General features: G+C 37.4%; 2 protein-coding genes and 1 pseudogene across 2 annotated transcripts; all 3 read right to left on the reverse strand.

The window, feature by feature from the left end:
• Positions 1–17,686: 17,686 nt before the first annotated feature.
• Positions 17,687–18,251, reverse strand: LOC141640967 (uncharacterized). The gene is made up of 2 exons (XM_074449646.1): positions 18,186–18,251; positions 17,687–18,127 (listed from the first exon to the last, which is right to left on the reverse strand). The coding sequence occupies exons 1-2, from the start codon at positions 18,249–18,251 to the stop codon at positions 17,687–17,689; spliced, it is 507 nt and encodes a 168-aa protein (XP_074305747.1).
• Positions 18,252–37,247: 18,996 nt separating this feature from the next.
• On the reverse strand, positions 37,248–44,952 carry LOC141640968 (protein neprosin-like; annotated as a pseudogene).
• A 7,896-nt stretch (positions 44,953–52,848) lies between these two features.
• Positions 52,849–94,604, reverse strand: LOC141642806 (protein ILITYHIA). Its single transcript, XM_074451748.1, has 60 exons — positions 94,295–94,604; positions 90,049–90,425; positions 89,816–89,944; positions 89,324–89,705; positions 89,055–89,201; positions 88,771–88,955; positions 88,554–88,680; positions 88,362–88,435; positions 87,066–87,142; positions 86,913–86,949; positions 86,668–86,831; positions 85,277–85,460; positions 84,047–84,124; positions 83,314–83,433; positions 83,154–83,213; positions 81,877–81,960; positions 81,696–81,798; positions 81,430–81,599; positions 80,090–80,392; positions 79,886–80,002; positions 79,611–79,712; positions 79,374–79,523; positions 78,559–78,723; positions 78,111–78,284; positions 77,589–77,711; positions 77,412–77,492; positions 77,209–77,325; positions 76,398–76,570; positions 68,666–68,743; positions 68,407–68,554; positions 67,868–67,990; positions 67,524–67,580; positions 67,342–67,452; positions 67,071–67,262; positions 66,754–66,927; positions 64,474–64,584; positions 64,328–64,397; positions 64,134–64,212; positions 63,724–63,826; positions 63,418–63,588; positions 63,180–63,302; positions 62,968–63,081; positions 61,521–61,627; positions 61,313–61,364; positions 61,111–61,217; positions 60,960–61,019; positions 60,760–60,874; positions 59,462–59,572; positions 59,244–59,381; positions 59,046–59,168; positions 58,868–58,939; positions 58,203–58,315; positions 57,622–57,780; positions 57,434–57,530; positions 55,164–55,346; positions 54,887–55,081; positions 54,374–54,553; positions 53,904–54,036; positions 53,738–53,816; positions 52,849–53,292 (listed from the first exon to the last, which is right to left on the reverse strand). The coding sequence occupies exons 1-60, from the start codon at positions 94,410–94,412 to the stop codon at positions 53,250–53,252; spliced, it is 7,842 nt and encodes a 2,613-aa protein (XP_074307849.1). The 5' UTR covers positions 94,413–94,604; the 3' UTR covers positions 52,849–53,249.
• Between the last annotated feature and the right edge of the window lie 49,575 nt (positions 94,605–144,179).

Here is a 144,179-nt window from a genome sequence, read left to right on the forward strand (position 1 = left end):
CACATGTTTAAATCTCATTTTAAGAATACAATTGGGAAGTATTTTTACTGTCAACTGGTCCACACATATCGGTAATGATTGGCTGACTAGAGTTTGACATTACTGTCGTGCGACGGTGGTGATCAGTTGATCCCCTTAGGTCATACCTAAAGGGTAACACTCTTAATTGATTATTTAATTGATCGTATGACGATACGGGTTAATTAAATTATTTAAAATTGACGGACGATTTTGGAAGTAATTTTTACGTATCTCATTATAATTTGATTAAATAAGATACGGTCTAAGTGATCGAATTGTTTTATTACTTAGATAAAATTATTGTTTACGGAAACAATTGAACTAAATGAATAATTTATCATAAATACAAGATGTTGTAATTTATAATTGGTAAAGTGTTTTGGTACAAGTAATTGTGAATTACTAAGTCAATCTTGTACATGACGTATTTCATTAATACGTTAATTTTTAATATGTTAAAAATACATGACAATTTTACATGTCTTATAACATGTGACAAATTGACAAATTGACAAAGATAAAATGGAATCCATTTTATCCCATTTGGACCGAAATTAGGAGGGTGTATGGTGTTTAAATTGTGTTAAATATTTTAGTGGAAAACACAATTATAACCTAGTCTCTTAGCCATGCAAGCCTAGTCTTTTCTTGGGAAGAATAGAGGCTCATGCATTGGCCTTTTTCTCCGTCCCATACCCGGTTTTTCCAACCTACACAAGCAAAGGGTTTTGTCTAATTTTTTGGTACATAGACTACTCTTGAGATAAGATTATTCATTCATTCTACATCATCTAAAACAAAAGTATTTTAGAGAGATAAAAATTACTCCATTATTCTCTCCTCTTGACCGAAATTCCAAGAGGACAAAAATAGTTTTGGGTCATTTTATTTAGATTAATATTGTTCTAGTATTAATAATATTAATCTTATTAAGGGGTTACTTTGGGTATTATTCCTTGGGAGGGATTCTATACTTGAATCCTTTGTTCATCCAATATTTGGAGAGCTCAAGAACAAGTGAGTAGGAGAACTCACTTGTGCCCAATAATCCGAAATTTCCAATGTAAGAATGATGATTTCTTCTCTATATTTAGTTATGTTTGCATGCATAAGATCTAATTAATTTTATGACTAAATTAAATTTGAAACATATATGAATATGTTGAGTATAATGAGATATAGATTTCTAACAAGCGGTATCAAGAGCCTTAGGTTGTTTGCATGCAAATCGGTTATAGTTTTTCCGAGTTATACGATTAACATATAAAACTTATAATTTTGTGTTTATTATGATATATCACGAAATCAATTATGCATGTTAAAGTTTATGATCCTAAAATGTATTTAGGATATTTTGTTGATTTATGGATTTTTATTGTTCATTTTATATAATAATGGCATTAAAAATGTGATTTTATGATAAAAATGTCATTTTCGGACTAAAATTAGCTAAACTTCTATTTTTCCAGTGGTTTTTGGATATGTTTTCACATATATTATATTAAGATGACCTGTAAATTTTCATAATTGTATGAGTTGTTATGCTCGAAATATGGATTTTTCATGATAAAATCGAATTTAAATGTTATAATAGGTTATTATGAGAAATATTCCGAATCTGGTCATTGAAATTTAGTACATTGTCACATACAATTTTACAAGATGTGTGTAAAATAATAGGCTATAATGAAGTCTTTATGCATGATTTATGAATTTTTGATGAAAAATAGCATAAATAGTGACTTTAATTAGTGAATAATTGCTAAAACATACTTCATGACTAAGGAAAAACTTCACATGTTTCATTTTATTACCTATTTCAGATCTAAAATTGAAAAGTTGATAAATATATTTTTTCTCATGTTTATATGTTTATAATTGATAAATCCGATAAACCGCAACATTGTTTTTCCCGATAATTTTCGAAAATTTTAACCTAAGATTTTTTGAACATTATGAGTTTCATGGTATTTTTCCAGAATGTTCATGAATTTAAAATTTTGAATTTTGAATTTATTTGAATTTTTTATGATTTATTTAAAGTTTATGGCTTTATTTTGTAATTTTGAGTCCATTAATGAACAATTTTAAGAAATATAAGTTAATTATTGTCAATATATTAGTGGAGACTAATTTTGAGTCCTAAGTTGGTTAGGGTAATTAACTTGTGCATAAATATGATTTTATGTAATTTATTGTGATTTTAAAAGGATGAATCACGCAAATCCGTAAAAACCGTTTAATATACGATATTGGCTCCTTAAAGGCGATTTAGCATAAATTGGGCATGTTCATACATATTATAATGCTGCATTTTATTTATGATTGTCATAATTTTATTTTATGTAATTTTTGAATTATGTAATTTTACTTAGTATGGCCTTAGTTTTTAATTGGTATTACTCGAAATGTATGGGAATATCGATTCGGTTGTAATTTATTGTGATCTCGTATCACCGTTTTGTAATGTAATAGATTTATTTTATTTTAATTACAAATGTATAATTGGAAATTATGTAACTTGTTATGTAATTTATTTATTCCGGAGATTCTTGAAGACGGTGTCACTCGAGAAGGCGATCCATTAAAGACGGTGTTACCTCGAGATGCGTGCCAAAACCGAAGTTCAAGGGACCAATGGAGTTGGTTTCCGAATATGTAATAGTTAATTAGATTTTCTATTTTAGGAAGGCCATACTAGGATTTAATTTTTGCTTAGCATTTTATTTATATGTCGCATGCATCGCTAAATCGCCATAACTAAAACATGCATTATCATTAAATCGAGTTTATCAACCGTGTCAATTACAATTATCGTAGTTCACCGCTTTAGTTCACTTAAAACGTGATAGATAATAAATTGACATGACCTCTCACTAAAATAAACAATTGAGACTTAGCCTTACCAAAGAGTAGAAACCATGAAAACCTATTTCGTGAGGGAGTGCACTCGGCCACACCGGGGTATAAACCTTGTTACGTAAGGGAAGTGGGTGATAAATGTCTATCCACCGAATTCATGTTGATGAGGGTTTTATCGGCCACACCGTGCCCAAGTTAATGTGGGTTTGGATCATGGACACATTTATTCGAAATCTGGATTGAGCTCAACGGAAGTATTCGTGACCGTAGTCGCATGTGTTCCGGGCTATAGATAATTATTAGAGTAATTTTATTGACCAAGAGTTCTAAAAGTAGAATCGATTAAAGTGTTAATCCACCAAGTTATATTGATAAGGGTTTCATCGGCCACACCGTGCCCGAGTTAATATGAATTTGGGTTTTGGAATCATTTATAATAGTTGGGTAGAGGTCACTATATAAATGCTCATATCTTGTTAATTTATTTACAAGTATGATATTAAAAAGACAAATGTTAATATTTCCTTTTCCTCCATACTTGTAGTTCATTACAATGAATACATCAAACGCTACCGCACCGATAACTATTGAGTCTTGCCACAATGTTTTTGACGACGTTTGCTTCAACAATGATTTCGACACTACTAGAGAACTTCATTTTGGGATTGGTTCGGATGGAAACCTAAACTTCATCACTTCTTCTAAACCTCCTACAAGATCTCTTGTGAGCCGGTCTCAGGAAGACCGCCTCATAAAATCTATAGGATCTTTGTCTTTGGAAGATAAAGATGCCAAAACTAGTGGGAGCTTAAGCAATCAAGTTCTTGCTTCAAAGGGCAAAAAGTTCAAGAAGAAGGGAAAGAAAGGGAAAAACTTCAAGCAAGTTGAAGATGAGTGCCATTATTGCTATGGCATGGGACATTGGCTTAGGAATTGTCCCGTATATTTGCGAAATATAAGGGAAGGAATCATCGTTCCAAAAGATAAAATTCCTAAGGAAATTTATGTTATTGATATAAATTATACTTCCACTACGACATGGGTACTGGATACCGGTTGTGGTTCTCACCTTTGTAATCATTTACAGGGTTTAAGAGACGTGAAGAGGCTTAGCAAAGGAGATGTGGATCTACACCTTGGAAATGGAGCTCGAGTAGCGGTCTAATCCAAAGGAACTTATATATTAGTTTTGCCTAATGGATTTGAGTTGTATTTACATAATTGTTTTTATGTGCCTACACTCTCTAAAAACATTATTTCTATCGCTATGTTAGACATGGACGGATTTTGTTTTGTCATTAAGAACAATCATTGTACTATTTCAAGGAACGACTTGGTTATAGGCCAAGCTTCTTCCATTAATGGCATTTACATTTCAGAAACCTCAAATCCGACTAATGATTTCTATAACATTCAATCAAAGAAACTCAAATCAAGTGACCCAAATGAATCGTTCATTTGGCATTGTCGATTAGGTCACATAAACGAGAAACGCATCAAAAGGTTAATTTCAAGTAATGTGATTACACCATTTGATTATCAATCATATGGAACATGCGAATATTGCCTTCTTGGCAAAATGACTCGTAATCCTTTTAGCGGTAAAGGAACTAGAGCAAGTGAACTATTAGGACTCATACATACCGATGTATGTGGACCAATGAGTATCACCGCTCGAGGAAATTATGACTACTTCATAACCTTCACCGATGACTTGAGTAGATATGGGTATATCTATTTAATGAAACATAAAAGTGAAGCTTTTAAGAAATTCAAGGAGTTTCAAAACGAAGTAGAGAACCAATTGAACAAAAGAATTAAGGCACTACGATCCGATCGTGGTGGAGAATATCTTAGCCTTGAATTCGATTCACACTTGAAAGGTTGTGGTATTATATCACAACTTACTCCACCCGGAACACCACAACTTAATGGTGTTGCCGAAAGGAGAAATTGAACCCTACTTGATATGGTTCGATCAATGATCAGTCAAACCGAGCTACCAAACTCGTTTTGGGGATTTGCGATTCAAACCGCAATTAGATCTTTGAATAATAGTCCTATAAAGACAACCGAAAAGACTCCATATGAGATGTGGAAGGGAAGAGTTCCTAATATATCCTACATGAAAATTTGGGGATGTGACGCTTACGTCAAGGCAAAAACTGACAACAAGCTTGCCCCAAAATCCGAAAAATGCATCGTTGTAGGTTACCCCTTGACCTCTCGAGGATACTACTTCTACAAACCTCAAGAGAACAAAGTGTTTGTGTCTTGCGAGGCTGTCTTCTTAGAAAGTCAATTTATTTCTAAGAGACAGAGTGGGAGAAATTTTGAACTTGATGAAGTTCAAGAGCCACAAACCGAGATAGAGACGCAAGAAGATGTTCCTTCGTCATCTAATACGGTTGTCTCTCCACCACTTAGAAGAACGGGCCATATTATTCGTCATCCCGATCGATATGTGGGACTTATCAAAGAAGATGGTACACTCGATGTGTTGCTTTTAGAAAGTGACGAGCCCGCCACCTACAAGGCCGCAATCTCTAGTCCAAATTCCTCCTTATGGCTGGAAGCCATGAAGTCCGAAATGGATTCTATGCATGAAAACCAAGTTTGGAACTTGGTAGATTTGCCTAAAGGGGCAAGACCTCTTCAATGCAAATGGATTTTTAAAGTCAAGAATGGCATAGAAGGACATGATAATGTCTACAAAGCTAGGCTAGTGGCAAAAGGATTTACCCAAGTCCAAGGTCTCCATTATGATGAGACCTTCGCCCCCGTAGCCATGCTAAGATCCATACGGATTTTGTTAGCGATTGCCGCATTTCATGATTATAAAATATGGCAAATGGATGTCAAAACCGCTTTTCTAAATGGGCATTTAGAAGAGGAGGTGTACATGATACAACTCGAAGGTTTTGTTGATTCTAAGAATCCTAACAAAGTGTGCAAGCTTAAGAGATCCATTTATGGTCTTAAGCAAGCATCTAGAAGTTGGAATCATCGATTCGATCATGTTATAAAAGAGAATGGTTTCACTCGAAGTGTTGAAGAACCATGTTTATACATGAAATTTAGTGGGAGCAATGTTGTGTTCCTAATCTTGTATGTCGATGACATACTACTCATTGGAAATAATATTCCGATGTTGTCTTCTGTTAAGAAATGGTTAGGTAACCACTTCTAAATGAAGGATTTAGGAGAAGCACAACGCATATTAGGTATCCGGATCCATAGAGATAGATCCAAGAGGATATTGGCACTAAGTCAAGAGTCTTATATTGATAAGATTCTTCGACGGTTCAGCATGTACAAATCAAAAAGGGGATTGGTACCTATGGTAACTGGGACCATATTGAGCAAGTCTCAATCTCCCTCCGAACCCCATGATGTTGAACGCATGAAGATGATCCCTTATGCTTCTGTTGTTGGATCAATCATGTACGCCATGATATGCACACGTCTTGATGTCTCGTATGCCTTGAGCATGACGAGTAGTTATCAAGGAAATCCAGGTGAGAGTCACTGGATAGCCGTCAAGAACATCCTTAAGTACTTGAGAAGGACTAAGGATTCTATCTTAGTGTTTGGAGGAGACACCGAGCTCCGTGTTAATGGTTACACGGACTCAAGTTTCCAAACGGATAGAGATGACATGAAATCAGAATCTGGTTTCGTTTTCATGCTCAATGGTGGTGCCGTTAGCTGGAGAAGCTTCAAGGAAGCTGTGACTGCGGATTCAACAACGGAGGCTGAGTACATTGCAGCATCAGAAGCTGCCAAGGAAGCTATGTGGATCAGGCAATTCACGGAAGGTCTAAGAGTAGTACCTACCGCCAATGATCCCATCACTCTCTATTGTGATAATAGTGGGACAATCTTCCAAGCTAAAGAGCCAAAGTCTAGTAATAGATCTAGACAAGTACTTAGAAAATGTCATGTAATTAGAGATTTCATTGATAGAAAGGAAATTGCGATATGTAAGGATGGGACGGATGATAACATAGCTGATCCGCTCACCAAGCCTTTATCGCAGGCTAAGCATGATGGACATGTTGCGTCCATAGGACTTAAACGTGTACCAAGTTTATGTTAGATTTTGAAATGAAATAAAAGTGTTGTTTTTGTTCATGTTCATAATCACATTTGTCTTTTATCTTTTCTTATACATTGTTATATCCAAACGGGTTGTAGTGACAAATTGAACCCCGTTAAAGTGAACATGGATCAACATAGTATTCGCCCATAGTCACTTGTATGAGGTGACGTCTTGAAGTGACTAGAGTGTGATGCGATTGATGGCAAGTTCAAGTGCCATGGAGTCATATGAGAATGACTAGTCGATCACATAGGCAGACTGTTATGAACATCTGGTCGGGCCTTATGACCGCTTATAGAGTTCTGGCAAATTTATATAGCCTGGTCGTGGCGAGAGCTACTATAGTATTCTAATGATTCGATTCTTTTGACTAAAGACTGTTCGCCTAAGATGGCACGATTTGATTAACTTTGATTTGTGTTACTACGACCTTCGTAAATGGGGTCAAATGGGCATATTTTGGGTTATGATGGTTGTGGCTAGTCGAAGGGAATAAGTGCGATAGGAATTGTCCACCCCTTGTCAGGGTTATAAAAATATCTTAGGGCCACTCGAGGAGTAATGAACTGGAAATGCGTGGCCACGCTCGGAAGGTATCCATAGTGGATGAATCCGGTCAATCAGTTATTCTCCAGATCGAGGAAACCACTCTCGATATGATCACTTGCAAGTACGACCTGAAAGACACCTTGCATTGAGTGGGAGATAGTAATAGGACAAGAGAATTGGTGACGCACACTTGTCGAGGACAAATGGGAGATTGTTGGAATATGTGTCCTCCGACAATAATGCGATCACAACTGTCGATCATGATGATCACATGTTTAAGTCTCATTTTAAGAATACAATTGGGAAGTATTTTTACTGTCAACTGGTCCACACATATTGGTAATGATTGGCTGACTAGAGTTTGACATTACTGTCGTGCGACGGTGGTGATCAGTTGATCCCCTTAGGTCATACCTAAAGGGTAACACTCTTAATTGATTATTTAATTGATCATATGACGATACGGGTTAATTAAATTACTTAAAATTGACGGACGATTTTGGAAGTAATTTTTACGTATCTCATTATAATTTGATTAAATAAGATACGGTCTAAGTGATCGAATTGTTTTATTACTTAGATAAAATTATTGTTTACGGAAACAATTGAACTAAATGAATAATTTATCATAAATACAAGATGTTGGAATTTATAATTGGTAAAGTGTTTTGGTACAAGTAATTGTGAATTACTAAGTCGATTTTGTACATGACGTATTTTATTAATACGTTGATTTTTAATATGTTAAAAATACATGACAATTTTACATGTCTTATAACATGTGACAAACATTTGGACCGAAATTAGGAGGGAGTATGGTGTTTAAATTGTGTTAAATATTTTAGTGGAAAACACAATTATAACCTAGTCTCTTAGCCATGCAAGCCTAGTCTTTTCTTGGGAAGAATAGAGGCTCATGCATTGGCTTTTTTCTCCCTCCCATACCCGGTTTTTCCAACCTACACAAGCAAAGGGTTTTGTCTAATTTTTTGGTACATAGACTACTCTTGAGATAAGATTATTCATTCATTCTACATCATCTAAAACAAAAGTATTTTAGAGAGATAAAAATTACTCCATTATTCTCTCATCTTGACCGAAATTCCAAGAGGACAAAAATAGTTTTGGGTTATTTTATTTAGATTAATATTGTTCTAATATTAATAATATTAATCTTATTAAGGGGTTACATTGGGTATTATTCCTTGGGAGGGATTATATACTTGAATCCTTTGTTCATCCAATATTTGGAGAGCTCAAGAACAAGTGAGTAGGAGAACTCACTTGTGCCCAATAATTCGAAATTTCCAATGTAAGAATGATGATTTCTTCTCTATATTTAGTTATGTTTGCATGCATAAGATCTAATTAATTTTATGACTAAATTAAATTTGAAACATATATGAATATGTTGAGTATAATGAGATATAGATTTCTAACACAATTTACCCGAATACTGGATTTGTAATTACTATGGTCATACGGGACATATTCAAGATAAGTGTGTCAAACTTATGCAAGATTTTAACGAAGGTATAAAATTTGTTAGAGCATCCAACACAGTAATAAAAGAAAATAATGTTCCTACGGTTAAACCAAATTTGAATGAAGAGAGAAATAACAACTTTCGTTGGTACTATGATATTGGATTTGATTACAAGAAAAAGGCTAATGAGTCTAATAAGGATCAATATCGATCCTAAACAACCACAAAAGCTTAAAGAGTCTTATGAGACAGAGTGCATTCTAGAATACCTCTTAGACAACATTTTCCTTCTATCAAATGGAAAATTATTAGACAGGTATGGGTTAGGAAAGATCTAGTTTTTAGAGTGACTAACGTCAAAGGACCCAACTTAGCTTGGGTACCTAAAAACAACATCTAATCACTTTGAAGGTTGTGGTGAAAGAAAACAATCAATGGTTTCTTGACAATGGATGCTCTAGGCACATGACCGGAAATAAGAATTTGTTTCTCTCACTTGAGCCCTTTAATGTACAATAAAAAGGGTAAGGTTATTGGCATAAGAAAAATTGGTATTTCTTCCTCTCATGCTATCAGTGATGTTTATTTGGTAAGTGGTCTTAAGCATAACTTACTTAGTATATCTCAATTATGTGACAAAGGAAACAAAGTCGTTTTTCATTCTGATATTTGTCGTATCATAATCAAGGGAACAAGTAATGTTATTCTTGAAGGGCAGCGAAAGAGAAATGTGTATATGATTGATTTAAATGCTATTCCTACTAACTCTTTCACTTGTATGAAATCCACCATAGACGGTCCATGTCTATGGCATAAAAGGTTTTCTCACATTAGCTCCTCCATTTTGAATAAACTCAAGAGATGGAATCTAGTTGAAGGATTGCCCTCAATCAAATTCGATCAAGAAAAGCTATGTGACCCGTGTGCATGTTGCAAACATGTGAGATCGTCATTTAAACCTAAGAGAGTGGTAAGTACCAAAGAACCACTGGAACTCTTACATATGGATCAATGTGGCCCAATGAAGGTAAGAAGTAGAGGTGGATCCAGGTACGTTTTTGTTGTAGTTGATGACTACTCCAGGTATGTTTGGCCTATCTTTTTAAATTCAAAAGATGAAACTTTCGATGAATTTGAAGTTCTAATGAAGCTTGCCCAAAACAAATATAAGTTTAGGCTAGGTTCTATACGTGCTGATCATGGCACCGAATTTGATAATCAAGCTTTTATAGAATTTATTAGGGCAAATGGTGTTGAGCATAACTTCTCTACACCATGAACCCCACAATAAAACGGTGTCGTTGAACGTATGAATAGAACACTAGAGGATATGGCATGCACTATGCCTTTGTGCAGTGGTCTACCTCGTAATTTTTGGGCTGAACCTATTAGTACTGCATGTTATGTTCATAATCGTGCTTTGATTAGACTCATTCTTAAAAAGACCCCCTTAGATGCTTCTTAGAAGACGAAAACCTAACATATCTCATCTACGTTGCTTCGGGAGTAAATGTTTTGTCCATAACAATGGCAAAAATAGATTAAGCAAATTCGATCCCAGAAGTGACGAAGCTGTTTTTGGTTGATATTCTAATCATAGTAAGGCATATAAAGTTTTTAATAAGAGAAATTTATGCATAGAGGAAAGTGTTCATGTTATTTTTTTATGAGAATAATATGTTTGATAAGACTAAATAGGATGAGGAAGAAGATATGAATGAACCAGATTTCCGCTTGTCTAGAGGTGACCCTCATGAGTTAGATGAGGAAGATAAAAAAATTAAAGGTACTAATGATGAATCTGGTGATCCTTCAAATAAAAAGGGAAAGAGAACTGAGATTGTAGTGGATGATACTACAACCCTTCTCAAAACAAGAATTTGGAACTAAATTTATAGCTGATGATGCTATAACTTCAAATCCAAACCAAAGCACAGAATCTAGATTTATACCTTATTCTGTTATAACCCCAAAATTAAATTCAGGGGGGACAATTCTTGAATCCCAATCATCTAAAGAAGATGAACCAAGTTCACATAACGATGATGTGCCTCCAGCTTCTAATAAATGGAGATATAAGGATTCACATCCTATGGAGAGTATCCTTGGAAGTTTGAAGAAGGGTGTTCAAACTCGAAGAACGTTGAACAACTTCTGTTCTTTTTATTCCTTCCTCTCTACCATTGAACCAACCAATATTAAAGAAATTCTTGCAGAACCAGATTGGATCATTGCCATGCAAGAAGAGCTCGAACAGTTTAAAAGGAACAAAGTTTGGCACTTAGTTACAAGACCAAGGGAACGATCTGTTATTGGTACAAGATGGGTGTTTAGAAACAAGTTGGATGACACGGGAGTTATTGTGCGAAACCAAGCAAGATTGGTTGTTCATGGATAAAATCAACAAGAAGGAATTGACTATGATGAGACCTTCACTCCCATAGCTAGACTTGAAGCTTTTAGATTATTAATAGCATTTGTAGCTTACAAAGGAATTAAATTATTCCAAATGGACCTTAAGACTGCATTTCTTAACGGTTATATGGAAGAAGAAGTCTTCGTATAGCAACCTCCTGGATTTCTAGATAGCAAGTTTCAGAACCATGTTTTCAAATTATACAAAGCATTATATAGTTTGAAACAAGCTTCTAGGGATTGGTACGACAGATTATCCAAATTTCTTCTTCGAAGGGGGTTTAAAAGAGGATCTGTCGACAAAACCTTGTTCTTAAAATCCGAGAGTTCTAATTTATTAGTTGTTCAAATATACGTTGATGATATCATTTTTGGTTCAACTAATAATAAATTGTGTAAGTATTTTTCAGATTTGATGACCTCAAAATTTGAAATGAGCATGATGGGAGAACTAAAGTTCTTCCTAGGACTTCAAATCCAACAGACTAGTGAAGGGATTATGATTCACAAGAAAAAGTACATCAAAGAACTAATCAGAAAATTTGGAATGTAAAATTCTCATTCTATGTCCACTCCTATGGTCACAGATAAGAAGTTGACTTTAGATGAAGATGGTAAGTCTGTCGACGAGACAACTTACCGAGGTATGATTGTTTCACTTCTGTATTTAACTACAAGTCGTCCAGATATTATGTTTAGTGTATGTATTTGTACTCGATTTCAACCGTGCCCTAAATAATCACATATGATTGCAATAAAGAGGATTTTGAGGTACTTGATTGGAACGTCAAAATTATACCTATGGTATCCCCTTGGTTATAATTTTGATATCATAGGTATTCAGATGCAGATTATGCAGATTATTCACTTGATAGAAAAAGTACTTCAGGCTTTGCTACATTTGTTGGACCATGCATAATAACATGGGGGTCAAAGAAGCAAGATTCAGTTGCCTTATCTACTGCTGAAGCTGAGTATATTGCTGTTGCATTGGTATGTTCACAATTGCTATGGCTTAAACAACAATTATCTGACTATGGTATTAATGTTGGGTGTATTCCTATTATGTGTGATAATACGAGTGCTATAATTATATCTAAAAACCCTGCACAGCACTCGCGTACAAAGCATATAGATATTAGACACCATTTCTTACGTGACCATGTGGATAAGGGCAACATAAGACTTGAATTTTGTAGTGCGGAAAAACAATGGGCAGATATTTTGAAAAAAGCGTTGGCTAGAGAACGTTTTGAGATTTTACGGTTCGAAATTGGTTTAATTGGTGGCAACTAAACTTGTCACAAATATTTTCCGATCTTTATGACTGGCTAGAAATAGACGAGATTGTATGACTGTGTCCGTATTTTCCGCTGCGAGCATATATATGTTAAATACTGTATTATATTACGAGAATATTACGTCTCCTAGTCATATATACTTTGTGTTTATTTTACGAACCAATATTCCATCACAATATTATCTTTATTCTCCTTTTGGCCGAAATTTTACCATATATCTCTACATTATTTTGTTACCTAATTCTATCATGTGATTTACCTAAATTCTATCCTATATTTATCCTAGATTTTCTACAAAAAAAAAATCTAACCCTATCTTAACCCCACGCCGCCTAATCCTCTCTCTTATTTCCAATCCAAGTCATATTCATAAATACCTCATGTCCCTCACGTCATAATCATCATCATAACCCTCACAACTTTTTATCCCTCAAAACTCAAAAACACTCAACCCTCACATATCATCACAACATCATCACCATGTCACCAAAACCTTCAACTCAGTCATCTACTAAGACCGGGTTTTCAAAACCAACATGCAACAAACCCGAATCAACCAAAAACCAATCCTCGCCATCACCAAACCCAAAACCCACCAATCCCGATCATAATCGGGGTGAAGCTGGTGTAGATGGGAAGAGACGAAAGCTTAACAAGGAGAAGAATAAGGTTGTTGTTGAGGAGGATACGGTTGAGGAGGTGCAAGAGGTAGTTGTCCGTGACTGTGTTAAGAGAACTCTGTTTCGGGAATATATGGCGAATGCAACCGCCGTAGGCCTTGATAAGGTCTTTTTCACTAAAGAAGAAAGGACTCTTGTTAATCGTGTACTTCAGTATGGAATTCATGGTGGACGGTCTTATTGTGACACCCCGCGATAATGCGGAAAATATATCTAATAAATTTAACCGTAAATTATGAAAATTTTAAAACTTTTGTTTATTAGATAAGGCTTAACATGCGGGAGTCACTAATAAAATGAAACAAGTGCAACGATAAGCAAACTTAGGTTATTACAAACCAAGTCTAGCAAAATAGGGGGAAAAGATATCCCACGAATAACAAGTCTAAAAGGTGAGTCTAAGCATAACGACAGACAAAAATCCAATGGCCATGGTACTCGCTAGCTCACACATGTCTTCACCCCAAAAATGCACCAACTAATACCTGTCATTCTTGTAAACATAAATGCCACAGTCAGTGGGGAGAAACTCAAGGTTCTCCCAGCCACATTATATCAAAATGAACATAACAAAGAACTCAGTTAATCAAGCATTTAAAGCAAGATGTAAATAACTTGAATCATAATAGACATGGGATCAATCGTGTTAACATAATAAAAGGAGAAACACGATAGAATAATAAATGAGCAAGTCATAGGCATATTCAAATAAGAAAAGAAAGGGAATAAAGAACATACACGGTTACTTAATCACGAGCACGAACTCCAATGAAATATGACAAATGCAACCATCAAAACAATATGAGATAGATAAGATAGAGGTCAATCAACACCATACACATGAATGGAAACCATAGCCATTTATTTGAAAACCTTTTAACAAACATTGCAAGGGACGTGGCTACTAATGTCACATTCATACTTATGGCTTGCATCTCACCATAAGAACGGATGGGAGAATCAATCTCGTTGATCATATCGCAACTAGAAGACTTGTATCTCACCTCTAGTATCCGATAGGACCAAGACTCTTACATCAAATCAATATAAGACGTAATTCTTGCCTTGAATGACATATGCCAATAACTATAACCAAGCATGACCTTTACTACTCATAAGATATAATTCCCTTGGTAGGACGACAATAATGATCATAATAACTCAGTCCTAGTCTAAATATGTCCAGACTCTCGGGACAGAACGGTTCCCGATTCGACATGCGGCAGAACAGTCCGTAACCAAGACTCGATTGACAGAACGGAAGTCGAGTACCCGCATTCAGCAGAACGGCACGAAAGAGGTGGAATGAGCATAAATTAACCAACTCCCGGCAGAACGGCACGAGAGCGGCGTAAACCAATACTTGGCAGAACGACACAAGTAAGGCGTAAAGATAAGTCAAACAAGAAGGCATATCATTATGGCATTTTCACAAGATAACGACTCATTACAAGTAGATGTTCAAGATAAGCATTCCATACCTGAAACTCGATAACGATTCGACCATGAATGAGTAAGAACTCATATGTGGCGTATATAATACCATTTCAATCTTATATAACTTGAATAACCTTTTATTTCATATTTATATGTCACTTGAGCTTAAAATGGAACAAGTGATAACAAATGACTTAAGTGATACGAAACATATGTCAAAATGTAAACAAATGAATACAAACTCAAATATGAAGTATATAGCATCATTTCATACTTTTCTAACATGAATAAACATTATACTTCATATTTACATGTTAATTAAACATAGTATAAACAAACAAAAACAAATGAATTAAGTAATGCGAAACACTAAGCAAAAGGTAAACAAACCCAAACCAAACCGCATTTAAGCTTTACAACCAAAACCGATGTTTAACATGTGAATGAGACGTAAGCAAGGGGATCCAATGATAAAAAAGTGTCAAAAAACCATACACAAGTATTAGAACCAAGGTTAAGATGCATACCCAACCAGAAACATAAAACCCAATTTATAACAACAAGTTTAGTACTCGACTACAACAAGGGTCAACTTCAAACGGTCATAACTTGAGTTCTAGACATGATAATGAGCTGAAACTAATTGGAGGTGATAGCTTATCCTACGGTTCTAAGGGTAGTTCATAAGCCTAAAATGATCATTAAACGAGGAAGTTGTGGCCATTTTACGAAAACTGGTCAGGCTGAAATCGTGGCAGCGGTAACTTCCCACGACACATACAAACCACATCTTTATCCCCAAATCAATCTTATCTTATGATTACAATCCAATTGAATAAGAACATATAACTAACAAGGAATTTCATATGTATACTTGAAACGGAAATCAATAGTTTATATATCCAAGCAACCAACTTTACCCAATTGTTCTCAACTCAAAGTTTACAAACCAACAATTTCATGTCCTAATTAAACACAAATATTAGCATGAATAAGATGGTTTACTCATTAATCCATCCATGTAACTAACCCAATTCATCCATGTAAACACTCATGTAACCAAAAGACTAGAAATTTCTCAAACAACCATTAGATGGTTTCACATACAAACTTATTCAACAATAAACATGTAAAACATGTAAAGCTTCAAACTTTAACACACATATGAGTATACTACAACATATAAACACACAAAATTGACATAATGTCGAGTAACCTATCACCGTTACCTTTTAGCACTTCAAATAACACGATTCTGACTCAATACTACTCCGGAATACTAAAGCTTTCACCTACAAACAAGTTTAAGACAAAAGGGGTTAGAAAACTCATTTTACAAAAAGGTGGATTTTCTAAAAGGTTCAAAAGGTGAGATTTTTCTTACATAGAAAGAAGTAGGAGAAGGGGGGGGGGGAGAAGATTGGTACAAAAATCATAGGATTTCGTTGAGAAACGAAGAAATGGCATCCGTCTTAAGCTTTGAGTTTTTGAGGTTTAATGGTGGAAATCTCATTTTTCCTAGTTGTTGAAAAATTAGAAGGGAAATCCTAAAACAAGGAGTTTTTGTTGTTTTAAAGATGGTCCATAGCTTTGTTTTGGCCCAATAACAAACGCACTTGGTTTGTGACTCGGTTTTGCACTAAAAAGACTCACACTACGACTTTTAAGGCATTCTGGGTCCAAATAAAACTAAATTAATTTTTATAAAACGAAAACATGATTTTGAAATTATAAAACTAAATAAATAATATACCAATTAAAATAGAGTATTATTAAATTAGCGATTTTATCCATTAAGTTAAATTCGCGGGTGTTACAATCATCCAACCTTTTAAAAACTTTCGTCCTCGAAACTTGATAGTAGAAAATGAAAAATTGTAAAGATCAAGTCGGATTTTCGAAGTCGACAACCAAAATATTACAAGGTGTGATATCATAAAATTTAGAATTATTTCAAAAAAAATAAAAAAATTTAAGAAAGAATTTTCCAAAAGCACAAGTTTCTCATCAAAGGAACGAAAGAGTTCTCGTTGCGCATTCAAGAACACCAACATTCCAAATCCAAGGTCAAAGACAAAATCATGCGCCGACAAGCGTAGAACTAGTTATTAGACGTCTCCAATAACGAGTCCTAACATCCCATCAACGTCAAAAACAAATGAAAATGATAATCCTGTTAAATTTTGTTTTGAGAAAGCCAAATTGAAAGTAAAAGATCCATTTTCAAACTAAAAAAAAAAAAAAAAAAGTCAAGTTTTTGAAAATGTAACATTAAACTTCGACAAGGAATAAAAGATGAACCAAAACTAGTTAGAAATCAAGCAAAATTAAAAGTAACCCGGGTATAACAATCACAAATCACGATAAAGAAGTCTATGCACAACAAACAAAAAGGAACTAAACCGAACTTTTAAGAGTAGAGAGCCATGATAAGGTTAACAAGAAGGTTAAAGAACATAAAGTTTTATAGGCCACTAGCATCAATCTCAAAGGAGGAGCACAACGAAACGAGTAAGAGGGGTAGGAACGGTAAGGCTTATGGTCAAAGAGGAGAGGAAACTAGGCACATGGGAACACCACAGACTCCAATAACAAACAACAACTTCATCCTAAACAGTTCCTCAAACATACCTAGAAAACCAATCTCATAACCACATTACTCCCAAGGGTTTACTCAATCCAACTTACGTCACTTTATTTTTTTTTGGTAAAAAGTAAAAAATATATTGATGCTCAAAAAACCATGTACAGAATAAATTGTTCACAACCATGTTCCTATCACAAACTCATCTATATCACTTATCATACTACAAAAACTAGAAGATCATACTAGCTAGTGCAGTAATTTCTCAATCCAATGCTTATCTTTTCTTGACACTGTACCCTGCAACTGTTGCTGAATCCTGTTCCTGATGTCAGCTTGTATCATCACCACACACCTGCCTGGACTGATTAGAACACTCTCATGCCTGCTTGCATTCCTCTGGTTCCAGATATAGTACATAGTAGCATTGAGAATACTATTCAGTACCCCAATCTTCAGCCTCGTGAACCTCCTGTGCTGCCACCAACTCTGTGTATTGGCAACTGACATAACCACTCCTGTCCATTCCTGAACTCTCTGAATAATTCTCCTGCTGTATTGGCACTGAAAGAAGAGGTGAGATGGTGATTCTTCCTCTTGAGCACAAATACAGCAGTTGCTATCAGGGACAATACCAAGCCTGTATAACTTGTCTTTGGTATTAAACCCTTGCTTTGTAATGCGACCAGGCTATAAAGCTATGTTTGGGAATGGACCATTTAGTCCAAACAATATGAGACCAACTTACAGCCTGAGTGGGTGGCCTTAACCAGCTATACCCCTTCTTGATAGTGTACTCCTTACCTGGTACCATAGTCCATTCATTCTGGTGGTATCTTTGGCAAAAACTCCCGCTTCAATTCTGACGACTTTCTTCCACGTCCAACGGCATCCCGAGGTGGGTTATAATCCTCCCATTCTTGTCCCTTAAGATAGACAAAGATGTACCCATTGCACCCACAGTTTGGAGGGGTGAGCCTGAATCCACCAGACCAGTTTCCCAACTGCTGCTTTGTTCCAACTGTACTCATCTCTCAGGCCAAGTCCTCCCTCCTTCTGATTAGTGCAAAGCTTTGACCAGGCAACAGTAGGAGTCCTAGCATATTCAGTCCCTCCATGCCACAAGAAATTCCTGCATATTGCTTCAATTTTAAGGAGCACCGCCTTGGGAATGATGAAAATAGATGCCCGAAAAGAGTGAAGAGTTCTATATCTTTGCTTTTATCAACACCAGTCTCCCAGCATACGATAGTTTTTTGGTTCCCAGCTGCCTTATCCTCTCAAAAACTTTATCAAGCAAAGGTTGGCAGTCCTTGATTGATAACTTAGCAGGTTTAATTGGCACTCCAAGGTATTTGAAAGGTAGTTTGCCTTCAATGCAGCCTGAAACCTGAACTATTTCCCTTCTGATTTCACTAGCTACTCCATTAAAATACACATTTGACTTTCCCCTACTCATCTGAAGTCCTGATGCTTGAGAAAAGGTTGAAAAAGTGCGTAGCAAGATCATAATGGAACCCACATCCCCTTTAGAGAAGAGCAACAAATCGTCTGCAAACATTAAGCTACTCAAATTCAATGATTTGCAAAGAGGATGGAATCTGAACTTCATTGTAGAGGTAGTATAGGATAGCAATCTGGTTAAGTATTCCATGCAAATTGTAAAGAGCAAAGGGGACAAAGGATCTCCTTGTCTTAATCCTCTTTGTCCCTTAAACCAGCCAAAGCTATCCCCATTCAAATTCAATGTATAAGTGGCAGTGGTGACACATTCTGTAATGAGATTAATAAAGCTAGTTGGGAAATTTAACTCATGAAGCATCTGAAAAAGGAAACTCCACTCCACTGAATCATAAGCCTTCTGCAGGTCTATTTTGAATAGACATCTAGGGGAGACACTCTTCCTTCCATAAAGCTTAACAAGGTCTTGGCATATTAGTATGTTCTCCATAATGCTTCTTCCTTGGATAAAACCTCCTTGAGTGACAGAAATTATATGAGGGAGTACCAAAGCAAGTCTTGCACAAAGAAGTTTTGAAATGCATTTGTAAACCACATTACAACATGCAATGGGCCTGAATTGCATTACGATCGGAGGATTTGGCACCTTAGGGATTAAAGTAACATTAGTAGCATTCAACTGCTTGAGCATTTTGCCATTCCTAAAAATTCATGGATGCAAAGACATACATCCCCTCCAACCGTATCCCAACAAGTTTTAAAGAATTGGCTAGAGTAGCCATCTGGTCCTGGAGCTTTGTCATCTGGTATACTGAAGATAGTGCCTTTGATTTCTGCATCAGTAACTGGCATTAGTAGCATCTGATGATGTGACTCATCACATTTATTACCTTGTTGCACTACTCTTGGACTGACAGGAGTTGTGGGGTGAGACTGGCCTAATAACTGGGTATAAAATCTTAGAAAGCTCTCCTGAACCCCTTCCTTATCAGTGTGATGGCTTCCCTGTTGGTCAGTTATTTGCACTGTTTGATTTTGTCTCCTCCTAGTCTTCAAGATGCCATGGAAGAAAGAAGTATTTGCATCCCCATCTACACTCCATTTCATCTTTGCCTTTTGTTGCAGGAACTGGGTCTGAGCCTCTGCCAGCTGTTGATAACTTTCTCTAGCTTCACATTCTTGTTGAATAAGGCTCAGGTCCTGAGGATTCCCTCCCAAGCTTTGCTGTATTTGATGTAACTTAGTGAGAGCCACCTCAGCACTATTCTCAATATCTGCAAACCTGGACCTGTTCAGCTGTTTGAGTCCCTGCTTCAGGTTCTTCAATTTCTTAGCTAATTCATACAACTTAGTTCCAGTGTGCTCACACTTCCAACCAGCTTGAACAGTCTCATTAAAATTTGGAGCCAGGCTCCACATATTGAAATATTTAAATGGTCTGGCTTTCTTTTCATCAGTTACATTAGCTTGTACCACACAGGGGGTGTGGTCAAAGATCCCCTCAGGCAAGAAATGTGCATAAAGAAGAGGGTAATCATTGAGCCATTCCTGGTTCACTAGGAAACGATCCAGTCTGCTATACACTCTGTCAGCTGGGCACTGTTTGTTATTCCATGTGTACAGAGCTCCCATAGCAGGACTATCTATCACTTCACATTGATGCAAGCATTGCCTGAAATCTTCTGCATCCTGCCGAGAAAAAGATCCCCCCACTCTCTCATCCTCAGTCAACACACAGTTGAAGTCTCCTCCAATGGCCCATGGTCCAGATATGGTATTTGCTAGCCTGCTTAAGTTTGCCCAAAGGGACTGTCTCTCACTGCTTCCATTGAAAGCATAGACCATGGTGACATGAAAACTTGCATTAGTGTTCTTATGATGTACAGTCATATGGATATACTGGGCATCATACTCTAGAAAGTCAATATCCCATTCGTGCACCCGCCACAAAGATCCGATTCTACCTCCTTGATGGTATGCTGAGTTTGTGGAAATACTCCAATTACTAAAGGAATTCATGGTTGTGTGCAATTTATTTGGTTTAATTTTAGTCTCTAATAAAGCAAAGAAATTAACATTGTTGTTTATTAAAAATCTATGTATAACCTGTTGCTTACTCCTCCTATTCATCCCCCGCACATTCCAAAATCCTAGCTTAATCATTGATCAGGAATAGTGGTGGGGTGTCCCTCTGAACTATTAATCTTCTCTGCTGAATCAGCAAGAAGCATTACAGTCGTCCCTCCTTCCTTTACTGGTGTACGCATTGGTAATGGGGGGAATTCTTTAATTTGAACCAGCACAGGCTCTTCTTCCACCCTAGGTGCATGAACCCTAGGTGTAACTAATATGTCAGTATTCTCCTGCTCTGGTGCTTTTGGCTTCTCCACTTTTCTCCAAACCTGTTTAACAGGTTTAGTTGGTTGGACTTTATTAGTGTTTGGAGTTCTCCCTCTTCTGCAAGTACTTTGATCATGTCCCAGTGTCTTGCATTGAGTACAGAGCACTGGTTTCCATTCATATTCAAGTTTAATCTCCACCTGTTGCTTCTTTTCATCTTGAAATTTCACTGTTTCAGGAAACTTTTGATCAATTTGTACCTCCACCAACACTCTGGCATATGCTAGCCTTGTTTTCATTTCAAAGCATTGTCTTTTTGGATGTATTTGCCTACTAACCCTGCTATTTTTGGTAGACTTTGCCCCCAGAATTTCAGTGGTAACTGATGTAGCCTTAGCCATATGGGGACATTCTTAACATGCTCCTTCTCCAGGGCCACGTTCTCCTGCCATGGCTTAATGATGACAGGTTTACTATCAAATAAATAGTGACCTGCATTTAACACCTGGTCCTGCATGTCTTTCGTGTGGAACCTGACAATAAATATCCCATTTGGCATGAAAGAGATCTTGTCTATGGTATGCTTGTGCCAAATTCTCCTCAGATATCCTTCCAGCACCGCCATGGGTGGGTTGGCTCCCAATACATAACCATAAACAGCCTGCTTCCAATATTCAAGTTCATCATGCACGTCCTCTTCAGATAATTGCAGTAATGGTTCTGCCTCCTCTACCGCCTTAGGACTCTTACTCTTGGAGACGTGTACCCAGTCTCCTTGCTCTGCAACTGCCTCTCCCTGTGATGGTTTGTCATTATCTTTCATTGGTTCTGCATCCTCAAGAGAAAAAGCAGGGATACCTACAATACTCTGCATGCTCCCATGTTTCACAGCATCCTCCTCATTTGGTATAGGGTTCGATGGTTTTGCAATTTTGGTAACCTTAGACTTCTCTTTAGATGTTACCCCTCTTCTCCTCGTGATGTTGCGTAGTTTTGCAGACTTTGAAGCTGAATTCCTCGCCATTATTGCAAGAGATTCACCCTACGTGGTCGGCAAAAATCGCCTTCTCAGAGGAGCATTAGGGTTTTTTTTTTTTTATTTCAATATGTTTAGTACTACGTCACTTTACTCCTAAGCTATTCCACGAAACAAAATACTTAACCACTATTGGGACTCAACAACTCCCAAAAATAAAGCATCTACAAACGACTTCCGCAAAAAAAAAAAAAAAAAAAAAAAAAAAAAAAAAAAAAAAGATCAAAACTACTAACAAAGCTATATTCATATCCAACTAGCGTCAAATCACATCATTGTAAAATCCTCAATTATTGATCTCAATTCAAAGTCCTAAATTCCCGGAATAAGTTCCTCATTTTCCATAAGGTTCTCATTTCGAATAAACTAGTAACAAGCCAACCTAAAACTCCTTTCATGGAAGTCCACTCCACTACACACTCTTTAGAGTAAGATACATAATCACCCAAGTTGTCAAATCAATAAAATATCGAGTCCCTCTATCCTTTCACCCATTACAGATTCTCAAAAGTGGAACTACACTTAACTGTAAAAATATCCCAATTATCTCAAGTACTCAACACAACCTCAAAGTTTAGAAAACCATTGGGTTAACAAAGACTTCTCAATACTAAGTCTCTCTCAACTCAAAAATTCTTAAGAGCCAACTAATATCAAATCACATCACCAATGTATACATGGTCATTAACATCCAAAAAGGGATTTTCTTCCAAGCTCATATCATGACTTCACCCCATGTTTAAACCTAACGTAGCAATGCTCACCCTACCAACCTTTCAAATCCCAAATACGATTAACAAAGTCAACTCTCATAACCTTAGTAACATATACAACTTATACCTTACACAAAGAATTACACCAATCAGTCCCACCCACTTTATGTCAAGAAACTAGGCATAAAATCACCAAGGTATGTCTTACCACACAAGCAAAGCTTTCCCAACAACACAACCTCTCAAAGCAAGGGTTAGGGTTCAACTACACAAGATCTCCTAAAAAGCCAAAATTATCCAACCAAGGTTAACATATCCTAAAACAAAAATGAAGGTGCACATGAGAGGTCTTATAAGAAGGAAAATTACAAAAGTAGCTTCCAAGGTATAAGAGGAGAGTTTCAAACAGTAAAGAAACACAAGGATAAAAGGATAAGAAAAGGTACTCCAAGGGAGGAAGGATCTTCGGGAAGGGTGGCAACATTCTTCAAGAGAGAGATCTATATACAAGGTATTATGGAAGGATAGGCAAAAAAACGAAGGTTAGGTTGGGTGGGTACCAAACTAGTTTCAAAAGTAAAACAAGAGAGAGAGTTTAGAAGAGAAATAGCATTAAAAGGTAAACAATGAGGCAAGGTACACTAAGAATGAGGAATATCTTCGAGAAAGTAGAAGCATTCTTCAAAAGGTTGAATAAATCTTCAATTTCAGGCAATAGGCACCAAATCTTGATCGCCACATTGGTAAGCTCACGATCATAGATCCAAAGGCAAAAAAATCATTAATTGACAATCAACAAACATTTTATAATCTACCACAAGGCATACACAAAGAGACTACCAACTTAGGTCCTTATTTCTACCCATCTCTCGTTTATTATTTAAGGTCAAGTTCAAATTTAAATTCAGGGTACACGTGTGTGTGTCGGGAGCAACATAGGCTCTGAAACCAACAGTGACACTCCGCGATAACGCGGAAAATATATATAATAAATTTAAGCGGAAATTACGAAATTTTTAAAACTTTTGTTTATTAGATAAGGCTTAACATGCGGGAATCACTAATAAAATGAAACAAGTGAAACAATAAGAAAACTTTGGTTATTACAAACCAAGTCTAGCAAAATAGGGGGAAAAGATATCCCATGAATAACAAGTCTAAAAGGTGAGTCTAAGCATAACGACAGACAAAACTCCAATGGTCATGGTACTCGCTAGCTCACATATGTATTCACCCCATAAATGCACCAACTAATACCTGACATTCATGTAAACATGAACGCCACAGTCAGTGGGGGAATAACTCAAGGTTATCCCAGCCACATTATATCAAAATGAACATAACAAAGAACTCAATTAATCAAGCATTTAAAAGAAGATGTAAATAACTTGAATCATAATAGACATGAGATCAATCATGTCAACATAATAAAAGGGGAAACGCGATAGAATGATAAATGAGCAAGTCATAGGCATATTCAAATAAGAAAAGTAAGGAAATAAAGAACATAGACACGGTTACTTAATCGTGAGCACGAACTCCAATGAAATATGACAAATGCAACCATCCAAACAATATGAGATAGATAATCAAGAGGTCAATCAACACCATACACATGAATGGAAAACATAGCCATTTCTTTGAAAACCTTTTAACAAACATTGCACGGGACGTGGCTACTAATGTCACATTCATACTTATGGCTTGCATCTCACCATAAGAACGGATGGGAGCATCAATCCCGGCGATCATATCGTAACTAGAAGGCTTGCATCTCACCTCTAGTATCCAATAGGACCAAGATTCTTACATCCAAACAATATAAGACGTAACTCTTGCCTTGAATGACATACGCCACTAACTATAACCAAGCAAGACCTTTACTACTCATTGGTTATAATTCCCTTGGTAGGACGACAATAATGATCATAATAACTCAGTCCTAGTCTAAATCTAGCCAGACTCTCGGGACAGAACGGTTCCCGATCGACATGCGGCAGAACAGTCCGCAACCAAGACTCGATCGACAGAACGGAAGTCGAGCACCCACATTCGGCAGAACGGCATGAAAGAGGAGGAATGAGCATAAATTAACCAATTCCCGGCAGAACGGCACGAAAGCGGCGTAAACCAATACTTGGCAAAATGCCACAAGTAAGGCGTAAAGATAAGTCAAGCAAGAAGGCATAGCATTATGGCATTTTCATAAGATAACGACTCATTACAAGTAGATGTTCAAAATAAGCATTCCATACCTGAAACTTGATAAAGATTCGACCATGAATGAGTAAGAACTCATATGTGGCGTATATAATACCATTTAAATCTTATATAACTTGAATAACCTTTTATTTCATATTTATATGTCAGTTGAGCTTAAAATGAAATAAGTGATAACAAATGACTTAAGTGATACGAAACATATGTCAAAATGTAAACAAATGAATACGAACTCAAATATGAAGTATATAGCATCATTTCATACTTTTCTAACATGAATAAACATTATACTTCATATTTACATGTTAATTAAACATAGTATAAACAAACGATAACAAATGGATTAAGTAATGCGAAGCACTAGGTAAAATGTAAACAAACCCAAACCGAACCGCATTTAAGCTTAACAACCAAAACCGATGTTTAACATGTGAATGAGACATAAACAAGGGGCTCCAATGATAAAAAGTGTCAACTTCAAACGGTCATAACTTGAGTTCTAGACATGATAATGAGCTGAAACCAATTGGATGTGATAGCTTATCTTCTTACGGTTCAAACGGTAGGTCATAAGCCCTATGATCAAGAACCGAGGAAGTTATGGCCAATTTACGAAAACTGGTCAGGCTGAAATCGTGGATGCGGTAACTTCCCACGACACATACAAACCACATCTTTATCCCCAAATCAATATTATCTTATGATTACAATCCAATTAAATAAGAACATATAATTAATAAGGAATTTAATATGTATACTTGAGACGGAAATCAATAGTTTACATATCCAAGCAACCAACTTTACCCAATTGTTCTCAACTCAAAGTTTAGAAACTAACAATTTCATGTCCTAATTAAACACAAATATTAAGCATGAATAAGATGGTTTACTCATTAATCCATCCATGTAACAAACCCAATTCATCCATGTAAACACTCATGTAACCAAAAGACCAGAAATTTCTCAAACAATCATAAGATGGTTTCACATACAAACTTATTCAACAATAAACATGTAAAACATGTAAAGTTTCAAACTTTAACACACATATGAGTATACTACAACATATAAACACAGAAAATTGACATAATGTCGAGTAACCTATCACCGTTACATTTTAGCACTTCAAATAACACGGTTCCGACTCAATAATACTCCGGAATACTAAAGCTTTCACCTAGAAACAAGTTTAAGACAAAAGGGGTTAGAAACTCATTTTACAAAAAGATGGATTTTCTAAAAGGATCAAAAGGTAAGATTTTTATTACATAGAAAGAAGGAGGAGAAGGAGAGGAGAAGATTGGTACAAAAATCATAGGATTTCGTTGAGAAACGAAGAAATGCCATTCGTCTTAAGCTTTGAGTTTTTGAAGGTTTAATGGTGGAAATCTCATGTTTTCGAAGGAAGAAGATGAAGAAAATTTGCTGAAAAATTAGAAGGAAAACCCTAGAATAAGGAGTTTTTGTTGTTTTAAAGATGGTCCATAGGTTTGTTTTGGCCCAATAACAAAGGCACTTGGTTTGTGACTCGGTTTTGCACTAAAAAGACTCACACTACGACTTTTAAGGCATTCCGGGTCGAAATAAAACTAAATTAATTTTTATGAAACGAAAACACGATTTTGAAATTATAAAACCAAATAAATAATATACCAATTAAAATCGAGTATTATTAAATTAACGATTTTAATAAATTATCCGTTAAGTTAAATTCGCGGGTGTTACACTCATCCCAAGGCTTGGTATGGCAAGATTGAAGCTTTGAGGTTCTTCTCGGATTTCTTGAAGTTTCAAGAATGGGAAAAAGTATGCCATTTTTCGGGACCGGTGTATCCTATTGAGGTAATTCAGTTTAATTCCTCTGTTTCGATCAAGGACGGTGTATTGCATGCGGTGGTGAATGGGTCCGAAGTCACTGTCTCCATTGATGACTTTTGCACTCTGTTTTCCGTCCTTGATAATGGGATGAAAATCATCCCGAGTGCGGAGTGGGAGATGTGACCGAGGAGGAGAAGCTTGTGATTAAGCGGTATTTTGATGATGGTGCTACGGGTAATAGCAGTTTGTTGGCGGGTCCTCTTTTGCCAAAGTTGAAGTTTTTCTTCAATTTTTTATGGAATACGATTGTTCCAAGGCGAGGAGGACGAGATAAAATCTCGAGTTATGAGATGGTGTTGGTGTACAAATGGCTTGAAGGGCAAAAGGTTAATCTTCCATTTCTCATTTTTCATTGTATCATTCAAACTAGCATTTCCGTCACCGAAGAAAAATTTTATACTACTCTGGATTTGCCTTATGGGATGTGGATTTCTCGCTTGTTGGAGGAGAAGAAGGTGGTAAGTCCGAGTAGTTACGATGTGATGGTCAAAGACGAGATGTGTGATACCTATCTTAGGCTAATGAAAATTGTCGTTGTTGAGCCTGATTTTGTGTTTCAACCTAAGGGAAGTTCGGTTGTTGTGGAGACGTCGTCGGATGTGATGGTGGTTGTGGAAAAGAAATTGGACTCGTTTATGGGGAGTATTTCTAAAAAATTGGTTGCCCAGACCAAATTAATGGAGGAATTGGTCTCGGGTTGGCTAAGGAAAAGAAAGCGGTTTCGGTGTCTAGTGGGTTGAGTGATGAGGATGTCTTGGCTTATATGCGTGGGCTTGAGGGGCGTCTTAAGATGGTCGATAAGGCCATGGATAGAGCGGTGCATGAAATGATTCGTCAATCTCATTCCATGGCAAATTTGGTTAGTCAAGGTGGCGCTTTAATGAAAGATGAGAAGGCGATGCGTAAAGAGACGGGTCTTTTGTTTGAGGCGACGAAGGCTTTGTCGATGAAGGTTCTAAACTTTGATACATGCCTCACAGCTCAGGTGAATCATGTGCGGTCTTATTTTGATCGTGTTGAGACCCTTGAGTTTTGAATCCGTCCCGGTTATGTGAATCCTAATATGGTGAACCACAATATCCCTTGACCCCATCCTCGTCCTACCTCTTGTCCATTTTGCTCCTTTTGTTTAATGTTCATTTGGCCCATTTTGGCTTAAACACATTTTCGGTCCTTTGGCATTATTCTCTATTCGGCCCATAGGCTTAATTTTCTTGGTTTGTATTAGACATATTATATTTTGCGTGCTTATCGTAGAATTGTTTCTCGTTTTCTAATATGTGTTTCCATTCATATTTCTTTACTTAGTCTATATTATTCTAGTTGTTTTATGTTTGTTCTAGTCTTTTCGATGATGTTAAGAGGGGGAAGAAATGACATTGGCTTAAGTATTGCCTAAGCTTGCTCCTTGTCAAGACCTTTAATCTTTTAAGGTCCTTAGGTGCTATAACTTTGAATATAAGTATTTCGTTCTTGCGTTCAACTTGCTACAAATTGGATAATATTATGTTGAGGGGGGTACTTGGACTTAATCACAAATCATAGAGGCTTGTCATCATCAAAAAAGGGGAATTTGTTGGACCATATAGTTATATGTGATGTTTTGATAATGACAAGTATGTTTTGTAAATATGTATATCTCTGTTGCTCGTAACTGTTTATTTAGTCGTGGTTAGATTGAATATAGGTTACAATATAAGTAAGCAAAGTTATAGTAGCTATGTCTATAACTATGAAGATTTGTGAAGATCAGTTGAAGTAAAGTTATAGTTGCTTAAGCTATAACCTTGAAGGATTATAAAGCATTGTTGTGGCTGTTTCATCTACAACTTCGATAATCACTCAAGTAAAAACAAGATCAAGTCTTAAGATGCTCAAGATGAAGAGCTTGTGATAAAAAAAGTAGAGATGAACCATATACTGAAGATCTCCAGGAAGATTAGCTAGTATAGGTCATCATTTGGTAATGGTAGTTTTAGAAGTAATTTTGTAAAAGTAAAGTTATAGCTATTCCGCCTATAACTTTACTAACCAAGTCCAATGTTATATTCACTTGACCTATAACTTTGAAGTGCATATGAGAAACACAACTTTTGGCGTTAAAATTCTTTTTAAACGTTTTTAAAAGTAAAAGTATTTATAGTACATTTATCTTAACCGTGTTTTAGTTGAATAAAATTATAATTATCCTATTGATTAGTAAAACTACTTATGAGTTGTCATGCTATCGGGAATTTTCATGTTTATTCACTCCAAACCCTAATTTACTTCTTGACCTAATTGGTGCCTAGGGTTTCAAAGGAGGATTCGGTCCATGAGTCGTTTCCTATCCTAATCGTTACCTTCTGCACAAGCTAGGGTTTTAGGATATTTCTTATCTATAATATTTGACAAAGATTTTATATCTCCTTATATTTTTTATTAAAGTAAATATCTAATAGGAAAAATGAGTTACTTACAGAAGAATTAAAGTATTTTTCTAACCTAGTTCTTGCCTTACTTCACACGAAGCCTTGGACGACTTTAGGGTTTTATTTTAACTTAGATATTCTCTTCTATTATAAATATTGTATTCATTCCGCCATTTGAAGATAAAACTTTTCATGCAAAAAATACCTAGCAAAAAAATCGAGTAAAGAGCTTTAATATTTATCGAGTAAAAATATTTGTGTTGCATTTTGAAATATTTCGAAAAGATGTGTGTCTCATATCGAAGATTGTTTCTATTAAAATCATTTTGGATAATAGTGTTTAAAATATTTCTTATTTCGTTCAATTGTGTGCACACCAAAGAACAATCAACACTTTTTTATTAACGTAAGATAGTCGAGTATTTAACGATACTCAAATTATGTTACAACTAGAGTTAATTCTACAAGTGGGTTATAATTTTGTAATCCGTAGAAAGGTACTAAAATTATTAATCGAGAATAGTGGACATAGGTTTCGACTTGTGAAACTGAACCACTTCAAAATCCCTTGTGTCTCTTGCATTCTTTTCACTCATTCATTTCTTTACATTTTACATTGCTTAATTAATTAGGTAAAGTTTAATTGATAAACTTTAGATAATTAATTAATAATTCACGTCATATACGGAAAAACAAAAAGTGGGCTAAATTATTTATACTCAATTCAACCCCCACCCCCCCCCCCCCCCCCTCCTCCTCCTCCTAAGTATTTCGGATCGATAGACTCTTCAACGTTATTACGAGCTTACTTTAAGAACTCCACGGGCAAATGGATAATGACTGGTTGGACATCTACAATGTCCTCCACCCCGCCTATAAACTTTTAGCCGATCAAGGTCATGTAACTTCGGAGGGTGAACTCCCCTTATGGGCACAACTTGAACTATTATTCCCACACTACACCCAGGAAGTGGAGGTGGAGCTCATGGACATGGGGATGGAACTCCAAGCGAGGGAAGCAGCAACTCAAGGGGTGAGAAATAATATGGCGTAAGAAGAGGTGAATTGTGGTGACAACGTTTATGATGAAATTGATAGTGATGAGACGTGGTATGATTCGGAGACTTGAGTATCTAAGGGTTGATGAAGTTTTATAAAAGGGTAAGAGCATCCAATGGTGGAAGGTGGCTATCTAAGCATCCATACCTTAGAGCCGTTGTAAGCTTCCCCTTCGTCCTTTTCTCTCATGTTTTCTATGCTTTTATTAGTTTGCATTGTGTTTCACGGTAGTTTTAGAGTCAATTTTGAATCTTCTTGAGTTTTGAGCCTTAGTAAAATCAAAAGGCTCGCACCTTAGCAATATTAAGGTGTCTATCTTTTTGCTCCTAAGAAAAATCCAAATTGACTAAATTGCATCGCATGCACAACCTTGTGACCAAACTTCCTATTTTTGCACTAGAAGTAGTTTTTAGATCGGTTTGTGAAAGTTTGATTACAAGCAATTCGAGTCAATTCAAATTGGCTCTTTGAACAATCAAAAGCATGCATCATTTTAGCAAGCTTAGTTACATCATTTGTAATATATGTCATATTAGTTGCACTTTGCATTTCATGCATTGCATTTAGGCATAGTCATGCATTTATATCGTTATTTCAATTCAAATATCTAAAAAAACCAAAAACAACTTATTTCCTTCAAAATATTTCAAAAAGCCAAAAACGTGTTCTTTAATTTTTAGAAAACCTTTAAAAATTCAAAAACATGTTTTTGTTTTTCATTCTTTATCCCTATTTTGTATATTGAGGATAATGCCCATAATAAGTATGGGGACGGAAATCTACATTTTAAAACCCATAAAAATTTAAAAAAATTTGAAAATTCCAAAAACATGTTCTTTAATTCTTGCATTTATTTTCATAAAAATCGAAAAATCCTACAACTTTGAATATTTCAAAAGGCCAAAAACATGTTATTTACTTAAATAGTGTAGATTTGTATATACTTGTATATTTTATACTCTTCTCACATAGGTACCACACCTCATTTGAGACATTTATAAGGAAACATGAAGACGTCGCGGTATGATCGTTCTAATCTCTTTTCCCTTCCATTTCTTTTCATATGTCACATGAAGAGGATGGGCTTGTATGTTGAGGAAAATGTGGTGTATTTTTGAAGATATTGCGGCTTTATATCTATGTATTGTTAGGAGTTTGCATTAGTTTAAATGGCATATAGTTGGTAGTTGCATTTGTATTACACTATATATATGTAGGTTGCATCATGGCATGTAGTTTACATTTAGTTTAAAATCTTGGAAAATGCCTAATTGGGAGCCATGATAAGGGTAAATAGGTCATCATAGATACTTTTTTCTACTTAAGACTTTAGTTATTAGAGTAGTTTTGAAATACCCTAGATTGTGCCATACTAGTATATTTTGACTCATGAACTAAGGCCTAATCAAGAGTACTTTGTGATCATTTCTTGGCTACCGTTTATTCCAAGGTGACCTTTGAAGCCATGCAACCGTCCTACCAACTTCTACCATCAATATTATTTTACCAAAGAGAATGGGCAATACAAACGTAAAATTGAGTTCAAACGCCAAATGAAAGCCAAAAATTTTGCAATTTTGTAAATAGTCTTGGTCCTAGGCTTATGAGTGCAAATAGGACTTCTATACTCTTCTAGAGTGCCCTCATTACACATGGAGTCGCTCTCAATGTCACTTCGATGAGGATTTACATATTGTTGGTCACCGCCGCATTCCTTTCCCAACGATAAATTCCAAGGCCCAATCCAAATGTTATCAAAAATAGGCAAATAAATGTGCTAAATGTCAAATTTTACAAGAATGTGGGAAAAATAACCCAAGCAACCAAACTAAAAATGTGAAACTCAAACATCTTTCTTCCCTAATCTATTGATGGTCCCTATCCTTGTTGCATGGTTGAGAAGGGATGACCCTTCCACTTGTCTAGGCAAGAGGGGGAATTCCGCAATCCTCTAGTGTCTTCTAGAACCTTAAAGACCTCGATCTTGACGAAGCATTTAGTAATTGAGGACGAAAGTAACTAGTTTAACACCATTTGGAGGTAATTCACTTTTATCCTATTAAACTTAGTAGTTTGTAAAACTAGTGACTACAATGGAGTATATGCCCTTATTTTTGTTCCCTTTTAGTTTATTCCGCCATTTAGATGATGAGTGTGACTATTTTTTGTGGATGCATCTTATTACTTGTTTGTGTGCTTAATACTTGGATGTGTTGCCAATTTGGCAAGACCCCACTTGCCTTGAAAGAAGACATCGTACCTCATGGATGCCTTGTTGTGAGTCGAAGAGGCGGAGCGAGACCAACTAATTGTCTCGTGTCGGATATTCTATTGGGATTCCTACCTCATGGTCTGGCCCGACCGGTACGGTTTGGTCCGGTTCGGTTCACCGGGTCAAACCGATTTTGTGCAGCCCTAGTTCTAATGAGCAAGCATGAAGCGGAGACAAGACCAAGGACTTGTATACCAATAAAACAAGATTTTGGATGATTTGAGGCTAGCTCCCAAGACCCAAAGCTAGCTCCCACGAGTTTAGGGACAGCCAAGCAAATAGAGACATTGAGTAGGGAACTCGCCTGAGTTCAAGGAGAACTCGAGCGAGGCAAGAGCAGAACTCGTCCGAGCTCTAGGCCAAGATTTATTTTGCAACTCTGAACTCGCCCGAGTTCTCCATGTGCTCGAGCGAGGCGACGAGTCACCGCCTATACATCAATGCCATTAGTCTCTAGTCAAACCCTAATCTTGTATTAGTACAAATACCTCTCTTGTATCATTAAGAGAGAGAGCCCCAACTAGCAACCCTAATCATAGATCTAGTTTCCTAATTATCTTATTTAAACTTTCAAATATTGTAATCTTTCGAGAATTACTTCTTAATTCAATAGTTAATATTTATTTGTCTTAGAGTCTATTGAGTTTATTGAAGATTGGTGACAAAATCTTTATATATTCAAGGAATTCTCTTTTTTATTTGTTCATTTCTTGACTTGATATAATTTCTTAGTCCCTTCTTAGTCTTTCATTAATCCGTTGTTAATTACTTTGCTTAATCATCATATTTAGCTTAGTTGTTGTTATTAATAATGTCATTAGCATGTTGATAGTGATGGGTAGTGAGTAGTCTCTTAGATAGGATTAATGGGGGAGTAGGGAGATAATTAAAGGGTAGATCCATAATTGTTGAGTCTAAAAATTTGATTAAAGGATCTAGTTTCAACTTATTGTACATTACTTGTTTAATGACATGCTTGAGTGACAACTTGCATGATTCTCTACTTGTTTATACACTCCTATAAGATCGAGAGTCTTCGATTGCGTTAGAACTTACACTACGTTGGTGAATAGAACGGGTGTACGCCAAAAGCTAACCCGAATCGACCTAGGTAGGACAATTAGACCGAAACACTCGGCCATAGTGCGACTAGAACCTCAGTTCAATTTAGACGCATACTTATTGACTACTTAGTTTATCTTTCTCTACGAACCCGTAACACTTTGGTGCCTTTTATCCACTGTTTACACCTCGCATTTTAGCCTTTGCTTTCATTTCCGCATTTTTGCATTGTTAATAATTAGACCAAAACCCAAACCCAATTACTTGCGACATTAGAAACTACTTTAAGCAACGTATAAATTTTCTAAGTACCATCTGTCTTAGTGGATCAATCTCGACTTACTTGCTATACTAGTTAGTATTAGAGTTTATAAATATTTGTTTAATTGAGTGGACAACGACATGCTCATCAGAAGAAAGATTACAAATTGCTAAATGTAAAGATGAAAAAATGTTCAAACGTAATACTTATTTAGAATACAAAGATATATGGCCTAATTATTATTTTACAAAATCCTTAAATACTCCTTCCAAAAACTGAACTAACTAAGAATTTGTCCTTTATTTACAAATCAAATCCGGTCAAACGAATATGTCAGTTGATCGACAAAGGGGGGAACTCGATCGACTCATCAAACTTCCTCATTTCTTCATCTTTCTGTGGCGAGGACAAGTTGCTCGATCGACTTATGGGACTGTCAATCGACTACGAGGTCCAGTCGACCGACCACTTTGTTCCAATATCAACTCCTCCTCGGCTCTACTTCGACAAAGCTTCCAAAAAGAACAATTTCTGCATTCCTCTAGCAATTTACGATCAAGGACATAACTTCTATCACCTTTGTTGACGGGATTTGGCTTTGATATGCACATATGGGCTCATAACCTGCATAAGTCACTACATACACCCAAAGTACCAAATACGGGGAAGATAATAGCAAAATGATTATATAAATGCAAAAAAAATGCATGCTAAATAAGAGAATTAATGCATATATAAGGCACACATCAAACCTTCCGAAACAAAACCTTTGCTTGTCCCCAAGCAAGCAACATATCAAATACAAAGTAGGGGACATGTGGAGCGATATAGAACTCAGAGCTCTAGATATACCAATGACTCACCCAAAAAGCAAATATGCAAAAGTCAACACCAGCCAATGCCAAGCAAACAAATTCTAAAGCGGGAAAAGCACAAAATCAAATGCAAAACGAGTACATCCATGACAATGTTACTTAACCGATGACCTTGCAAGACTTATACATGTCAGTTAGACTCATTGCAGTTTCACTCCTCACTCATTATAAAATTAGGGTGAGTATAATGTAAGATAAAAGGAAATGAGCCACTTATTACCTAACTATGACTTATGAAAATAGGCCTGCAATCTAACAGGAAACGATATTTACCAACCGTACATCTGCTTTTTTTGTGTAACAAAATCTAGCTTCATGTTACTTTAAATTCTTATCTATTTATCTAAATAATACCTCTGTCTCTAGAAACTCTCTCCAAATCTCTCTCTAAAACAAATCCCCTTAAATTCTCTTTGTAACCTCCACCTTCCCCATTCACCCACCACCCCTTCTCTGCCTGCTCCGTCGCCGGAGTGGGGCCGCCCTTGGCCTATCTCCGGCGATGCTCCCTTTATCAATCATTATTTTTAATCTCTCATCCATTTTTTCACTTATCCAATTAGATTCGAATTTGTTCTTGGTTTTGTGTGTCAGTGTTGATGAGTATAGCTCATTCGGTTGCGTCATTGTTCTATGTGGTCATGTTTTAGGTCATATTTGGTGATCCCCCCATTCCCCCACCAATCGGTCCCATTTTATTTACCACTAGTATTTGTCAGTGTCATCCTTTAATTTGGTCTGGTTGCATGTATGGCGGTGGTCCTTGGAGGTGTCGTTTGAGGAAACGAGTGTCTTTTTATGGTCTTTGATCCGCCTAACGGATTTGTTGTTGGGTCATTCTTCTACTGTTTTTGTTGTATGCATGTGTCTTGGGTGTTTTTCAGTCGGTTCTTGGGAGATCTTTCGCTGACTTTTTGGTCATTGTTGGGTTCGTATCTATCATTGGATTGGTGGTGTTGGGTGGGGTGTGTTGATTTTATTTGGATTGTGGGGGTTTGAGTTAGCCTGAGTTGGGTCTTTGGTATGGTTGGCTAGTATGGAGGTGGTGGTTTAATTTTTATCGATGTCGTCACTAGTTAATTTTCTGTTTTGTTTTTATGTTATAATAATCTCCTTTAATTGGAGTCGTTCTTATAGTCTTGGGGCACTTTCGAGGTTATTGGCTAGGAGATTGGTTGGGGTGAGCTCTCTAGTCCTTCGTTTCAGTTTACTTGGTTCTTGGGGTTGTTGGTCTTTGGACTGTTGGGATCGATTACCACGGTGTAGGAGATTCTTCTCCGCTGAAGACAAGCTTGTTCGTCTCGTTCTTCCTCTTTTCTTTCTACGCTCGTATGGCGTAAGTGCACCTGGCCCGTCCCGTTGGCCTCAAGGAATTGTTAGTAATGCTGTTCACGTGGGCGACATTGCTCGTGTTCAACCTATTCTTCATCGTCCTGCCCTCGTTACTCCCGTTTGCTTTGTTTTATTCTTAATTTTAATAAATGTTTCTGTAATCTTTATGTTTGGCTTTGTTGCACTAGATTTGCTAGTCGGGCTTCTTGTGCAACTTAGTCGTTTAGATTGTTCTGTAACTTTTAGGGTATTATAATCACCCTTTTTCATTCTGACCAAAAAAAAATTAAAAAAAAATCTAGCTTCCTCAAAACTTTCATGGGGCTTGGTGTTATATAAGTTCTTTTTGCTACAGCAAAGGACAACGTGAGTCCGCCTCTGATTAAAAGGGTTATATAAGTCTCAAGTGTTAGTTATGCACCACATCAAAAATACGTTTAAAACTAGTGAGGCTTTTTTTTTACAATAAAACTAGTGAGTTTGTGCAAGAGAAACAAGTAATAGTAGTTCACAAATCGACCCCTTTACAAAATACTAGTATCACAAATCGACCCCATTACAAAATACTAGTATCTCGCAATCCATCCTTCACAAAACTTGAAGATATAATTGTATCATTTTGTTTTGTGTATTTCTAACTCCACAATTACGTTTCCTTGCGACCACATCATTAGATAGATCAAATGAAGAAAAAAAAATAGCACAAAACACTAAAGAAACATCACTATAAACTATACCTAGCCTTACCTTACATTAAACGAAATTAAGGAATCAACCTACAATAGATACTGCGCTATCGAAGAGTGTTGAATTTCATTACCACCCTCTAAAATGTATAATGAAAATGTTACACAATGGTGAGAGAATTTAGCTAGTGTTTTCGAAATAATCAAGGACACTTGGGCTTTCTCCCAGGGCCACCATAGAAGAAATGTTGGCCCCAATCAGTATCATAAGAACTCTTGATATCATAACAATTATTGTTCTCAGCAAGGGTTTGTATATCTTGGGCCGTGCTAAGGCTATTGTCGGAATCCACAATCTGAAGATTTCTGAAGTAACTGGCTTTGCCAAATCCATCTTCAGCAAACTGACCTGAACCCATTTGGGTTGATGTGTGAACCCCATTTGCTCGTGTGTTGACCACCTCACCTCCCCACTCCACCATGGTCGCGTGATCTGCAAGGTGAGTGAACAATTCTGCTGGCCAGTATCCTACTAGTGTCCCCTCTCCAAAGCTCATCCAACAATTCCCGAGTTTCGGATCCTGCCATTATTTCATAAAATATTGAAGTAGTAATTCATAAGAATTTTAAGAAAATTAATTAAAAGAAGAGGGTGATCAGACCTTCCAAATAAGGATGGAGATATCAAATTGGTTGTTAGAGGAAGAAGAAACAGGGGAAATTGCAGCTCCGATGGCAATTATGGTGTTCATTTGTATGAATCCGGCACATAAGAGATTGTAGCATCATGTTGCTTGGTATGAATCACTCTGCATGTAACATATATACAGTAAACATCTTTGATCACCAAATATGCATTAGTTAAAAAAGGAAACCACTTAGTAGTAAATAGATAACATGTGAATTTGAAAGATGAAAAACATGCTATTGATCTCACAATCAATATTGCAATAAATAAAAATAGTAAAGTAAAGGATGGTAGACGAATATCACATGGATGTATGATGCACATAATTACATTGGTTGAGTGCTAAAATAAATGCTTTTCTTCATTTCCTCTGATGGGTTGGGAATCATGAAATTATACTTTGCATTAACGGCTTTCATCATCTACTAACTATATTCAAGTATAATAATATCACAAATTCTCATTTGTAACGACGTTATTCGGTCACAAGTTAAGGAGCAAGTGGGAGGGGGGCTCTGAGAGGTCACAAGCAAGACGGTCTGTAATCATAGACATTACCTCTTATCATCGGCATTGTGGTACCACTTTAGATGCTAAACTTCTGAGTGATTTATCATATATCTCAAATTCTCAATAATGTTTCTCTCATATTTAACAAATATAGTTAAATGGGTACAACGGATATAAATTTGTAACTAAGATACTAAGCAAATTAATTAAATTGTAGACAGTAATGATTCGATTAGTTTGCATAGCGTCATAGTAATTATTGTCGTAAACCCTTTCCTTATTTTCGAGCAGCGGCTTCAACTGAATAAGTTTGACATTGTACTCTATATATTCATTTGGAAAGCAGGAAGGTTATTGCATTATGGATCTCATTAATTAGAATGGAAGTTGACTTTAAGGAAGTAGTAGTAGTAGTAGTACAACTTAAGTGAGGCATGTACTTTAGATTTAAGGTTGACATTGTAGAGAATATAAGGCAAATAAACCCTCCGTCCCGGTCATTTGTTGTCTTTTTCTATTTCGGGGTGTCTTAGTGAGTTGTTGTCCTTTCTATTTTAAGAATAAACTTGATGAACAATTTGATCATTTACACTCAATTTGTTCCACTTGTCATTTAGTAATTGGACGCATCCTCTTTCCTTGGTCTTTGTGCCAAAACCAAAGGACAACAATTAACCGGGACGGAGGGAGTAATATCTTAGCATAGAATATTTAGTCTATCTTTTAATTATAGAAATTATAGTATTGTAATTATCTCTTCCTTATTTACTTGCTTGTATTACGGCTAGATCATAACAATTAGGTTAGTTTAGCACTTGGTATATTAGTATATATATGTACAATTATCATTAATGTAAGGTATGCAATTCTATTCAATAATATTCAACCGTTCATAATTCTATCATGGTATCGAGCCTTTGATCCGACAAAACTTCTCAAAAAAAAATTTATTTTTCGTCCTTCACCATGGCCAATTCTGGTCTCTCCTTTGCCAATCCAAATGAACCCAATTCTCCCTGTATCCTAATCAACTTCAACAATTGCACAAAACTTACCCCAAAAACGTACCAAACCTGGAAGACACAAGTCGCTGATATCCTTTATGGTTTCGATCTCCTTAATTATGTCGATGGTACCTTTCCCAAACCCGACTCCACCCTCACTGTTGCGGACTCTAAGACGTCCCCCAACCCTGCCTATGCCACTTGGATGCGTCAAGATAGTCTTCTCAAAGGAGCTATCCTTGGCACCCTTGACCCAGCCGTCTCCCCCTCATTCTCAAGGCTACTACCTCCCACGAGGTGTGGTCTATCCTGTCCAAAACTTATGCTAACCCCTCTCGGGGTCATATTCTCCAAATCAAGAATCGTTTTGATAACCTCAGCAAAGGCGATCTCTCCGTCTCTGACTATATGCAAGCTGTCCACTCTTACACTATTGAACTTGCCCTTCTCGGTAAGATTATCGACAATGAAGATATTGTTGATCGTGTCCTCAAAGGACTCGATTCCAACACCTACAAACCTGTGATTGATATTGTCCGTGCTAGTGACAATCCCATCGGTTTTGAAGCTCACATGAGAAGCTTCTTATCCATGAGCTTCTCCTACAAACGTGACTATCATAATGTGGTTTTTCTCTCTCCTCCTGCTCCACGCACCACTTGTCCATCTACCTCTGTCGATCCCCAAACTGCAACTGCCCCTCCGCCTTTCCTCCAACTCGTCCTATCTCCTGAATAGTAGTGCCACGCATCATGTCACAAATGACGGTACTGATGAGCTTATAATTGGTGATGGCTCTAATCTCCCGATCTCTCATATAGGTTCTTTTTCTATTCCTATTAACTCTTCTTCTTCGCTAATCTTTAACAACGTTCTATATGTTCCTACTATTCTCACAAAATCTTAACTATTTCTCAACTTTGCACTGATAACAATGCCTTTGTGGAATTTTCATCAAATTCTTTTCTTATTAAGGTCAAAGCCACGAACAAGGTTCTTCTCCAAGGATCAATTAATCGTGGCATCTATGAATGGACTCTGAGCTCTCCAAGTGTTCACGTTGGTCTTGCCGCTCCCACACTAGCATGTCATCACCGTCTTGGACACCCATCTATCCCTATATTTAGTCGTCTATGTCGGCAGATTAATTTACGTATTAATTATCACATTAGTCATTGTAACTCTTGCGAGATAAATAAAAGTCATAAGCTCCCTTTTTCCGTTTCTACATTAATTACTCATGCTCCTCTTGGCCTTATTTTTTCGGGTGTTTGGACATCTCCGATTCATTCTATTGATAATTACAAATATTATGTTGTTTTCGTAGATTACTCCACCAAATATATATGGCTCTACCCACTTAAAAATAAGTCTGATACTGCACCAATCTTTCAACGTTTCCGCGCTCTTGTCAAAAAAAATTTTAATCGACCTATACTTCAATTCTACTCCGATAATGGTGGAGAATTCTTAAATTAACACCATCTATTACATCTAATTGTATTGCTCACTTAACCTCTCCTCCTCACACTCCCGAGCACAATGGCTTTGCGGAAAGGCGACACCGTCATATTGTTGAGACGGGCCTATCTCTCCTTTCTTACGCAAATCTCCCTCCCTCATTCTGGTCCTATGCATTTTCTACTGCTTCTTATTTGATAAATCGGTTACCTACACCTACACTACAATACTCCTCTCCCTTTAAAAACTGCTTGACCACCCCTTAAAAACTTTGTCGCCAATTTGGCCACCCCTTATAAATTTGGTCACTACTCACATAGCCGCCCTTTACAAAATTGGTCACTCATGACCACCCCTTACAAACTTGGTCATCCACGTGACCGCCCTTTCACAAACTTGGTCATTCACACAATTAACCTTTTTAACTTTATCGTTCTCCTAAAAACTCCTAAAAATTTTTGCCACAACTCGCTCGGTCAAACACACTCAAATCTCGTTATCTATTCTTCCCTTTTTTTTCTACAAAAAAAAAAAACAAAAAACAACAAATTCTCATCCCACACCCAAAAAAAACACAAAAATATTTAGTCTCTCTCTTTCAACCCATCTACACCTCCGGATCTCTTTCTCATATACACTTTCACTCTCTTGGTAACCCGGTTGACAATAGTTTCAAATCGCGCAAAACCCAATCTGCCAAATTTTTCCAACCAACCCTCTGTATCATATCCAAACTTTTCAATACTCTACTGATTCAATTACATATATACTTTATTCTACACACTACTTTTGATCCATTATCCTCATCATTATCAAACCCACAATAAACCCAATTCGAGCCACCATGACTCGGACCCAAGTAATCACCGCAACACCGCCTTTGCTCACTACTCTGCTCGCACGTTTTCCCCTGACGCTCTGACCAGAAACCATCCATCGTCGCAGCCATCTCCGGACTGCACCACCTCTGCCCCACTTCATTGGTCTCACTGTACTCGCCCTCGTCTTCTTATCTTACTTTCCGAGATCGTACTTTCCGTTCCGTCGTCCGTCTTGCGAGGGCATGTAGAGAATATAAGGCAAATAATATCTTAGCATAGAATATTTAGTTTATCTTTTAATTATTGAAATTATAGTATTGTAATTATCTCTTCCTTATTTACTTGCTTGTATTACGGCTAGATCATAACAATTAGGTTAGTTTAGCACTTGGTATATTAGTATATATATGTACAATTATTATTAATATAAGGTATGCAATTCTATTCAATAAAATTCAACTGTTCATAATTCTATCAGACACTATCACACTATAATGAAAACTTTCCCATGTGGTTATCCTCACAGAACTTCATTCTTCTAATCTTATAATGTTATTATTATTATTACTATATTATGCATCTTCTTTTAATTTAATATTACCAAGTATAATTCTACCCATTTATTAGTCAAAGAATTGATACTTGGTATATCATAATTTATTATTAGTAAGACGATATGTACTTATAATAATCAATATATACATATAAAGAAATGCAATAAAGGAAGAGATGTTACCGTCCAATAGGTGAATAATCTTGACCTGCTATCACCATAAAGCTCCGGACTGACCTGACTAATAGAATCATCAAAGCCTTAAGACTTGCAACTCCTTTTTAACAACCATTAATAATTGATTCCATACTTTGTAGAGTAGTTGGGAAATGTAGATAGTTGTCCATTTAAGGCTCTATTTAATAAAATTGCGATTATTAAGTAGGAAGTTGATGATCTAAGTTCAAGTAGTACCTGCCAACCAGCTTCGATGATGTTAAGATCCGAACCATCAAAGTTACCCGATAGTACCCAAATTTGAGACAAACTAAACTCGTTTATTTCTTCAATTGACGGATCCCATACGTTCATTGTTGCCCTTGCTCCGTATATTTCTTCTAATATCCCCGTGTATGCAATTGCATGCTATTTAACTACATTTGTACAACTATGCTAGTCAGTTACTACTAATTTTGATGAAAATTTATTAATGATGATCAAGACTGAATTAATTACCTCATGTCCATTGCCACTAACAACATCAGGAGCATCAATGCGGCGATCTAGGGGAAGTGATTGTGGTCGTTTCTTGCCAAAATGATACAAAGACTTGGCCCTCAACACATCATGCACCGTGCTACTTCGTATTGGAACCGTGTTTTTTGGACACCTTGTTCCATTGAGGTGCCACATTTGGAATTCTACCTCTTTTATCTTATCTTTCTTATTCTTCTACTGACTAGCTTCTTCTTCTTCTTCTTCTTCTTCTTCTTCTTCTTCTTCCATTTTCATTTTTGGCATTGTTGGTGCCACTTTCTGTCACATTATTATTATTATTATTATTATTATTATTATTATTATTATTATTATTATTCCAAGGAGCATGAATTGGAGTAATAAGTTTATGGTAAAAAGTTGATTGTAATTCAGTAGATTTTAGCTCAATCAAACCTGAATCTTGTGATTCTTCAAAAGGGGATGATCAAAAGCAGGCTGTTTTTTTATATGAACGCAATTTATAGTGTCTACATCAGGACTCTGATATTGGAATACAAGATTAATTAGTCGTTTCGAGAATTAACAATATGACAGTATGCATTAAAGAAGAGCAAAATGGTGCTGAAATACAACAAACAACCAAACAAACAAACAAACAAACCTGAATGCTTAACACAAGAAGCTTGTTAATCTCATCAATATGCTTCTCAATTCTTTCAAGTCTCAACTTACTAACTTTTCTATATTTTGTCAAGTTTAACCCAATAACAACTGTAAATCTTCCCAAAAATAAACCAAATAATAATAGTAGCACCATAAAAATAAAATTACAAGAATAATTCACAGTATTCTTCTTTCTGCAGATAAAAATACCCATTTCCTGGATTTTTATTTTATTTTTTATTTTGCTGGTCTATTTCACAATAATTATTAGTTCAATATAACTTGAAGAGGAACAAAAAAAAACAAGAAGAGCAAAATGGTGCTGAAATAAAAGCAGAGTAGCCTTGTTTTTTTTTTTGAACAAAAATAATAAAAGTAATGTTTTTGTGTATTAAATGTGAGAAAGAAAGGTGGGTGTGAACTTAATAAAAACTCTAAAATCAGTGGAGCAGAGAAATTTCAATGCTTTGAAGAAAAGAAGCAGGATCATCATTGCATTTGCATTAACCTCATAGTATTGCATTGGAGTCATATCATGCACTACTAAGAATTAAATTCTAACAGGCAAAAAAAAAATAGTTAATGCGTTATTTAATTTGTTTGGAAGGGTGGGGTTTGGATATGTACTAAAACGGTAAGTTTTGCTTAAGACGGACACTATCCATTATATAGAGAGAAAATGAAGGAAAAAATAGTGTGTTGAAACTTGAAAGGTATAATTGTTAGAACTTAGACCACCCCCAAGCGAGGTCACCAACCGGGTCGTGACCTTGTCGGGTCATGCTAATGACCCCTTAAACTAGGATTAAGAATGTAATTTGGGTGACCTTGAACAAGTGAGGGTCATTGGGTGACCTTGAGTTGAGAATGGTGACTTTGTTGGTGACCTTGTATGTGGCATCATTTGGTTGGTTGTTGGACAAAGATAAAAGAGAAAAAGGACTGAGTCCAAAGAAATGTGCCTGAGTCTTCTGCCATTTCTGCAAAAAATAGGAAGATTGAAATATTGATTAATATCTAAAATAATTGAAAATTATATACCAAAATAAAAATAAAAAATATATGAACATATCAAATACGGTTATATTTTTTAATTGCCAATAAAATAAAGTCAATTTTGACATATTTTAACCCACTCTAACTAAATCGGATTATACCTGGAAATATAGAGCTGATGGGCGATGGTGATGATGGTATTCGACGATGGTGATGCCCGATTGTGGATGATGATGATGGTGATGCGATAATGGTGATGACTGCCATGGAGCGATGGTTATTTATTGATTTATTTGCTTCGAGGAAGTAATAAATTAGAGAACGACCTTGATTTATTTGTTTATTTGGGATGGAGAATGAAGGAGATGATGAATTGATTTGGGATATAAAGTGAATTTGATGATATTTAATTGATTTAATTAAAGAGAAGATGATAATTGAGGTTAAGATCTCAGAGAATCAAACTACTAGTTTTGTTGGAGGTTTGCACTTGACTTCGAGTGAAAAGTCTAGAGAAGATGATAATTGATACGTTTTGGTGTGAGGATGTGGTTTAAAGACGTCCATATTTTGTCCCTTTTTTTTATTTTGATTTTTTCAATTTTTTTTTTCTTAATGCCCGGATAAAAATTAATACGGTATTTTTATATGTTGGATCACGTACGAAATAAAATTAAAATACTTATGAGATTAGAGTAGTTCTTAGTTTGTTGAGATATTTACAAAATTTCAAACATAAGTTATTTATAATTTGTGAATAAATATTAATTGAAAAAGTAAGAGAAGTTTTGGTGGGCATTGAATGTGTTAAATGATTGGAAATATTGAAAAGTAGAAAATGATGTGGTTGGTGACCTAGGTCGCGACCTTCTGCTTGGGAGAGTGAAAGTCGGTCAAGATTAATAAGGTGTGATTAAGAGGAAATTTTTTGGTGACCCGATTAGGTCGACCTTCTGCTTGGGATGGTCTTACAAGAAGAGGAAGAGAGGGACAAAGACTTATTCCAATGGTTGGAAAAACGGACTTGCTTGCCATTTTTAAAAATTGTAAGCTAGTAGCTCAACCATTAAAGTTGTACACATAGATTAGCTTTGCTCAAATAATTTCAAGCTAGTAGCTCCATGGAGCTACTTGCTTAAATGGACCCACAAGAAAAATATAACCAATAGAAAAAAGTTGTCTCATTTATAAAGTTTTTATTTTTTATTTAGAAATTAAGAATTAAATAAATAAATAGAAAAGTGTGTTAGTTAGGTCTCATCAAGCTAATACTAAATTGGCTTTACCATTGGAGTAACTTGTAGCTTGAAATTGTTGTTGCTCAAAAAAAAGATGTGGTAAAGGTAAGCTAATACCAACTAGCTTACCATTGTGAATGTTCTAACTATGCACCAGCTTAATTTAATTACACCTTCCCAACTTTAATTCCTACAATTTCTTTAATGACATTTTTTATCAGTTTTATCTGCCAACACACTGACTGACTTGAAGTAAGGGCATTAATTAATTTTGCTTCAAGCACCACCAATCTTTCTGGTTGTACAACTACTATTTTATTTTATTGAAATAATGCTACACTTTTTATTATTACTTCTACCAACATGATGAGAATAGATGATGAATATGTATGTATCTGCAATGCCCGTTTTTAGTTGCATCCACATTCCACAAGTTGTTCATGCATTGGAAAGTTCAAGAAATTGATGGCTCATTTAATTAAAAGTTGTGTATCCTCATGTTTGACTAATAACTTTGTAGTAGTTGGGGATAAATAAATTAGTGTATATCCTTTTATTAATTTATATAGAGACATCCAGATAGTTTAACTTGATAACGACCCGATTTCAAGCTTGGCTTTGCTCCGTTTTTTCTCATGAAACAAAGTTCGAGCTTAAGCCGATCTCGGGCTTACCCGAGCTTGAAAAAATTATGTTCATTACCATACTCGCGAGCTTTATCCCGAGCTCGGGCCAAGTTCGAGCTCAATTCGAGCTCATATATAATTGTTAAGTTATTGTTTTTTTTTCTTATCTTTCAATATTTTTAGAAACCTGATTCCGAGGTTATATTGGGTAAATCAATGAAAACATTTGATATTGTTATACAAAGTTTAAAGATATAATCATGATAAATCAATCAATATATATAACTAAAGAAGGCTTTTTTTTTTCTAATTATACTATTAGCATTAGAAGTAGGAGATAATTAATTATTTACAATTTTTCTATTATAATTAGGAATATAATTTTCCTATTAGAAATTAGAATTAATTAATTATTTTACAATTTTCCTATTAGAAATAGGAAATAAATTAACAATTTATTAAGGCTTTTTTTCCTAATTATACTATTAGAATTAGGAGATAATAATTATTTAAAATTTTTCTATTATAATTAGGAATATGATTTTCCTATTAGAAATCAGAATTAATTAGTTATTTTACCATTTTATTATTAGAAACACTAAATAAATTAATTATCTACAATTTATCAATATTAAAAAACTATTCATTAATATTTGTTCACTTTTTTATTAAATAAGAAGGAAACAAGCATTTGATATATTTATAATATCCAATTTTATAATCACTTTCGATTAAAAAAGAGGTATTATGAGGCTAAAAGGCCCTAGGCCGAACTAGGTTGTGACAAATGTGCATGCGTAATACGTACTACATGGAATTTACTCATTTAAAGAGTAAAATGACTGCTGAAATATGCCCTACGTCTTTTGTTATTGCTAATGTTATATTTAATTAAACATATTACGAAGTTTATTTTTCAAATGTCATATATATTTCTCCTACTAATTTTAAAGTTATTTCTCTCACAATACACTTCAACTTCTATTGATAATTTATTATATAATATTTACATTCATTTGTCATTATATAAAAGTATATTAATCAAAATTTAAATAAAATATTCACAAATTATTGATAAGTACAAAGGTTGACATCTATTTTTCAAGGAGTATTAAAAGATATAGAAAGTTGTTGCTAATTTGCGAATCGAAATATCATATTATGACAAATGAGTAATTGTTTTGAAAAACTTTATTGTGCGATTGTTTTACAATTTAAAGTAAAAATGATACCACGAGTAATAAAATAGATTTGAATGAGGCTTAAAGGTAAATTAGATACACTTATTATAGAAGTATAAGGTTAAGATTCAATTCAAGCAACGATCAACATTTAAAAAAAAAGTCATGGAAAACACATAAAAGGGTAAGAGTAGTCTTTCCGTAACATAGTGAAGATCGTCTCTCTCAAGCTTTTCTTCTGACAAATTTACATGCATAAAAAAACGGTACTATTCAATTATATATAGCAAACTAATTATTGTTGATGCTATATATTTTTATTTGTGTGTAAACTGAGCACATCATCACTATAATAGGGAGAGATACGAATTGGGGAAAGGTGAAACATATTCGTCATGCATAATACGATGCTTTAACCACATTCAGGCAAAAATATAAAAATAAATGAAAAATTTAAACCTAAAAGGGGGTCACGTACTTGTCAACTCTTCTTTAGTTCTCTACTGCATTAATATTCTCATGAAGTTTATGACATTTATTTCATATTAATAAAAAAAATGATTATACTGCTTCTTACAATTTGTGATTTATAACTTTTAGCTAACTTATTTGAACTTACTTAAATTTATATTTTTAAGTGAAGAATATTAATTATAAATATGATAAAGATAAAGTTTGATCTTTAATTTCCTCGGAGATAAAAAAAACTCATTTTTATTTTCTTAAAATATATTAATTAAAGGTCATAATGTAAAATAGAAAATTACACACAATCTAATATTTCAATATGTCGATGATCAACACTCAAAATAGCACATTTGTTATTTAAATAGTGTAAAAACTCTCAAAATGCTAAAAAAAAAATGCTCAATCTGCCGTTATCAAACAAAACCTAAGTTTCTGCAATTTTTTTGTCATGTTCAACTTAATCTTTACGGGATGTAAAAATGATGAAGTTCATAAAATAGCGGTTAGTTTTCTGTTAGTTAGATGGACTTTTTAAGAGAGAGATGAAAGCTTTGCATTTTAGACCGTTTTATGTGTGAACCGAAGGGATTAAGTAGTGGGCTAAAGGTTGTTTCGAGTGGGAGTGAGGTTGATTGCGACGAGTTGGTTGACTAAAGTTTTTCCTTACTAGATCTAGAAAGGGGATAATAATTGTGAGATAATAAAATTTGAAGAAAAAAGGACAATAAAAATGAGATGGAGGTAGTAAGATTTATTTATGCAGAATGAAATAAATAGCAAAGTTCGTGTATATATATAATATTCAAACTTATTCAGTTTACAAACATAGTACCCAAACACTTTGTTTTGAATATCTGGAATGAAGGTAGGGGAGGGGACGAGAAAAAGACTAGGAAGGGAAAGGGAGAGAGATAAGAGGGAAAACTCCTTCTTAAACTTTTCTTTGTTGAGGGAGAAATAAATTGTCTTCGATAAGGAGACGAGGATCCATATCATCTGGAGTAAAGATTGGTGTTTCATGGAGGTGAATGTGATTTATGACTTCTTAGATGTAAAACGTGGCGGAAAGGTAGTGATAGTGGTAGTGGATTGGAGGTTGTTTCAAGTAGTAAGAACTAATTACACTTTTGTGATGTTTTTTATTTTGCGGTTAAATTAGTGGGGTGGAGGGAGGGTGCATTTGTAGAGGGTGATGAGTTTAACGAGGATAGTGAAAATAAATAAGGTTATTTATCAGCAAAATATCGCCTGCGTTAAAACATATAGGTAACATGAATAATAACAAAAAACCTCAAATGATCATACTGATAAACTTAATCTTGACCCCATCAATCCAAATTAAAGTAAATCTTAATTCTAACAACATTGTCGAGAGTAAGGGTTAGTTTCCATTGGATTGTGGATTTTTCTAGAAGTGGGGGGTTTAGTTTTTCACTTGGTTGGATAATTTGAGAGAAGTTTCGAAGACAAGGATCGATCTTTCAAGGGATAAGATTGTTTTAGATCATGTGTTTGAATAGGGAAGAAAAATAGGGTTCTGCATGATAGATTTTGTTTCAAATGAGAAGATGAGGGTAAGACTATTGTTATAGGGGGTGTCATAAGCAGCCCCAGCCATGTAGTATTGCGTTGGAATTTGGTTCACATTCAAAGGTACGTCTATAGTTTGACCGGAAGATATAACATTTAACTACCTGTAAATGTTGTTGCATAACTACCATTTAACCCAACAATGATCAAATTATGGAGGAGATTTGTTGCATCATTGAGTTGATTATGCAAAGTAGATATTACTGTTTTCTTTGACCAATTGAAAAACAAACAGGTATTAATGAACAAAATCTAAAAACTCTCAGTCCCAAGTATCATATATATAAACTTCTTATTGGTTTTATTTTCCTAAAAAAATAACATTGTCGAGAGCAAGGGTCAGTTTTCATTGGATGGTGTATTTTTCTAGAAGTAGGGCTTTAGTTTTTCAATTGGTTGGATAAATTTGAGATAATTAAGTTTCGGAGATAAGAATCGATCTTTCAAGAGAGAGAGGGAGAGAGAGAGAGAGAGAGAGAGAGAGGGTGTCATAACCACCCTAGCCATGTATATAGTATTGTGTCGAATTTGGTTCACATTCAAACGTACTTCTATAGTTTGACCGGGAGATATAATATTCTAATTACCTCTAAATGTTTTTACATAATTACAATTTAATCCAGCAATGGATAATTATGGTTGTTATTCAAAAGACGGAGATTTTTTGCATCATTGAGTTGATTATGCAGAGTAGATATTATTGTTTTCCTTGACCAATTGAAAAACAAACAGGTATTAATGAACAAATTCTAAAAACTATCAGTTTAAGTATCATATATATAAACATCATATTGATTTTATTTTCCTAAAAAAAGTATTTTATTAATCAAACACTCTTTTATTCTTATGTCAATATTATGTTAACGGGAATTGTTTGTTGGTCATGCGGCATACATAAAATCTTAAACATGAACGATTTATTATATGTCTATATTCCATTTTATTATGAAATTTATCACACATTATTTTAATATCCGTGCAACGCACGGGCAAGAAAACTAGTATTTTATTAAAAAAAGGAGCATATTACACACATGTACAAACCGTTCGCACAAGCTGTTTCGTATCATTATCATTGTTCTATTGGCTTATATGTTTTCGTATCACTTCTCATGATGATTAACATATTATCTCACATGTTCATATTCTTCTGACAACCCCCAAGTAGGAGTATTAAAAGCTCAATTATAATGAAAACAAAACAATTATGACGACAGAAACATGATATTGCATAAATGTTTACATTAGGACCCTTTCAAAAGAAAACGGTATCAAAAGTACTAACAAATAAAATTCAAACCTCACACATTACCAAAGTTGTCACTCTCAAATCGATTGATAGAGCTTGGTTACGATGTTGCGACAGTGTTTGTTGAAGGGATATAATTTGCCCATGGTTTGTTATTCAGCATTGAGGAAGTCGCGCTATTAACTTACGAAGGTAGGGTGGATCAAATAATGATCGAGAAGGTGGAGATGATTTGGAACTCTAAAAGTAAGATTGATAGTTTTGTTGTCTATGTTTCCTTAGTTATTACTCCCTCCTAACTCTTATCCACTATTTTCTTCCCTATTTTCTTCAAAGATTATTCAGATTTTCTTCTTCTTTCTTATTTTAGAAATCTTTACTCTTATTTTATTCATTTCTTTTTCCTATCACCAAACCCTACTCGACTTTTTTACTCATATTTTATTATTTTCCTTAATATTTTGACCCCACAATTCTTTATTTAATTCCTAATTATTCATCTCTCTCCCCTATCACCAAACCCCACAACCGTTTTACTCCTATTTTATTCTTTTCTTTAATCATTGTGCCCTTAGCAAAAGGAAACAATATGGAGAATAGAAGGGAGTATTATGTAACAAAGAGAGGGTAAATATTACATTTAACCACTTGTACAATAATACAATGTTGAGTTTAACATATTGGTTCTTTTTTTTTTTTAACAGAATTTGCATACAAAATAACACAAAATATTGAAGGATAAGTGAATTGCACTTATTAAAATTGATGTGGCTCAATTGCACATACAAGCAAATCTTTGAGGGTGATTTGCAAACTTTTCCCGATTTTAAAGCGACATAAGAATGACAGATTTGTTGGACGAAGGTTTGCCTCTACCTTGCTAATTAGGCGAACAATTTATCAACAATGTATCATAAAACCAATAGGAGAAAAGCCCAAGCAAAAGCATTTAGATATTAAGTTTTTAATTTTATTTTGATAACTTTATACTTTATAATGAAAATTAACATATTTAAATATATAATACTCCCTCCTATTCTAAATAACTCTCTCTATTTCCTTTTTCGTCTATTCACAATACTCTCCATATTTCCTTATTTGGCAAACATTTATATTTATTTTAATCACCTCACCCCACAACAATACCCCACAATACTCATACTTTATTTTATTTTAATCACTTTACCCCACGATAATCCTTATTTTAATCATCTTACCCCCACAATAATACTTATTTTAATCACACAATACCTTTTCTCTCTCCAAGCTCCTACCCCACTCCAATACTTTATCATATAATACTCCCCTCCCTTAATTTCCGTGCCTCCATGAAAGGGGAGAATTATGTAGAATAGGAGGGAGTAATATCAGGCTATTAAAATAAAAGTATTATTTTATATTTTTTTTAAGTAATTTTGTTGGGCCTTTTGTTATTATGTTAGTCTTACCTAAATACAGGTCTTATAGAACAATTTGTGAATAGAAAAAGGGACGAGGGCTAGCTAACAATGACACCACACAAACCCAACATTAATTATGGGCTTGAATTGAGGCTTAATTGGGTTGGCATTTGATTAAGCTATCTAAAAATAAACCCGACACAAATGACCTGTTTACTAAATTAATTCTAAGAAGATGACACGAAATTAACGGGTTAGGGTTAGGCTTGATGACCCAAGTGGGTCGACATGAACACGCCACAAAATTTAATTGGGTCGGGTTTGGGTTGAAGGGTTTATGACACGTTTACATATGACACGAACACGAACCCAACACGACCCAATTTGTTTGTCAGATCTAGGGCTAATAATTAAAACCAACATTTTTCATACAAGTCATTCTTATATTTCAAGTAACATTAGTATTCATCAGAAATGAGCAAATGTTGTAAAATGTATCGTTCAAAAGGGGCTTTTCGAAATGAATTTTAGAGTAAAATTTATAAGTAGATGAAATCAACTACAATTTGGTCTCACAAGAAGATGAGTTCAAAAAATAAGGATGTGAGGCCATGTTATACAATCTCATACAACCACTATACCAGAGTACCAAATAAGAACATTATAGAAAACAAAAACCCAACACAGCACCGAAAACAGTTTCGAGAAAAACAATGGGGTTGATAAGCACCCTGCGTATTCCATTTAATGTCTGCGTTAAGGGTAAAACAATGTAATATTATATCATAATGCAAGGAGAATCGCTATCACACTGAGACATAATGGATGTTGCGGTTTTAGGGAGCTTCACACAGCCAAAAATTACTCTCGGGTAACCTATTTACAGTTACCGATTGAGGGCCAGCATTAGTGTATCCAAAAATAATGGATATGCTTGCCCAAATGTGTTTCATGTATAGTAACTCGTACGCATAACTATGCTAGGCAGAAGGCACCACGATTCACACGCCATGCAGTAACCATTTTAACTGCAACCCCATCCATTCTGCAGTAAAAACTAGAGCACCTGAGGAGAATGAGTGGACAAACTACTAAAATTCTCAGCTACTTGAATTGTCATCTTCACTGTCACCATCGCCATCACTGTGATCATCATAAAAATAAAAAAAAATAAAATTACAACAATATGAAATAGCACATTTCATCTGACCATCTTCGTGGTAAAGAACACATTAAAGAAACTAGCAGCGTTCTTGCAGAGAACAAAATCTAACACGTAAAAACATACACGGAGTATTTTTAATCTAGTAGTATTAATTTTATAATCCTATCTGCTTCATTAATCCAAAACCGGGTAAGAAAAGGTCTCGCTAGGTTCAACAATTAACCCTAACCCTAGATTTGCGGGATGTTTTGGGTTCGGTTCAGAGACTCAAAGGTTCAGAATTATGGGATCATGAATAGAAAAGCAGGTAGGCTTTACAGGTTGGGTAAACGAGAAGGATCAAGTCAAAACACCAGTAGACAGACAACTGACCCGACTTTGACCAGAAAACAAGTATTGTCATAGAATTTGGAGCAAATTTACCTGTCTTCTGGATATTTAGCTAGCCGTCTAGCATCCAAACCAGTAATATATTTTTGTGCGGCCTGAACATTTTCTGTTGCTGCACATATACGTAAATAAATCCAATGAAAAAGGTTTACAAAGCCAAAAAGGAGCAGCAGTAATCCTCTCTAGCAAATCATATTACCCTTGGCCAACTGGAAAGAATGCAAAGCACATCGTTCTGCAGCAAGTCTAACTGGTGTACTACTGTCCTTCAAACACTCTGCCAATGTCGGACCAAAAATTGAAGCGAGACCCATAATGGCCACAGGATTTTCCTGCATAATTATATAAATGTTCAGTGAGAATTGAGAAATAGCAAAGCAACATCAAGCCAATAAATTATTTTGACAAAACAATGTAATCGTACAATTTTCTGGTCACTCAAATCAGGTCATTATATGTTCAGATCATCATTTTGGGTGTGATGTTATCGGGTTGTTTTGATTTTCGGACAAGTAGTTAGGAGTCAGTTAATTGAGGCATTTTCTGGTCGGATTCGGCGTCATGGCTATTAAGGTTTTTCATCTTCCATTCATGTCAATATGAGTCTGGCCTACTTTGGATTGTTCTTTTCGATCAGGATCACGTCTAGGTAGGGGTAAGTTTGGGTACCTTAGCAGCAGCCTTGAGTGCAGATAATGCCCGTCGCCTAACTTCACTAGAATCGTCTCGTAACGCTGAAACTATGGAAGAAACAGTTTGTACAAGCAAAGCACTATTCAGAGGCTCGCTTTGAATTTGATAGAGGAGATATCTTCCAAGTGCTTTGGTTGAGCTCTCACGTACAGGGAACTGTATTTGAACGAATAAACAGGATAGAAGCAACAACATCAGAGCCTTAATCCCAAAATGATAGAAGAGCAAAATAAACAGGATAGAAGAGCAAAATCAAAAAAAGGAAAGCATTATGAGGCATTACATAACAGGAAAACCATAATGCAAAGGATCAACTGCATCCATCCAAGGGAATTAATGGTTTTATGACTTAAATACTACTGCATATTGAACCTATTTTGGTCATGCACTAATAAATCCCTTGGAAATTGGAATATATGAGCCTTGATAATATGGTTTTCATAAAAAATCGGATTACAAAGCACTGAGCAATTGTCGTCTATTTGGTACCTTATCATCCTTTAGCTTGTCTTTTAATAGAGAGATTAAAGTTGGCAAGTAAGATGATTCGCAAACTCTTGATGGGGAGTGCCTAAGCATGGATGATATAGTGAGTACTGAACCATGTCTCGCAGTCCAACTAGAGGACACTGCTAAATCTAATTGTTCCTCAAGTAGGATCTCCAGCTGACTTTCATCAATATACTGTAATCAAAGAAAGAAGATCAGAAGTTTGACATTACAAAATCTAAGGTATTGTACAAGGAGAGTTACAAGCATTGCAGACCTCAGATGTAATCCCCAATATGCTAGCAACAGAAGCACGAACTTGGTCATCTTCATGGTCAATCAAATTCTTTAGTACATCATAGACACGGGTTCTAACAGCCACGCTGACACTCTTTCCCGCATGCTTTACTACCCCTCTTAATGCAGTTAGAACTGCTTCTCTTACACCTCCGTCAGATGCCTGAAAAATTATTGTTATTCAACAATTAACAAAAAATGGCAATAATGTCAAAAATAAATGAAAAGCGCAAAATGTAAACACAGGTTGTTGCATAGGGTCGTGACGTCGTCTTATCATAACAGATCCACTAATAATCAGATCAATTAAAAAAGTCCATGAATATATATTAACATGATCTATATAATGACGATGATACGTATTCAAGTTAAGAAATTCTCAACATAAATATGACCGTCACCATTATAAAAATATTAGGTTGTCAATAAAAATACTTAAATATGATCTATATAATGACGATGATACGTATTCGTATTCTAAACTGAGTATAATCCCATTTGACGATTTGAGGCCAAAGTCCAAATAACCTATGTTACTCCGACACTTCACCTAACTGCCGTGTCGCGTGTCCGACACGTCCGACACGACACGACACTTCAATTTAGACCACAAAACAGGAAAATTCACCCAAAATAGCCGTGTCCGACACGCCGACACGTGTCGGCGTGTCTAAGTAACACAGCAAATAACATAATAAAACATTAACATATGCAATCAAAAATTCTTTTTAAAAATTATATATTCAGTTTTTCACTCCCTCCTTTTTCTGAAGATAGCCCCATAAGATTATGGCACCAATTTTAGGGAACTGAAAATTTTACCATTCAACCCTTGCTATACCTTTAAACCTCTCCTCCTATTTACTGTCAAACAATATACCCGCCACCACAAAATTCCTCATCTCCACCCATCTCTCTCTCTTCACCATCACCACCGCCATACCCTCTCCTTTACACCCCTAAACTCCACCCCACATCCCTTCCCCCCATCACCACCACCCCAAGTCCCCAATCGTGGCACCACCATCCTCGTCCGACTCTGTCCCTTCTCTCAATCTTCCTCTCCACAGTCACCGCTCTCATCCTTAGCCTGGTCCATCACAGCCACCATCCGCAAAAGCATCATGGAGATGTGAAGGTGCAGATGTATGGTGGTGCGTAGTGGTGGAGGTGGCGCACCAACCACCGGGTCCAACTAGATCTGGGATAGCAGCGGTGCGACTGGTGGTTGTTGGGAGTAGTCAGGCATTAGGGTGATCACTGGTAGTTATTAGGATGGGGCGGGGTCGGGTAACTAAGGGAGAGATTAGGAGTAATGAATTTAATGATCTTGATTCTGAATCCATTTTTGAAATAATGGTCAAAAATAAAATATTTGTCGTTTTGGGTCGGTTTTGAAAATATTTGTCAAAATGGTGTCCATGTAGGCTCGGGATTTCTGGACCTAAAACACGCCACTACCAATGGCGTGTTTATAATGAGTAGGGAAAGAAACTTCATTAAAAAATGGACTAAAACAAACACGCCATTGGGAATGGCGGGTTTCGGAGGGGAAACACGCCACCCCCTATGGCGTGTCTTATGTAAATTTAATTTTTTTTTTTTATTTTTTTTAAGTTCAGTCAGTTGAGGAAAAAAATGGTTGTAAAGACACGCCACTGCTAATGGCGTGTTTCCTTCACAAAACACGCCATTAGTAATGGCGTATTTCAGGTCTAGAAATCCCGAGCCTACGTGGACACCATTTTGACAAATATTTTCAAAACCGACCCAAAACGACAAATATTTTATTTTTGACCATTATTTCATAAATGGACTCCTTGATTCTTGAGTTTAATTATGTTCTTTTAAGTTGGGTAATGGGGAGAATTAGTGACTTTAATTGATCATATTAGGTGTAATTACGATTAACTATATCTCATAATGAGGGGCATTTTCTGTAATTAAAATCTTTTGAAAGGATAGAATGGTAATTTTTGACATGAAAAGTTGCTAAAAATGGAATGGGGCTAAATGAACAAAATTTCCAAGAAGGGAAAGTACAAGGAAAAGGAGGGAATGATATGAGGATCCTAAAAGTGTGTGTTAATCGGCTCGGAGGACGGAGACTAAGAAAAGTCAAATTGGAAGAATAATCCATTACCGAGCGAGTAAGATTTTTACTCATTTACACGTTGGACTATCATCATTTTGGGCTCCTCTTCCACACTATAAAACACTAGACACAACAGTTACTAAAACGAAAATTACCTGTAGGCTAGATAACAGATCACTAACTAATGGATCAACCCTGCTGCTAAGAGCACTGAGTTTCCCGAGCGCCAGTGCAGCACTTGAACGAACAGTCCTGGAGTAAACAGTTGAGATAAATGAACAAAAGACGTCCAGGGTCCAGCTTTATAAAGAAAATGCAAAATTGATTGCTATCAGAAACAAACCGTGTGTTATCTTGTAGACATTTGATGAAAGTTGTTTGTAGCTGTGGTAGAAAAGGTTTGAGGGCCATACCACCCTTCTTAATCATGATAGTCAATGTTGACAAAATGGCACTTTTCACCTGCCAAGGAAACCGATCACCTATGATTCGAATGAGAGGTCTGCAGTAACAAAATCAAATTCGTCACACAGCCTGGCATTTCTATCTCCAATGCATTGTCAGAAACATTATAAACCCTACATAATAAGACAAATGAAACAAGCAGACAAAGCACCACAGCAAAAATCACTATATTGTTGCTCCCTTCAAACAAATGATGGCCAATATTGATTTACTTCCAACTCTACAAGTTCCACAGTCAATTTGATAGCCCCAGATCTATTGCTCATGCAGAAAAGAAAATACTGCTTGACTCATCGCACAAACAGAGGTGACAAGTTTCCAGTGTAATATAGAAATAACATAAAACTGAAGACAAAACTGTTAAAGCAGATGCAAATTTTCAACCTATACCTCTCAAAATTTAGAATCAAAAGGTTCTCGATTGACTAAGATATGCAATTATGACAAAAAAAAAAATACCCGGTAATTGGAATAACAAACTCCTTAAGTGCTTGTTCACTGGTCACTTCAATCAATTCTCCAAGACCCAGGGCCGCTTGTTCCCTCAACTCAGCAGATCCGCTTATTAGACCCTGATAGTGCAACGGAAGCAAATTTTGATCAAATTGGAAATTGATCAAACATGTTCTCTAGGCTGCCGATAAGATATGCAAATAGCCATCAAGAAACTACTATTATGCTGCCATAATGACAACAAATGGCCCTACCACATAATGATTCTACACTATACTATTAACATATACATTTATTTAACACTACGCTACCCAGGCTATTTAGCTATTCACTATCAGTAACAATCTCGAGGATGTATTCTACCAAGTATTTCAAAATTCACTACATGTCTACATCAAACTTTATATATAAAATCATATCAAGCAAGTGAACAAGATAAAAGAGGTGTGCATAATTTTATAGTTCAAATTGTGACAGCTCATGCTACCATTGGCCACTTACATGTATACTCAGAAAAACAGGTAGACAGTTTTATGATACAAGGGGGGACAACATTTACAAAGGACATCTAATTTTGACAACTCACAAACAACCGGGAAGCTACAATACAAACGCTCGAAGATGTGCTAATGTAAAAAAACATATTAAAATAGCAAGAGACATCAGGATACCTGAAGAAAGATTGGAAGTACGGGCTGGAGAGCTTTCCGGAGACAGAAACCAGGCACCAGAACTGGTCCTCCCTGAACAATTAGATAAATCACCATATAACCAAAGTCAACCATCAATCGCTATCACAGTAAAATGTGGTGACATCATGCAAATGCAAGAACAGTGGAATCAACTCACCTTCTTCTTTCTGCGCTCCTTATCTCTAGCTGTAGACACAGCATCACGAACCAACTTTATGTAACTTGGAAGTACTTCCTTAGGAAGAGAGCTGACAACGCATGATAATGCTTCCCAGGCAGCCTGTATAATAAAAGATTTAGAAACAGTTTGGTATAAAGAAGTCAAACTGCAAAGAAGGTAAGGTGAAGATCCTACCAAAACAGTGTCAGGATCTGAATCACTAAGCAGCACCACCAAGGTCGATATCATATCGGGAGCTTCGTCATCCAAGTATAGCTTGCTGTTCTTAAATAGATAGCCAATAAGGTATGAAGAACTCTTCCTGATTGAAGACTGCAGGGAAGAGCATGAAGAATAAGAATGGAATCTTCGATTAATTTACTCTATACGAGTTCGGAAGTTGCAAGACATACTTTACTGTCACCAGAGCCTTTAACAAGTTCCGATATCAAAGATTCAATTCCTTCATCGTCAATGACCGATACAACAGTTTCTGCAGCCTTCTTTGATAAATCACGGACTTCCTATAACATTCAAGGACACAATAACAGTTAAACCTGTCAAACGGGTCGGGTGGGTCAGAATACGGATTTGGTCGAATATGGGTCAGGTCAAATACAGGTCAGGTTATACGGGTCGGGTTAGAGTCTTACGGGTCAAAAAAGTTTCCACCGCCTTTTTTTTAACCATTTTAAAAATTGAAAAAATACTTTTTTAAAAATTAAAGCATATTTAAAATTAACATTTAATTATATTAAATTAAATTAAATGGTTACATAAATTATATTGACACAATTATACAAATTAAGTTATTTTAATAATTATTTTATTATTCAAGGTTAACAACAACAACAACAACAATTATATTGACACAGTTATACAAATTAAGTTATTTTAATAATTATTTTATTATTCAACAACAACAACAACAATCGGCTGACATGAATCATCCTTTAGAACCGTCCATGGGTGCACGCACACCTCAAAATGCGAAAAAATTGAAAAGAAAAATTGAAAAGCAAAAGGGGAGTGAAACATAAAACAAAAGCCAGGTAAACTTATAGGTTTTAAAATCGAAGTCCGGATTCTTTTATAAAAACTTAGAATTTAAATCGAGAATAAAGATTAAAACGATTTTGAATAACGAAGTAAGACTTGAGGGTCTGGAATACCTTAAAAGTGAACCAAGTATTAATATATAAGAAAATTGTTGGTAAAAAGGTGTACTAAATCCGAAAAGAAAAAAGAAAATTTTAAAAATTAAATAAAAACATTAAATATTTCATATAACGTCAAATACTAAAAATCCACATGTATCATTGCTCTCTGTTTGCCCTCTCCGTAAATTAAAGTACTAAAACTAACAGGTCATTTATAATATATAAATGTTACTCCATAATATTTTAATAAAATTCTTCATTTATCTTTGACCAAAGTCCTAACGTGTTGGCCTGTTCGGGTCGGGTTTCGACCCTAAATTAACAGGTCATTTAGGGTTCGGGTCGAGCAGGCTGCGGGTCGAGATTTTTGGGTTGACCCTGGAAAAAAACGGGTCAGTTCAAAATTTGACAGGTATAATAACAGTTCATCAAATACGGAACGGCTTATAAACACTATTCAACTATGGAGTATATCACAGGTTATCAATTGTTAAGATTCCCTCCCTCTAGTTTCTCCAAAGTAAGGGAATGTACAAAAGAATCAAGCATACCACATTGCTATCACCCATTGCTGAAAGCAAGGCAGGAAGAACGGTAGAAAGGTGGGAATTAAGACCGGCACCAGCAACATCCGCCAAAGCTCCAAGAGCATGTGCATTGAATTCACTGAAACATCGAAGAGTAAAACAAACAAGTCAAACACATAACCTTGGAAATAAACATGGAAGACACATAAATAAGCTACACATACCTAAGAGGAAGCTGAACTAGCTTGGGTAAGATGTGAGGTAAGACTGCTGTAGTTCTCACACTGCATCAACCGAAATGAGGGGAAAGAATCAAGTACAGCTGAAGGTATGATAACATAATTTGCAATGTAACATGAAGAGCAAAAAAAAGACCTCAAAATTTGTTTGAGACCATCTAGTGCAGTATCAGAAGTCTCATCATCTTCCAAGGCATGCAAAAGGGTGGGAACAATTTCATCAATGGCTTGAAGTCCAGCACTCTGAGAAGTATAGTAAAGTGTTAGAAACTTCCAACTTTTTTAAAGTAGATATGACTCCGAAGTAAAGAAAGATAGGATAAAGAATCAAAATAAACCTTATACAGCGTGCTAAATGCCAAGCCTGCTGATTCACGGACCTCAGGCATACTGTTACAAAAGACAGCTGGTCAACATTATAAAATACCGAGGAAAAAAGATAAGAAGTAACATCTCTATCAGAAAAGGTAAATCAATCACTTTAAAGCGATACAGACTACCCAAAATTCAATTTGAACTTCGACGAATAGATATAAATTTAGAAACCTATCACAAAGCGCATCTCGAATTGTAGGTATAAGCTCATTCATGAAACTCAATAACTGACTCCTTCCAGCACATGCCATCACCTCGCTAAGACCAATGCATACACCCTGTACAAGATATAAGCACAAAGTAAGATTCAACAGGTTTGTTCATCGATGAAAATATAATGGGGTAGTCAAAGTCATCAACGAAAACTCAGCCCAGATATAGCATTTAAAATAAAACACAAGATGAGTTGAAGCAGTTTCATTCAGAAGTATGAGTACTTTCCACTTTTCCAGTAAATATAATATGCGAAGAAAGACTAATCTAGCGACTTCCGTGAAACAATTGTACATCAGCTTTGTTAGATACAAATGTAAAGTAGTGACTCAAGCAATGAAATGTTTTATATATGTTGACAGCGAGGTAGTTTCCTTGATAGAGAGAGTGACATGTCGCTCTTTAAGCTTCAGCTAGGCGGCTATCCACTTTGAAAAGATAATACATAGTACTATATATCATCAGGTGCAGAAATTGAGACAAAAAAGCAAGTGCCTTGTTATCATGAGTACTTATGAAAGTTTTTAGTGGTGTACTTCATTCTAAGGTGGTTCTTTGTTTCTCTACACTGTTTCTTCTCTCTACTACTTTCTCCATTCATAATCGTCCATTTGCACTTTAATTTTGAGTGGGACCATCAAAAACACTTCAGAACAACATATTACAAACTCTATGTTGTTCAAAACTGAGGAGGTTAGCAAATAATAAAGTTCATCAATATGCGCCCTTTTAGGCATGCAATTATGACACCTGACCTTGGACTCTATTTATTTATGGCATTAGATAACGTTCTGCGACATATGTAGTCTTCATGCATTGGGTTGGGTCACAGTAAGGGACTTTCAGCACCTAGGGCTCCCCACACAAGCTCACTTCCCACTTCTCAAACCATGGCATCTAACACCATTAATTTTGTACAAGCAGTAAACGAAAAAAAAAAGTTTACCGTAAACTACAGGGAGTCTTGTTAAAGGACTTTTGCAAATTAACATGCTGCTAATTAAATAAGTTAAAACACAATTGGGGGTCGTTTGGTTCAACAAGTTGGAATGGAATGGAATGGAATGGAATGGAGTTTGATAGTATGGTGGTATTGGGTTCTAAATCCATACTTGCAAAATCTTGTTTGGTTCATCATAAGTTATAGAAGGGTGGGAATGGAGTTTGAAACCAAGGGGGAAAGGTGGGTATGGGATTCCAAGGGGTTGGGGTGGAGTTAGAATCCATTGGGTATCTAACTCCATTCCAAATCACCCCAACCAAACAATGGAATGGACTAAATCCATTCCATTCCATTCCAATATACCCAACCAAACACCCTTGGAGATTTTTCACAAGTCCAAGTCCACGGAAATCATAGAAATAAGAGTAAGAGGTACATGCAGGACCAGAAAAAGTTCCGTACTTGTCTTCTGCCAGAATCAGGATCTTTTAATCCACGGGATAAGATGGGGATAATCAGAGGGAGTACCCTTTCACCAAGTTTCCTAACGAGCTCGCCTAATGACCGGGCAGCAACCTAGAAGACAAAATAAAGACAAGAGCAGCAGCAATACATTAAAAAAAAATTAAAAATAGGAGGAAGAGGCAATTGTGCATACTAAGAAACATAGCTACCTGCCGTCTCTCATTAGATGGTGATGCAAGTGAAGATATTAACGTATCCATCAGAACCGGCATAATTTCCTTCAGGGTCTTGGGAGTGTTTGCTACAATGGTCTTCCACACATGTAACGCTGCCTATTAATGAATGAGAGAAATATCAGAAGCTTAGTATCCAATTACAGTAGCTTGGCCAAAATTAAGATTGACAGAAGAATACAGCATTGTGTTCAACATAAGCATGTATGGCTACCTGACGCACTGATACACTAACATCAGTCCGAACCATGTACAATGCAGCGAGTACTTCATTTCGTTTCTCTTTACCAAGAACCTCAATAATAGCACGGCCTTGTGCTTCCGTACTTGCCCCTTCATCATCACTACCTCCCTCAAGCAACGCTTTCCCAGAAGTTCCAGCAACCTACAGAATGGTTACCTTATTAGTCTAGATAGGACAATGGCGGAAAACACTGAGAAAGAATCACAACTATAAAGAACCACTCATCCACTTGAAAAGAAGAAAAAGAAGTGAATTAAATGCATCGTAATAGAAGACCTTGAACAGCAAATCTCCCAGCAGTTCCACAGAACTCTGCCTAATACGCCAACTATCATTGAAAATTCCATCCTCAACAGCAGGAAGTAGCAAAGGTAATGACCTGAAGAATACAGAGCAAAATAAGAATGGCAAACAGCAAAAGAAAAAAAAAATGGCTTCAATTTAGACATGATTTGAGCAAAATAGCCATGTTCAATTGCTATATAATTGCTACACCTACTGTACTTAAAATTATGTCACTCAGTGTAATAGGGGATGAGTTAGAACCACGAAAAAATTCCCTGCACAGAGCACGGCTTTCAGTATAAAGTTACATGGCCCTGATTCTCAAACCAATAATAGGATAAAGAAGTTGACATCCATACACATTTGAAAGGTAAAAAGAAAAACCCAATAAAAAGAATTACGTTGCTGCATAATGCTCAACAAGAACATGTCCAGCACTAAGGGCCGCATCACGGACAGATTCATTCTCATCAGCAAGACCTAGATTAATAAATGACCCAAACTAGTTAGTGAACTCAGCCAAAGCATATGCCCGAGGATAAGCAGCCAAGAAATTATCAAGAGTCTGATATCAAGTTCCCCAAAATCAACTAACCATCAAGAATAGCCGGTAACACCTGCTGTAGATAGTTTTGAAATTGGACACCCAAAGACCTTGGCAAATACTGCAGGTGAATGGAAAATTAGAGCACAACCAAACGGATAATTATCCATCCAAATATATTCTATGATAGGTAATACCTTGAATACAGTCAAATACCCTTCTCGAACATGAGCCTTTTGGTGGGAACAATTTCTTATAATATCAGGAAGGAGTTGTTCAAAGTAACCAATGCCAAGTGCAGCCAAAACCTGGCAACAGACAACATAGAATTACTTCAGCATCAACAATACCAATGAATAGAGAAATTTGTACGCATCAGTAGGCTGAACTAGTGGATTGTTTAGTTGTAATTCGTGAAACATTACATGTGAAGCGTCACATGTAATAATCGGATTTTACAAAAATAATATACTACACTACAAGGGCTGGACTATTTTTGAATATGTCCTCTTTCTGTACAAAGAAGTTACATCTTTGGTGCTTCAATAACCAACTTCATGATATTAACTCTTATTATTAAATCATGCAGCATCCCAAGTAAACTGTAGAATTTAGACATACACTTTCTAGCTCAGTAAAGAGATATACACAGCAGATAGAATTAAGCCAAATCATTCAGCAAATATTCGATGATCAAGCAAAGATTTATAGAAATTGAGTATCATTGCATTTCAGATGAAAGGCAAAACAGTTAAAGAAGAGGCTAGCTAATATTGCACATTGAAGCAGACAAGAGAAATCTCAAACACCAATATAGTTCTATCAAACCTACACTATTCTATCTAAGGCTTATGGACTTCGACATATAAATTATTATAAAATTGACAAAATACCTTAGTGTTACTTGATTTTCTGATAAACTACCGTTTTTTTGGGCATTATGCTACCTTTTATATTTACCCTTTTATGTCGAAAGTTACCAAAGAGCATATTCCAGCAAAAAGTCAAAAATGCAGCGTCGACTGTCCAAAATCTCCCAATTACAGGGGTAACTTTGTAATTTGCCATTTTTATGCAAACTAATTTACTCTAAAATAACATGCTTAAAAACCATGAACCATCAACTACAACTATATGCCTAATAGGACTCTGTTCTTTTTTTCATCACATTTAAATCAGTTTAAACAATAACCCTTGCATGAATTAATGGAAAATGAAATTGGGTACGACTGTTTGAGCTAGAAAAAATGTCGAAAAACGAAATGGGGGATTGATTTGAAGAAAATGTGTTTTGAGGGAAAATTTAGGCAGAGCTAAATATGGAAAAAGGTGAATTTGTGGTCAAACTGAATTTGGTAAAATAAGAGAAAAATAGAAGCTCCTTGTGTCATTCGGAAACGACCTCTTTATGTGGCTACCAGAAGGGTAAAGCTGCGTACATCTGATCCCCCTTACCCCACAATTTGTGGAAGCCCTTGAGGCATTGAGGTAATGATAAAGTAACGAGAGAAATAGAAAGTAAATGGGAAAGCTGAATTTGGAGTAAAAATTAGAAAATTAGTACATTAATTGAATATTTGGAGTGTAAAAAAGAAGGTGAATGAGAATGAGGTAAATAGTAATAATCTACAAATTTAATTAAACATTTTTAACTTCAAAATATAAACCATAATGCTCTTACTTTTTTTATTTTGCTGATTTTCCCACATAATTTTTTTTTTTTGGTAGAATGTGAAATTCTCATTAAGCACACGCTGAACCAAATACAACAAGTCACTATAAGTTACACGCACTTCCATTGTTGTCCTATGGAAGTGCGTGTAACTTATAGTGACTTGTTGTATTCGGTTCAGCGTGTGCTTAATGAGAATTTCACATTCTACCAACAAAAAAAATGTGGGAAAATCAGCAAAATAAAAAAATAAGAGCATTTGAAGCAAATAACAAAGAAAATAGAAGTGGAAAAATTAGACTGGGAAATTAGTATAAGAAGGTGAACTGGAAGAAAAAGAGAGAAAATGGATTTGGGAGGAAGAAAGGAAGAAAATGACAAAATTAACCCTTAAAATCAGACTATGGCAAGTTGAAGATGGAATGTTGACTAAACTGGCCGGCATTTGTTGCTTGGTAGTTCAACAAACAGTTGAAAGCTAAAGGGTAGAAGAGAGCGAGAGAAGAAAAGAAATCGGTAGCATCTGACAAAATAGCCTAAAAGCCATAATAAATTCACCAATCTTTTCTACGAGACAAACAAATATACAGGGACTGCTGACAACGCCAACCCTTTCCCCACTTTATTTAATCCCTTTCCCATGAGAAAAATATGCATTAATGGAAAGCAATGGAGAACAATTATGCCTCCAATCCACACACAAACTACCCATGGCTCACAAATATGAGCGGGGAACTTTGAAATATGGGAAGTTTAGTGCGGATTGGAGGAAGTAACATTTTAATACACTTGGAGAGGATCCCACCTCACTCAATCCCTGAGCTGCACCAGAGCGTTCAACATTACTGCCATCAGATTTGAGTGTCTCTAAGAGCCAAGGAACAAGATCTGGAAAGTTCTCTTCACCCATTCCTTTGATAAGTGACCCGATTGCCCTGGCAGCAACCGATCGAACTTCTGGTATAGGATCAAGAAGAACCTGTGTGTGTAACAACAGGCCAGATGTAAGTGTTGGCAGCAACTGACTCTTCCAGACTGACCAATGCAGAAGTGCTAAATCTAAAATAAATGTTTGAATAAACTATTTTTTGCCAAGATAATCTATGCTGAACTGCAGATAACCTTTTTCACTTCAGGAAGGAGTAAGCTTGTATAAGGTATCATATCATTGGGCTCTGTTACTAAAGAGCACATATTCCCAACAATTTGGGCAGCTTTCTTCTTAGTTTCAGCACTCCTTTCCCTTAAACCTCTATGAACAATTGGTACAAGAAGGGCAAGCGAAGGAGCATCGATTGAGTTCACAAAAGTAGTCTGCAAAAACGTTTTTTGAATATCAGAGAATAGTAAAAACCAGATATAGGAAAGCACGGCGATAAGCAGAGAGCTTTACTTGGAGAAGTGTATCCAGAGCATATTTTGTATGATCATTCGGATCAGTAAGTGCTGTCAACAGAGTAGGAACTAGGGACGCAATTTCAGGATTCTTTATAACCTCTCCAACCTGAAGAGAGAACAGACTGCTAAGTTTTGGGCAAGCACGAGCAATGAAAAAAAGTGTGAAAAAAAATTCACCTGCTGAAGTGCCGTCTGTCCTGCTGACTGAACCTTCGGATGGGTATCCGTCAGCACCTGTTACCACAGAAAACACACTTTATAACAACGTTAGCCATATTCTAAAATAAATACTCCCTCCATCCCATTTATATATCCGCATATGAAATTAGTGGTCATACGACGTCGACCTTAACCAAATGTTTTTCACAATATACAATAGTAACAAATTTTATACTATATCTCTAACTATATTTGGAGAAATTAATGGTCAAAGTTGACGCAGATTGACCATCAAACTCTATTTGGTAACAATAAATGTAAGATGGAAGTAGGGCCATGCAAAAATTAAGAAAAGCACAAACCTCCGTTAGCTTAGGTACAATCTTGGGTAGGCATTGTGATAACTGTTGAGGAGCGCAGTACGCCATTGCACCAAGTAGTTGCACACTACTTTGCTTAGTACGCCAAGCTTTATCTTCAAGACCCTGTGAAGATCCAGCAACAACAAGATATAATCACGCGGCACGAGAAGTTGTGATTAATACAAGACTACAATATAAGAACAGTATATTATTTTATCTATCTATACAATGAAGATGTAGCTCCTGTTCCTCAAGCCAAGATCAAAACTGTGATAAGTTATATATGGTGACGACTGACAACATAGAACCAGGAAAGAAAAAGTCACACAGAAGAATACACAAAGGTAAACACTTAATATATCATGTCATTTGAGAAACTATAAAAGTTGTTACATACTAGCTGAGTATAGTAAAAGAACTGCAATGACTAATCTGAATAGAGCATGACCATGACAAATTCCTCAAAACATAAGATCAAAGCAGTAAACATGTTATTTCCTTTACACAGGTCAAATGAAAGAGCAAACAAAAACAAGTACCCGTAGTAATGAAGGAAGGACGAGCTTAACCCCTTGAGCAGTAAGGTTTGCCATCATTGCACGAGCAGCGCACTCAGCTGCCTCACGAACAGCAGTAACTTGATCAGAAAAAGACACCAGAATCAAAGGTAACATTTGAATCACGTATCTGAGCACAAAAAAGAGTGTCACAAAAACAAAAATAAAGAACTTTTTGAGTTTATATCGGAACATACCAAACTAGTGATCCTTCAAAATACAATAAACATAAAATACTTACGGTTCAAATAGTTTTCCAAGCTTCTCACATAGACACTCAAATCCAAGAAGTGCTCCCTCACGACACTTTGCTGAGGCTCTGAAATGTGAGGATTATTATAACAGCTATCAATAGAGGCACAATACATTCATAAAGAAATTCAGTAATCAACACTGCAACTCCGGATATCAGCAGGCAATTAAAGTGCTATCATATGCATAAGTTCAGTGTTAAGAAGCTTAGATCTGCCGGCTACTTTAGACGATGGTGGAGACCATACATAAAATTATAAAATATCATGCACAATAGAGTCCACATGAAAAAGTTAATGAGTGTTGATTTGCAAACGACACTAGAGCTTGAAGTCTACACAATTTCAAAAAGAGATGGCTTCACAGTAACACACTTTGCCTCAAAGTTCCTACTATGCACTCTTTGAAATTGTGAAGGGGGTTGATTCTTTTACTAATTTTGAAGTAGTTGATTAATTAATAAACCAAAAGGGCAGATGATAGAGGTACGAGGAATACAGATTTAGAATTAAATAGCACTTACAGTGTAAATAACAAAGCTTTACATAGTGATCATTCACCAGTTGAGATCATGTTTGGTCAGCAGGTACCTAGAGTTGCTAGTTTTAAATTCCTCAAATGTTGGGCTACATCTTTTGAGGCCTTGGTTTCTCAAACTTGGCAGGCTATCAATAATGGAATTTATGGTTCTGCTTTGTATTGCTTTTTTGAGAGATTGAAAGTAGTTAAGTAGAAGCTGAAAAATATTTATTAACTGCATTACTCTAGAATCTCTGATAGGGTAAAGGAGTGTAAGGGGCAGCTTTCAGCTTCCTACAGGGGCTTAATATCTTCTCCTACTGATCAGTCTCTTGCTCTCGTTAGCAAATTTTATCTCCCGAAAAAGCTGAGATTAGCTCTCTCTCAACGAGCTAAGAGCACTCATATTAATAATGCTGACTGTACTACTGAATGCTTTTACAATAGAATAGCAGAGGGAAAGCATATCAGTCAAATAGGCCAAATTGCTGATGTGCAGGTGAGCCTACTGGTACAAGTAACATTGTTGAGGAGCTCAAGTAACATTGTTGAGGTGCATTCTTAGATTATTATAAGTCCCTTCTAGGCACAAGTAACATTGTTGAGGAGCTCAACCCTGAGCTGATAACTCAGGGAGTGTCTAACTGCTGCAGATCACACTCCCTTAATTCTACCCTTTTGACTCTTATCCCTAAGAAACAATTGGCCACCACTGTTCTGGACGTCAGAGTTCATATCTATTGCCTGTTGCACTACTATTTACAAGATTATCAGCACAATTCAAGCCAATAGGTTGAAAATTGTGCTCCCAATGATCATAGGGCCTGAATAATCAGCCTTCAATCAAGGCAGGAATATTTTTGACAACATCGTGCTTTCTCAGTTGTTGATCAAGGGTTATGGCAGCTCTTAGATGTCTTGTTAAAGTTGATATTAACAATGTTTTTGACTCCCTTAAGTGGGCCTTTATTAAGAAGCTACATGTCTCTGAACTTTCCTGTTGACTTCATTGACTGGACCATGCTTTGTATTATTACTCCCGGGTACTTCCAAAAAATTAATGGACAAACAAAGGGGTTTTTTTAAGGGAAGTGTGGGATTCGTCAAGGTGATCCCTTATAAGCATACATCTAACTCCTTAGTATGGAGGTCCTCTCAAGGTACTCCGGAAAAATTAATGGTCAATCTAAGGGGTTTTTTTAAGGGAAGTGTGAGATTCGTCAAGGTGATCCTTTATAACCATACATCTATGTCCTTAGTATGGAGGTCCTCTCAAGGTGTGATATTTATTAATTGTGTACATAACGTGTTGGCGTGTCGGACACGGCTATTTGGGATGAATTTTCCTGTTTTGATTATTTAAATGCACTCGCGATCACTGTGTACATACATACTTGTTATCACGCTATTTAAAATTTTAAACCTATCAAAATCTCACATATATTCAGTTTTTCGCAATATATTTTTTTCCTTCCCACATAAAAACTTATCTTTTAGTAGTTTTTTTTAAGTTATGTTTTTAAGAAATACAATGACTCTTCCAAATATATTTTTCTTCGGATTTAATGGTTTTAAGTTTTATAACTTTCTCAAAATGTCTTTTTTACGTAAACAAAAAACATTATGAGACACTCACTTTAATCATCTCTATAAATAAAAATATTTCAATAAATATAATGAAAATTATACTCAATTTTAAGCATTTTTCGCAATGAACGTAATTATTTACATTTTAGAATTTATATCAAAATAATTTTTTAATAAATTAGTATCAAATCACCATAATTATTTAATTTAATTTTATAATAAAATTTATTAAATTATAATTAATATTTTTCTGAGATTTATACAACATTTATTATGTTTATATTTAATGTTCAACTGTAATTAATACTTGTATTTAATGCCTGGTTGACACGTGGCGCATCCAGAGCACTTCAACCCAATTTTATATATATATATATATAGAGAGAGAGAGAGAGAGAAGAGATCAACTAAGGCCAACATTTATATTGAGTCCATAAGTTCTATTATGAGCCATTGGATGGAGGGATGAGATCAACCCCAAAAAAGTGTGTTTATAAGCTAATCTCACCATCCCTCTCCTCCTTCACTAATCCACTCTAATTAATCACTAATTTACTATATATTTATTTTCCACTCATCCATTTCTCTTTCATCTTACACATTTCATTTCTCTCTTCTCTCAAACTCTAAAAAAAAAACCCAAATAAATAAAAAAAACCCAAAAATCCAAATAAATAAAAAACCCAAAAAATCCAAATAAATCAAAAAACTCAAATAAATCATTCATTCCTCTCTTCCTCATTCACCACCATCCACCACCACCCCACCCGACACCAAATAACCACCCACCACCCCCGCCGCCGCCACCCCACCGCCGCTGACTTTTTTTTTTTTTTTTTTCAACTCAGTTTTTTTTTTTTCGTTTTGTGTTAATTTGTATGTTTTGAGTTGTTTTTTCCATTCATTATTTTTTTTGTCTTTTATTTTATTTTAGTTGTCTTTTATTTTGTTAGTTCTCATTTTTTATTCATTTTCTTAAATCTCTTCTTGTTATACGTTTTTTTTAAGATTTCGTGTTTTAAATCTCGTTTTTTTTTTGTGAGATACTTTTTTTTCATCTAAGACAAAAATGGACTAAAGTTATACAAACATGAACCAAAGTTATACAAAAATAGACCAAAGTTATACAAAAATAGACCAAAGTTATACAAAAAAAGACTAAAGTTATACAAAAATTGGACTAAAGTTATACAAAAAATTGGACTAAAGTTATACAAAAATGAACCAAAGTTATACAAAAATGAACTAAAGTTATACAAAAATGGGCTAAAGTTATACAAAAATGGACCAAAGTTATACAAATATGGACTAAAGTTATACAAATAAGGACCAAAGTTATACAAAAATGAACCAAAGTTATACAAAAATGAACCAAAGTTATACAATTATACAAAAATGAACCAAAGTTATACAGAAATGAACCAAAGTTATACAAATATGGATTAAAGTTATACAAAAATGGATTAAAGTTATACAAAAATGGGCCAAAGTTATACAAAAATGGACTAAAGTTATACAAAAATGGACTAAAGTTATACAAAAATAGACCAAAGTTATACAAAAATTGGACCAAAGTTATACAAAAAATTGCTAACTTTAGTCCATTTTTGTATAACTTTGGTTCATTTTTGTATAACTTTGGTCCATTTTTGTATAACTTTGGTCGATTTTTGTATAACTCTGGTCCATTTTTGTATAACTCTGGTTCATTTTTGTATAACTTTAGTCCAATTTTTTGTATAACTTTAGTCCATTTTTGTATAACTTTGGTCCATTTTTGTATAACTTTGGTCGATTTTTGTATAACTTTGGTTCATTTTTGTATAACTTTAGTCCAATTTTTTGTATAACTTTAGTCCATTTTTGTATAACTTTGGTCTACTTTAGTCCATTGTTGTATGACTTTAGTCCATTTTTGTATGACTTTAGTCCAATCTTTGTATAACTTTAGTCTTTTTTTGTATAACTTTGGTCTATTTTTGTATAACTTCAGTCCTTTTTTGTATAACTTTAGTCCATTTTTGTATAACTTTAGTCCTTATTTGAATAACTTTTGTCCTTATTTGTATATCTTCAATCATTTTTTGTATAATTGTAGTCCAAATTTGTATAACTTTAGTCCAAAATTGTATAACTTTAGTCCTTATTTGTATAACTTTAGTCCTTATTTGTATAACTTCAGTCCAAATTTGTGTAATTTTAGTCCAAAATTGTATAACTTTATTCCATAATAACTTCAGTCGTTTTTTGTATAACTTTAGTCCAAATTTGTATAACCCAACCAAACAAAAAACCAACAAAAAATTAATAACCAACAAAAATTTAAAAACCAAATAACAATAACAAAAAAAACCAAATAACAATAACAATAATAACAATAACAAAACAAAAAACCAAATAACAATAAAAAAAACAACACCCACAGAAAAATAACATAAAACCAAACGAAAATTAAAAAAAAAATGAAAAAAAAGAACGAAAAAAAGGAGAAAGGAAGAGCAGGAGGGAGAAAGGAAAAAGGAAAAAGCAGAAAGGAAAAAACCAAATAAAAAAACCAAAGTAAATCTAAAAAACAAAAAAAAGACAAAAAAAGTGAGAAAACAAAGACAGCAACAACGACACCACCACACCACCTTCTTCCTTTTTCCTTTCTCGCACAACCACCGCCACCCCCACCATGACTACCATGACTGACCCACTCACCTCACCTTTCTCCCCAAACCGCAACAACCACCACCACCACGAGCAACAACAACGGCCGACGAGCAATGGAGGAAAGGCGGGATTTTCAAATTTTGAATTTTGAAACTACGCGGGCGCTTTTTTGTTTAGATCTGAAGAAAAAAAAGGACGAAGTTGGCAGAGGGTTGTTGCGGTGTTGTTGTTGGCAGGTGTGGGCGGGTGTGGTGGTGGTAAGGAAGGTTGTTGTTGTTGTTGTTGTTGTCGTGGAGTTGTTGCGGTGGTAGAGGGAGGAGGGAGTCGTGGAGTTGTTGTTGTTGTCGTGGTGTTGTTGTTGCTGGTTGTTGGCGTTGTTGTTGTTGGTTCGCTGGTGGTGGCGGTTCAATGGAGGGAGACGAAGGATCTGGTGGTGTTGGTTCTCGGTGGTGGTGGTGGGTCTGGTGAGGTGGAGGTGGCGGCATGGTGGTGTACGGCGGCCGAGAAGGAAGGAGGGAAAGGGATGCAGTGACGGGATGGTGTCGGGATGGTGTCGGGATGAGGGTTGTTTTTTTATTTGTTGGGAATTTTAGGGAAAATGGGTTTTTTGTTTTGGGTTTTTTTGTTGGGAATTTCAGAGAAAATGGGATTTAGTGAGAGGGTGGAAGGGTGGGATAATGAGAGGAGAGATTAGGAGAGGGTAAAGTTTAAGGAGTTGGAATGATTAAGGGAGGTAATTAGAGGAGATTAATTTGTGACCTTTCATTTAGATGCAATCTCATCCCTCCATCCCTTCCATCCAAGGGTTCTTATAAGGACTTAGGGCCTTATATGGTATCAAGGCCTTATAAGAACCCTTCTCTCTCTCTCTCTCTCTCTCTCTCTCTCTCTCTCTCTCTCTATATATATATATATATATATATATATATATATATAGAGGCAAGATCCGGTGAGTCCACCTATATATTTGAGTCCATGAGTCCATAAAATAATATCACGCACTATACAAAACAATATCACGAATTTTTTTTTCAAATTTTTTTTCGAAATATTTTTTTTCAAATTTTTTTTTTTTTTTTTAAATTTTTTTTTTTTCGAAATTTTTTTTTTCGAAAAAGTTTTTTTTTTTTTTTTTAAACTGTGATATTGTTTAGTATAACGTGTGATATTGTATTACAAAACAATATCACGATTTATTTTTTCATTTTTTTTCGAAAAAGTTTTTTTTTTTTTTTTTTTTTTTATGTAAGATGTGATATTGTTTAGTATAACGTGTGATATTGTATAACAAAACAATATCACGATTTTTTGTTTCAAATTTTTTTTTTTTTTTTTTTTTTTTTTTTTTTTTTTTTTTTTATGTAAGCTGTGATATTGTTTAATGTAACGTGTGATATTGTATTACAAAACAATATCACGACTTTTTTTTGGAATATTTTTTTCAAATTTTTTTTTTTCGATTTTTTTTTTTTTTTTTTGAATATAAGCTGTGATATTGTTTAATATAAAGTGTGATATTGTATCATGGACTCACGGACTCAAAAAGATAGGGTGGACTCATGTGATCCTAATTCTATATATATATATATATATATATATATATATATATAAGATTTACTAGAGGGGATGTCCCCTCAAGTCAAGCTGCAGTGCTTGCAGGATTTTGCTAGAGTATTAGGTCTTTGGGGGTTTGATCAACAGTCAAGCAAGAAAGGGTTCTCTGAAGGTCAGTTTCCGTTTAAGTACGTTGCTTGCCTCTCAATGCATCTAAACAAGAATGATATGTACCAAATGCTGATTCAAAAAATTAAGAAAAAAAACTCGCACTGGGCTAGTCAAATGTTTTCCTATCCTGGTAAAATCCAACTTATCAACTCAGTGCTCTTTGGTCTTGAAAACTATTGGTGTCTATTAATCTTATGCCAAGACGTGTTGTTAAAAAGATTGATAAACTCTACTTTATGTGGCACATTGAAGATGGGAATAGGAAAATGGTTCTTAAAAGCTGGAAAAGTGTATGTGCACCAAAAATAAAAAGGACTTTTAATATTAAATGACCTATACCCAAGCTTATTTGGAGATTGCAAGCTACACACGCTTGAGTCTGGGGTGATTGGATTCGAGTATATAATCTCAGAAATGCTAGCATTTGGACTGTCAAATGCCACAGACGCTAAATGTTGGAGGATTATTTTGGCTGTAAAGGATGATATTCTGCTGTTATGTTGATGATACAGTACTAATAAATTCTTGGGTTCACAAGGGAAGATTCCATACCTCATTGGCTTATGACTTCTTTTGCAATAAGTTCAGGGGTAGGCAGCTCTACAAAACTATTTGGCATACAAATGGTCTACCCAAGCATAGTTTCATTGTGGCTCTGGCTGTACGGAGAAGGCTTTTTACAGTAGACAACATCCAAGCTAGGGGTGTTCTTCTCCCTAATTGGTGTATTCTTTGCTAGCAGGAGGAAGCCATATGCCCATTTATTCCTCTCTTGTCCTTATTCGTTGCAAGTGCAGAGCATTTTTAGATGGCTTAAAATTGTGCAAAGGCCTAGATGTCTAGCTTATGAAATCAAGAGGCTTACTCACAGAAGCAAAAAGAAAAGATGGCAGGCTAAATGGCACACTTGCAGCATTATTGCAACAGCTTACATGATTTGGGATGAAAGGAACAAATGCATTTTCTGTAATGTGACTGTGAGCAGGCCAGCAGATAGGCTTGTTCATAGTATTAAGTTCCATGTTAGTGTTTGCCTTCTTCATGGTCGAGGTCGACATGAGGACCTTGATGATGTGCTAGATTGTTTGAATGCTTTACATCATAGTGGTCACTCTTTTGTAAGAACTATCTTTGTTTACCCATATTGGACGAATAAAGAGCTACCTTCTAGCAATTAAAAAAGAAAGAAACAAAAAAAACTATAGATAGTGGAATAGGTAATGTTGGAAAAACACCTGTCAGTAAGACCATCATGTAATGCAGTTGCAATGCCATACTTCTTCAAACTAGAAATTCCAAATCCCTTAACAACTCCAGCAAGTCCAAAGGCAGCTCCACGACGTTCTCCATATTTGTCACTTTTCATCATTTGACTCAGAAGTCTTGAAACAAGAACAGCACCATCCTCCTACAAAAAAAAGTAAGAAGCATAAGTGTCATCAAGCATATGTAAGAAGCACCCCGTAAAAAGGTTCGGAGAAGAAGAGCAGCATACATCATTCTGAGTCCAAGAATCATTGTTTTCTGCCTTATTATTTTTCTTTTATTGTGAGAGTTTGTTTTCTATTGTGAAGTATCAGTCCTTTGATGCAGTTCTCTACGCAATTTTTATCTTGGGTCATTCGGAAACAGCCTCTTTGTGTTATTCACAAGGGTAAGGCTGCATAAACTGGACCGACACCCCCCCCCCCCCCCACCAAAACCTACACCATCCCTCCCTTACCCTTTACCTCGCACTTTGCGGGAGCCATTGAGACATTGTGGTAATATTGTAGTTGTTGTGAGTGTTTGTTTTCTAATTTACTGGGATTCGCTCCCTCTCCCCCAGGAAAGCAGATAATGAAATTTGCAGCCTATTTTCTCAAAAAAAAAAAAAAAAAAAAAAAAAAAAATTAATGCACATAACTTTCTTCTAAGAGTTTCGACAAGTAATAAAATCCAGGATGAAAACAATATTATGATATTCATTAATTTGTCAAGTATTTTAAAATTGCCAAATAGACTGCAAATCAGGGAAACAGTATTTAGTTAATTTCTGTAACATACCTGTTTAGACAACATTAGCGGGGACAAACAAGAGGAGACTGCCCTTTGAACAGCTTCAGAAGGAGTATTCAGCACTTCAAGCAACTTCTCAACAACTGTGTGGACTTTAGGGTCATCCTATCAGAGTACGGAATTTCAGATTGCTGGTACAATAAACATAAAAACATTTAAAAAAAAAAATGTAATGTATACATCCCTCATACCTTTGCCAAATGCTTTGCTAAAGCTCCGGTAAAAATAACCACACCCTCCCGAACCAGATCATACGTTTCTTCATCAGATGCCTACGATGTAATAAAAGTGAGACCCAGCCAAAAATTTTGAACATAAGAGATACTAAAAATAAGAAGCAGAACAAAAACATTGACCCATGAACTAACCTTTTTATTTAAATAGTTCTCAAAAATTGGAAACAGTAAAGACACGTTATCTCTCCCATGTTTGTCTATGATCAATATACCCGCATTTATCATTCTTCCACGAACATCTCCATTGGGATCAGCCTAAAAAAACACAAACAATACATTGTTCTGGTTTATCAGACAATTTATATCACAAGAATGGGACTTCAAATGGGATATATATGAATATATCTATAGGTTTTAAATACGAGAATCATTTAAGGCATAGAAAAGCCCTTCCTCAAGAAAGGATATGAACTGTGAAAAATAAGTATGATAACCGGAAACAAGAGTAAGACTGACAACACATCAATGTAAATCTTACCAAACGTGTTGATACAACCCCTCAACTAATCAAGTTCTCGATTAAAATGCCACTTGGCATTATCATACATCAAAACATATCAAAAGCAAAAGCCTTTGGAAAACCCTGAGACGAAACTATCACTGTAATGCATTTTATGCAAAGGGGCAAACCTATCAGCTAGATCAGTGACTTACAAGTGCTCGTGAAATGAGGAACGTCATGACAACAGGAAGGTCTTTAGTTTTTAAAACATCAGCAGCAGAATTTAGGGCGAGTGCCACTCCTTGCCTTGCCAACCAGCCAGCATCAACATGACCTTCAAAACCAGCATCACGTATGTACAAGGAAAACAGAGTTGCAAGACATTCCTGATGACAAAAATGATATTAGATAGTAAAAAGTGTTACATTCAACCAAAATAAATAATACTGTACAACTTTTGAGTTTTGACTGAAACAAGATCATACAAAAATAGTGACGACCTGGTCGCATCTAAGCATAAAAGTAATTCGCATTCAAAAATGTCTACTGAAAAACACTAACATTTGAAAAAAAATTTAAAAAGCGAGTATTATACACAAACGTGAAATTTAATATAAAACCCATTCACGCAAAATCTACTCTGTTAAAAATTTAAATCACCTGGATGGTATCAGGGTACTCATCTAGAGCCGCAGCTAAAGCTTCAGCTGCAGCCAAGCGGACATTATAGTTAACATGCGCTAGTGCTTTATAAAGTCTGGAATAGTCAGTTCCAAAATCAAAGCCATAGCGGTCCCACAAATCTTCAGCAGCTTCCGCAATTGACTGTAAAGTTTCATAAAAAATTAATGGAGATGCACACAACAGCACAGCCAGATATTCCAGCTAACCCGTTGCTTAACAGTGACAAAGGAGGTGCCAAATAGTAGAGCAAACCAAAGTCACACTTTTATTCTTTTGTTGGTCATCCGTCAATAACAAAGATTCACATCAAGACAATGAAAGGAAAACTAATTCTACTCTATAGCCAGTATTTCATTAACCGCGACGAGAATAGGAAAAGTGGACTGATGAAACGGATATCATGTCTATAAAGACATAGAAAACAGACAGACATGTGCAAACAAATAACTATCAAATGCACTGCCGACAACGACTTTCCTACAGATCTTAACTTTCACAAGGTAGGGAAAACTACCGTAACAAGGAAATTAGCTAATTTTGGAATATGGAAAAAGGACCCGACAATGAAAAAGTTTCACTCACCCATTTCTCTTCCTAATTCAAGTGACACACACACACACACACACACACACACACACACACACACACACACACACACACACACACACACAAACACAAACACAAACACAAATAATAAAAACGACTGACAAGTTAAAACCAGACAAAAACAGTTTAGAGAAGATGCCAATAAAAGAACGAAGGATAGACATATTATTAGGTCATAGTCAAACCTTTTCTGGATCATGCAAAGCCATCCAGATACTTGTAGCGATCTCAACATTCTCAACAAGACAACGGCCAGAAACAGCTGGAATGCATTTAACCGCATTCAAACAGGCCATTCTTACATGCAAATCTTTAGCATAGACACCATAAAGAGCCTACAAATACACAGAAAACAATTTACAGAAGGACGAAAAGGCAACATACAAAAGAAGAATGTGAAGAAAACGGTGTGTAGAGCATACAGATGCAACGTCATCCAGCTTCAAGCCCAAACACAACTCATTGAGTGTAGATCCAATAGCAGCTTGATATGCAGGAATAACACCAAGAACATGATATAGAACCTATACAAAATTACGTACATTTAGCAAGCAAGTAAATCAAGACAACCGGTATAAATAAAATTTGATAGTGAATATGGTAATTTACGTAGTAGTGGTAGTACTATCAGCAGTGTAATAAAAATAACAAAATTTATATTAAGATTGAATAATTTGTAGCTGCTAGGGTACTCAACTGATAACATTCTCAGCCTGGGAAGAGGTAACACCGGATCAGTGTGAAGATACAAGACTCTTAGCACCTTGTCATGAAGAGCTGTTTTCTTTGGTGACAAGAGAATCCACTCCATAATCTGAAGAAGATGAAAAATGGTCTCCGAGTCAGGAACTATACTAGCTTAAATATAAGCTTTCTCAGGATTCCATCTTCCAGAACTTACAGGAAAGGCAAATATAAAGGTATCCACAGGAAGAGGCCCAAATGTTGATGAACTTGATAACCCATGTACTGCCCTGTCAAAAACACTGCGCAAAGGCTTCTCACTAGACTCTTCTCCATCTACTGCTGAAATGAGATCCAAAACATTGTGGCTTTCTTCTAAACAAATCAGCCGCAAAGCAGTAGCAATGTCTAGAGCCCAATTGCAGAGTGGAGGAGCAATACATGTAGAGAGCTTCACCAAGGTTTCATAAGCTTTATCACCCACAATAGGTGACCTAATAAGTGGTTCGACAAATTTTACCTGAATTCCAGAAACAGAGATGATTTATATCAAACAGGGCAAACATATTGTGTCTGAGCAGATTTTTTCTGATGAGTAAAGCAAACATTGACAAGAACGAAAAAAACACTAGACGAGAGCAAAATATTCACACCGATATACACGGCAAACAACATAATTTAAACTAGGGACGCAAATACTGCTAAGTCACGATCTTGAGGAAAGATCTAGTTGCTCATAGCTATAACATATACTCCCTCTGATCCAGACAAATGGTAACACTTTTGGACGATCCACACCAATGGTAACATACCTTATTTGGCCTAAAAAATGACTAAGTTACCCTTATATCACACTACCTATTTACATGTTTGCCATCAAATGGCCCACTCACTCCCTCAATGTTTAATAACGCAATACATTATTCTTGTGCCCCCATTCAAAGCTTCCAACTTTACCCCTCACTTTTCAACCTTTTCTTAAATAACCCATTTTTCCTTGTGTTACCATTTGTCTGGATCGGAGGGAGTAGCACTTTAGACTATAAGACCTCCATTATGTCACCCAAAATCCAGAGTTTTGCTAGCTTTAACATATTAAAGGATAGTTCACGCATAGTTAAACTAGATCAGCAACACATTGCGATCCCACTCATCCAAAAGATATAAAAAGTTATAGACGAGATGAGAAGGAAAATCAAGAATTTTAGACTAAAATCCTAATTAATTACGAACACACATCATACACAATACGCTCATAATAGAGTCTGATATATAGATTTCAAGCAGCAAGCAGCACTATAATAGAATTACTCGAATCCGGTGACCCAAGATTATATAAGGGTCTCACAAACAAATCCTATGACATGTCCCACTCCAACTCCCACCAACCCAAAAGTTGAAGGGGAAAAAGGTGGGCCATATCCGAGTGAAGAAAATGGATATTGACAGATAGCAGAAAATATACCAACTTATTCACAACTCCACAAAGAACATAAACATCGAAATATAAATTCTAAAATTTGCTAAAAAATTATTCCTAAGAAGCAAGAGACGAACCATGGATGAAAGTTCACTGTGTGTAAAAATAGGGTTGGCAACTGCCATCTCCCCAAGAGCTTTCAAAACAATTGAAAGATTACTCTGTATAGCCTTGACCTTCTCCCGTATAGAAGCCTCTTCCCTTAGAAGCAGTTCACGAGCTTCTTCCTTGGCAGACTTTCCCTTGTCTATGCAGGTTCAATGCGCAAACAATAATTTCAGAATCCATGTTGAAAAAGAATATACAGGATAGCACAAGGAATTGGTTTGGAAAAGTAAAATGCCTATTTTTTTGGCTGTTTTGCTAATGTCTTTTTTCCCTGCAACACCAGAAGCTTCTCTGCGAGGAACATCTCGTCTTACAGAATTATTAGAGATCGAATGTTCCTGAAATTAAGCCAAACATGACTTTCAAATCAGCTAAGAGGCTCACGTATTAGTTTGAGAGAAATATTCAAAAGTCACCTTATGGCCCTGCTCATCTATTTCTCTGGAAGCCACATAGACACCAACTTCAGTCGAAAGAGTACCCTCAGGAGTGTTGAAAACCTATGATCACACAATTATATCAAAATCTATCTGACAGAGAGAGATGCATGAACATTTAAAAGAAGGATAATTTACAAAAAGTAAATAAGTGCACAAGTAAGCTGTACCAACTACATTGCAAAATGGCATTAAGAAGCATTTAATCAGCAACTAATACGTAACATCGATGGTCCCAGTTTTGGGCCAAGCCACCACAACCAAATTTGATCAGGACAGAGACTTATCTTTGTAGCAGAAAAAACCAAAAACTAATTCAATTTAGACATAACACTTAAATACTTAATATCCCAAAGTGTTGCCTTCATGATCTCGAAATTTGGCAAATATATACATACAGACCTAAAAATTCAGTAATTAATATTCTCGATAAACTTAGAAAAAAAATGACAAAATGAACGGTGGAACATCCTGGTCTATGTTACAGATTGTCTCTCTTGAAACTCTGAGTGTCGATGCCTTAGCTCATCTAGGAACTAAATCAAGTTCGCCAATTTATAACTCGATATTGTCGAGATCAATCAGAAAGGAGTTTACGACAGAGACAATCAACGGACAAAGAGAAAAGTTGAAGTCGCACATGTATGAGAAAATTCGGGCATGCAGGATATCAAAAATAACTTCCTCTCAAAGCCTCAAAGGTCATTATGAATGCAACAAAAAGAATTAACAATGAAAAGTGATAGAAATACAGACGGCAAGATGAACAACCAGAAAAGAAAAAAAAAGAAAAAAAAACAAGACGATGACTTTGAAAAAAAGGCAAAAATAGAATAAACAGACGAAATAAATAAATAAAGTGAATGAAAGAGCAGGATAACCAAAGTAGAAAAGTAGACTCGGAAGACAGAAAAGGGTGAAAAAAGTAAACATACAATGATACAAGCCATGACAAAAAGCCAAATAGACTGAAAAAATAAGTTCATTCTCTACCTCTACTACACTAACTAAAGTCATTTTGGTCAATCCCAAAAAGACCTATGCCACTCTCAGTCACTCATATTCCCACCTTCTTGGGTCTTCCTCTACCCCTCATGGTCCTTTAAATTCAATACCTTTTTGAAGACATGAAGTCTAAAGTCAGCTTTATAGGTAAGTGAAATCTAGACAACCACCTAGTGGCTGCTAGTGCAGAGGAATCACAATTAACAGCATAAAATGTATAACGAACAACGAAAGAAATGTTGATGTATCACCTGAATGTCATTTTGTGAAAGAGCATCATGTGCATAGCGATCAGGAAGATTCCGCAAATGCTGTCAAGATATAGATAGAAATATGTCAGTACCAAGATACCCAACGTAAGAAAAGAGGTAAACTTTAAATTGCATACTCACACATCACTGTAGACTTTACCTTTTCAAATTCAACATATGTATTACTTGGAGCTATGGACATAAGTGTGCACAAAGAGTCAACCGCTGCTTGTTGTTCAAATGGACTTGAACTTGACAAACCAGCTGATCCCATGAGATCCTGCGAGTCAGCCATGAATTAATTCATTCTCGTAGAGAGAAGTAGATGTGCCAATGAACAAATTTATGCTTTAGACAACAAAAGAAAGGATTGCAATACAGGAACCAATGTTTCCAATACTTCCATGTTATGACTCTAGGTTCCACAATTTCACTTACAGCTTTCTTAAAGGTGACGGTAAGGTATATCGTGTTTAAAACTACTAGATGCTCAAAACAGCATGAAAGCTCCCTGTGTCCAGCATACTATAAAGTATAACCAGTAGAATGGAAAGCATAAATTTCCAGCATCAGCTAGCTAGTACACATATCAATGATCAGAGGTCTATGTTCAAACCATAAATACATATATTACCACATCATGGGCACCACTTCCATCATAAGAGAACATATTATGTCCTGCTTACTAATGTAGCTCATAAATAAGAATCCAAAGACAGTGTCACTTCATATACTGAACTCAACAGAATTATCTTTCATGGGCAGAGAGATATCATATCATTTAATCATAACAGCTACAATATACTGATAAGAAATTTAGTTTAATATATGTTACAAGTTCATACAACTGGAATACTAAATCCCACTACCAGAGTACCAGACAAATAACTCACCTCGCATATTTTCCTGATATCCCCAGCCAGAATGTTCAAAACATCAAAACCATTTGTCTTCAAGCATGTTGATATTCTCTGGAACATAATAAAAGAAAGGAACATCAACAATGGGTACTGATTCAAGCAGCATATCAAAGTACCCAACAGGATAATGCATTATCAAAATCCCAACACAAAAAGAAGTCCACATCATATCTCAAACAAAAATGAACAATAATCACACAAACTGGTTAAGCATCAAAATATATCCAAGCCATGCCAAATAGACAAACAAATTTGCAATCATATTCTAGTAAGCAGAGGAAATGACAGACACAATAAGCACTTTTAATTGCACTACTGCATGCTAACAGATACAAAAAAAAATGGTGATAACGGTTTATCAAAGTTGTCCGAAAGCAAACATGATGCGGAAGAACAGACAATTGCACGTTTTACCGACTTAAAATGAAAGACATATTACACAACAAGTAAAAACAAGGTTCAACCATGAAACAGATCAATGCTTCGACATTGCATGCCAGCACATAAACTAGTAGTAATAGATAGCATATTAAAAGTGGAAAAAAAAATCGGTTTACGAGGGACGAGGTGCACTGAGGGGGGAGGGGTTAAGGGTACATCCCATGCCTGTTAGGCTCCCCATTTCCCTTTTCTGTTAGGTTAAATTTCAAATTTAGGACTAAATGAAAACGATTAAGGGAGGATTTTCAAACTAAAAAATTGTACAGTAATACGTAAATTAAACATCTGGCCCACCTCCCTAAAATTTGCAGGAGGCCATCGGGTAATCATATCTTTTTTTGTAACTCATTATGGAATATGGATACAAAGAGTGAAAGAGGGCTAATATGAAGATAAGTAAACGCAAGGGATAAGGGGGTGAAGAGAAAAGCGTAACAAAAGAGCTGAAGAGACACACTTTGAAATTGTGTAGTAGTGCATCTTGCTAGTTGCCTAGTGTGCGCAAGTTGTGTCTAAGCCTCTAAGATACCCAAGACGTTTTGACTACTGCTTTAAAAAGCCTTGTGCTTAGGCTCACTTTTTAAGACAATGAATCGAGTGTATAAATTTCATAAAGAACAATAAATTAGCATTGCATTCTCGAGTAAGAGTGCAAGAAAACTGCAAGATATTGATCAACCAAATTGCAAACATTGAGCTGCTGATCTGAGGAGAAAAAACATGAAAATTAAAAATTGGTCAATTATATCTAGAAGAACTGACCCGCCATACTCCATCTCTCTTTCCAGTGCAAAGTAAGGCCGGATGATGTGAGCAGAATATAATGCGGCCGCATGTCTCTGGCGCAGCTGAAACGGACGTTGATGATAAAACCACTAAGGCCTTCACCATTACCTCTACGGATGGAACAAACGCACCTGGAGTTTCCACCGCATTTTCTATTTCACTGTAGACAACAATATCATCACAATCCAGTTTTGGAAAGTGGTCCAACGTCACAAACTCAATGACCATTGACCAGGCAAAATGACTTGTTAAAAAGCATGACAAAATATCATCCTGGGCCAGGGAATCAAAATCTTCTGAAATTTGGAAGAATTCATCATGGAAAGCTATTTTGCAACAAGCATTGTTTATAAAAGCTTAACTGTCCAATAAATAAAAATACTATCGATCATTTAATAACAAAATTAGCTGGAGTGGAATTATATCTTTGCTCGTATTGAAGGGACACCAACCGGGGGACCTCAATCACAAAGGAAGGGTAGAACTCAGAAGCTCAAATACCAGATAAGGGCAGATTCCAATTTACATAATAAAGGGAAGGAGTGAAACCACCACTATCTTAGACAATCAAAGATAATCTTAACCATAAAAGAGAGGGAATGCCGGTGAAGAACAATCACCACACTCCAACAATACATCAGCTGATCAGCCTAAAAAGCACTATTTGCGATTAACTCCTGTACTGACATGAACCACCGAATGGCCAAAAGAACCATCATGGAAAGCTCCGGTGAGGATGTGCTTCTTGTTTGAAAGAAGGATAAAGAATATACTATAATTTTTATTCATCTATCTTTGAAACTATCACCTTCTTTTATTTAAATAGTATAATTTTTGATGTTTTTCAGAGTAGTTTCAATTTATGAAACTAACCTAAGGTATTAAGACTTGGTTTCCTTACAGCCACAAGTGCACACACACAATCAAACAATCTTCCATACTTGACAAGCAGGTAGGAAAATGGAAGGAATGCAAAATATTTTTAGGGAAGAAAGAAATGTCCTGATTTAGTGCCCATGCAGCTGCAATTCAAACCAATCACCAGTTAAATTTCACAATTGCAGTTCCTTTAGCAGTATTTGTTCAAAATGATCATTGAGAGAATTTTCTATTTTACTGGGAAGAATAATTGATAGAGCTTCTGGTCATCTAACTGTGCTACATTACCCAAAGTTGAGATTTTGAGAAGAATCTAAAACCTTCTATGGCACCAGCACATACAGCTGTACCAGCATACCTCTAATCCATACTAGAATCACTGATAAATTCAGGTTATTAGAAGAAATAAATAGCATGGACAGAGGAAACAACAATACTTGAATGACATGAATATAATATAGTCATTCAAGTCCACCTCAGCAACATACCTAGTCTTGTACAAGCGGGATTCAGCCACAGCTGAAAGAAAGATTGCAAACTCATTCAAAAGTGATTCTGATGTTTGTGGTACAGCTGTAACAATACTTCTGGTGCTCCCATATGCTGCTTTACGGATCTCCCATGATTGATGACACAAAAGATAGAATAATACCTGAAAGACAAGAATGAGCACCCCCAAAACAACCAATAAAAGGGCACATAAGTACATAACTAGCAAGGGAAACTGTCATACTTGAAACAGTGACTGCACAGAGAAAGCATCCAACATCCTACACAGAAAAAATTGCAATAGCTAACATATGACACTTTCCAGAAAACAGTATGGTAAAAGGAATGCACATAATTAAGTATTGCAGCTGTGAACATAATACTAATCAACGCTGACCTTTTTGTATGGTCAACCACCAACACGTGGAGAAGATCAACACAGGCCAGACAATCTTCATCTGATAGTTTAGAAACCTGCACAAACATGACCGAGCCATAACAGTTTTATAAACATATTGGTAATCTTTTGTTTTAACTATTAACAGCAGTAAAAAGATTATTTACACAACAAAATGGGGTGACAAAGTTCATGATAAAGAAACGCAGACTAATTATTCTGTCCACAAAATCTGAAACTCATCAGAGAATATAAAATTCAGGTTCGTTCTTCGACAGACTTCAATCTAGTAAACAGATCATATAGTTTTCCCTGGTTGGATGCGAGCATTAGTAGCAACATCTTGCATTCCAAATAAATTGATGGGGTTAATCTGGTACCAATGTGATTAATTTTTTTTCTCACCCTTACTCGTTTTTTTTTTTTTTTTTTGACAAGTGTAGACAATATCACTCAAACTATCAAAGGACCGCAAGGGGATGACTCCCATGTACAAAAAGACAAAAAAGGGAATGACCCACAACAACAAGATCAGAGCCTTAATCCCAAAATGTTTTGGGGTCGGCTGACATGAATCATTCTTTAGAACCAAAAAAAAGGGAATGACCCCATGTACAAAAAAAAAAGGCATCAATGGGGTGACAGATGTATACAAAAGGAGAGCTGGATGCTTAAGTTCTCATGAGTAATCATATCTATGAGAAGAAAAAATCCAAGTTCTGGTGAGCTGGAGCATCAAGCACTGGACTCCAGCCACACATGAATTTTGAACTCATTATTCTTTCTTTTTTTCTCGGTCCTAAGCCTCAATCCTTGCCATACTATCAGTTATATAATTGAACAAAGAGTAGTCTGAGACGACAAATCATCCTCAGACCTCATGTCAAAAAAACCACTAGTAAGGCTCCCGGGGGTTACAAACTTACAACTAGGACCCGTAGGTCCTTCCCACTTGATAACATGTGAATAAGTGAAGGATCATATAAAAAAAAACTTACACCGATGGCTGGAGCCCCAATTGGGTTACTGAATTAGCTTAACCCACTAAATCAAGAAAAAATCTGAGCATATTGTGTAGCACTGTAGCCATAGTATTTTGTATGTGTAGACTGGTGTTTAATAAACATTTATGTCAAATAATCTATTAAGGGATTAAGGGAATATATTATAGCGTATCCTTATTAATTTATTATTATGTATTCTCATTGAGGCACACGAAGGATCAGTTAAACCACCCCAAAAGAAGACAGTTGATACAAAGAACAACCATAAAAGTATAAGGAAGACAATACATACCAAGGAAACTGGGATCACTGAGGGTTCTTGCTGAGCTATTAAAGACCAGGTCTTCTCCTTAACAACAGTCTCCTCTACAAATAAAATTACAAGCTTCTTTACGAAATAAGTTTTGGCAGAAAAATGGGAATGTCTATTATGACAAAAGATTTTTGAATCTAACAGCTCTAAAGCTAGAGTTCTTAAGTGTACCAGCTTTGATATCTACAGCAGCAATCTTTGCAACCAGCAGCAAGGCATATATGCTATCAATACGCTGAATTGACTTGGTGTACCCTGTTTTAACTATCTGAATAAGAGGTGCCAGCAACGATGACAGCTGTAAAATGAAACCATATAAATAACACAGACCGCAGTTAGAAAACCTGACAAGACTGTGATAAACCACCCACAGGGGACAAATAAAGACCTTTATGGTAGCTTCAGAATTTTTGCATATAACCCTTAGACATCGAAGATGTGCCCTTCTCAGAGTTTCCTTCTCTTTCAGCCCTGAACTGAAGAAAGATACAATGGTTGGTTGGACAGTATCTGCACCCTGTGACAACCAAGATGCAAGAGCTGACAAGACTCCAAGTTTTACTTCTTCATTTCCTGGCAATGAAAAGAAAACAAATAACCATATAGCTAAACAAATATCACGAAGTTTTCATGCATAAAATAGCAATAAAATATCGTAGATCAATCTATTACCATCGTCCTTGTAACAAGACAATAGAAAGCCAGATAATAAAGTTGATAGGTCATTCAACATCTTTCCTCCGGGCGCATGGGACAATTCTTGCAGTGCATTGAACATACCAACCCTCTGATAAGGAAATTGAAGTCTTCCCTCTGAGCCTGTTTTAAGGAAATAGATAGAGTTCATCTTTGTTAAGAATTACCAGCCCAGCCTCTAAAACAGACAAATTTCCAAGTGACGAAAATGTTCAGTGAATGGAAAATATATGGAAAATTCATACCTCCAATGACAGACTTAACAGATTTATACATTCCCTCAATAACATCAGGATTACTAGATTTCTGACTCAAACATCTCATAATCGCCAGAGCTCCTAGCCTTCGTCCTTCATCAGCATGGCGAGCTTGTGTTAACACCATCGGAAGGATTTCCATGGCATATTTACTTAAGTCGAGGGTCACAGCTTTCAACAGCACCTCAACTGATTCCAATGCAATCTCAGGATTACGCTTCAACATCTTGACCGACGAAGGAACCACGATACTTCCAAATTCGTCATGTGTTAGACATAAAAAGAGAGGGCAGAAAGCATCAACGAGACTTTTTGCAGGCTTCTCTCTAGCACTTAGAACAGATTTCACATACAAGTCTAGGAACATCGGCTGCAAAATGGGAAGTCATTTGAGAACTCTACCCAAAAAACACCCTAGTGTCAAACTGCCAACAGTCGAGGATGACCGAGTTAAGAGAATAAAAAGGTAGAGAAGCGCACCTTGTACTGCCCAAAAGAAGAATCATTCCTTGAGAATTCAATTAACAGCCATATAAGATCAGGATAGTCTTTGTAAGGTATCCTCCCATCTTTCAATTCGCCAATGTAGGTTTTGAAAATATTTTCATACTGCAGAAATAACAGGCGTAAATATCACGATTAGCACGATAAAAAAAAAATGTAAGGCAGATCTGAGAATCTCGATGACAAAAAATTATTTATTTAAAGACTACCTTAGAAAATAAATGAAAAAACAATCGTTTACAGGCTCTTTTCTCCCGAAAGGATCCTTTGAGAACAGTATGAAGAAGAAAGGACTGTGCTGCAACCACTCTTGACACAGCAGTTTTGGAAATAGATGCAAATTCACTCCTAGTCAAAAGGAAACATGACCATTTCAAAAGCCTATAAGATCCCACATCTGATTGTGACTTTTGTTGTTTCTCCATGTACTGAACAAGGCACGCCGCAAAGGCTTTCATCGACGTAACCTCAGCCAATGCCAGTAGAACAACGTTGTCTACAGCTTTTCTTGACCGAAGATCATCATAGATGCACAAGGTTTTAAAAATAATATCCACAAGTACAGCCGCAACTTCACCAGATATCTCTGCAAGATGTAAAGAGCAGTCATTAAGGACAAGAGGATGAATAAAAGTTCAGTCAGAAGAATAGTAGTATTCATTATAGGACACGAGAGTGTGACACCAATACACAAAGACACCACATGGGTGACGACATGTACAAAAAGATACCATGAAGGTGACTCACAAACACAAAATGCGCCTCGAGTAATTATGCTCTCACAGTATCATGATTAATCTCATCTAAAAAAAAAGGAAGAAAAGACCAATGTTGATCTAAGTGGAAAACTTGACTCCAACAAGTCAGCAACTTCAAACAATGTAATAAAATATTGACGTGTGGACGCGCACTATCATCAAATATATAATACTTTATTTCCAAGTGCACTACTAAATTGCTAACAGAGTCCTCTTCCTACAACAGACACCTAGTCTTATTCATCAGTTCATCCTCCTATACCAAGTCAATAGGACATCTTTAGATGTTATATGACGAAGTTCAGATGGAAGTATATATATTATATATTCCCTTCTATTATCAAGATTCATACCACTTTCTTTTTTTGGCTCATTCATTGGATAAGTGAATTCATACCATTTCCTTTAATGGCATAAAAAAGCATGCTAAAAGACCCATATACCCTCACAAACGTGCTCCATCATAATCTCTCATCCCACCTACTGCTCACACATTTCCTCCCCAAACCCCCATCAAACTCAATTACCACCAACCTCCAACACCACCGCAACACCAATTCCACCTACCTCACGAGTTCCATTTCAAACACCACCTCATCTTAGATCTCCACATCTCCCATAACCCACCACCACAAAACACTCTCTACCTCAACGACTACACAACACCAATAAGCAGCTACCACTACCATAACAGCCAACTACAAGCCCGGAAAAACCCATCCCACCCGCGAAACCCCTTCCCCCACCATCGAAAACCCTAGATTTAGGATTTTTTATGGTGGGGGAATGGTTTTTCAGGAGTGGGGTGGCTTGGAGAGGAGAGTGGTTTCGTGGTTGTCAGAAGTGAGGTTTGAGCGTCTCGGGCATGGGGGAAGGCCCAAGGGTGGTGGGCAGGGGGAGTTGGAAGGGAGTGGTCGGCAGTTCTTGCCACCGCTGATGGTGGGGTGGTGTTGATTTGGGTGTGACTGAGAGGAAGTGGCCGACCATTGTGGGGGGTTTGGTGATTAAGAGCGTGGAGTGGGGCGGTGTTTGGGTGGTGGGGTGATGGCGTGGGCAGAGCTTTGGGTGGTGAGTTAGGATTGTGGTGGGGTCAGGGGTGGGTGATGAACTCAGTAGGGCTTGTGTTGATGGTATGTAAGATGAGGGGTGTTTGGTCTTCTTGTCACTTATCTTAAAATTTGTGAATTTACAAATGGAATTTATCCAATGAATGAGGGGAAGTATATCTTGGATTACTTTTCATTTATTTGCAGTCAGCAGATAGATGAAGACTAAAGGCCAAGAAACAAAGAGATATAAGAAATCCCAGTTAAACAATAAAATAGAACAAGACAATGTCCCTTGAACTTCAAGAGCAACCTGAGTAATTGGCTTGAGTAATTAAAAGTAAGCACAAAAGTGTAGGAAGGCATATCTAAGATGCATTTTTTTGAAGGAATGGGGAAAATTCCTAGCTCTGACCACCTTAAATGTACAATATCCATTCACCAAAATGTACTGACATGAAGACAAATGTACAATACTTTAGTAAATTATTACAAATAGATCGAAATGTAACAAGCTTGATCACTGGTTTCCGAGAACAGAAATTTAACAACAAATTGCAGCAATCTCCCAGAAACCAGGAGATGCATGGTGTTTATATATTAGAAAACGCATGATCATAAATCGAAATAATAAGTAAATACATTTAAGACTCCTAACCATATACAACCACCACAACATCACTGCACTGCCTCAAGGGCTCCCACAAATGACGAGGAAAATAGGGGCCGGATGCACAAAACCTTACTCCTAATGTGATAGCGAGAGGTTGTTTCTAGATAACTCAATGAAAATTTTGTCAAATTTTGGTCAAATGACTGCTACTTCACATTAAAAAGAAGGGTAGCCAGTTCCATAAAGCTTTAGTATGTCATAGTCTGAAACCAACGAATAATGAATCTTTGGCTCCATTAAAAATAGAAAAGAGCCTCATAAACCATGAAACGGGTAGAAAAAAATAGCGTGCCAAGCACTAAACATCCATGTAATGTCAACAAAATACATACTTTAGCACGAAAACCTTAAAAAGAATAAATCACTACATCCCAAAACATTTGACAAGTTAATAGTTACTCTACCAACGAAAAATACAATAATATTTAATAGTTAGTCAAGTAACTGCCATAACAGCAGAAGCTGACTTCTAAAGATTCTTCAGAACTTCTTGTTCATGTGATAAGGTAAAATGAAATAAGCAAGGTCCAGGTATAATAGCCTGATAAATATTGACTTAAAAGGCTCACTCAAGCAAGAATACCCAACCAGTTCTTCGAAGTACAGATAAAATGGGCAGCAACATAAATATAAAAATAAAAGGAGTATGATGTGAAACCAAAGATGCCAGTTAGTATTTGAGAAAATGCACACTAAACTGATTTTGCAGCCATATTAGAATATTACCACATAAAAATAGATGATATGCACTTAAAACAAATCTTAATCCCCAAAATGGAGTCCAAGTTAGAAAAACATATTGATCGAACAGATTACAGACAAACAAATTGTGTTTTGAGCATTAAATAATAGGCCTGTGAAACTGTTTTCTGAAACCTTACGAATAGAATGCAACACCATATTGAAAGTTCCCATATTTAGCAAAATATTTTCCTGAATACCATTTTTCTAACATCTAAACTTTAAAAGCAAAGATAAATGGGAGTATTAAGAGATTAATTACATACAAGTAACATATTTATTAACCAACTGATTTGATAACACCACTGAGATGTTCAGAATATGAACCCCATTACCCAGTACCAAGACAAGCTTGAATAGAGAGAGAAAGATGGTGAGCAAAACTCCTGATTTTCTGAAACTATCTTTATGAAATGCAAGTAAACTAATTGATACCCACAAAAAATTAGAAATCATTGTTGCCCTTGTGGATGACAAAAGCTGTATACATACTAGATGCCTCTACCACATTCTGTAATCAACTGAACTGTATACATTAACTCAACCAAAATCCCTCTACTAGATAATTCATAAACCATTGATTTCATCTACCATCTACCCTCGTTCACCAATAAAGATCCGTGATTTAAAATGTCTCGTCCAGTAAAATAAACCTTCTTCCACTTGATTAATCGCAAGCATGATTCCCCTTTCCTCTCTACGTTGCATGTGGAGATCATATAATTTCACGGATCATAGTACTAAAACACGTAATTCACACTAATGAGCTATTCTTGTGTAGCCATCAGTCCCATCATTACTAATCAATAGACAGTAGTGACTGATGGCTCTACAAGATGAAAACCCTGTTTCAACAGTGGATAACAGACCTTCCAACAGGAATAGGAATATTCCGCTGAGTATAGGAAACACAGTAAAACGTCTACGCCTGGTAATAATATAGAAGCAGATAGCTGGTTGAATATGGCAGGATGTTCCAAATAGCAAAAACGACAAGCCGATTAATAAAAGGCAATGTTTGTGAATAGCCATCACATAGCTCACACTTCCAGGGGTAACGCACTAAAATACAAATCACAATCAATCTCGCAAAACGACGACTAATAATCTGACAACTAAAAGAGCATATTTTGACAAGCAGACTAAGACAGACGCAACTCCAAACGATCAACAACAACAACAACAATAAGAAGAAGAAGAAGAGACGCAAGTAAAATGATAGAGAAGATGAAAGTACCGGAATTACGAAGAATGTCGGGGATCTGGTGACGGAAGATGCTAATGCGGAGATTAGTGGAGGAGGTAGTGACGGAGTCACCTAGTGAACTGAGGCGTTGAAGCGAGTCAGCCGCCATGGATGAAAATGGAGATAGTATGAAGATGAGGTAGGAGAGAGAAAGAGATATTTATGCTAGGGTTTTACAATACTGCTGAAATCAAATCAGATGCTGCTGCTCTTTTCTTGTGTGTTGTGTCTGCTATTTTGCACTGCTTCGAGACATCTGCGACTCTGCAACGTAAAACACCACACCAATGTTACTAAAGTTATAATTTCCAAAGAGCAGAACCGTTGTCAAAATACTGGAATAGCTCAGTTGGTTAGAGCATCTGGCGGTTAATCACAAGGTTGGAGGTTCAAGCCCTCCTTCTAGCGTCTCTTTTTAATTGTTTTTTCTGCAACTTAGGTAATCCTATTTTCTTTTTATAATGCGTGTGAAAATCTTAATTTTATTTTTTTTCGTTTAATTTTTAGTGTTTCTAGAAATTGTAATTTTGTAAAATATCAAACCAAATAATAAGATCGCCTCATGAATAATTGATGATAGATCGTGTACTTAAATAACGGGCATTGATATGTTAACGTAAAGATCAAAATCGATAAATTAAAGAAGTCAACTTAGGTAATCCTATTTCCTTTTTATAATGCGTGTGAAAATCTTAATTTTATTTTTTTTCGTTTAATTTTTAGTGTTTCTAGAAATTGTAATTTTGTAAAATATCAAACCAAATAATAAGATCGCCTCATGAATAATTGATGATAGATCGTGTACTTAAATAACGGGCATTGATATGTTAACGTAAAGATCAAAATCGATAAATTAAAGAAGTCAACTTAGGTAATCCTATTTCCTTTTTATAATGCGTGTGAAAATCTTAATTTTATTTTTTTTCGTTTAATTTTTAGTGTTTCTAGAAATTGTAATTTTGTAAAATATCAAACCAAATAATAAGATCGCCTCATGAATAATTGATGATAGATCGTGTACTTAAATAACGGGCATTGATATGTTAACGTAAAGATCAAAATCGATAAATTAAATAAGTCAAGTAGATGAAATGTGCTATTTTTTCAAAGTTAAAATGATGAAAAAACCCAACAAATACCAAAATAAATCATACATTTGAAAAAAAATTATTAGTCATTCACTTTTACATATCGTCAATCTTGTAGCTAGTCTCCAATATATATTTGTTTGATCAATTCTATTATTTCACTTTTACATATCATCTTCGTTTTCCAATGAATCGTCCCTATGGAAAAAAAATAACTCAGTAATTAGTACGACTTAACAAACAAAATAATTATGTTTTATTAGAATTTTGACGTTTATTTTAAACGTAAAATTGAACACCAATGTTTAACTTTGAGTATAAATGTGTAACAAATTCTTGCACAAATTACGATATATAGTACAAGACAAGTACGTCTTTTTTTAAAAAAAATATAGTTTGAATTACGAAGACAAATATTTTAATTTTTTGTGTCAATTATGAAAACAAATATGAGACTATGAAATAAATTATCGTTATTTGAACAAAATTGATATCCAAATTTTGTTCCACAAACTTTCCAACCCATTGACATATTACACAAAATATGTGCTCTTTTATTTGAGCTTGTCTACTAATAAACAATACATTCATAAATTATAAGTTTATACCTTACATTTTCTTTACCTTTGATTTTGCCTCATTTTTTTCGCCTTCTGTATTTCTTCCTTCTTCAAATTACCCACATAATATTTTGTTTATCTGCGGTCACATACATTTCATGATACTTTAAAGTTTATATAATAAAAATAAATGATATTGAGCAAAGGGCAAAACATTAACATGGCAACAACTTGACAAACGAATAATTACATTATCACATGTAAATCATTTAAAAACCAAATGGAAAACATGAATTCAGATATAAAGCAAAAAATTCATAAAAACCAAAAACATAAAAATTAAAATATACTTTGTAGGACTACACAACAACAACAACAACAACAACAACAACAACAACAACAACAACAACAACAACAACAACAACAACAACAACAACAACAACAACAACAACAACAACAACAACAACAACATACAAATATATGTTCTCATCATAATCAAATAAATAAATTAAACTATAAAATATATAGCCCACAACTTAGAAACTGATGGGTAAATGGAAAATAGGTATTAAATAAATAAATGAAGTGAATATAAACTATTTAGCTTTTATTATAGCTTTTATAGTTATTATACAACCATAAATTCCAATATTTAAATTTATTTTTTATTTATTTTGTGTTATTGTTGAATAAGATAATTGAATGCCGAGAAACTCAAGAGGTGAATTAAATAAGAAAAAATGTTAATGAAAATGGTGGGGGTTAAGCAAAGTTTTAATCAACTTATTAACATATTTTATAATAAAAACTAATTAAATAGGAAAAAGTATTAATTAATTTGGTGGGTGTTAAGTATTATGAAGAGTTTTAATCAATTTATTAACATGTTTGTAAATTTGTTTTTTTTTTGTTTTTTTGTTTTTTTGGTAAAAGAGAAGCGGGATTACCCCAAACAAATACAAACAAAACCAAAACAAAACATAAAGAAAACAAAAACAGTAAATATGCTAACACGCACTAGACGGAACTAAACGTGGTCAAGCCACTCCCCTGGTATCTTGTTCTAACAAACGAGCTAGTTGTCTCGGGACGTTACCATACTCAAAGTATTGCACCTGATGGTCTTGCATAACACCAAGATTAGCGAGCCAATCCGCAAAACTATTTGCTTCACGGTAAACGTGTATAATCTTGATCTCCCACGCCGAATCTTAAATGAAAGACTTGCAAATTTGGATCATATGGGAATATGCCGTAGGGAATTCAGTCACCCCCTTCATAAAGCCTTCCACCACTCGAGAATCCGTTTGAATAAGAATTCGTGGGAACTTTCGTTCCAAAGCTATTGCTAGTCCCCGCTTTAAGGTCATTAGCTCTGCTCTAGTCACTGTAGCAACGCCTATTTTTTCTGCAAATGCCACCATCAACTGCCCCGAAGAGTCCCGGAATAAACCTCCCTCACCCGACATTCTTGGATTCCCCTTTGAAGCCCCATCAATATTCAAGGTCACCCATTCAACCGGAGGGGCTATCCATCGAATTAACACTTCTTGCTTTCTATCCGTAGTCCCAAAACTCATCAGCTCCATAGAATTTTTTGCATTGATCACCTTTTCTATTCGTTACATTAGAACCGATTGCCAGTTAGTCGGGATAACCTCTGCTCTATCAAACACTCTACAATTCCTCCACCTCCACAACCACCATACCACAACCGCAAACTTGGTTGCCCAGTTCACTCTCCCCTTCAGATGATTAACTGTAAGATTTAAATTTGTAAGGGTTACATAAATTTTGGAAAATAATATATTTAAATTAACATCATGTAATAAAAAGTTGATAATTCATGTCATATTTATTTGTCATGTCATGTGTAGTAAGTGACGTAGCTTTTTGTTAATGCTAGGTGGCATTGTATACGTGGCATTTTAAGTTCCCCTTTTAATAATATTGTATATATATAGATATGAAAATCTTTAATTCAATTTGGTAGGGTATTATAAGTGGAATTTACTTAAGAGATGTCACATATGTTTTAGATGTCTTAAGAAGATGTCATGTCACATTGTTCAAGCTAGCCTTTTTATATTGTTTATATATATATATATATATATATATATATATATATATATATATATATATATATATATATATATATATATATAGAGAGAGAGAGAGAGAGAGAGAGAGAGAGAGAGATTGGATTTGGTGAGTTGGTTCTTATGGTGAGTTGTGAGTTGGGGAAATCTCAGCCATTCAATATGGGACAATCCACGGGTAAGATTCAATCTAAAAATAACACACACCGTCTGTCACCCACCTACTAAGAAACATCAATCTTCACGACTAACGTCATTTTCAACTTGACTTTCTCTCTCCAAAAAATTTGCCCCTTTTTTTCTCCATTTGCAGTTTGCTGAAGTAGATGAATAATTCCTTCATTTCTCGCCTAATTTCACCACTAAACCTAATTGTTCAACATTAATCAAGTAATTCATCAATTTCTCAATTATAACACTTCAATTTTGGATGATTTTCATCTTGTTCGATTAATTTTTGAATGAATTTGCCACGAAATGATTTTCCAACGTAATTTCCGTCATTAATCAGGTAATTCACCGATTTCGCATTTAAACACTCTTTTTTGGATGATTTCGACACTGTTCGACTTCGAATTTCTGGTTGATTTTTCAGCGAACTGTATACTTTGATTTTCCAACGCAATTTCCGCCATTAATTAGATAGCTCATCGATTTCGCACTTCAAACACTTTAGTTTCGGTTGATTTTGTTATCAACTTGCTTTGATTTTCCTATATTTTAATCGAATTTATGAAATGATTTTACTACTTATTTCTCTCTTTTTACTCCATTCAATTTTTTCCCAAATATTTCTCACTTCACTAATTCCTCTCGACATTATCGTAACCCTAGGAAATCGCCATCTACTAGAATCTTCACCGGCGATACTGGCGGTGGTTGTGACGATGATGCTACGCCCGGGTTTAATCCTTTTGGATTTGTTACGGATAATTCGTCTAGTCGGAGTGCAATTCAATTTTTGAATCTCCTCATCAAGACAACAATGTCAGCTAAATGCTTTATGTTAGTACTACTTCCTAATTCTGTGTGTAAAACCGTCTTACAGTTTACCAATTGATTGTTTTTTTTACTGTTAATTTGACCTAATTTTTGAAATTAAGCATGATTTGACTGTTGTAGACTGTGTGATTAAAGGTGTATAATTTTGATCGGTGATTTCTCGAAGGTTGAATTGAGAAGTTAGACAATTCAATTGACTGCATTTTTACTCAAAACTGAATTTTTTTCGTAAATTTCATACTGATATTGATTCATCTAATATTCTAATGTTAGGTAAACTTTCTTTCTTTAGCTGCTCTTGATTCCGTTTTAATGTCCCCTTTTCATTCTCTTATATATCCTAAATTAAGCGCACGATTTCGCGCTTCATACACTTCAGTTTCGTATGATTTTGTTATCAACTTGCTTTGATTTTCCTATATTTTAATCGAATTTATGAAATGATTTTGCAGCGAACTGTTTAATTTGATTTTCCTTTCCTCCATAATTTCCTCTCTTTCTTCTGTTTATTGCTTGTTCCTCAGCGCACGAATTTCTGTCCAAGTCCTAACAGTAGATGAGATTGTTAGAGTTGCACAGGTAAATTCTCAATGTGTAAATTGAAGCCTATTAGCTCAATTGGTAGAGTATCGTGCAATAACACGAAGGTGTGGGTTCAAATCCCACATAGGCTATCTTGCTTACAAGTCGTTTACATTATACTCATTTCTTTCGCATTACAAGTCTTCTAATAAAAATTATAAATCGTTTACGAACATCGCAGTAACAACACCGGAGTAAAAACACAATAACACCGGACTAACAACAGAATAACACCAGAATAATATCGGAGTAACAACACAATAATATCAGAATAACACCGAAGTAAAAGCACAATAACACCAAAATAACACGAGTGTAAAAGCACAATAATATCAGAATAACAACACAATAACACCATAATAACAACCCAAAAAAAACAGAAGAATAACAGTGGAATAACAGGTGGTAACAGGTGGGATTCTGCTTTTATTGTTATTGTGCTGTTATTCTGCTTTTATTGTTATTCTGGTGTTATTGTGATGTTATTCCGGTGTCACTTTGATTTTTTTTTACTACTTTTGATTTTTTACTCTTTTTTTACCGGGTGTTATTGTGCTGTTATTCTGGTGGTATTGTTATTCTGATGTTATTGTGATGTTATTCCGGTGTCACTTTGATTTTTTTTTACTACTTTTGATTTTTTTGCTCTTTTTTTACCGGGTGTTATTGTGCTGTTATTCTGGTGGTATTGTTATTCTGGTGTTATTGTGATGTTATTCCGGTGTCACTTTGATTTTTTTTACTACTTTTATTTTTTTACTCTTTTTTTACCACATGTTATTGTGCTGATATTCTGGTGTTATTGTGATTCTGCTATTATTGTAGCGTTATTGTTATTTTTTAAAAAAAATCTCATTTTGTTAACTTTTTTTTCTTTACGTGTTGTTACTCCAGTGTTATTATGCTGTTATTCTGCTTTTATTGTAGTATTATTGTTATTTTTTAAAAACAATTCTCATTTTGTTACCTTTTTTTCTTTACATGTTGTTACTCTAGTGTTACTGTGCTGTTATTTTGCTATTATTGGTGTGTTATTGTTATTTTTTTTTAAAATTCTCATTTTGTTTTCTTTTTTCCCTATACGTGTTGTTACTCCATTATTATTGTGGTGTTATTCTACTATTATTCTAAATTGTTACAACATATATATACTCTTTGAGTCACCGAAACCGAAAATTTGCACCAATTCTTGAATTAACCATCCCCGCTCTACCCAAAATTTGCACCAATTTATATTGGATATGATTTCTAGCTCAGCTACCCATGACTAGACCTTGCGAAACTGACCTAACCCTAATTACGTAGATTTGAACAACTTAACCCATAATGATCCTACTCAACACAACTTATCCCAAAAATATTCTAATTTGAATTGACCAGAAACAACTGAAAATGACCGAATGTGCCTAATGAGCAGACCTGTAGCCACCTGAACAAAACTGACCAGTCCGGAAAAATGATCGGACTTGCACTTGATTCTACTGATGCGTTCTTATATATCAACGACCATGACTTGGGTTCAATATGTGCCTGCGTCAACATTAATCTTGTGGCTGCTTTCCACGGAAGATGATTGATTGTTAAGGACACTCTAAAAAGAGAACCTATTTATTTTCATGGTACAAAAAATGCGATATTGGTAGTCGAACCCATGGTCAATAAAGTTATTGTATCAACGGGGCTCAAACTTGCGACAGGAACGACAATAATTCGGAGGAGCACCAGATCATGTAGGCCCTAGATCCAAATTTGACAGTTTCAATTTTCTCATATTCGGATTTACCATATGATGTCGAGGCCGACTGAAAAGAGAGTTTTTCCGAACATAATTTGCACTTCAAGGTATAGCCGGTAGACATAGTTGACTTTCATGTTTTTGCACCTTCTCACATAACAAAATCATAGTAGTGAGAGAAAACTATGCATATTGAAACAAATGCAAAACTTGCGATTATCTTTGCCGCAAAACATTTCGATTTTTCTTTGCAAAAACATTTCGATTTTTCTTTGCATAGATAATTGAACATTCTAACTCAGTTTAACTTGTGAAATACAGGCATACGAGACAAATGAAGAACTAGTGCAAGCTCGGAATCGGAAGTCGAGCAGCAAAATCATTACTTGAAGTACGAAGGAAAATCGAGAGCTTCGAGTCAAATGCTAGCAAAACAACAACATAAGCTATTAACTCTTCAAGCTCGGTCCTTGTCCCCTCATCCCACCAATGAAATCCCATATCTCGAAAATTGTAGAAATGAGACCCAAAAGCGAAAGGTAAATACTAAATAGCCAAAATAGTTCGAATGCTTCGGCAACGACGGCCTCGACACAGTCCGATAGACTCGACGACTCGCCTCCGATCTGACTCTCCGATCCACCATCCTTAACTCCGTCCAACGACCGACTTCAACTCATGAGTAGTTGATCAATAATTGATGAAAGCGAATAAAAATTGAGAAATTGATTGTTAATTGTTGAAATTGACAAGAAATTATTGCTGCTACAATATTTTCCCCCAAATTTTAGGGTTTGTATGATAGGAATTATTAGATTGAGGTTGTGATTTGTAATTTGTTTTTTTATGTTGATATGAGACGTCGAGGGGAACAAAAGGACGACTGTCACGTTTTGTCTGATTTTTTTATTTGATCTCAACCGTTGATTTCACTCTATTTAATGGTTCAGATTTTAAAACTCACAACTCACCATAAGACCCCAACTCACGAGATCCCGCCTATATATATATATAGGCCGAATCCGGTGAGGCCGTTAATTATGGCGAGGCGGCCGGCCTCACCAAATTCCTTCATTAATCCTTCATTTGTGGACTAACTTCCTATTATTCATTGGGCTGAAAATTGAGGGGTTATTCCAAATCTTTTCATTTAGCCCAAAATACTTTCTCTCACTAAAATATTAAATCATACAATAGCCCAATTACACACTATCTCTCTAAAATATACAAACATAATTGTTTTCCTGAAAATTCTTCAACAAGCAAGCTCTCGTTCGTTCAACGGAAATTCTTCAGCAAAGCTCATCAATTTGTTCATCGATTGTTCGTGGATTTCATCAAAACAACATTCAACAACGTTGATTCAAGTAATTTCAGGAGAAAAATCGATTAATTTTCAGGTAATTTCATAATTTTGATCAAAATTGAGTATATTCATACAATTATGTCAATTCACTCATAAATTCATGATATCAGGTTCGAATTTGATCAAATTGAACGATTTTGTAAATAGAACGTTCGAATTTGACCAATATTTTGAGCGATTTCTTTTTTCTCGCGATTTCGTACTACTTACTAAATTGTTTTTGATGATTTTGCAGCTCTAATTGCTATGGAGATTGTAGATATCACAACGACTGATGATAATAGTGTTATTGAATCAGGTATATCGTTTTTTATGTAATTTTTGTAAAATCTCATGTTTTCTGATTCAATTTGCATTTGTCAAAATTTCTGCTCGATTATTATGGAATATATGGATCGATATTGTATTTTAGTTTTTTTGTAAGGTTTAGTTTATGAATTGAGTTGAATTTGTGATCTTAGGACCTAATTGTGTGACTGTAAGAGTTGGTTGAATTGTTACTGTAAGAGTTTATGAATTGAGTGGATTTTGCTGTTTGGTGAATCTCAGACCTTATTTTGTGAATCTCAGACCTAGTTTAGTGAATCTTAGAGCTTGTTTTGTGAAACTTGGTCATCATAAGTGGTTAGAATCACCTTTGCTGCTCTTTTACTTATTTTGTGAATCTTAGACCTTATTTTGTGAATCTCAGATCTTACTCAGTGAATCTTAGCAAATGATGATAGTGTGATAATTAAATAAAACTTAAAATTCTTCACCAAAAAAAATTTTAAATTATTTGAACTAATAAACTGATACTTTATTTAGTGAATCTCGGACTTTATTTGGTGAATCTCAGCCTTTATTTAGTGAATCTTGGGCCTTATTTTGTGAATCTTTGTTGTTAAAGGTTACTGATGCAATTTATTTATTTCTTTTTGTGTGAAGCAGAGACCGTAGTTTGTGAAACTAGAAGGTTATTTTGTGAAACTTAATAACTAATATATAAAACCTGGGTAAGATTAAAAACTGAACTAATAATCTGAACCAAAAAGTGAACTTGTGAATCTTAGTCCTTGTGTTTGTGAATCCTAGAGCTCTTTTTATGAACCCTTTAGGAATGGCCTATTCTGCTCTCTTCCTTGCTCAGATAATATCCTCAGACTTTATTTGTGAATCACAGACCTTATTTAGTGAATCTTAAGCCTTGTTTTGTGAATGTGAGATGTGACTTTGTGAACCTTTTATCTTCTTAGGTATTGATTCAAATGTCAATAACAACTCACAGTGTAGTGCGACGCCTCGTGTCGGTTGTGGTGAGGTTCCTTGCTCTAATGTTAGTTCTAGTCAGGATGGTGAGGGTTCTACTGCTGTCTTAACAACCCCTACAATGCCACCTATTTCCACACCTACTACTTTGGTAACTTATACACTGGGTGGCACTGAGCAATGGATAAGTAGGATTCAAGAGAAGTTTACACCCTAACATTTGTGGACTTAGAGTCAGCCATGTTGTTCTATAAAATTTATGCTATTACTTGTGGGTTTGAAGGAAGGAAGTCTTCAACTAAGAGGTTTAAAGATGGTGTTATTCGAACAAAATGCATGGTTTGTCATCGTCAAGGTTTTAATAACAGGAAAAATCGTCCTCCCAAAGCTGATGCAAAAACAACAACCGTTGAAACTGGTGACAAAACAAAAGCTGGTGCAATAAGTGCAAATAGAAAAACAAAATCTGCTAAAACCGATTTAAAAAAGGGTGGAGGTACAGGTGCAGGTGAAGCTGAGAGTTCCAATAAGCAAAGTGGTACAAGAATAACTAAAATTAAAAGGTGGGGTTGTGAAGCAATGATAAAATTCATGTTCCATGAAAAGATGTACAAGATTGAACAATTCCGTGAGGGTCACAATCACCCAAAGTGGCCTTTGTCAAAAATAGGGAATTTGAGAAACTTGCTGTTAATATAAATCAACTGAACGAATATCATAAGCAATTGATTATCCAAAATTCGAGATTGAATGTCGGGGCTAATTTAACATACAAATTATGCAAGAAACAAGCAGAGGGTTTCGAAAATGTTGGAGCTACCCTTACGCAGTTCAAGAATTTCCAAAGGAATGTAAAGTGTCTACTTAATGGCAAGGATGGACATATGTTCATTTCTCGTTTAGAAACCCTCCGAGAAACAAAAGGGTTGGTATTTTCATATGAAACAGATGATCTTGTGATGCTTTGACAAGAATTTTTTGGACAAATGCGGATTCCATCAGATGTTACGCATTGTTTGGTGATGCTATTTCATTCGATCCAATCTATGGAACGAACAAATATAACATGAAATTTGCACCTTTCACTGGCATTGACAATCACAAAAAGTCAATAACATTTTGATGCGTGCTTTTAGATTATGAAGACGATGACTCATTTACTTGGGCATTTCAACAGTTTCTGAAAGCAATGGGTGGCAAAGAACCCATTACATCATCAGTGACCAAGATGCCGGAATAATAAATGCAGTTCTAGGTGTGTTTCGAATATCTTACTTTTGTGAAACTGGTTATTTATTTGGTGAATCTAGGAATATTATTCGTGAATCTTGAAGTTTATTTTGTGAATCATAGAGCATGTTTTGTGAAACTTAGATCTTGGTTTGTGAAACACAAAGCTAATATTCTTAAACTTGGTCATAAGTTGTTGAAATTGCCTATTTTGTTATTTCTCTTATCTTGTGAATCTGAGACCTTATTTTGTGAATCTCAGACCTTATCTTGTGAATCTCAGACCTTATCTTGTGAATCTCAGACCTTGTTCAGTGAATCTTTGCGCTTGTTATGTGAAACTTGGTCGTGGTTTAAAATCATCTATTTTGCTCTTAATTTTGTGAATCTCAGACCTTATCTTGTGAATCTCAGACCTTGTTCAGTGAATCTTTGGGCTTGTTATGTGAAACTTGGTCGTGGTTTAAAATCATCTATTTTGCTCTTAATTTTGTGAATCTCAGACGTTATCTTGTGAATGTCAGACCTTTTTCAGTGAATCTCAGTGCTTGTTATGTGAAACTTGGTCGTGGTTTAAAATCATCTATTTTGTGAATCTCAGACCTTATCTTGTGAATCTCAGACCTTGTTCAGTGAATCTTTGGGCTTGTTATGTGAAACACAAAGATAATATTCTTAAACTTGGTCATAAGTTGTTGAAATTGCCTATTTTGTTTGTTCCGGGTGTAATTCCAGAGCAGTTATATGTTACCACCCGTGCTTGTAGAATGACGTCCTTGGTTGAATCCTCCTTTCGGTCTCCTGAAACAGTGAACAAACTGAGGGCTCGGCTTTGGACCGAGCGATCTCACTCCGACGCTCAAGTCAGTAAACTTAGAGAGATAAGTTGTTGTTACTTGGCGAAGTATATATTGTAGAGAGATAAGGAAGATATTACCAGATGAATAGTGATTCTTAGGTTAAATTGTGGATCTCCTCCTCAATGAGAGTTGAGGAGTATTTATAGAATTCACCTTTTGTCACGTAGTGGCCAAGTGGCCAAGTGGCTAGCAGGTGGAAAGACTGATCTACCCCTCGGCCGAGGGACCCATGGCAGGCCGGCGGGCCTTGTTGACTCACCGCCGAGGGGTCTTGGATATGAGTTCGCGGATGTATGCCTCGGCTGGCTAGTTGCCCCAGCCGGGACCCAAGAGACAGTAACAGTCGCGTCGGTTAGGGCTTGTCTAAGCCGTTGACTTCTTGTGGATATCTTTGACCTTGCTCAATATGTTGACTGGTCAACGGGTGCAGAATATGCCCCATCAATTTGCCCCCAGCGTAGTCTATGCCGTGGTATGGGCTCCGATGTATGTTGAGCGTATATTCTGCGTAAGACGAAATTTTTCTGCCCCGGCTTCTTCTACCTCGGCGTGGCTCTGCTTAGGCCGTACCATATCCCCCTCCACATGGATGTGTAATGGACATCGATGTGGAAAAGAAAGTGGTCTTTGGCGAGACCGAGGTTGTGAGCGCCGTGTGCTTTTGATTGCCCCCGTACCGGTCTTGACTAACTTGGTTGATCATGTGGCGGCGGAGAACGATACTTAGGAGTTTGTTGAGGAAGATGAATGGGCAGAGAGATTTGAAGGGGCGTGTTGAAGACGCTTGGTCACCGTTGCATTGATTGACGTTCAACTCGTTGCAACGATTGACATTCCGTGGTTGCATGTCGACACGTGTCCGTTCGCCGATTGGTGACGTTTCATGGGCTGTGCCCTGATTGGCCCTTCTTCATGGGCTTTCCCCTATAAATAGGGCAGTTAGTCCCTGAAATTGGCCACCAATTTCATTCTCTCTAAAATTTTCTTCTCTCTAGACTTTCAAGGGCTTCTTTTCTCTTCTAATCTTCAGAGTCGTTACTTCGGCGTAACACTTTTCTTCAAGGTAAACAACCAAATTTCTCTCTTTTTAACTTATAAGTTTTGCTGTAAACATGTCTTCTGTTGGTGCCGGACCTAGTAAGCCTGCGCCGGGGGGTTCCCCGTCGCGTCTTGATGAGGAGGAGATACTAGACGCCATCCCGATAAGGTCTGGGGGCCCTAGGTCTCCGTCTCCCGAAGTCGATCCAAAAGCTTTGGAGGGTTGGGAGGATGATGATGTTGATGATGACTGTGAGGAAAGGATTCCTTCTGGTGAAGAGAGGCCGCATATCCTGGATCACGGCGAGGCTGCGTGGACCGGTCTGACCGTGCCTGGACCAATAAATTCGCCCGATTGTTCGGTGGAACTCTTTTCGAGGGTCATTTCTACTTCGGTGAGGGGTATAAAATTGTTATCCCCGGGGAGGGTCAGGGTGGTCTTTGCCCTCCTCCGGTCATATCGGCGTATATATCGGGCACCGGAGTATGGGCTCCGGTTTCCTTTGAATAAATACGTCATGGCCATCATCAAAGCTATGAACGTCGCCGTGGCTCAACTGCATCCGTTGGCCATTAGGACGATAGTTGGCTTCGTGTGGCTCTGTCTTTTTAAGGGGGAGGTACCTACAGTTAACTTATTCCGCCGGCTTCATCATCTTCGGGCATCGACCCCCGGTAAAGTGGGGTGTTACAGCGTGCAGATGGAGCCGGGCGTCCTCTCTGTTGATAAGCTTTCTTCCTGCAAGGACTGGAAGGGGCGGTGGGTGTATGTCGAAGTCTTGGATGACTATCCGCTGCCCGGTCCTTCCAAAGACCAAGTCAACTTGCGGTGCGAGAGTAAGAGGGAGCGTGAAAAATGGGTCTCCCGTAAGCTCAAGATGGATGCCAGTAGGGTTCCTCTTGGTGCGGATGAGGAGCGGGCGATGCACTGTTTGATGCTTTGAGAAGGGATGGGTGTCCCCGACTCGATTATTCTTCGAGATGAGCCGCTTTGCCGCGTCGGCCTCATACCGGCCCTCAACCAGGGTGAGTAGGGTCGGTGTGAGGCCCATCTTTGCCTGTTACGCTCCTGTTTTTAGAGCTTTGTTTTACTTCTTTTATGTAACTCTTGTCTGGTTTCTTGCAGACCGGTTTGGCCAGGATCTGTCTGAGAGGACCTTGAAGAGGTTAGGGCTTGATAAGGACGGGAACGTCGTTGAGCGGCACCCTCAGGCTGACGCGCGTGATCGTAGACTGGCTCCCAACGAACTTATGGACAAGCAGCTGAAGGCACTGGATCCGGCGGTGGCTCAAGCACGGGTTCTCGGAGGCGTGCCGAAGAGAAAACCAAAGGCGCGCGTCCGTGTTGGCGACGACGTCAATCCCAACTCCCTCTTCAACCCCAACGGCCCAGAAGGAGCATGTGGAGGTCATCGATGTCTCCGAGGAGGTGGTGACCGTTGCGAAGGGCCCTCCTCCTCCAAAGAAGAGAAAAGAGCCACTGCCGGCTTCTACCGTTGCCGGGGAAAAGAATGACTCACCCGGTCCTCCATCTAAGAGGGTCCAGACTGGTACGGACCTAACCTGTGGTTCAGACTTAGCTGGTTCATTATGCATTCCCGATGACAGACTCTCTGATGTGTCAATGAATGTTGACATGGATGCGCTGTGTGAATTTTTTGTAGATCCGCCGTCGGCAGCCGTCGTTCTCACTGAACGGCAATTAGAGAAGCAGCCTGAGAAGGCGGGTGATAGAAATGTCACCGTTGACTCCTTACTCCAGAAGGTTTCCCCCGCCGAGCTTGTGGCAGAGGGTACAAGAATATACAAGAGGTTGGCGAAGTGGACTCAACTAGCCGGCTCCCACATTATGGAGCAAGAAAAGGTCATGGCCCAAGCTGGGCCATTGATCGAACGGCTTAAGCTTGATCTTTCCGCTGTAAAGGGAGAAGCCGGGAAGGCTAAGCTTGACCTCCTTGCTGCTCGGAAGCGTGCGGAGGAAGGCCGAGAAGCGCCTCGGCCGAGAGGGCTAAAGTTGAGGTCCGCCGATGCCACCTTTGCCCGATTCTTTGGAGGAGCGGGACAGGTATAAGGGCGGTTACGACGCCGTTGTTGCCAAGAGGGACGTGTGGAAAGATCTGTATTTGTCCCAGTCGGAGGCACATAGGGATACAAGGGATATCCTTGCTCAAAGGGAGAAAGATATCGAGATGCTTCAAACCGAGATCATCCCTAACATGTGTGCTCAATTCCGGATCGGCCGAGGAAGCGACTAGGAGGCAATCAAGAAGCTCATTCTCAAGGCTCCTTCCCGTGGGAAAAATTTGAACAGCTTCTGGATGAGATGGCCGATGCCGCGGAAAAAGCGGCTGCGGAAAAGGCGGAGGCGGCGAAGGCGGCTCAGATAGCCGAGGCCAAGGCGGCCTACGATGCAAAGGTGAAAGAGGCCGAAGAGGAGGCTGAGAGGCTAAAGGCACGTGAAAATGACGAGCCCTCCTCTGGGCCGGCCACGAAGATGCTGCTGCTGCTGATGATCTTTGCTTCTTTGCCGATGGATGGAGCGACAAACTAGCATAGGGAGACGGGCGGTCGTCACCGGACTCACCCGGCATCTCGGATAGTCAGTGTCGTTCGGGGCTAACTATTGAGCCTTTCCTCCCTGTCATCTTTTGGCGCCTCAAATGATCATGTCTGTAACCTTTTGCTTTTATTTTCCTTGTTTATGTAAAACTTTGGTAGGTTGCGTTTTGGCTTATCCCTATGGGGACGGCCGTCGTCTGTATTCTCCTCACTTGTAACCTGTTATCATTTTTAATAAAAGTTTGCTTGTTTTGCCTCTGGCTTGGACGAGGTCTTTTCTTGTCTTCTTGCGTTATTAATTGAGCGCTTTTTCATTTTTACCTCCGGCTTAGCCGAGGCAGCTAGAATGCGTATCTCAACTGCGTTTAACGTCTTTTTCTTGAACATGTTAGCGTGTCGGTCGCTTCCTCTTTCACTCTCGGTCTAGCCGAGGCGTCGGATTTGCGCTTCCCAACCGCCGTTGTGAACATGTTAGCGTATCGACCGTTGTGTCCTCTGCCAAGCCTTCGGTGGGCCGAGGCGACTAGAGGTTACGGCGCGACAGCGTATATTGGCGTATCGACCGTTGTGTCCCCTGCCAGGCCTTCGGTTGACCGAGGCGACTAGGGGTTACGGCGCGACAGCGTTCTTTGGCGTATCAACCGTTGTGTCCCCTGCCAGGCCTTCGGTGGGCCGAGGCGATAGGGGTTACGGCGCGACAGCGTTCTTTGGCGTATCGACCGTTGTGTCCCCTGCCAGGCCTTCGGTGGGCCGAGGCGACTAGGGGTTACGGCGCGACAGCGTTCTTGGGGTGATTTGCCGGCTTGGGCGTGGCGTCTACCTCGATATGATCATGGAGGGGATAAACACTTTGATGGAAAAATTGGGTGATTCTTCATTAGATGTAAACATGCGTTGGGGTGCCAACAATTGTTTTGGACACCTCCGCCGCTACACAAAGTATTTCCGAGATTGTCGGTGTTCCAATGGCTCATCGAGGCACACCCTCCATGTCGGTCGGCGGTATGTGCCCGGCCTCATTTCTTCAACCACTTTGTAGGGACCCTCCCGATTGTTGGCCGTTAGTTTACCATGAATGTTTCCTTTGTTGGTGGCGGCCGACTTTCTTAGGACTAGATCCCCTACTTTCAAGTCCCTTTTGTGGACTCTTCGGTTGTAAGCTCTTCTCATTCGGTTTTGGTATACTACCAAGTTGAGGCGTGCCGTATCTCGGCTTTCTTCGACGAGGTCTAGGGAGGTTCTTAAGCCTTCCTCATTTTCAACCGGGTTAAAGGTGGCCGTTCGACGAATGTCGGCACCGTTGCTTCAATCGCGGGATCGCCGGACCCGTAGACTAAGTGGAACGGACTGTACCCCGTTGCTTCTTTCTCCGTGGTTCGCAGGGACCACAGGACGCCGGGTAGTTCATCGGCCCATCTTCCCTTTAGGTCTTCAACTGTCTTCTTCAAACCGTTGAGGATTGTTTTATTGGCGCCTCCGCTTTGTCCATTGCTCTGTGGGTGACAGACGGAGGAGTATGCAAATTTGATACCAAGTTCCTCCAAACCCGGCTCATTATTGTGTCACTCCAAAACTCTCGGCCGTGGTCGAATACCATGACTTGGGGTAACCCAAAACGAGTTATGACATTTTCCCGCATTACCTTTCTTACTTACGGCGCCGTCGTCTTTGCAGTCTCAAGCTACGGCTTCAACCCATTTGGTGAAGTAGTCAACGGCGACAATCAAGAACTTTCTTCCGGGATGCCGTTGGAAATGGCCCTAGTAGATCCATCCCCACTGTGCGAAAGGAAGGGGATTAAGTACCTGCAGTCTCGGGATGGCGCATGTATCACCGGAGCATGCATTTGACAGTTGTTGCACTTTTTGGTTTTGGCTCGGAATCCGCAAGCATGGTGGGCCAGAAGTAGCCGGCTCGGAGAGCTTTGTGGGCTAGTGTTCTTGCCCCCATGTGATGGCCGCAGATGCCTTCGTGAATTTCTCACAAGATTAGCTCGCGTCGGGCCGGACCGACACACTTCAAGAGTGGCCTCGTCACGGACCTCCCGTCTGATTCCCCTTCAAACACCAAGTACCTTGCTGCGATCCTCTTTATCTTCTGCGAGAGACTGCGGTCCTTCGGTAGTTCATTTGTCAATTTGTATTTCATTATCGGAGTCATCCACGTCGTCTCGGTCTCTATGTTACCCACCATGCCGACGGCCTCGCAATGCTCTTGGCATTCCCGATGTCCACCAAAGACGGTTCGGTGATATTCTTGATGGTTGAACGGCGAGCTTTGAGAGAGCGTCGGCTCGGTTGTTCTCGGACTGGAATGCATTGTATCTGAAAAGATTTCAACTTTGAGGTGTCGGCTTTTACCCTTTCCGGGTATCTTACCATTCCGTCGTCTCGAGTCTCGTACTCTCCTCTGATTTGATTAGCCACTAAAAGTGAATCTGTTTTCAAATTGATGTGCTCCGCCCCGCGACCCTAGCTAGCTCGACTCCGGTTATCACCGCCTCGTATTCGGATTCGTTGTTTGAGGCCAAGAAGGTAAATTTCAAGGCGTACTCAAACTCGTCCCCGTTTGGGCTGATGATAAGTATGCTTGGCTCTGAGCCGTTCGTCGTGGAGGACCCGTCGGTGTAAACCTCTCATACTCCGGGGTTTTGCTCTTCTTGGTATGTGCACTCGGCCAGAAAATCGCGCGTGCTGTCCCCCTTTATCGAGGGCCTTGGCTTATACTTGAATGCCGGCCGGATAGCTCTCTACGCCCATTTGATGAGCTGCTTGGATTGCTCAAATTTTTCCAATGCTTTCTCCAATGGCTGGTCGGTTAAGACCGTCACGGGATGTGCGTCGAAGTAGGGTTTCGGTTTCCTTACGGTGACGACGACAAAAAAAGGCGCTTTTTCAATCGGCGGGTAATTTCTCTCGGCGGGCAACAATGTATGGTGACAAAGTAGATTGGGTGTCGCTTTGCTTGTCCTCTTCTCGACGATCACGGCACCGACCGTGGCCGAGGTAATCGCTATGTACAGATATAGTGTCTCCCCAAAGATCGGCCGGACGGGGTTGGGAGAGTCGAAGATGAGCTTTCACTTGTTTGAAAGCCGTGCTCTGCTCCTCCCCCCCGTAAAGTCTTTATTCCCCTTCAACACCTTGAAGAATGGGGTGCTCTTGTCGGATGACCGAGAGATGAAACGGGCTAGAGCCGCCATCCTCCCGGTCAAGATCATAACCTCTTTTCGATTCCTCGGCTCCGGCAGTCTAGGATTGCCTGGACTTTGTCGGATTGGCATCAATTCCCCGGCGCCGACAAGTACGCCGAGGAACTTACCCGCCTTGACACCGAAGTTGCATTTCATTGGGTTGAGCTTCATCTTGTATTTCCTTAGTGAACAAAATGTTTCGTGCAAATCGGCTAAGTGCTCGCTGTCGGACTTGCTTTTTACAATAGCATCGTCGACGTAAGCCTCAATGTTTCGCCCTTTTTGATTTTGGAACACTTTGTCCACCAGTCTTGTGTAAGTTGCACCGGCGTTCTTCAAACCAAACGGCATCATTTTGTACATGTATGTGCCGTTAGCAGTGATGAATGCGCATTTAGGCATGTCTTCCTCGGCCATGAACATCTGATGATACCCTGAGAAGGCGTCCAGCAGGCTTAGCATAGTGTAGCCTGCTGTCGCGTCGATTAAACTATCTATTCGAGGCAAGGGATAGCAATCTTTGGGGCATGCTTTATTAAGATTGGTAAAATCCACGCACATCCTCCATGCCCCCGATGATTTCCTCACCATTACAACATTAGCTAACCACTCAGGATAGGTACAAGGCATGATAAAGCCCGCCGCTAGTAATTTATCTACCTCGGCTTTGATGGCCTCATCCTTCTCGGCTGAGGAGTTCCTCATCCTTTGCTTGACAGGGCGAGCGGTGGGGAGTACGTTTAGCTTGTGAACAATCACCTCCCGGCTCACGCCTGGCATCTCGGCCGCTGAGTAGGCGAAGACGTCTTTGTTCTTCCTCGCGAGATCTAGGAGGGCGGCTCTGAATTTTGGCTCCAGGTTAACACCGATAGTTACGGTGCGGCCTGGGTCAATCTCCACCTCTTCGGTCTCCGCTCCTTCGACCATGCCGACGGTGGTATCCATGCGTTCGCCCTCTTGTTGCAAGGATGGGCTCTTCCCCTTCTCTGACTTCTTCGCCACTTTGAAGGATTGCATGTTGCACCCTCTGGCGGACACTTGGACATTGACCACTTCGTCCTTTTCGTTCTTTGAGACGAGCTTATGCGCTTCCCCGGTCCCGAGACATACATCAATGTCGAGCCGGATGGACATTACCGCATCGGCCTCGCTCAGGGTGACTCGGCCTATGAGAACGTTGTAAGCGGACGAGCCGTCAATGACCACGAACTCGGACATAACATTCTTGGCCGCACTTCCCTCGCCGAACCTCACCGGCACTGATTGACCCAAGGGGTACCAGGCCGGCCCCGAAAAAGCCGTCAGACAACGGGTTGGTGCGGGGGCTCAAGTCTTCAACCTTCAGACCGAGGTTGAGAAAGCATTCGTTGTACATAATGTTTGTGTAGGCGCCTGTGTCAATCAGGCACCTCTTCACCAGGTGGTTGGCTATGTCCAAGTGGACTACGAGTGGGTCGCTGTGAGGGGCGATGACTCCCTCGTAGTCCTTCTTCCCAATAGTTATATCGGGGATGTTGGAAGCGGAGCCGCCGTGTTGGGCACAAAGTTGATGGCCCGATACGGCTCGTTCAGGTGCCGTTTGTGCCCATGAGCGGACCCACCGTTCTCGTTGCCCCCGATGACAACATGGATTACTCCTTTCCGTTCGAAGACGGATTTCTTATTTGAACCGCCGGCATCAGTCTTTTGGCCTTCGGCAACATACTTGCCGAGGCTCCCCTTCCGGATCAGTTCCTCAATGGCATTCTTCAGATGCCGGCAGTTGTCAGTAAGGTGACCGGTGTGGCCGTGGTACTCACGATCGGCTCGTGTCACCGTCACTCCTCGGCCGGGAGGCCTCTCCCACTTCCGACCCTCGTTCTTGCTCGGGCGAAGACCTCGGCGGCGGACACGACCGGGGGGTGTGATCACCGTCACCGCTTCGGCGGTTCGTTCCCGAACTCCCCGGCGTCCGAGTTCTGTTTCCCGGTGGACTGTCGACCGTGACCTATTATTGTCACGGCGTCTTTCATCCGGGTTGTCCTCCCGTGGCTTTTTCTTTCGAGTGCTCGGCCTCGGGGGCCTACCCGGTTTTGTGGTAGTCCTCCACTTTTATGGCTTGATCGGCCATCTTCCCGGCGGACTCCGTGTTCGGCCGCCGCACTTGATGAGCTCATTTTTTAGGTCTCCTCTCGGGAGGCCTTTCATCGCCGCGAAGGTCGCCCCGGTTCGTTTGCTTCACTCACGAATCTGCTTGAACCTTGGCGTCGAACCTCTTCACATAACTTCGGAGAGACTCGCCTCCCTCCCTCCGTCGATAGTCGGGAGGTCCGAGGTCTCAACGGCCCTCCTCTTGTTGCAAGAATACTTGGGCTAGGAATGTGTCCTTTAGGTCGGCGTAACGAGACACCGACCCGTCAGGTAGCCCCTTGTACCAACTTTGTGCCATCCCATGCAGTGTCGTTGGGAAGACTCGGCACCAAACCTCATCGGGTTGCTCCCATACCGACATGTGAGACTCGTAAGCCTCCACGTGGTCGGTTGGGTTGCCTTCTCCTTTGTATGCTATGGGTGGCAACTTCAGCTTAGTCGGCACCGGGGTATCTAGGACGTAGGCGCTGAGGGGCTGTCTGACCACGTGTCGAACGACACACGGCAATCGGCTCCTCACATCCCTAGTCCGGCTCCTCTCCCCGTGGCGGGAAGGGCTTCTTCTCCGACTCTGGTGAGTCGGGCTTCTTCTCCGACTCTGGCGAGTCGGACTTCTTTCACTCCTCTGGGGAATGCCTCGTCGGTCTTTGCGGCGGCGACGCCGTCCTCCGCGAGTGCGGGAAGGACTCAGGTCTACCACTAGCATTCTGGGCTCCCCCGGCGTCTTGACAAGGTCAGCTTCCTCCAGTGCTCCATTCAAGTCTCTTGGTGTCACATTCTGGGCCCTGGTCTCCTGGACGGGTTCCGCCGCTCTTGTCGGTGTGACAGTGTGAGCCGGCGTACTACCAATTATATCCAGGAGTAGCTTTAGTTTCGCTGCATCAACCACATGTCCCATGATGGTGACCTGGTTGGCAGGCAGCGGCGTATCTGGTATTATTGGCATCCCGTACTCCGGTTGAATTACCCGGCCGGTGGAGGGTCACGACCCCACTGTTGTGGACGGTATCATCTTGGCAGAATTCGGTTTCGTCAGTTACGAATACCTCTTGTTGTTTCGACATCTTCTTAGCTTTTTGGGTGGGTTTCTGTTTTGTTTTTTTTTTCTTTTGTTTGGGAATGAACGTGACTAGCTTCTAGTATCTTTTCCCACAGACGGCGCCAATTGTTCCGGGTGTAATTCCAGAGCAGTTATATGTTACCACCCGTGCTTGTAGAATGACGTCCTTGGTTGAATCCTCCTTTCAGTCTCCTGAAACAGTGAACAAACTGAGGGCTCGGCTTTGGACCCGAGCGATCTCACTCTGACGCTCAAGTCAGTAAACTTAGAGAGATAAGTTGTTGTTACTTGGCGAAGTATATATTGTAGAGAGATAAGGAAGATATTACCAGATGAATAGTGATTCTTAGGTTAAATTGTGGATCTCCTCCTCAATGAGAGTTGAGGAGTATTTATAGACTTTCACCTTTTGTCACGTAGTGACCAAGTGGCCAAGTGGCTAGCAGGTGGAAAGACTGATCTACCCCTAGGCCGAGGGACCCATGGCAGGCCGGCGGGCCTTGTTGACTCACCGCCGAGGGGTCTTGGATATGAGTTCGCGGATGTGTGCCTCGGCTGGCTAGTTGCCCCAGTCGGGACCCAAGAGACAGCCGACAGTCGTCGGTTAAGCTAGGGCATCTAAGCCGTTGACTTGCTGTGGATATCTTTGACCTTGCTCAATATGTTGACTGGTCAGCGGGTGCAGAATATGCCCCATCATTGTTATTTCTCTTATCCTGTGAATCTGAGACCTTGTTTAGTGAATCTTAGAGCTTGATTTGTGACAAAAGCTCTCTGACAATAGATAATGTGGATTTTGTGACTTGCAGCCGTGTTCAAAAAAGCAATACATCGCTTTTGCATGTGGCACATTATGAAGAAAGTAACAGATAAGGTTGGGAGCACAATTTGCAAAGAGACTGATTTCTTAAGTCGTCTGAACAATGTTGTCTGGAGCGAGGACTTGGAGCCTGAGGAATTTGAAGAGAATTGGGCTAAGGTCATTAGCGAGTTTTCGTTAGAAGAAAATAAATGGTTGACTGACAAGTTTGCGGAACGAGATCAGTGGATACCCGCTTGTTTCAGGAATGTGACGATGGGCAACATTTTAAAAACCACACAAAGATCAGAGAGTTTGAATAGCTTCTTCAAGAGATTTGAAAATAAATATGGGACTCTCGTAGAATTTTGGATGAGATTTGAGAGTGTCATGGACCAACAAAGGCACAATCTAAAGCTTCTTGAAGCACAGAGCCACAACTCAATGCCTGAAACCCTATTCGGGTCAAACTGGGAGGCCCATGCAGTGAAGGTCTATACACATGAAGTGTTCTTTGACTTCCAAGAGGAGGTTAAATTTTCGGTAAATGCGTGTAGTGTTTGTGGATACACCTCACCAGATCCTGTAACTAACTTTGAAGTTTCAATTGTTGAGGACGCGAACAAGCGAAAGAGATATGCAGTTGAGTACAATAGGAGAACAATGGATGTCTGTTGTGCATGTAAATTGTTTGAAAGGAAAGGTATCTTATGCAACCACATCATTTGGATTTGCTCGGGAAAGTTTAAGGAAATTCCTGAGAAATACATTTTGCGTAGGTGGAGTAAGAATGCACTCAGAAACCCGGTTTATGATTTGAATGGAAATCTACTGGAAAACAATGATCTTACTGGCGGTAATAGTAAATTTGGAATGTCTCGGGTGTGGTCTGAGATTTACGCAACTGTTGGTATGCTCAAAAGAAAAGAAGAAGAGTCAGATATGAGAGAGTCTGCCAAGCTAATAAAAGAATTCCGAGAGAAGTTGGAGCCAAACCCAAAGCCTTTGACCAAAGAACAAGAATTGTAGGCCCTTCTCAACTGCAAGGCTCCAAAATAAATCAAGATCTTACCACCTAAAGTCTCTAGAAACAAAGGTAGTGGTAAAAGGATGGTGAGCAGCAAAAATAAGGCAATTATGAAGGCAAAAAAACCGAAAAGGTTGTGTGCTAAATGTAAACACATGTCACACCACGATAAAAGAAATTGTCCAAATGAGTTTGCAGAGCATCTTCCTGAGAATCAAGTATGTATAATTCTACTATTGTCTTTCCATTTTAGTATTGCTTGAAAACGCAACTACTATTGTCTACTAATTCTTTTTTTTCTAAGAAAAAGTATCTAATAAAGGTTTGATTCTTCACATAGTGAGACACATCGGAAGAAGAGGAAGAGGTCGAGAATGAAGAATGATGTAATGGAGTATTCTTTAGCAACGAGAATAGAGATGACGATTGAAGAAGACAAGTTTTAAGCTCGTTTTATTTTTGTCAATGTAATGGAGTATTCTTAAGCAACTAGAATAGAGATGACGATTGAAGAAGACAAGTTTTAACCTCGTTTTATTTTTGTCAATGTAATGGAGTATTCTTAAGCAACGAGAATAGAGATGACGATTGAAGAAGACAAGTTTTAAAGCTCGTTTTATTTTTGTCAATATTGTGAATCCTGTGAATCCTGGACCTTATTTTGTGAAACTGGAACGTAAAATTGTGAAACTTGGTTCTGAATCTAGCATCAATCGTTTTTATCATTTCAGACCTTGTTCAGTGAATCTTGTGAATCTCAGACCTTGTTCAGTGAATCTTAGGGCTTGTTCTGTGAAACTTGGTCGTGGTTTAAAATCATCTATTTTGTTCTTAATTTTGTGAATCTCAGACCTTATCTTGTGAATCTCAGACCTTGTTCAGTGAATCTTAGGGCTTGTTACAAAACTTGGTCATGGTTTAAAATCATCTATTTTGCTCTTAATTTTGTGAATCTCAGACCTTGTCTTGTGAATCTCAGACCTTGTTCAGTGAATCTTAGGGCTTGTTCTGTGAAACTTGGTCATGGTTTAAAATCATTTATTTTGCTCTTAATTTTGTGAATCTCAGACCTTATCTTGTGAATCTCAGACCTTGTTTAGTGAATCTTAGGGCTTGTTTTGTGAAACTTGGTCGTGGTTTAAAATCATCTATTTTGCTCTTAATTTTGTAAATCTCAGACCTTATCTTGTGAATCTCAGACCTTTTACTCAACTCAATGTCAATGTCAATGTCAAACTTGGTCGTGGTTTAAAATCATCTACTTTACAACTATCAAATATCTTTACAAGAGTCGATGAAGGCAACAATCTTTACAAGAGCCTCGACCCACTTTTGCTCAACTCAATGTCAATGTCAAATTAGCTCAAATTGCTCAACTCAATGTCAAATTAGCTACATAAATCACATAAGTGACCCTCAGACCTTGTTCAGTGAATCTTAGGACTTGTTCTGTGAAACTTGGTCGTGGTTTAAAATCATCTATTTTGCTCTTAATTTTGTAAATCTCAGACCTTATCTTGTGAATCTCAGACCTTTTGCTCAACTCAATGTCAATGTCAATGTCAAACTTGGTCGTGGTTTAAAATCATCTACTTTACAACTATCAAATATCTTTACAAGAGTCGATGAAGGCAACAATCTTTACAAGAGCCTCGACCCACTTTTGCTCAACTCAATGTCAATGTCAAATTAGCTCAAATTGCTCAACTCAATGTCAAATTAGCTACATAAGTCACATAAGTGACCCTGAAAAATTATTACGACTCTACAACTATCAAATATCTTTACAATAGTTGATGAAGGCAACAATCTTTACAGGAGCCTCGACCCACTTTTCCATATTATGATTTCACGGACAATTGTCTTCTTTAATTAAACACCTATACAACCAAAAACAAGTACAATCGACTTATTTACGAAATATTCGCCAAAGTTATGAAGAAATGAACTTCACATCATTTTTAAGACAATGAAGTGTACCTTTTTAGTATTTGTATCCCATCTAAGTAGTTCCAATATGATCGATTTTCGATATTGTGTCAATTTCTGCAAAGAGCGACATATATTAATGAAGTATATAGACAACCAACCTATCTTTATTTGGTGAATATCAAACCTTGTTTTGTGATTCTCAAACTTTGTTCAGTGAATCTCAGAGCTTGTTTAGTGAATCTCAGAGCTTGTTGATTTTAAACCACTTATAATGACCAAGTTTCACAAAAAAGCTCTAAGATTCACTGAACAATGCCTGAGATTCACAAGATAAGCCTTTATTTTCGTATACTAATGAACTTACCTCAAAATATTCACTTTTGGTCCATAAACTATCATCATCCAAGGCACTCAACCACTTCAACAGAAAAACTCCACAATCATAACTAGACAAAAAAAAACAGTAAATGGTTTAAAATCAACAAGCTCAAAATAATAACTATTGATCTGTTAACAAAAGGAAAAAGATACATGCTTACATACCTTGTTGTTTGTTGAGGGACTTCGAGATTGACAAATTCGTTCGTGTGCATGAACTGCAAAGATTTATATGACTCTCCCAAAATAGATGAAACATGATGTATTTGAAAAAGAAAAGGCAATAATAAGATCAAAATATATTTTGGAGTATACTTTTAAAAGAAAAGACAATAACAATATTTCGGGAAAAAAAAATCATACAAGCTCTTTGGCATGCTTGTTGTCAGGATCCACATTAACAGCCACACATGAGTTAATGATGAAATTTTTTCCCTACTTTATATCACAGACACAAGCCCACCAATGCTGCGGCAGCGTGTTACTATGAAAAGGGATAAAAACCTGAGATAGTAAATGTACAAGACAAACCAAGAGATTAATGCTATAATAAGGAAAATAAGGTCCAGGATTCACAAAGTAAGGTCAAGGATTCACAAAACAAGTTCACGAACTAAGGTCAAGGAGTTCACAAAATAAGGTGCAGGATTCACAAAACAGGGTCCAGGATTCACGAATTAAGTTTCAGGATTCACAAATAAGTTCACAAAATAAGTTCCAAGATTCAAAAAATAAGCTCCAAGATTCACAAAATAAGCTCCTAGATTCACAAAATAACGTCAAGGATTCACAAAATAAGTTCACAAATAAGGTCAAGGATACATAAAATAAGTTCACAAAATAAGGTCCAGGATTCACAAAATAACGTCAAGGATTCACAAAATAAGTTCACAAAATAAGCTCCAAGATTCACAAAATAAGGTCCAGGATTCACAAAATAAATTCACAAAATAAGGTCCAGGATTCACAAAAATAAACTCCAAGATTCACAAAATAAGCTCCAAGATTCACAAAACAAGTTCCAAACATATCAATGACCTACAAATAAGTAAAATAAACATCACAAATATCTGACCTTGTCGATATGGCTACCATCAACTGGAGTGTAACTGTCCTGTATGTATGGACCCGAAATAACGGGCTTGTTTTCTCGATGAAGACCCTACAAGTCACTAGAAGGCAATTTTAGAAACAAAGCAACTTTAAGAACGCAGAAATACTTGAATATCAACATATAAAGGATTTGAGACTGACAAATATTGTTGTTGGCAAGTAGAGTAAATTTCTTCTACTGAGTGTGCACTTAATTCCAAATATATCAATGACCTACAAAATTAAATTTGTTAGAAAACATACACATCGAGTGACGTGAACAAAATGAAAACATGGGGAGGAAAAGGAAAATAATACTCAGGGGTTACTTACCTGATCCATAATAAGGCCTTTCAGTCCAAGGCTATGCAAAGCATCTATTGTCACTTCCATCCACGGAGTGGACACCATAACCTCACTTCATTATTGATAAAATTCAATTAGTAGATATATTTATTACAATAAAAAAATCAAAAAATCAAAGCAAAAATATGACATTACTGTTGAGTTTTCTTTGATTTCTTTCGAACAAAATTCAGCAATTCCGTGTCAGTGTATTGAGGCCATTCTAGTGTATCATTTTGTACTATTTCTCTGGATAGGTTCTCTTGATCGCACGCCCTCAACTTCTTACTGGCAGATGGTTTATCGAGGCCGGAAACAATTGGTGTAGAAGGAGGATCACTATTCCCTACCACAGGAGGAGGAGTAGAAGTCGCAGGAGTAGCTAGAACAGTAACGATGGGGTGAGTGGGCTCACTGTTCTCAGAACATGTAATAATTTGATCTCCCGCCCTCAACTCCTTACTAGCAGATGGTGTAGAAGGAGCATCACTGTTCCCTACCACAGGAGGAGGAGGAGCAGTAGAAGTCGCAGGAGTAGCTAGAACAGTCACAGTGGGGTGAGTGGGCTCATTGACGGAAGGGACATCATCAATAGCACTGGAACTTGTTTGCATATCTCTTTCACTTGTTCTCCTCCTATTGTACTCAACCCACCGTTCTTGATTATGATGATCATCCGCTACCACTGTGGGCTCAGAATGGTCAGGTTGTTCATCATTGACGGGAGGGAAATCATCAATAGCAGTATTATGAGAGGGAGATAAAAGATGATCAAGTTGTTCATCAGCTTGAATACAAGACGTTGAAGGTTCACCAAGTGGTATGATTTAGCATTCTGGTTTTGGTGGTGAACGACGTGACTGTATTGGTTGCAAAGCTTCATTCATCACGTCCAATGCCTCAAACAATTCAGCTAGATTACCCCCACTATTACCCTCCACACTCTCCTGGACATTACCCTCCACACTCTCCTGTACATTACCCTCCTCATTATTGTCTTCTTGAGATAACCTAAAACCATCTGCCATACCATCTACAGCTGCAACTAGTTTAGAAACTGTTGCTGAGGAAGGTAGTTTTCTCAGAGCTTGGCTAGCAAGATATTTGTACTCCACGAAAGCTTGAGCCATGACCTTTGCGGAAACTGCAAGTTTATTAACAAACTCAGTAGTACTACCTGAATTATTAGGTAGAAGAGGATCAACATTTGCGGAAAGCGCAAGTTTATTAATAAAATCAGTAGGAGGATCAGAAGGTTCTTCACCTTCAGAATGTTGTTGTTCACTTGTTGGCTTTGAAGACTGCCTAAACTCAATAGTAGGCAAAGGTGCACTCGGTGGCTTTGAAGACTGCCTAAACTCAATAGTAGGCAAAAGTGCAAGTGCCTTATGCTGAGTGATGACCAGTGGAGGCTCAATAGAACTCCTGCCGAAAGTTTTATTGTCCGAATTTTTGTCATTCACTTCCTCCTTAAGTCTCTGGGATATATCTTCTTTAGTCCAAGTTGAGAGCGTTGGAAACTGCCGAGTAACAAGGTGTGCTTTGAAGACACATCGGTCTTGATAAATAAAAACCAAGACCATAATAGGTCTGCCAAACCAATTTTCTTTCAACTTTTTGGTCTTCCACTCCTTCTTTTGCCAAGACTCAACTTGGGAAGCCAATTTACGTTTGATAAAATTGCACCAGTTGAATTCGGAGATCAACTCAGTGTTTACCAAACTTTTAAGAAGTCTCAAACTTGCCCGATTGCCTACAACACCGCCTAAAAGAGCATTGAAGATATAAATGATGAAAGTGCGTTTGAAATCATCTCCACCATCTCTTTGTGTAGAGAGCTTTTGCATAAGGTGTTTGAGCTCAATGGAACTATCTTTGTATTGACTTCTGAACTGCTCCAAAACAGACACATAAGAAGGGCAGTTATCTCCAATTTTTGCTTCTTCGACAATGTTTGAACCAATTGGCAATCTCAGGCACAAATGGATATCTTACTCTAAAACAAGGAGTTTCCCATCACACAACGATCCTGTAAAGGGGTCATAATTTGAAACTAGCCAATACGCCAAGTGACCCGGAACAACATCTGTTTTAAGATGCAATAGAGAACCAAATCCCATTTCTTGTATAGCTTCAATCTGCTTATCTGATGATGGATTCTCCTTATTGTTGAGAAAGTTGTAAAGCCCGGCAGGAGACATCCGAGTCCTCAACACAGGCAGCCTGTCTTTGTAAATTCTTGTATTTTTTTAGGTGGCTCAGAGAGTGGTTCAGTAGCTTCAGTAGGTGCTTTAATAGAATCAACAGCTGGTTCAACACGTCGCTTCATTTTAGCTTGCTTCCTATTATGCACCAAGTAAGGCAAAATAACATCAGAACTAAAATCCAAAGTGTAAACATTTTAAGTAAGTTTGACAACAGAGAAGGTGATTTCATGCACTTATTAACAAGTATAACAATATTATCTTCCGCCACAAAACAGTCCGAGATTCACACAATTAGATCCTAGATTCACACAAGTAGGTCCTAGATTCACGAAATGCAAATGAGATGTAGCTACTGAAAACTTAACCAACAATACATTTAAAAACTGGCAATATAGAAGGATAAGATAATGAAAACAGAAAAGGTGATTTCATGCACTTATTAACAAGTATAACAATATTATCTTCCAGTTTCACAAAACAGGGTCTGAGATTCACACAATTAGGTCCTAGATTCACGAAATGCAAATGAGATGTAGCTACTGAAAACTTAACCAACAATACATTTAAAAACTGGCAATATAGAAGGATAAGATAATAAAAACAGAGAAGGTGATTTCATCCACTTATTAACAAGTATAACAATATTATCTTCCAGTTTCACAAAACAAGGTTTGAGATTCACACAATTAGGTCCTAGATTCACACAAGTAGGTCCTAGATTCACGAAATGCAAATGAGATGTAGCTACTGAAAACTTAACCAACAATACATTTAAAAACTGGCAAAGAACATGCATCCAAAGAACATGCATCTAAAGAACATGCATCCAAAAGAACGATAAATTAATCACAAAACCATACGCAAGAGAATCGAAATATACTAAAAAAACCCTAAATTCTCAATAACAAAAACCCTAAACCCTCAATAACAAAAACTGGCAAAAACCCTAAACCCTCAATAACAAAAACCTGCATAATAAAAACAATAATTTGACGAATTAAAGAAGTTGATTGAAAATTATGGTGAAAAATATGATGAATCAAAACTTGAGAAAGTAGATAGAAAATACCTAATTTGCGGATGATAGCGATAGTAGAAACGGTAATGCTAATGGCAGACGAAAAGCTCAATGATAATGGCGGATAATGGCGAAGACGGATGTGAAATTGGAGCACTGAATATGGAAGTTGAAGAGAGAGACAATTAGTGAATATGGAAGTTGAAGAGAGAGCACTGAATATGGAAGTTGAAGTAAAATTTGAAATTGCAAAATTTTGTGAAACTGGACCACGTGGATCTTCACTTAAGAATACATGACTCCTAATTTTGAGAATCTTGGAACTAATTACGTGAAACTGGAGCATAAAATTGTGAAACTAAGTCTTGAATAGTTGATCTTCACTTAAGATGTTTCTTTTACTCAATGTTGTGAATCCTGGAACTTATCTTGTGAAACTGGAAAATAAAATTATGAAACCTAGACCTGAATCCAGCATTAAGTATTTTTGTGAATTTAGTCTTTAGTCTTTTTTATAATGTGGATTTTGATCAAAATTTAGTCTTTAGTCGATGTCATTGTTTCGCAATGAAGTAAAGCCTAAATCCAGCATCGTTTCCAAAAAAAGCCTGAATCCAGCATCGTTTCCCAATGAAGTAAAGCCTTTAGTTGATGACATTAAACATGTAATTGTGCCAAAGGTATATCCAGACCTAAATCCATTAATCATGTAATGTACATAATACAGAAAAAGATACGAATCAAATGAGAAGGTGGCTTGCATTAAACATCTTTTCTCTCAATAAAAGACCGTCATACGAAGTACACCCGTCTCATCTTATGGTCAAATCCAAGTTTCACAATTTCTTGTAGCATTACATTCTCGACTACTAAATACATTCTCGACTACTCAAATACAAGACTACAGACTAATCAATTCATGGTACAATTACAAACAAATAAGGTCATATGGCCGAATTTCACCATTTCGAATACTGAGTACATCAACACAAGATAGATATAGCAGGCCTGCTGAAGCAAGGGATGTCCGCCAGTGAACACATATCCATCGGAGAAAGATCATTTTCTTGCAAAAAGACTGTCATGTCATCAATGAAACACCTATACCATCAAAAACAAGTAACAATTAAGAGATTTTCACCCAACTTATTTACAAAATGTTCACCAAAGTTATGACCAAATGGACTTTGCATTAATTTTAAGTCAAGCAAGTGTACCATTTTTGTATTTTTATCCCATTTAAGAAGTTCCAATATTATCTTCTTTCGATAGTCAGGCAATTTCTGCAAAAGAGATTTTCATACAGTATACTATATATTTAATATGTAGCAATGGCAAGGTAGGAGGCAAAACCCGTAAATTTATACCTCAAAATATTCACTGTTGGTCCATAAACTTTCATTGTCCAACGCATCCAACCATTTCAACACAAACAATCCACAATCAAAACTACAAATAAATAAACATTTATGAGTAAAAGAAACATCTCAAGTGAAGATCAACTATTCAACCATTCATTTCAGCAATATGGGGTTGGGTACTTGTCTTTGGTCAGAGAGGGACCATTCAAACTTGTACGATGAAAACACAAATATAGCCTAAAAAACGAAGATACATGGTTACATACCATGTTTTTTGTTGAGGGACTTTAAGGTTGAAAATTGGGTTCATGTACATCAACCGCAAAGGTTCAAATGCAGATGAACCACCACAAAGAACAGATGAAACTTGGTACAACTGGAACATGAAAAAGCCAATAGAACATAAAAATATGACAGGGTTATATTTTTAAGAAACTAAAGATAAATACTCCAAAATATTTTGGGAAAAAATCATACAATCTCGTGGGCTGTGTGGTTATCAGGATCCGCATGTAAATCGGTGCTCGAGCCGAGGATGAAATTTACTTTTTGCTTTAAATCTCAAACGCAAGCCCACCAATGATGACACTTATTGTTAAGCATAGGGATAAAAACCTGCAATAGACAAACCAATTAACAATACACATGAACGAAAATAAATAAAAAAGAACATAAATAGCAGAAGAGGGATCTTTCACCTTTTGGATATTGCTCCCATCAAATGGAATGTAATCGGACTTCGGTATTGACCCCAAATAGTCAAGGTTGCGTTCTTCATGAACGGTTTGCATGTGACAAAAGTAGGACCATTTTAATAAACCAGAGCGGAGCAACATTAAGAAAGCAAATACTTGAATATCAACATCTAAAGGATTTGAAGCTCACATATACTGTGGTTGGCAAGTAGAGGAGATGTGATCTACCGAGTGTGGACTTAACTCCAAACATATCAATGAACTACAAAATCAAATTTAACAAAACATAGGTAAAAGATTCACAAAATAAGTTCCAGCATTCACAAAATAAGGTCCAAGATTCACAAAATAAGGTCCAAGATTCACAAAACAAGTTCCAGGATTCACAAAATAAGTTCACAAAATAAGTTCCAAGATTCACAAAACAAGTTCCAGGATTCACAAAATAAGTTCTAGGATTCAAAAAACAAGTTCTAGGATTCACAAAAAAGTAAAATGAAACATGAAAAGAAAAAGGAAAGGAAAATGATACTTACCTGATCCATAACAAAGCCACGTGGTCCAAGGGTCTGTAAAGCATGTCTTGTGACTTCCATCTACGGAGTGGACACCATAGCGTCACTTAAATATTGAGGAAATGCAATTAGTCAATATCTCTCACAATATAACTTTTATATTGTAAAATCAAAGCAAAATCATATAACTTTTATATTGTAAAATCAAAGCAAAATCATTACAATTTAGTTTGTGCCGATTTTGATCTGCAAACATAATCCAACAATTGCTGGTCACTGTAAGGAAGTGGTCGAGAGCCACTGCTACAATACGAACATATAACATTATTTAATCAACTAAAGTACTAAAGAATGTAAAGGTTTTGCAAGAAAATTTTGATAATATTAAAAGAAGAAGGTTCTTACAGCGGTACACGACTCCATTTTAGTGCATATTTTTTCACTCTATCTCTTAATACGTTCTTATCACATGTAATAATGTGATAGCACACCCTCAATGCAAAACGCTTCACCTGAGCTTCCTATAAATGGAAAAAGGGGAATAATAATGTGTTGCAAACTTATAAAATTTTTTATTTATCAATGTATAAATAGAGTTGGAAAAGTAATCTTACAGTATATATGGTTATTGGACAATCACTTTTGTTTCCTTTGTAATTCTCCAATATGTTCAATAAATAGAGGCAATTATCTATTTCATCAGAAGTTAGGTTTGATTTTGGGATAAACACTTCGGGCGTCCACAAAATACTTATCAGTGTTGGCAACTTTGGTTTAAGAAGCCGGATGAGCTTTTCTTTCTGTATGAACAAAAGAGAAATTAGTCTTTCTTAGCACAGGTATAAACAAAACTTATTTTGTGAGGTACAACACACTATCAAGGAATCATGTAAGGTACTATACTGTCAAAACAGACACTAGCTACGAAATTGCACCAGTTGAACCATACATCTTAGTTTGTAAAACTTGGAGTGAAATGGTAAAGGACAATAGGTTCACAAAATAAGATCTAGGATTCACAAAATAAAGGTATACTTTCACAAAGTCCCTTATTTTGCCCTTTTCCTTTTTTGGTGAACCTCAGACCTTGTTATGTGAATTTCAGACTTTGTTCACTGAATTTTAGGGCTTGTTTTGTGAAACTTGGTCAACATAAGTGGTTTAAAATCATCTATTTTGCTCATAATTTTGTGAATCTCAGACCTTATCTTGTGAATCTCAGACCTTGTTCAGTGAATCTTAGGGCTTGTTTTTGTGAAACTTGGTCAACATAAGTAGTTAAAGTGATAAGATTCACAAACCTTAAGTGTAGGCTTCACAAAATAAAGTCATACATTCACAAAGTCATTTCCTAGTAGAATCACAATAACACACATTTTCCTAAGCAAAATGGAAACAATAGACGTACCACAGGTTGTATAAAACAAGAATAATCAACAGATCTGCCTTTCATAGGATGGATGATTTGCACTTTGCTACTTTTAGTTCTGAGGTCGATACAAATCAAGAAAGGTGGGCATGAGGCGGAGACTATTGGAGCGCAAACCTGAAAAAGGACAAAAAGTAAACGGAATTAAAAAGACAAAAATACAGTGAATAAAAAAGACAAAAATGAACTTAAGTTGAAATATAAGCAGACAAAAATCAAAGACTTACTAGTTGAACTGCAGAAACATCAACATTGGAGAGACACTGGGAACAAAAAATAAGATCGGTATGAGTAACGATTAGAAGTCAACATCATGTAAAATAGACTTGGAGAATTGGATAAAGTAGAGAGTAATAAGACTAACACTTTCATTTCTATACGGCATAAATAAACGAGAAGGGGAAGTACGGGATTTGAATATCTCAATACTATTTAAGATCTCACAATACACATCTATGACATGAGATGATATCCGATCGCTTTCAGCCACACGCTTCAACTGGCTCCTTGTCAAAGTCTGACATTGACTTTGGAAAAGAATCTCCGTTTCATCATATGATTCGCCAAGTATAAAATCTAATACTTGTTTCTCAGCTTGATTCAAATCCCTAAAAATATTAAGATTTCTTTGCAAATAGGGTGATCGGAAAACTTCAGCTGGAACTACAACCCTCCTCTTACCACGACCCGGAACATCCTCTTCAATTGGTAATGGAGATAAGGGAAATGGGATTACAGCAGTAGTTGGGGTTTTGCAAGGAACACTGGCAATCGACTTTGCCAAATGACGTGGCGATCGACGAATATAGACATTACTGACATATCGTTTACTGACAGATGGTTTATCGATTGTTGAAACAAGTGGAGTATCTGGTAGGGAAATAACATCAAGAGTTGTCTTCCGTACCACAGTAGTAGGAGGAGTAGGAGGAGTAGCTGTTATCTCAATAATTGTAGGCTCAGTGACGTCCTTGTTAGGAAGAACATCATCCAGAGCAGCGTGAGAGGATGTGTTCCATACCAAAGGAGTGGACTCAGTGAAAGGAGGGATGACATCTACAAGGAGGGATGACACAGCAACATATGTGTCAGGCTCAGGCTCAGGTTGAGACAACAAATGGTCATCAGCTGGTAGGAGCCTAAAGGATGGGTATTCTGCATTTGGTGGTGGTGAATGACGTGGCGCTATTGGTTGCAAAGCTTCACCCATCGCATCCAATCCTGCCAACAAATCAGCCTCAGTCCACCCATACAAATTATCCACATTCTCCCCACCTTTCTCCACATTCTCATGAATATCGTCAACCACTTTCTCAACGATATTCTCATCCACAATGTCCGACACCTTTTCCTCATTCTTCACACCCTTCAAATTTTCAGCATCATCCTCTTGTTGAGATAACTTAAAACATTCTGCTATGCCGTCTATAGCTGCAACTAGTTTCTTCACTGTTGTTGTTGAAGGCAATTTGGAGGGAGCTTGACTAGCAAGTGATTTGTAGTCCGCAAAAGCTTGAGCCATTGCCTTTGCGGAAAGCGCAAGTTTATGGACAAACTCACCAGTGCCTTCATTCCCAGGTAGAGGTAATATTTCAGCTTCAGCTTCAGCTTCAGATGCTTTATCTTGAATTGTTGACTTCGAAGACTGGCCGAGCTCAATCTTTGGAGGAGGAGGACACAACTGTGGAATATGGTGGTTGATGAGCATTGGAGGCTCAATAGAACCCCTAATGAAAGTTTTCTTGTCCATTTTTTTGTCATTCACTTCCTCCTTAACTCTTTTGGATATAGCTTCTTTAGTCCAAGTTAAGAGCATTGGAAACTGCCGAGTAACAAGGCGTGCTTTGAAGACACATCGGTCAAGATAAATGAAAACCAAGACCATAATAGGTCCACCAAACTAATTTTCTTTCAGCTTTTTGGTCTGCCACTCCTCCTTTTGCCAAGACTCAACTTGGGCAGCCAATTTGCGTTTGATGAAATTGCACCAGTTGAATTTGGAGATCAACTCAGTGTTTACCAAACTTTTAAGAAGTCTCAAACTTGCACGATTGCCTACAACACCGCCTAAAAGAGCATTGAAGATATAAATGATGAAAGTGCGTTTGAAATTATCTCCACCATCTCTTTGTGTAGAGAGCTTTTGCATAATGTGTTTGACCTCAATGGAACTACCTTTGTATTGACTTCTGAACTCCTCCAAAACAGACACATAAGAAGGCACTTATCTCCAATTTTTGCTTCTTCGACAATGTTTGGACCCATTGGCAATCCCAGGTGATGCGTGTCTTTTATATGATGTTTTACATCCTATTTTACACGCATTTCAGAGCTCATTCATGTAGTTTATGCTACATTTCTCCCTATTTCCGTCTACTTCCGTATTTTTGTACATTATTGCAGAAATGTGAAGAATCCAGCGGAAATAGAGCTAAATCCGTCCCTGAGTATCCTGCATTGCATATGACGTGAATTATTCACCCGAGGAACGAGCTTGGTGCGCAATTCAAGGCCCAAAAGACAAATCCACAAGATTATAGAAGTCAAGTAGCAGCTCAAGCAGTCGATCGACCACGCCATCGATCGATCGACCAACTGCGGTTCCGAAGCTACATCGATATCTTGAAGTTCGATCGATCGACCGCCATGCTCAGTCGATCGACCAATCTGCTATCCCAGACGAGAATTAAAAGACTGAGGAAGCGCAAGCCCATTGAGTTTAGGTTTTGGAAATAAAAGTTACGTATGTTTGCTATATAACGTAACCTAGAACATCAGATACAGGATCCAGTTTTTATCTAAGTTTCAGATCGGATTTTTATCAAGTTTTGACATTAAGTTTTACACAGTAACATTGAGTTTTATTAGGGTTTGGGATATTGTTTAGCATTGGAATTTTCACTCTTGTTCTTAATCTTTCCTCTGCAATCTCGGTATTCTTCTGCCCTATTTCAATTCACTTCTATTTCGTTATTAGTATAGAATTGCTAGTTAGATTCCCGAAACCATTTTATTATTGCATGTTAATTGTTTGTCCTACCGCTTTAATTATGAATTCAGTACTTTTATGCCCTAGTTTTATTGTTGTTATCACCTTCAACATGAGTAGCTAAATAGTTTGGGCTAGGATGTAGGGGATTTATGGCGTAGGCGGCGTAGTATTAAATTGGACTGAATCGCGTGTCAGTCGATCGACCGCCATACCTAGTCGATCGACTGACCACGTGAGGTTACCTTTCGTTTTAATTGATTTTAATGTTGTATTTAACGAATCGAATGCATGCGACCAGTTAGGCGCTTAATTTATGACTGACCCATTAGATCGAAAGATAGGGAAAGTTGTTAGATCACCAATTAAGATGACTAAACTGTGCTGAGATCGAAAGATAGGTATAGTTTAGACCGTTAGTCACTTTTCAGGACGAGAGTCAGTATTAGTGATATTAGGGACTTATAGCGAGATCGAAAGATGCTATCTGTTAAGAGTGGACCGAGAGGACCTCTTGTTTCCCGCCTCACTTGTGTTCGATTTAGACCGACTTAGTATGCTGCCGCCGAAGCTGTAATGAACCAACCATCCTAGTACCCCTTCTTTATCTGTTTAATCCGTCTTTTTAGTTTATTGTCTTTATTTATTCTTAGCTATAGACCAATTCAACTCAACCCCTACACACGTTAACTTAGACTAGAATTAGACAGCTAGAAATTACGTCTGCCTCCTTGTGGTTCGACCCTGTTACCACTAGCCTAGGTTAGTCTTAATAGGAAATTATAAATCTTATTTTTGATACTCACAACGACGGGTATCAAATTTTGGCGCCGTTGCCGGGGAGGCAATAGTTCTAATTTTTAGTTGTTTTATTTTTAGTCTTTCTTAGTTTAAGGGACTTCTGTTCCTTAAACTTTTCTTATATTCTTTTTGTAGTTTCCTCTTATGCGCAGGTCACAGGGTGGCGAACTAGTACCATTAAATCCTGAGATCCAGAAATCCCTGCGCGAGTTGAGACGATCACAAAGGGTATTACCGACAGAGGAAGAGCTGAGTACTCTGTCAAGCTATTACGAGAACGAGCTGTTCGAGGAAGGCCCACATTCTTCACCCGTTTCCACTTCTTCAGCCGAGACAGTCACTTCTCCAATAATTCCAGTCATGGCTGAGGAAGCGAGTATAGCTAGTCATTCTGAGCCGACAGCTGCAAACTTATATAAGGGGTTCGAATTACCAGTAGATGACAGGAAGTTCGAACCAAAGCCTTTATACATTAATATGGTTGAGAGAAACTGTTCGGGAGCCGCAAATGAAGATGCGGCTAAGCATATGGAGACATTTATTGACTCTCATTGTTCCATACCCCCACCAACCGGCGTGACCCAAGTCCGGATCAAGGAGACTATGTTTATCTTCTCCTTCGTGATCTTTAAGGGAGTGGTATAGGGATCTGGACCGAGCCGTTCATGGGATCACCGATTGGAATTCATTGGCTTTGGCATTCTACAAGAAATACTTTTCTGCCTCAAAGACCAATGCAATTAGAGCTCAAATCACGAGTTTTAAACAAGGGCCGGACGAGAACTTCCACGAAGCATGGGTCCGTTTTAAGAAGTTGGTGCGAACCATACCGCACCATGGGTTCGAAAAATGGAGCTTGTGCAATCGGTTCTATAATGGGTCGTATGACGATCGAGGGCTATTTTGGATGCGCAGCCCGGTGGCCGATTTCTTTGAGAATTTGGGAGAAACCAAGGGGTGGAAGATCATTGATGATCTAGCCACCCACAAGGTCGAGTATGGGAATTCCGGAGGGAATCAAAGGAGGAGCGCTGAATCTCCTTCAGTAGCGCACTTGAAGCTCTCACTGCGAGATTTGACAAGTATGAACTAGGAGGAGCTTCAAAGGGGGTATTTACCAAGTAAATGCTTTGTGTCGACGGTCCTTTCGTGCAGAAAGGTGCGGAGCCGAGGGACACGTTTCAAGAATTGTCCTAGTCCCTTTGAGTCTTGTCTTTGCCTTTCAACATTATAGGCAGACAAACACCTACTATGAGCCTAATGTTCATCCCAACCCGAGGTGGAGTAGCCAGAATGTCCTAAATCCAACTCCACCTCCGCGCAGAAGAACCCTATGTACCCCCTCATCAAAAGCAACAACAATATCAAAAACCTCCTTATATGCCGCAACAAAGAAGAACAATCCCATAGTTCGATTTTGCTTGAGTTCAAGAACTTGTTCTTTGAAGGAGTCCCAAGCAAGAGAGGCCGGGATGAAGCTACTAGAGAGCCAAATTGCTCAATTGGCTAGTAAGAGTACCACTCGAGCTCCAGGACACTTACCGACTCAAACCGACCAAAAGGAGACCCTAAACGCCATCACGTTGAGGAGTGGGTCCACCCTGGAGGGGCCTGCCATGGTCGAGGACGCTGTTGAAAAGAATGAGGCGGATCCGAGTCAAAAGAAAGCTGTAACGAATAATTCAAAGAAAAAGGCGTCTACCACTGTGTATATCGATCGATCGATCGATACACCCGGCCGATCGATCGATACGCGGTTACTGCAGCTTCGAATCTGTACACCCTGGTCGATCGATCGAGGATAGTGGTCGATCGACCAATATCACTGCTGATAGCGAGATTTTTCGTCCTCCGATGCCCGATAACTTGAGGGACCATTTGTTTCGGGGCACGACAACTCCGAAAGTGTTAGGGCCAGACCCGAGTGCTGATGGGTCCGTCCCGATTCCGAAGTTCGATCCAATGACGGTTAATGGCTCACATTTGAGACGGTCTGAGGAGGGTTCGAGCTTCAACAAGGAGAAAGCAGTGGACTTCCAGCCTAAGTTCACGGATGCCGGCATGCGCAACTTAGAGGAGAGGGCTAAGGTACTTCTTACAGCCCTATATCCGGAGAGACTAGTGCCGACAAAGGAACATGTATCTTTCAGTAAGTTTGAAAAAGTTATTCGTAGCTTGAATGTACAAGTACCCTTCCTTGAGTTGGTCAATCAAGTGCCTGCCTACACTAAATTCATGAAACAACTCCTGTCTAAGAAAAAGTCACTTGAACATGTTCATACTGTCGCATTAACCAAAGAGTCATGCTCTTACTTGTCTCACACTGCACCCCATAAGCTAGAGGACCCGGGTAGCTTTTCTGTTCCTTGCAATATAGGTACCTTCTCTATTGAGAAGGCATTATGTGACTTAGGAGCTAGTATAAGCGTCATGCCTTTGAGTCTACCTAGGAAGCTCAAATTGACTAGGTTCGCAGTGACAGATATGACAGTACAGATGGCTGACCGATCTGCGGTCCAGCCAATAGTAGTCTTAGAGGACATCCCTGTCCAAATAGGGAAGTTCTTCTTCCCCGTCGACTTCGTGGTACTTGACATGCCTAAGGATGCCCATATTCCCATTATTTTGGGTAGGCCATTTCTGCACACTGCTGGTGCAGTCATAGATGTCGGTCTAGGAACCTTGACTTTCAAAGTGGGAAAGCATTGTATTGTCTTTGCCCAACCTGCTAAGAAAAAGGACCCCATGTGGCCTGTGACTTGTAACACGGTTTCTGACAAGAAATCGTACTTTGTGCTTCCTGATTCACCTATCTCTATTCCTGTTGTAACCCCTCCGCCCCGTATTGGGAGCAAATTGGAGGAAGATTTGTCTATTTCTGATAATGCAGGAGCTGGTTTGGGGAAGGAAGAGCTGCAGGTCACTCTAGTTGTAAAGAGGCCGATCATTCAAAGAGGAGGTCTTGGTTGCCTTAACTATGGCATTGATGAGGAAGTTGATGACGAACCGGTCAAGGCACGGAAGTCCGACTTGGACTTTGATAAGCAAGAAGAGGTCATTGACTGGGGAGATGATGAAAGTGTTGATCCGTTGAGCCATGCGGACGTGGAAGCTAAGAAGGACGCAGCTGCTAAGATAAGCACCGTTGAGGCTACCTCTAGTAGCCAGAAGCCGACGAAGTGGGCCATACCGTGGCCATTCTTGATCAACTATTAGTTGATCGAGCTCTTTATAAACTTCATTTTATTTGCTTTTGTTAGACACTTTTTATTGCTTTTGTGTGCGCGAAACTTCGCATTTTATTTTGCTTGCTTAGGATTTTATACGTTTGAGACTTTATTTTGGGTTTTGCGCAATTTTGGGCGCGTATTATTGTGCACTTGCAGGTTTTTAGACCTCATTCGCTCAAGTTATTGAGCAAATACGAAGAAGTAAGGAATACAACAGTATTTTCAGTCGATCGACTGGCTACATGGGTCGATCGACTGAGTTGCACTTTCCAAGAGCTACTGTTCCTGACACATTGGTCGATCGACTGTCGTCCTTAGTCGATCGAATAAGGACGCTGCTGTACCTATTCACGACCTCTCCCCTGCTGTGTTTGTCGATATGCGGACTTAAGGGAGTTTTCTACTCCACTTTACTTTCCGTCAAATTATTTATTTCTTCTAATTTTTCTCATTTGTGCACAATTTTACCGCTTCAAAATTGTCTTCTCGATTTTATGCGTGGGTTTTATTTGTCTTTTATGTACTTATTAGTAGCACTGCTGGCTACTGAAACCCCCTAGCTCACGCTGGTTTGGGGAGGTTTCCTTTGCCGCGCTTAAAGTCTTGTAAGTTCCCGATTTTCGCTTCATGTCTTATGTATTTCATTTTCTCGCAAATTCCCATTTCTCTTTTCTTCATTACATGATTTTGCACAATGGGGACATTGTGTGATTTGGTTTGGGGAAGGGTTTTGCGTCGCATATCATTCGCTTGCATTCACGTTTACATTCTGTTTTGCATTGTTCATTCCATTTTATATATATAAGAAATTCAAAAAAAAAAAAAAAAATTGAAAAATTTCAAAAATTTCCATAAAATGCACGTTTATTTTAGCATATAGGTCGAGTCGGAACGGTAGTAATTCAAGGATGATATTGCATTTTGCACCTGTTTTGCCTGAGCCTTGCTTGATTAACATGTTATTAGTAGAATCGTATAAGTGCATATCTATGAGTTTTCGTTAATTATTTGCTGGACTTGAGACTTGACTTTGAAAATTGGCAAACTACATCATATTTCTGAGATTTAGAGCCTATAACTGGTGACATCTATGACCAGTTTATTTAGGAATGTGAGTAGTACTCCTTATAAGACATGTCATATCAATGTGCATAAATATGAACTTGATCTTCTTAATACCTGTATGCATTCGGTCTGTGGTTAGTTGACACATGTGGTAGAGGTTTCCTTTTCTCATTTTTGCCCATGAACTCCACACTGCCAAAAATATCCCTTTTTGTCCCATTTACTACATCCTACATTTAGCCTGTCCTTTGTCAAGCTAGTAATCTGTGTTCTTGGGGTTGTTACTCATTTTTGGTGGCATATGCTCTGTTGAGACGTTATTGGGAAGATGAAATAAAGGAAGGAAAGAAACAAAGAGAAAAGAAATAGAAAAGAAAAAAAAAAAGATGGAAAAATGATTCGAAGAAAAAAAAAAAGAGTTTTGTACTGTTCGTGCAGTCGATCGACTGCCCCTTTTGGTCGATCGACTAAGGTTCGAGAAAAAGAGAAAGAATCAATTCGCATAATTCAAGCCTTTATCTTTTGGCGATTTTTGCTCCCATGTATTATTCATATTTTGTGGGGAGTTAGTTGATTACCTTTATACCTGGAGATTGTGAGATTTGTGCTTGCTATAGCACCGTTCCATTTGTTTTTGAGCAAGAAGTTGGATGTTGCCATATGGTCCCGTTACGGTACTAGCTTGATCACCTGTACCTCCACTTTTCCATAAATGTTTTGCCTCTTCTTACCCATAACTCACATATCCACATATATACCTCGGCATGTGTCATGGTCTTTTGTTGGTTGGAATGCGTATGTACGGTTGTAGAGATTGCTTTCATATTATATTGCAGGCATGTTCTTATAGGTCGTAGTTAGGTGAGCGTCATTACATTTACTTCTTTCTATCTTACATATACTCACCTGTGTTTATTGAGTGGTATGAGTGACCCGTGAGAGTCCAATTTGATAAGTCTCTACAGTTGACGGTTCAGTAGTTTTAACGGCTCCATAACTCGTTTGCATGATTCATTTGCTAATCGATTGTTGGTTGTGCATTAAATTGGTTTAGGCTTTACATGTTGCATTTCGCTCTGAGATTGAACTCGTTCCATTAGGTCATTAGATCGAGTCTAGTTCTTGCTTGGGGACAAGCAAGGGTTTGGTTTGGGGAAGTTTAATGCGTGTCTTTTATATGATGTTTTACATCCCATTTTACACGCATTTCAGAGCTCATTCATGTAGTTTATGCTACATTTCTCCCTATTTCCGTCTACTTCCGTATTTTTGTACATTATTGCAGAAATGTGAAGAATCCAGCGGAAATAGAGCTAAATCCGTCCTCGAGTATCCTGCATTGCATATGACGTGAAGTATTCACCCGAGGAACGAGCTTGGTGCGCAATTCAAGGCCCAAAAGACAAATCCACAAGATTATAGAAGTCAAGTAGCAGCTCTCAGCGATCGATCGACCACGCCATCGATCGATCGACCAACTGCGGTTCCGAAGCTATCAGATATCAAGATCGATCGATCGACCGCCATGCTCGGTCGATCGACCAATGCTATATCCCAGGCGAGAATTAAAAGACTGAGGAAGTGCAAGCCCATTGAGTTTAGGTTTTGGAAATAAAAGTTACGTATGTTTCCTATATAACGTAACCTAGAACATCAGATACAGGATCCAGTTTTTATCTAAGTTTCAGATCGGATTTTTATCAAGTTTTGACATTAAGTTTTACACAGTAACATTGAGTTTTATTAGGGTTTGGGATATTGTTTAGCATTGGAATTTTCACTCTTGTTCTTAATCTTTCCTCTGCAATCTCGGTATTCTTCTGCCCTATTTCAATTCACTTCTATTTCGTTATTAGTATAGAATTGCTAGTTAGATTCCCGAAACCATTTTATTATTGCATGTTAATTGTTTGTCCTACCGCTTTAATTATGAATTCAGTACTTTTATGCCCTAGTTTTATTGTTGTTATCACCTTCAGCATGAGTAGCTAAATAGTTTGTGCTAGGATGTAGGGGATTTATGGCGTAGGCGGCGTAGTATTAAATTGGACTGAATCGCGTGTCAGTCGTTCGACTACCATACCTGGTCGATCGACTGACCACGTGAGGTTACCTTTCATTTTAATTGATTTTAATGTTGTATTTAACGAATCGAATGCATGCGACCAGTTAGACGCTTAATTTATGACTGACCCATTAGATCGAAAGATAGGGAAAGTTGTTAGATCACCAATTAAGTTGACTAAACTGTGCTGAGATCGAAAGATAGGTATAGTTTAGACCGTTAGTCACTTTTCAGGACGAGAATCCGTATTAGTGATATTAGGGACTTATTGCGAGATCGAAAGATGCTATCTGTTAAGAGTGGACCGAGAGGACCTCTTGTTTCCCGCCTCACTTGTGTTCGATTTAGACCGACTTAGTATGCTGCCGCCGAAGCTGTAATGAACCAACCATCCTAGTACCCCTTCTTTATCTGTTTAATCCGTCTTTTTAGTTTATTGTCTTTATTTATTCTTAGCTATAGACCAATTCAACTCAACCCCTACACTCGTTAACTTAGACTAGAATTAGACAGCTAGAAATTACGTCTGCCTCCTTGTGGTTCGACCCTGTTACCACTAGCCTAGGTTAGTCTTAATAGGAAATTATAAATCTTATTTTTGATACTCACAACGACGGGTATCACCAGGCATAGATGGATATCTTCCTCTAAAACAAGGAGTTTCCCATCACACAACGATCATGTAAAGGGGTCATAATTTGAAACTAGCCAGTACGCCAAGTGACCCGGAACAACATCTGTTTTAAGATGCAATAGAGAACCAAATCCCATTTCTTGTATAGCTTCAATCTGCTTATCTGATGGTGGATTCTCCTTATTGTTGAGAAAGTTGTAAAGCCCAGCAGGAGACATCCGAGTCCTCAACACAGGCAGTCTGTCTTTGTAAATTCTTGTCTTTTTTGTAGGTGGCTCGGAGAGTGGTTCAAGAGCTTGATAAGTGCTTCAAGAGAGTGGTTCAAAGTAGCTTCGATCGTCCTCAACACGTTGCTTCATCCTGGCTTGGCTTGCTTCCTACAACTCAGTAAAGCCTATTATTCACAAAGCAAGGGAAATAAGTTCACAAAATAAAGAAACTTGGTCAGTAAGGTTTAAATTCTCAGACCTTGTTTTGTGAATCTCAGACCTTGTTCAGTGAATCTAAGGGCTTGTTTTGTGAAACTTGGTCATTATAAGTGGTTTAAATCATCTATTTTGCTCATACCTTTATTTGGGGAATTCACAGACCTTGTTTTGTGAATCTCAGACCTTATTCAGTGAATCTAAGGGCTTGTTTTGTGAAACTTGGTCATTATAAGTGGTTAAAATCATCTATTTTGCTCATACCTTTATTTGGTGAATTCACAGACCTTGTTTTGTGAATCTTAGACCTTATTCAATGAATGTAAGTGTAACACCCCCTCATACCAAGGTACCTTACCAAGGACTACCCTAGCATGAAAGGCTGTTACCATCTCGGTTACCCGAGGTTAGTATATCAAAAGCAACAATCCAAAACAACTTTATTACAGTATAAGAGTTTTAACGATTACATAATCTCAGACCAACTCAAAATAAAAGTGTAAGGAACTCAATACAACTGAAATCAAAGACAGCTAAACTTGTAACAACGGAAGCTAGACTCAAGGTGATGACTCCCCATGACTGTACCATAGCTAAACATCTGCATTACCTGTCACAATCTGCTCACCATCCTCGAACGGATCACCGCAGGTTTTACAAAACAACAACACGGGGTCAGTACCGTTCAATCAAGATAAAACAACCAAACAATGTAACCGGCTGATCATCCTCCATCCCCGGTCTCCCGATCTCACACAGTAACCGACCACACACCGAAGTGTGTAGCCCTGTCAGATTACCCATCGCAACAGGTAATCCTCGCCTCCAGTGGGTGACCGCAGCCCATCCCCACCTAGTCCAGCTCATCAACGAGCGACTAACAATCCCTGTCCCTTAATGTGCACATCCCCTCCCGTGACGGGTTCCACGGAGGGCGAACTAGGGTGTGAAGCCACTCTCGCAAGTGACTCCACCACAATCACACACAGCATCACAGCTGTCACAACACCACAACCGTCACAACACAACCACACCAACACCGTCACCACAACACCCAACCTCTGATGATCAGCAGATAACAACAATTATGAAACATATACAATCTCAATCAATTAACAGTACCGAGTAGGAGAAACCCTACCTTTTCGCAATCCAAGCACACACAAGCAATCAATTATGATCCTTCACATATCCATCACCTACATAACATAATTATGTATAATTACCACCTATTCAATCAATTAATCATGCACATAACCTAGACTCATCATAACTTAATAGGAATATCAACTTAAAGAACAAACACGACTTTTCCTGATTTTCCAGCACATGGCAAACTCGGTATAACATGCATAACTAATTCCAGAAAAATCGAATTGATGTAAGGCCAATTGGATTGAAACCCCATGAGTCTTAGCTATAAATTATATCTAACGTATTTTTCTCAAATTCCAAACTTATCAAGGGTTTTCAGACTGATTTCTTAAAACTGACAGAAACCGTCGCATAAAAAGTATTGATTCATAAAACGAGTTTAAAACATTATTTTTCAGTAATTCCAAATCCTATTGTCATATAGACTCTAAAACGATGATGTATGAAAAAGCCCCATAACTGAATCGACATATAAATTATGGTATCAAATCATTTTCCACAACCAAATCAGATTCACGGACTTTTCAGCGACATGTTCATAAATAAATCACCTAGGACAAACCATAAAGAATTTGACTACGAGATTTTATATGCATAAACTAGACATCAAATAAACAGGACTCTCTTTTCAAACTTTTCGAAGATGAAGAAATCAAAACAGTATAAACAATGGAATGAAATCGACTTACAAACAGGGAAATCGAATTGGGTTGAAATCGGTGAGAAATCTTCAATCAAATGAAAGGCTCGACAATTCTTCTTCCTCTCCCTCTCTCTAGGTTTAGAAATGGTTTTATAAATGCTAAAATGAAATTAGAAATGACTCAACTGTTATAAAAAAACCTTGGCCAAAACATAAATTAAACCGTCTAACTCGCTGAACCGGTTTACTCGGTCAAGTGCATTCGGCCGAGTAAGACACACTCGGCCGAGTACCAACCAAGTACTCGACCGAGTACTCCCACTAAAATACGGAGTATTACAGTAAGGGCTTGTTTTGTGAAACTTGGTCATTATAAGTGGTTAAAATCATCTATTTTGCTCATACCTTTATTTGGTGAATTCACAGACCTTGTTTTGTGAATCTCAGACCTTATTCAGTGAATCTAAAGGCTTGTTTTGTGAAACTTGGTCATTATAAGTGGTTAAAATCATCTATTTTGCTCATACCTTTATTTGGTGAATTCACAGACCTTGTTTTGTGAATCTCAGACCTTATTCAGTGAATCTAAGGGCTTGTTTTGTGAAACTTGGTCATTATAAGTGGTTAAAATCATCTATTTTACTCATACCTTTATTTGGTGAATTCACAGACCTTGTTTTGTGAATCTCAGACCTTATTCAGTGAATCTAAGGGCTTGTTTTGTAAAACTTAGTCATTATAAATTGTTAAAGAACATTACATTATAACAATAAGCTATGGTCAATTAACTGAATTTAAGTGATAATAGGTAAGAAAGAGGGAAAACCGTACGAAGATGCAGGAAAATTCACTAAACAAGGTCTCAGATTCACTAAACAAGGTCTAAGATTCACAAAATAAGTTCCAGGATTCACAAAATAAGTTCCAGGATTCACATAATAAGTTGCAAGATTCACAAAAGAAGTTCCACAATTCACAAAATAAGGTCACAAAATAAGTTGGTCATTATAAGTGCATGGAAGAATATGTAAGAAAACAAATACAAAATTAAATGGAAAATTAGAAGTAAAGAACATTGCATTATACATAGAAATGTGATCCATCCAAATATTTAAAACAAAGTACAAGATTACATGATAATTTATGTTATCCAAAATATTAAACTAAGACGTACATAATTATACAGAAGGTTGACACTACTACGAAATTATACAAAATAACAAAAGGGCAAAGTTAAAACCTTAAAGTGCAAAGCCCTCGTTACACATATAGTACAGTACAAACAAGGGACAACTCTAGGCTATATATACAGCATCAAAGGTAAGTCAAGAAAAGATATATCTCTACGAGTGACTAGTAAGTCAGCAGCAATGCCAATAGCTATATCTCATTCTTCACTCGGCGTAGCTAAAACATGCAATGACTCATTAACTGCACTACATGCAACATCATCAAGAGCATTGAGATGAGTACTCGAGATGGAATTTTTGCTTGGTGATAATGCGGTAAGAATTTGGCAATCATATCCTCCGTCATGAAACATTTGCATGTTTGAAAGACTATTCTAGGACCCCTACGAATAGTCCGAACACCATTCATATCATTTATGTCTACAGAAAGCCAATATGCCAAGGTGACCCCAGGTGCACTTTTGTGTATCAGAAATAGTTGAGCCCAATTTCGACATACGAACGCCATATGTGCTTTATCTTCGTAATGATTAATTTTAGAGAAGATTTTTTGCATAAGATCTTGATTATTAAAAACAGAATGACATGCTTGATAGTGACGGCCAGGCACTATAACTTCCTTTAACGGCGAAAAAGAGAAATTTATAGCTGTTTGTTTTTCAGTGACATAAAGTGCGCGAAATGACACTTGATCTTCGTCAAGAAGATTAACAACACAACCATTACACCAAGTTGTCATACTTGTCTATGAAACAAGTGAAATACAAATATTAGTTAAACAAAAGAAATGTGAAAATACAAAACACAAATTCCTAGGTAGTTGGACTAACAAGCTGGGAAAATAAACAAAGGTGAAGGAGGGTCACAAAATTAGATCTAGGAAGCACAAAAGCCGGGAAAATAAAAAGGTTTAGATTCTCAGACCTTGTTTGGTGAATCTCAGACCTTGTTAAGTGAATCTAAAGGCTTGTTTTGTGAAACTTGGTCATTATAAGTGGTTAAAATCATCTGTTTTGCTCATTTCTTTATTTGGTGAATTTACAGACCCTGTTTTGTGAATCTCAGACCTTATTTAGTGAATCTAAGAGCTTATTTTGTGAAACTTGGTCATTATAAGTGGTTAAAATCATC

This window comes from Silene latifolia, chromosome 2 (genome assembly GCF_048544455.1).
Source record: "Silene latifolia isolate original U9 population chromosome 2, ASM4854445v1, whole genome shotgun sequence".
NCBI lineage: Eukaryota > Viridiplantae > Streptophyta > Magnoliopsida > Caryophyllales > Caryophyllaceae > Silene > Silene latifolia.

Coding starts and splice junctions, on each gene's coding strand:
- LOC141642806 (XM_074451748.1), bottom strand. CDS start 94,412: ATGGCGGCTGACTCGCTTCAACGCCTCAGTTCACTAGGTGACTCCGTC. Junction 89,706..89,815: donor CTTCTTTTGGGCAGTACAAG/GTGCGCTTCTCT, acceptor CCCATTTTGCAG/CCGATGTTCCTAGACTTGTA. Junction 84,125..85,276: donor AGAGAGATGGAGTATGGCGG/GTCAGTTCTTCT, acceptor ATTATGTTCCAG/AGAATATCAACATGCTTGAA.
- LOC141640967 (XM_074449646.1), bottom strand. CDS start 18,251: ATGGTACCAGGTAAGGAGTACACTATCAAGAAGGGGTATAGCTGGTTA. Junction 18,128..18,185: donor TAAGGCCACCCACTCAGGCT/GTAAGTTGGTCT, acceptor ATAGCTTTATAG/CCTGGTCGCATTACAAAGCA.